Source organism: Pseudoliparis swirei, chromosome 23, assembly GCF_029220125.1.
Source record: "Pseudoliparis swirei isolate HS2019 ecotype Mariana Trench chromosome 23, NWPU_hadal_v1, whole genome shotgun sequence".
Classification (NCBI taxonomy): domain Eukaryota; kingdom Metazoa; phylum Chordata; class Actinopteri; order Perciformes; family Liparidae; genus Pseudoliparis; species Pseudoliparis swirei.
The window spans coordinates 17,705,930-17,825,389 of NC_079410.1; the positions used below are offsets into that span (position 1 = coordinate 17,705,930).

The following is a 119,460-nucleotide window of genomic DNA, read 5'->3' on the forward strand; positions in this document are numbered from 1 at the left end:
CTCTCCTCTCCCTCTCCCTCTCCTTTCTTCCCTCCTCCACACACTTTATCACTTTAACACTAAAAACTACACACACCACTTGACACCCCAAACACAAACACATTATTTATTTTTGTCTTTTTGTCTTGTTTTGTTGTTATTGTTTCATGTCAAACAATGTTCAAACCACCAACCAAAAAAAAAAATTGTTTGCTTGCTGATAAACCTGTTTCTGATTCTGATTCTGATTCTCATTCCAGTTCCACATGCTATCCAAGGAAATACAATCACACTGAACAGTAACAGTGACGACACAAGATACAAACCTGCAGCAATAAAGCCGAAGAAAAACACTTAGAAATGCTGACTGCATCAGAAACGACTCACTGAACAACACTAATGTGGTTTAAAGGCAAAGCGTCCTCCATGAGACCAACACACACATCGTGGGGCGCAGCAGGCGCTTTGACGCTGGTCCAGAAACTCATTCCTGAGATGAATTTAATCTGCTAAAATCCTTCCGGATCAAGAGGATGTCGTTTTCTGGTTGTCTGCCTGCTTATCTCTTCAGCTGGCTGTTTGTCCACCTGTCTGCCTCTCACCTGTCTGTCTGCGCTATCGTTGGTTTGCCAAAGTCTGTCTGTCCTGCCAGTCTAGCTCTCTCTCTTTCTCTCTCTCTCTCTTTTTCTCTCTCTCTCTCTCTAAGCAATTACCAATTATGCTAATTTTAATTGTTTGTCATGTTGTTTTAGCTCGCAGCAATCTGTAGAGAAAGAAAGAAGTTACACAACTTTTTTTGCGTTTGTGTGTTGACTATAAGTCCTCCATACTATGGAGGACTCAAAATGACTTAAGTATAAATAAATAAATAAATAAATGCATGAATAAATATACATTATTTATATATATATATATTTATTTTATATTTTATATTTTTTTTTATATATTTTTATTTATTTATTTATTTAATTATTTTATTTATTATTCATTTATTTTATTCATGCATTTATTTATTTATTTATTTATATAAGTCTGCGTGTGTGTTTCAATGTAAATGTCCACATGTGCGTGTGTGTGTGTGTGTGTTGGACTGCTGCCTTGTGTATGCATTCTTTTTATACTGATTTACACATCATGTAATATCCACTATTCACTCTCTAACACTATCTCCAGTCGTCTCTATCTCTCTGTGTGTGTGTGTGTGTGTGTGTGTGTATATGTGTGTTTGTGTTTATGTGTGTGTGTATGTGTGTATGTGTGTGTGTTGGACTGCTGCCTTGTGTATGCATTTCTTTTTTACTGATTCACACATCATGTAATATCCACTATTCACTCTCTAACACTATCTCCAGTCGTCTCTATCTCTCTCTGTGTGTGTGTGTGTGTGTGTGTGTGTGTGTGTGTTTGTGTGTGTGTTGGATTGCTGCATGTGTATGTATCTTTTTGTACTGATTTATACATCATGTATATCCACTATTCTCTCGCTTACACTATCTCACAGTTGTCTCTATCTGTGTGTGTGTGTGTGTGTGTGTGTGTGTGGGTCTGTGTGTGTGCGTGTGCGTGTGTGTGCACATCCCCCTTATTCCGCTCATCCATCCCTCCATCCAGCCCGGTAAAGATGCTGAGGCTCCACAGCGTCTAAAATTTAGCTGCCGGTTCAGTCCGTGACGGCAGAACCACGGCGCCATGACTCTGCATACTGATAGTACGAGCGCCCGCCGCCGCCTCCCCTCGCCGCTGGAGAGGGAGATGAAGAAAGGAGGAGAGAGAGGCGGGCATGTAGGCAAATTAGAGAAATGATGACAAGAAAATGAGAGCAGAGACCCCCAAAAATTACAAGAAAATCAAAGGAAGGAGACAGATGGGGCCTTAATCCTATCTCACAGTGAGAGGACGAGAAGAGAGAAACGGGCAGAAGAGGAGGAGAAGGAGGGAATGATGTGGTAGAAGAAGAAGGATGAAAGGAAAGAGACATGTAAAAGCAGAGGGAGAGGGATCGAGGGATGTAGACAGCTGAAGGGGAGAGGAAGATACAGAGATAACATGGATGGAGACCGAGAGAAGAACAGCTGCAGAGTCTGAGGAAAGAGAAGCAGAGAGAAATGAGTTCCTTGTAGATGGGGAGACCGAGGGAAGAGAGGGAGGGAGGAAGAGAGAAAGCTACAACAGACTGCAACAGACTGCAGGGTTTCCCCTCTGGCGAAAGAGCGGCAGCTCCTCGGTCGGCGTGCGATTGATTTGGAGGGAAATGAAACTCGAGAGGCGAGAACGAGGTCCACCTGAAAGGAGAACGAGTCCGAGAAAAAGAGAGAGAGAGAGTCTGTCGATGCTATTGAGTCTCTACTGAGACGTGACGAGGAGAAAAATAGATGTCAATCATTTGGCATGAAGCACCGGGGGCTGGAATCGACTGTCAGAAGATGAGACCCGATGAGGACCGTTGCCATATTATTCCCAGAGTATAGAAGGAATATTTATTTTTAAATGTGGGGGAAGCTGAGAGTGAGACAAGGAGCTCAGAAAATATGCAAACTCCACACAGAAGGAAAGCCCTGACTGGGAATTGAACCCACAGACCTCTGGCTTTGAGGCGACGGTGCTAGCCTCTACACCACCGTTCAGCCCTGAAAGTGTCTTCACCTTGTAAACAACTGATTTTCAGCTGGTGCATACGCAAAGGGTAGTCCTCAATGAAACACATTTATTTTGAGTTGATATGCACACCATCTAACCTAAATAAATCCAATAAATGAAAGAATTCATACATTTTGTGTTCCACCCATTAAATATAAATATCTATTTTTGTAATTGATTTATTTAAATGTATCAAACAATATTTAAATGTGTCACCTCGAAGAAGGGCTTGAATCGTTTTTGAGTGTAACCTAAATAAATCTAATAAATGAAAGTATTCATACATTTTGTGTTACACCCATTCAAAATAAATATCTTCGTTTTGTAATTGATTTATTTAAATGTATCAAACAAGATTTAAATGTGTCACCTCTAAGAAGGGCTTGAATCGTTTTTTTGAGTTTAGTGACAGGAAGGATCCAACCTGTTGAAGACTCTTCCAGAAGGAGCTCTGCTGAGCATCAAGCTGCATCAGGACCTGTTGTCTCATTAATTGACTCGTGATGTTTCTCTCCATGTGTGCTTTTGTTTGTCTGCATGTGTTTTCTCTCTCAGTTAGTTCAAACTTTTACAGCTCTCAGTCTCACGTCCCTATGCTCTCTCTCTCTCTCTCTCTCTCTCTCTCTCTCTCTCTCTCTCTCTCTCTCTCTCGCTCTCTCTTTCCATCACACACCGGTTGTTTATTACAGGTTGCTATGTAACAACCAGCTCCCTGTGCATATTTGTATTATGTGTGTGCGTGTGTGTGTGTGTGTGTGTGTTGTTTGTGTGCTGTAATTGTGTTTCTCTCTGTCCTCAGCTGCAGTGTGTTCGCAGTAAAGCAATTGGACCAATCTGTCTGATCTGCTGCAGAGGCCTAAGGCCACGCCTCCTTCACCTTCCACACCACATACACAACACTGTCAAACACACAACACTGTCCCACACACACCACTGTCACACACACAATACTGTCACACACACACACCACTGTCCCACACACACCACTGTCACACACACAACACTGTCACATGCACAACAATATCACACACACACCACTGTCACACACTCCAGTGGACTCAGAAGCGTGTTACGGAGTGAGCGCAGGAGGCTCCCGGCCTCAGCGTCTCTCTGTGAGGCTGCAGGAGCTTCAAGCTGCTGGTCTGACAACGAGCTCCCAGGACAGAGTTAACATGCTGATCTTTAGTGTCATATGAACCAGGGTCAATATGGTGCTAATGAGCAGTGACCACACGGTGCAGAGGAGGCTGATGGGAATTATGAGGGAGTGATTAGTTTTGCATGTCAAATATTTGAATGTTTGACCGTATGATGACGCTAGAGGAGCAAAGTCATTACTCAGGAATTATAAAGCAATCGAGGTGCTTTGTCAAGATTAGGAAATGAGATCTTGGAAATATTTTTGCATTTGAAAGAGAAATAGATTCATAGAAAAGCTCACCGCTCCTGGCTTTATATAACAAGCTGCTGCGTCCAGGTCTTTGACTACAGTCCAGTTCTGTTTTATGGAGCCATAAAACTCTCAGTGCAATAACAACGACGTTCAGAACTATTAGCCACAGGGTGAGATAAGAGGGCAGATCACTCAGAGGTTCCACCGGGGAAGAGAACATGAAGCCCGCTGCAGAGCCGTCGTCATCAGAGAGAATATCTCTGTTTCTCTTTAACCAGGAGGAAAGGAAACTATAGGCTACTGTTATAAACGCTTTATTTATGCTCATGAGCATGTTTTAAACTAGACGGGAAATTGCCTAATTAATTAAATGGAAAACAAGAACAAGAAGAAGAAGAAGAAGCTATTAAAATGGCTCTATTAGCCCCTTTTGGGCTCGGTTAAATCTTGATATCTCCTCTGTTCTCGCTCAATGCTCCACAAAGTAAATGCAGTCTGCAGTGACAGAAGCTCTAGCTCCACTGAGATGCCCTTGAGCAAGGCACAGTATTTGTACAGTAGCTGTTCGTCCGACTGACGATAAGCGATGAAGTCTGTTCGTTACACGAACATTAGCGACAAGCTGCATGAACACAGCAGCATTTAGCTGCTAAACAGACAGGTAACCCCCTCAGGAGGCGGTGGAGAACAACAGCATGAAGGGGACATGTTGGAATCGTCATAGCAACTTAAAACAGCGTATGATATGTCAGTGTTAGCTTATTGGACCGAGCTATGATAGCTCCTTCTTCCACTCTGCATGCTAAGCTAGGCTGCGCTAAGCTAGGCTACGCTAAGCACCTGCTGGCTCGTGGTGTAGCAGTGCTCTCTTCTCAAAAAGAAAGCAAATAAGAAATACACGTCAAAGTATTTCTTTAAAAGTAGAAAGAAGGTCAACGTGGAGCATCACAGCTCATCGACAGCTTGAAGCGGTGGGAAGGTTTATGAAGCGCCGAGCACTTTGAAGTGACAATAAGTAGACCTCCTTTATCTTTCTATAAATGCTTGACAAATAACTTCCACGACCAGATTCAGGCGAACTTTGAAGTGTGCTGCCGGCCTGTTTGGTATGCAGCAGAAGTGCAGCTCTGATTTGTCAGCGGGACATTAGCGGCCATTACATTTAAGTGTGTGAGGGAATGTGGATGGGAAAGTTTGATTTAGTGTCTGAATGAAGTGGTCCCTGTGGAGTCTTTCTCCACATGTAGTATCCTCTTTCCCTCTCTGTTTATTCATGTCTCTCTCTCTCTCTCTCAACACACACATGGGCTCCTCTGGGACCCTCATCAGGCCAGCGAGCTCCTTTCAGCAGCTCCCCGGTGATCTCCATATCTCTAATGAGATTATTGTAGTAATGGGAGGGCGGATGAATCCATTTCCCACAACCCACTCCTCCTCCTCCCGCCTGCCCGTCCATCGGTTTGTCTCTTTCCACCCGAGAGCTCTCAACCGGGAGAGAGGGGAGGAGACGGGAAACACACGTCAGTAAGAGGAGGAAGAGATGGCATCCGTGACAAGGAGCGGGGTTAAGAGAAAGACAAGAGAGACACCGAGGGGCGAAAGAGCAGGAGTATAGAGGAGAGAAATCGATGTGATGGAGAGAGACGAGGGGGGTGGCAGAGGTGAGAGAGTTACAGATGGGGAGAGGAGAGAGCAGAGGAGTGTCGATTTGAGAGGAAACACAATGGGAAGTCGAACAAATGGAATGGAGGAGGAAGTGGAGCATGAAGGATGCATGAACAAGGAGCGACTGGGAGACTCGCTGTTTAAAGGTCATGTGTTTTTTAGAGAGCCGTGTGCAGAGAGAGACATGGACTCAGTCCCCTCCTCTCTTCTTTCCTTCATCCCCCTCCATCATTCCCTTCCTGTTGCCACTTCACCCTTTTTGTACTCACAGTGTTCATCTTTTTATTCTGACCTCATCCTCTTTCATCCCTGTCTCCTCTCTCTTTCTCTCTCTCTCACGGTCTGTCTATTCTTCACCCTCCCTCCCGCTATCTCTTATTATATGTCCCTCCATATCTCTCCATCAGCTTCAAAGAGCTGTCTCAGTGGCAGACCTCGAGGGCACATGTCCCTTGAGGTGGAATAAAATCATCCGTTCCCTAGTGCTGTGTGTGTGTGTGTGTGTGTGTGTGTGTATGTGTGTGTGTGTGTGTGTGTGTAGCTGGTACACACTCCTCTGAAGTGCAGCGAGGCCCTAGGCAGTGCAATAACAAACACACTAAACCAATGAACATGCAGGTGAGCCCGGACCACAGGGTCAATTCTGGACTCTAAATGAGTTTATATGACAGTGTTGTCTCAACCTTTAAAGTCCAAATGAAACGTGGGCGCTCGTGTCTATCTCAACACACTGTGTGTGTGTGTGTGTGTGTGTGTGTGTGTGTGTGTGTGTGTGTGTGTGTGTGTGTGTGTGTATTCAATAGATGCATTTGGGAATCTGCCATCTCTGGGGGCGAGTGCTGGCTTCTCAGTTTGGATTAGAGGCATGTGTGTAATGTAGACAGAATAATTTTTTTGTTTTCATAAGGCACATTCAAACATATATGAGTCCCAGTTTGGGATGAAGGCTAAAACCACAAGGGAGAGAGAGAAAGAGAGAAAGAAAGAGAGAGATCAGTGTAGAGTGGGCGGTATTGATCGGTGGGCTTGTTGAGAAGGGACCTGAACTACCACATCACCGTCTCTGACCCTCACACACACAAACACTGGCCTCAATAAGATGTTCACTATATCTTCAGGTACATTGTGTGCATCAGTGCTACTGGCTGCTCATTGATTCATCTCTATTGAAAAAAAACTAATTCCCTTGATAGATTTTCAAGAGACCATATGTTAACCCTTAACGTCACTATTTAAAAAATTTATTATATCTATCATATTTTTTTAAAGGAGAGGTTTATACAGAAAACTGAGGAATCGGAATAGAGAAACCTACAGGTAGCTGGGTCAAGGTATTCTGAAATGATAGTGTTACTTTGAACATATTGTAATGCTTAAATGCAAAACGTACTTTGCTTTTAAGGGAAACTCAAGTATTTTCGTACCTGGATTCACTAAATCCTTACCTTGATCTCTTTACAGCCTTCTTCCTCTGTGGGCCTCATTAGGGTCACAGCACCCACAGGAACACCAGCAGGCTGCGGAACAACAACCTTGTAGCAGCTGGTTCCCCCTTCTCTGCCTTTTAGCAGGTGTACCTGAATAACTCCCCTTTAAGATAAGATAAGATATTCATTTTACGTCTTCAAATACATGTTTTGTAATAAAAGATAAATGTCTTGTCCGAATGGATTTTAAATACACGTACCGGCAGTTTGTTGTCATTCGTGATTGTGCCTTTTATTTCTGGACGCATTCGCTCAGTTTGAGGCTTCTGGTTATGTTCGCTCTGCTGCCCTCTAGTGGCCAGAAGTACGCACTAGATAATCTCCCATAATGCACTTCGCTCACCATTACCCATCATTCCCCGCGGCCAGCTCTTCGCACCAGTCAAGATGGCGGACAGACCAGGTAACATAGCGTGTCCTATGTCAAAATAACACAATTTGTTCTGTTTTGTGTGCTTTCTTGTTGGTTTATTGTACGTTTCACAGACGCTGCGTGTTTAGTTGACCAACGGACCGTTTACTAACCGTCTTTACGGCTGTTGTCCGACTGAAGGCCGCAGTGAAGCCGTTAAGTCACCTCAAGGACTTTGCGTGTCATTGCCGGGTTCTCCGTTAGATAGAAGCTGTCAGTCGCTTTCGGACATTTAACCGAGGTGCCCGATGATCGAAAGCTTTAGATTTGACTTTCAGTTCGTCCGGATCCGTCATGATTACGTTGTCTTTGCGTGTTTAAAAGTTGTGTCACAGTGGCTAGCTCGCACGGTAGCCTGCAAACCGCTGGACGTTAACTTTACGTCTCATATCTGATAATATCCTAAAAACAAGTGAGCCTAAATTAAACCATAAAGGCGGTGCTTTTGATTAACAGCGGAGTTTTCAACGTTGGGCCAAGAGTCCATTGTTCAAAGTAACCGATATGAAGTGTCAAAAGTTAGCCCGAGATGGACAGCTGGAGTTACGGTAGCAGAGCCGCGGCATGGTGCGTTCACTGTCCTCACACCGTCTCCCTCTGTGACCAGTTCCCGTGATTGAGAAGCGGCTGATGGACGTGAAGCTCGGCGAGCTGGGGTCCTGGCTTGGAGGTCGCGACTTCACTCCCAACGGCGTCATCTCAGCCGTCCGCAGGGGTGAGACGACAACGCCGAAACGTTTTTATCAAGGCAGGAACTATCTGAAAAAAGTGGCGTCAACGATGTTCAATGAAATCAGTATTTTATTTTTAAAACATGATTTCATCCAGAGCACTGGGGTCAAGTCCCCTCAGTGAGAACCTTTAAATGGTTTAAATTAGTGACATTCGTGAGGGTTTCTAGAAGGGCGTACACATCCAGATGTCTTCAGCTGTGGTTAATGCGGTTTGTTTCTCTTCCAGGCCACGATAGATACTACAACAAGTACATCAATGTGAAGAAGGGAGGCATTGGCGGTGTCGCTATGGTGCTGGTTGGCTACGTGGCGTTGAGCTACTTGTTTGATTTCGAACACCTCAGTAAGACATGCACAAACTTCCTGTTTATAATATGCTTCCTTTTTACATTAGTGCCACTTCTCCAATATTTACATTTATTTCACTTTGATTTAATGTCCCTTTCCCCGCCCCGTCTTCTCTTCTAGAACACGATCGCTGGAGGAAGTACCACTAAGCTTCAGCAGCTTTGAGGGGTGGAGCTGTAACCTTCGGTCCACCTGTTCTTTCTACTCAGCTCTATTGAATGTGATTGTTGTGACCAATAAACAATACTAAGATTTATTGATGGATATTATGTTTTGGTGTGTGAGTTTGTTAATGTGGGCTATGAGTGGAGGTACCTCATTGTTGCGTAAACATAAGAATAACAGGTAGATCTGTAACAAAGACATTTATTGGAGAAACACTGTACACATTATTGGAAAAACACTACACATTATGGAACTGTTCAGACTTCCAATACAACTTTGCAATTCTTGGTTTTGAGAGCTTTAATAACAAAGGGCAACCTGGTAAAAAAAAAACACATTCCCAGGATTTAAAATGTCTGATTTTAACTAAAACCTCTGCACTGAGGATTTGGGCTCTGATTAATTGCAGTAGAGTAGAAACGGCATGAATTTACATTCCCACATCTATTTTTTAATTTTCATTTACACGGATTTTACTAGAAGTAGCAGAATAGAAAGTCCGGTCTGGTGTCACTGATGCAGTCACATGACCCAAGGAAACACGTGTATATATCCTGTAAAGATGCTGGAACATGTTACAGGACTACACCACTGTTGGACCCTGGGTGTGATTAAATATTCAGTGTGCTATACAGTACAAAACCACCAAGACTTACACGCACAAGTCATTCGACCACAGCCACACCGATTGTGACCTCGTCTTTTTCTTCCACGATCTTTTTTACTTCCACGTACCCACAACAAATAGAAGTATGTTTATTTTTCCTTCTGCCCGTGTCTGTATAAACTCACACGTAGCAGTCAAAGTCTTTCAGTTCAACCTGTGGAGCAAAGGGGTGACTCCACATGGTCCTCAAGGTGGACGGTTATTGTCCACTCAAGAAGGCGAGATGGCCTTTAGTGCATTTGTTGGCATAGTGGCCCTTCTCACCACACTGCAGACACAGGGAAGACAAAACATAAATGCTATTGATGGTTCCTTAATAAAAGCAGAAAAATGCTGGCGATCGCAAAACAGATTTTCTTTTAAATAGTATTGGTTTTGTTTTCAGAAATGATCAATGGCCCTCGTGTAGGCACAGTAGATATTTGGCTGGAACCAGCAGCCGCTTAGCACAAAGGCTAGAAACGGCCCAACGGTAACAAAAACCTCTCAAGATCAAAGAATCGGCATTATCAAATTGTAATTTCTGAAGAAGAAAAAAACATGTAAAAACTATAATTTGTTTTTGACATTGAGTTATGATTTTTCTTTGGCTTAAAAGTATTATTTTCTTTAACTTATTTTGTTCTGACTGTCGAAGTTAGAAACCGCAACGCTCCATGCGTGAAAATATATTTGTAAAAGTATTAAAAAGGCTGCTGGCCGTAGCTTCATATTTACTGAGACGACACAGTCGTGGTATTGATCCTCTCATCAAACTCTGGTCAAGAAAGCGAAGAAAACAAGACCCGAATGTCCAACCTGCTTTAAAAAGGCATTACGACTACAGTGGGAGACGGGTGCCTCGTGGTGATATTAAACACAGGTGCACTCTAGCAGGCAAATGTGCACAAGACTCACCTTGTAACAGGTGACCTGGTCCAGTGGCCGAGGCCCTCTGTTGCCAGACATGTTGTTCTGCTGAGGAGGAGCCATATGCATGTGGTTCTGCGGCCGCATACTGGAGTTGGTCAGCTGGATAAGAGAGAGCGACGAGCGACCGAGCATCGGAAGAGGCTGCAGCAGGAACAATGAGAAATCGTAGGAATTTAGCAGGTAAATAACATGGAGCAGAGCACTGAGGCAGAGACTTCAGCAAGTGTGTGTGTGTATATTTCAGTTCTTGTATACGTTTCCTCTCACCTTCGTCTGGTTCTGCATTTGCTGTTGTAGAGGAGGCTGTTCAGAAGCTCCCATAGGCAATTCAAAACGAGGGCTGTGGAGGAACATCTCGCTGTTAATCTACATAACATTCAGGGGACAGCTCCAATAATTTAAATTGTATTGCTAACTTAACAGAATTCATCCAAAAAATAAGCAAATGCAAAAAAACAACAAGTCATAAGTGGTGCATTTCATTTGACCTGCAAATAAAACTCATTTCTATAATGTAGGATTTTTTTTTAAAGGGTTACAGTCACGTACTGCATGAATTTACAGGATTTTCCTTCTGCACAGAAGCCCACCAGGTAGTTCATACAGATCACCCTCCTTGTGTGTCTGTGTCTGCAGTCAGGACCTGTGACAGGAAGGTGGATAAAAGTCCCAACAGAAGTTAACGAGGCCGTTTTGCTACCGATTAAGACATTCAAACCTGCGTTGGAAAGACTGTGTGAGCAGGACGTACCGTGTTTGCAGAAGCCTCGGTCATACCAGGGACAGTCTTTGATCTTGGACTCTGGATCAATGTGCAGGAACGGACATTCCTTGTTGCTGCACTCACCTGCAGGATTTTAACACAAATTAAAGCGGGGCCAAATCCACTCCAGGTAATTTAACAACTGGGGTCACAATGCAAACAGTCACTGGGCTCATCTGGTGTGATTTTATGAAACATTGAGTCCACCCACCAAACTTGGAGTAGAAGTAGCATTCAGGCATCTTGGTCATGTCGTATTCGTGGAGGAACTCGCACTGGTCTCCCTTCTTACACAGACCTCTGAGCCAGTGCTTACACACCACCGTCTTCTCTCCACTGATGTGACGGAACGGACACATCCCACCTGGAGGCAGAATGAAATAAAACACAATACAAACGGCGGTACAACTTTACGAATTCACAACACTCAAACCTGTAAAGTCAGTCTACCAACAGGCTCTAAAGAATGCCAAATACCCACCAATCATTATTTACTAAAATGGGACAATTTGAGCAAAAAAAATTACGCTGGGTTTGTCTCAAAATATTGTATTAGAATACACCCTGTCCATGGATCTTAGAGCAGCAGGTATTTAGTCTACTGCACTGTCATCTTACATTTGTATCTTTTATGTTCACTCCTCTGGGCTCTATTGGTATTCTCATGATCATATGTTCTCATCATATTGTCTTAATAAACAAAACAATATGATCATATTACCACAATGAGATTCCACTGAAAGTCAAATCACGACTCAAACCTACATTGATGGACACTGTTTCCCTGATGTTGAATTATTAATGTGAAAATGTCAGCCATAATGCCCTGATAAATGTTTTGCTGCGGTTTTCATTCCTGATGCAATTTTTTTTAAATGCACAGGAATTTACTACCGTTTTTGTTTTGTTTGTATGTCATGCATTTCTCAAATGGTAATACATTAACCATTAATATCTGTGAACGGTGGATGTGATCTTAACATGTGAACACTAGCAGTACTTCTATTTATCTAAAATTGTCGAACTGCATTAAGGGAAATGTAAGATGTGTTGTTTTTTAAGCTTAACCGGTACTTAAAGACAAAAAGCCAGCATAACTCTGCCTCCTTCAGTTTGGAGCACCATGTTTATAATGCATCTATCGTGTGCTTTTAGCTCACCTTTCTGACACGCTGCTCTCATGAAGAACTCGCACACAGCCGACCCGGACTCTGCAGGGAGGGACACAGGGCATTACGACATGAACACACCGAGGGGGCACCGCGCTGCTCCGGAGCGTCCGCCACCGGCCAGGGTGTCTGCGGTCACCCGCCGTTAGCTCCTCTCCGTTACCACCGTTAACTCTGAACGTTTACCCACTGCGGCTAAGCACCAGCTAGCATCCGAGCACTTACTGTCCATGCCGGGGAAGGGCAGCGACTGCGCCCCGAGCTGCTGCTGCATCGCCAGCTCCAAGTCAAACTTGAGGTGGTCCACGTTGGCCAGCATGTCCTGCATGTCTGCGGTAGTCGGTCGCGCTCTGGTCGAAGAGATCGAGCTAGTTTAGCTCAAGCTAGCTTGCGGCGGAGCTCGGTAGCCAGCTAAAGTGGCTAACGGGGCTAGCTCGGCTAACCAATAAGAGAACAACAATCAGTGAGCTTCCTCGTGCGGAACCACACAAAGCTGCTGCTCTTCGTCGCGTCGTACGGCTGTTTTCTTAATGAGAAACACTCTAACATGAGTCGGTCTCTGACTTTGTTTTCGTTACAAACTGCTCTTCGTTCTCAACCAGTTGGTTCTCAACGGTGGATGGATGGAAAGCGCGAAGACTGACCTCTGACCTCATGGATTAAGGCCCAACTAATCGATCACCGAGTGCTTTGGTACACCCACACCGCACGGTGGTGGTCTTTGTTATCAATAATACGTAAGGGAGAAATGAACATTAAAAAGAATTTATTACATTAAAACAATTCTAAAAAGTCTGCTTGTACACCCTTTAACGTTATTCCCCTCAGAGCTAACGGATTTAAACCAAAATAAATCTACATTCGTTATTCATATTTAGATTAATTGTGTCATGTTCTTTACATATATATTTAGTTATATTTGAAAGTCTATACTTAATTATCCGTTAACTGTAAACCTTTTGCACACTGACGAAAATAAACTGGTAGAGAGATAATAATTGCACCAAAGAAGAAATGTATGGTGACATGGTTATAAGGTGACAGGGAAAGGAACACATGTTGTTAATATACAGTCTATACATCCGCTATATGCTTGGATTTAATAGTTTTTTTGACTTTGAGTTCTGTTGAAAATTTTGAATAAAGTTACATTCACAAATTAACTAACTCACCAATCATTATGCAAGGGTTTTTCATAGTTTATATTTTGGTTGCAATAAGACATTTTTCATTTGATCCACTCATCTCTGGGATTTATGAGATATGGCAAATAACAGGTGGTTTTGTCATGATTTATTAACATCAGAAGAGAACAAAGTGTAGTTTTCTCAAGATAACAAATTACTTTTATCATATCCAGAAGAACCCTTCTGCACCATTAATGCTGCAACTTTGCAGATGAAAGCATTTCAGATAGCGTTCCTGCTTAATTTCACCAAATAATATGAGGTATTCAAGTTATTTGGATTAAATAGAATGTCATTCTCAAATATGAATGTATTCAATTCAGTTTATTTGTATAGCCCAATTTCACAAATTACGAATTTGTCTCAGAGTGCTTTACAATCTGTACACATAGACATCCCTGCCCCAAAACCTCACATCGGATCAGAAAAAACTCCCAAATCAGAATCAGAATCAGAATCAGAATCAGAATCAGAAACAGGTTTATTGCCAAAGAATGAATGTTTTCACAAACAAACAAAATTTTTTTTGGGAAGGTGCAACATTTTTGACACACAACACACAACAATCAAGGAGGGAGGGAGGAGGAGGAGGAGGAGGAGGGAGGAGGAGGAGAAGAAGGAGAAGAGGAGAAGGAGGAAGGTGGAAGAAGAGGGTGGTCCTGGGGGGGGTCAGTCAGTCCCCGGGGGTCGTCCGGATGAGAGCGACCGCCGAAAAAAAAAAGCTATGTGTGGCGGGGGTCGTGGTCATGGTCATGATGGACTCCTCGAGGAGAGAGGAAGAGAACAGGTCCAGGGGAGGTGGGGGGTGGAGGGTCGACAACAATGCCCTTCAGGGGGGAAAAAGGGAAGAAACCTTCAGGAGAGCAACAGAGGAGGATCCCTCTCCAGGATGGACAGATGCAATAGATGTAATGTGTACAGAAGGACAGATTTAGAGTTAAAATACATTCAATGAATGTGACAGAGTGTATGAATAGTTCGTATAGTAGGCATATTCCATGATGGAGACCTCCACGATCCATCAGGCAGATGGAGGTAAAGAGTGGGCGGAGTCTCAACAGTGGGCGGAGTCTCAACAGGGCAGTGGCGTATAGTTGGTAGCAGGAATTCCACGATTCAGACCTCGATGATCCATCAGGCAGATAGGATCTATCTGCCTGATCGGACCCGATGAGACGTGAAGTCAAAAGGACTCCGGGAAGAAAGCAGAGTCAGTAATGTGCAATAGAGAGATGAAAATTCATCCACAAGGAGGGAGACAAGAGGAGATAGGTGCTCAGTGTATCCTAAACGTCCCCCAGCAGCTATAAGCCTATAGCAGCATATCAAGGGGCTGGACCAGGTGAACCTGATTCAGCCCGAACTATAAGCTCTGTCAAAGAGGAAAGTCTTCAGTCTACTCTTAAACGGTGACTGTGTCTGCCTCCCGGACTGAAGGTGGAAGCTGGTTCCATAAAAGAGGAGCTTGATAACTAAAGGCTCTGGCTCCCATCATACTTTTTAAGACTCTAGGAACTACAAGTAGTCCCGCATTTAGTGAGCGCAGCTCTCTAGTGGGGCAATATGGTACTACAAGCTCCTTAAGATATGATGGTGCATCACCAATCAAGGCTTTGTACGTTAAGATACGAATTTTATATATTTATTTCATTGCGTAACGAATGACCGATCCAATGACTGTATAGAATGATGGGCTTTAATAAGCAACAGTCCAAAGGCCTTTACGCACACCGTAATAGAGCAAGCTACTGCATATCTTTTAGGAGGCATGGTCAGAAATGTAAGGCCATAAGGCTCTAAGGTGGAGCGTCTTTGCATCCTTCTAACTTCCATTAATCTGGTTTGGTAAAACTGTTGTGGTGGAACTGAGACTGGGAGAGGCGCTCTCAGTTGGGGAGAGGAGCAGCAGGAGTTGATGGTGAATGTGCAGCAAGTTGAGGAGGAATAAGCATCTCTGGTACATAGTCTGTGAAGTCCAGCAGAGTCTTGACAAAACCACAAAGAAAATGTCTTTTATTAAAGAAACACGCTCTACCAAACCTCCACTAAATATCCCATCTTTCCTCTCATAAAAAAAAGATTTCCCCCTCAGATATTATTCTAAGATGTTCTATTACTCTATATATGTTTTCACTAAATGGCTTCGACAGGCGTGATCATTTCTAACATGCATTAATACTCAGATGAACTGAAAATGCATAACTAGACACCGAGACAATACCAAATATATCATACTGCTATACTTCAGCCTGGTCAACACTACCTAGTTCGGACAGGGAGGAAGAAGAGCTCTTTGTGGTTTATCATCAGTCAACGTTAGGAAATACCTGTGAGAAGAAAGAGATTTTGTACACATGATGTAAACAGAACGGCAGCTTTAATATACCAGCCCAGTGATGCTCTTGTTACACTGCTATGAGTCCATCTCTGCTCCCTGCTGTTGGAGGCCGAGGTGCAGGTCGCTGGAAGAGGCTGCATGTCGAGCTGCAGCCGTCTGTAAAAGAAGGAGTGTAACGGGACAGCTGTTTGCAGGTGGCGCTTGCTGGATTAAGATGTGGGTGGAGGCTCAGGGGGAAACTGTCTTGCAGAATCTGTTGGTGTTGGGTCGGAGTAGGTCGTTGGAAACGGTCGTAGATTACTTGTGGAGGCTGTGGGTGGAGGTTCCGGGTGTAGGCGGCCAATGTCATTGGCTGGAGGTGGAGGCAGAGTTTAAATCTCACAGCGGCTGAGAGATAATATTGCTGGAGGATGGGGCAGGACAAACTCCTGGCAGAGGCAGCGGAGGGATAGAAGCTGGAAGTGGAGAGGGGTTCATCATCTCAAGGCTGAAGTTAGGTGTGTGGGTGGATGGAAGCGGTTGCAGGTAGATTTAGGATTTAGGAAGGCACTTCAGATGGTTTACAGAGGCCGTTTGTGTCCTGGCAGATTATTATTATCTTAATTTGACCTACAATAATTACTTTATTATTTACAGATGTGATCTTATATGACCATTATTTAGTTCTTAGTTCTTTTCTAGCGTTCTTCTCTTGAGGTGCCCTGAAGTATCCACTCCATGAAGGAGACGTCCACATGCAGCCACTGACCCGGTCATCATGGGACAATCCCGTCCATCCCACATTCTGCTAGATGAGACGTCCCACATCCCAACAGTCGGGAGTCTCGGGACGCAGACTGATGTTCTCGAATTTCCCAGGAGCAGAAGAAACCAAAATTAGAAAGTCAATATATGATCAAATTTATATTTTTTTTTAGTGGAAGCCAATGTGATAATTATGTTATTGATTTTTGACAAAACATACCTCAGCATATCCATGTCATGGTAGAGCTGCTTCTCCTCTTCCACCGGATGGATTGCCTCCGATTGTATTAACTTTAGTAATCCCATAACCTTTTACTCAAGCGATACCACCAGGACTTCAACTGGTCCCAGAATACCACACGTCTGTCAAACTATTAACATTTCATCAGCCTCAGCTGCGCTTGGTGCCAATTAGCAAATGTCAGCATGCTGACACAGCACATTAAAACAGTGAATTTGGTGGACTCTATATTTTCATTGTGAGCTGATCGAGCTCAAAGTACAGGCTTTGTACAGTTAGTGCATTATTCACCAGTTTCAGTTCAATCTAAAGACAATACACAATATATGTTTCATTTATTATGGATTCTTTAATTAAATGCAACAATTGAGTTTTTTTAATGTTTCAAATTGTATACGTATACAGTATAAGACTCAAGTGTGAAAGGAATATACATGTTTGGTGCTTAAATCTGCAGTGGATAAAAAAATTCTACATTGTACATTATATACAATAATATTTTTGGGATTAAAGCTTAAATGTAATAAATTTAATATAAATGTAATAACATTTGGAGGCCAAAGCAACAGTGGAGAACTAAAAACAAGCACTGGAGAATTTGAGGACGATACAGTCTGCCAATAGATCTGTTTCTGTTAAGAAAAATCGGTTCTAATCTGAAACCGAACTGCAGTGAAGTAATTAAGAAATATCTTGATTTGAGCTGTGACAGTTACACATGTCCACTTAAAACAAATAACAAAAAATAACACACCAGAATAATTTTGCATGTTTTTTCAAATCATCATCATCATCCTCCTTCCAGGCCTCTACAGCTCGGGGAGGCCCGGCATGGGGAACTGGCCGGCGAAAGCCTCCACCTCGGCCCGGATTTCTGACACCTGCTGCTGGAACTTCTCACCCTTGGCGAGCGCCTGGACGAACTCCTTCAGATTGGCCTTGGGATCCAGGCTCCTCTGCACCTCCAAGGTCAGCTCAATGCCTGCAAGAGGAAGGAGAGCGGGGGCGGGGCTTGTAGGTTGCAACTTCATTCATGGGAGATCCCGTTTAGTTTTTTCTTTGTTTCTAGTGGATAGTTCTACGCACTACGACGGCCTCAGTGGACTGAGCCACGGAGTGGGAGCTAACCGGAGAGCTGAATCAGAACGGGAACTAATTCACATCTCCTCAACGTTTCAAGTGAGAACAAAGAGCCGCCAAAATGTTTCAGATTCAAACTTCTGAGTGAACTTCTTCAGGTGAAATCTTGAGCTACTATTAACAATAGGCACCACAGATATTTAAGAGTTAGTGACTGGATAATTCTCTCTTTTAAAATCAAGTTTGAGTTGACCTCTGCCCTTTAGTTTTCATGTAAAGAAAAAAAGAAAACTTTGAAATTTGCCATTTTAAGATTGGACAGTTAAAAAACTTTTCACGCCATCCAGATCTGACTTTAGCAAAAGAAGGAAAGAGGGAGAGAGAGGTAGAAGTATAAAAGAGAGAGAGAGAGGACCACGTGCACAATCTTCGATCTCGTCGATTTCCCCCAAAAAATTATATAAATATAGGGCAATTAAAAGATTACCTCTGTGAATGAACTCGGCCACCTTCTTGAAATCGTCCTCCATCATGCCTCTGGAGGTCAGAGCCGGAGAGCCAAACCGCAGACCGCTGGGCCGCAGAGCACTCTTATCCCCTACGAGAGCCATGACACATCAACGTATGGAAACATTCACAGAAACTAAGGCTGGACTTCTTTTCTTCAAGAGTGCTCTCTCACGAGGGCCAACCAAAAGCTGCATGTATAATTATCAGTTCAAAAACACACACACAGACACACACTCTACCTGGACAGGTGTTCTTATTACAAGCAATGGCACAGGCTTCCAAAACCTTCTCCGCTCGTCCTCCATCGGTCCCTTTGGTGCGAAGGTCAAGCAAGATCAGATGGTTGTCAGAGCCGCCTACACAGGAAGAGAAGAAGCTTGTTAAAGACGATGAAGTTATCAACTGCTTTCACAAATCTGTTACGGACCCCGTTTCATAGACCGGTAAGTTTAAACAAAGACATGAAGCATGGTGGGTCATCATATCATATACTACATAAAAAGATTCAACAGGGATTTACGAGTGTTAAAGTTAATGTGAAGAAGAGTACGGCACTCGTTACAAATTTAACAAAGTTTTCTAATATATTTTCACATTAGCATCATGTTATTAGAAGAAAACATATATAAGAGCATGATCTTGTAATTATGAAAAACGTAAAAGATTATTAGTGTGAACACAATCAGTCGATCCTTAAAGAAACTTCAAATGCAGCCGAGGGCTTAAAGAGACAGGCGCTAACACGGAGGGTTTTAAAGTGTTTTATCAACATTAAACCATGTAAATGAAAGAGGACATAAAAGCTTTTTTCCCTCCGTACATTAGCATCCGATACTGTAGATACGGTTCAACTCACCGGTGACGATCTTGTAGCCGTGGTCGATGAGCGCGCTGTACAGAGATTTGCAGTTAGCGAGAACCTGCACCTGGTAGGCCTTGAACTCTGACGTCATGGCTTGCTTGAGAGTGACAGCAACACCTGCCAGGGGACAAACACGGCCCCAAAATGAGCCGGATGCTCACGTGATAGAATGACAGTCGAGAGGGAGACAAATCTAAAAAGGGGAGAAAGATTATGACCTGCAATGGCGTGGTTGTGTGGTCCTCCCTGCAGCCCTGGAAACACAGCCTGGTTGATCGAGGACTCCAAGTTGTACAGAGTTTCCTTCCCCTTGGCGTCGACACTACGCACGCCTGGAGAAGGGGAATAGAAAGCGGAGGGCAGAGAAATGAAAAGCTGGACACTAAAGAAAAGGGAAAAAAAGTCCATATACATAGAGAAGACACTAAAGAGACAAGAGGTTTGTTTTGAAGCGTCGTTTTCCTTCTCTACCTTTCCTGCAGAAGATGAGTCCGGCGCGGCAGCCACGCAGCGTCTTGTGCGTTGTCGTGGTAACGATGTCACAGTACTCAAAGGGTGAGGGCACCACTCCGGCAGCCACCAACCCGCTGATGTGAGCCATGTCGCCCATCAGGTACGCGCCGTTCTCATCGGCGATCTGCTTCAGGCGGCCGTAGTCGAGGTTACGGGAATAGCAGCTCATACCTGGTGAAGAAAGAGATGCACAGGTGTCGTTTGAAGAATCCGCTCCTCGTTTCATTGATTTCCTTCAGTGTGTGGAAGTAAGACGAGCAGCAGAAGTACCTGCAATGATGAGTCTGGGGTGGAACAGCCGAGCGTTTTCTTGCAGTCGGTCATACTCGATGTAGCCGGTCTCTGGATTCACCTGAAACAGAAGAGCATGAGTTATTGAAGACACCAAAACACCTGATGAACAGAACATACAGATGTTTATAAAGGCCTGTATTTAATTAAACTTAACAACCTAAAATCACTTTGAATATATATTTTTTTATTGTTTTAGGTTTCATATTTTGCCCACTTTAAAAATCATACATTTTCTTCATTTAGTTTTTATACAATGTGCTTTGAAGCATAAAATAATGGATAATCATGTTTTAACTCGGCCGTGACTACATTACTACTTCCTCTACAATAAGAGCTTTCATCCCACGGCGGCTGGGTGTGTGTCGAGTACTACGTGATGGTTTTGTACCTTGTACGGCATGGACTCAAAGAAGATGGACGTGGCGGAGATTTTCTTCTTCTCCGTCATGAAGCCGTGTGTCAGGTGACCTCCGTCAGGAAGGTCCAGCCCCATGATCCTTCCATGGGGCTCCACGACGGCAGTGTAGACGGCAAAGTTAGCAGGTGAACCTGACGGAGGAAGCACGGACAGAAGCTCAACAAATGGAAAAAGAAACTGAGAGGGAAGTTTAAAGGTATAACTACTGATCACCATTTGATACCTGAGTACGGCTGCACGTTGACGGCCCATCTCTCCGGGTCCAGACCGTAGGCCTCTAGCGCCCTCTTCTGGCAGAGCCTCTCTAGCTCATCCACATGCTCCGTACCTCCGTAGTACCTGAACGCACCGGATCACACGGATTGTTACTGCAATGCTTATCCGCTATTCAAATTGGGAGGAGAAAGCAGAATGCACCACTTAAAGGACGTAGTCAGAGATTACCTCTGACCGGGATATCCCTCAGAGTATTTGTTGTTCATGCAGGAGCCCAGCGCCTCCAGCACGGCTCTGCTGGCAAAGTTTTCCGACGCTATCAGCTCCAGACCGAACGTCTGCCTGTGCTTCTCTTTCTTTATGATGGAGAACACCTAATACACACAAATTTTGTACCGCTCAGCGGACAATAACAATGTGAATGATCACCAGACTGTCCTATAACTTGATCTCACTGAATCATCACTCCACTAACCTCAGAGTCGCCAATGGCGAGCGGCTCCAGCAGCATCTTGTTGTGCGAATCCCACGTTTCTTTGCTCACAGCGACGTCACTCACATTTGGTGAAGACATGGTTTCTCCGTTTCTCTGGTCACACAAAGTGAAAATCTAAAAGAGGAAGATGGTTCTGTGTTTAGAGACCAGATACGAGTCAGAAAAGTGATGAAACCTTGTGAGCAGGACAGATGTAGCAGTGGCCGGTTAATCTTTGAACCGTGACACGGACCGATAAGCAAATCATTCATGAGAAGTTACTACTTAACTCAGACGACAACACAGGACAACTCTGTTATCTGATGCTGACCGTCCTCAGTCTACAAGTCACTGCAGGTCACTCATTAATCTTGGGATATATATAATTTGGCTGTTATATCTGCAAACGGTGGCTAAACTTTGATGAGGCAAAAATGTAGATTACATTTTATTAACCCTTGTGTTGCCTTCGGGTCATTTTGACCCGATTCAATATTTAACCCTCCTGTCGCCTTCGGGTCAATTTGACCCGATTCAATGTTTAATGTCGGTGTTCTTTCGGGAGTCAACAAACAAACATAAAGTGCCTCACACTTAAACTTGGAAAACAATATTAATTCTAATAATTTTCTGGAGATTTTAATAGCTGTGGTCATATTGACCTCAAGGGTAAAATATGTTAGTAAATAAAGGTAACAGGAGGGTGAAACATTGAATCGGGTCAAATTGACCCGAAGGCAACACAAGGGTTAAACAAAACGATTCCATGATTTATTTTTTATCTCCAATTGTTTATTTGTTGTATGCTTTAATTTCAGAGTACATTGAGAAATTAAACTGTTTACATTTCATTAAAAACTGGAGAAATATAAATATATATATATATTAGTGCTGTGAAAAATAACGCGTTATGATTCAATTACAGGATTAATTAGTTAAATTTTTTTAGCGCATTTAACACATGCGCAGAATGAGCTTCCAATACGTCTGTTGTTGGTCGTCTCTACAGCAGCATGTCATTTCTGTCTCTACGTGTCGCGTTAACACTACTCCGATCTCCGTCTCGCGCGCCGCAGAGCTCCGATACCGGCGTGTGCGCGCACATCGGGACGAAAAAAGTCACTTGCACACCCCCCCCCCCCCCGAGAATATACCGAGAATATCGGTAACATGTGATTAATCATGATTAATCCACAGAAACCTGTGATTAATTTGATTACAATTTGTAATCGTTTCACAGCCCTAATATATATATATGAGGCAGATCATCCTCTCGACAAGGTCTACAAATCACTGCAGGTCACTCATGGGTCTGTGGGGGATATCTTATCTATGAGGCAGATTGTCCTCTCTGTCTTCAAGTCACTGCAGGTCACTCATGGGTCTGTGGGAGATATATATATATATATATATATATATATACAGCGATGAGGAAAAGTTCTCCAGCGTTAAAAAAGAAAGAAAGATCATAATTAAAGCTGCGAGCAGCGAACAACGGGTCCTCGCTCATCTCAGCCGAGGACGCAGGCACGCCGGTCGGACATTTTGCCGTTTGTCATGTACGACAATTTTAGGGCAGGTTCGAGCAAGTCCAGTTGAACCACTTGGTGGCGCTTTGACTGCATGAACATATTCATGCATCGAAGCGTAGACTACGTCATGTAAATTAAATGTTTAAAAAAAGGTGATGAAAAAAAGCTGCCCAGACAAACACTTATCTTCTTGAGCTAGTTTCAGATGAGATTATAAATATTAGTAGGGTTAACATTATTGTGAAAGTGAATACATTATGGTAATTTTACTTTTTAATAGGTGTTCCTATGAGAAATGTGTTTGTTTCTTCATGTGAATGTGTTCAGGCCTTGACTGGCAGCATGCATGAATATTTTTGGAAAGATTGGATGAGTTAAAGCAGTAGTTTATAACATAACATTATCAAAGAAAGTGGGCATATATTGGAATACTCATAACAACAAAACTGTACGGTGAAAAGTCTTTTTTTCTCGCACTGTTCATTGTTCAAGCCTTGAGATTCTATAAAAATAATTTGAGCCGATTCTTTTTTTGTTTTGTCGGAGAAATCCTTCAATGAATAACAGCAAAACATGGCAAATTCAAGCGAAAAATGGCCAAAAAGGCCAATTTGGCGAATTATTGTAGCGCCCCCTATAGTTCAAATTGCACAAAATTTGCTGTGTATGTTTCAGGATGCATTTTTTTTTACATATGCTCTAAATTTGGAGTGTTTAGTCCAAATAGTGTTGAGGTTAAGATCCTTGAAAAACAAGACAGGCCACTAAAATGTGAATTGGATCATAGATACTTAAAACAATGAGACATTTAATAGTAGATGATAGATTGTAGGTGATAAAGCTTCACTCATGATCTCCAGAAAGTTTGGTTTGAATCGGACCCAGCGTGTAGAACTCGCCAATTATGTGGTTTTCACAAAATTCTAAATGGCCGAAAATGTAAGTAGGCGGAGTTTAGGGGTCTGAGAGGCTTTTTTGTAGAACAAGGCCAAGTGGACATGTGTGACGAATTTCAAGTCAATCGGCCATTCTGGGTGAGGGTCAAAGTTTGAGGTGGCGCTAAAGAGCAATTTTTGGAAGCCGAATTTTGCGGTCGGGATCCTACGTCTAGTTTTACCAAGCCTGACAAGCTTGCTAAATTTGGTGAGTTTTGGCTAGATACGTAGCGTTCAATGTGGAAAAATAAAAAGTGTCAGTCGCTCGGACCCTAATTATAAATATATAAGCTAAGACACGTAAACACGCTTCTCAGGTTTCGGTTAGCTGGCTAACTCGGTGTCGCCGCGGGACATGAGACGAGGCGCGGCAGGGCGCTCAACCCGAGTCGGTTCTTCGTGTCATTAATACATAATTAACACAAACAACTCCGTTTAACCGACAGCGACGTGACCGTGACCGTGAACGCGACGGGTCGCTCACCAGTGGGAGTGGAGGCTCTCTGCGCGCTCACGTGCAACACTGGACCGTCTCTCCGCGCGACCCGGAACAGAGCAACAAGTCTCCGCGAGGGTAAAGTCCGCCACACTTTCCACCAATCCGCTGATTCGTTCTTCTTCTTTTGGATCTTATTCAGCAGGTGAGGCGCATTACTGCCACCCTGTGCTCCGACCGGGCCACAGGTTATGAACCGGAAGAATTTTTATTATGAGCCGAATAAAGAGGTCTCGATTAAAGAAGAGCGGACATTATGCATTGAATCCAATGTTTGCTTCTTTCTTTGAAATCTTCGAAAAGAGTTTAAAGAAAGATATAGTATAAGTATTATAAGAGGTTTTTTTAGGTTTAAAGTTTGTATGTGAAATGTGTGTTTATATATATGATGATACCATATTGTATTTGAGATTCTATATCTAAATAAAATATTGATCAAAATAAATATTATATTAATCAATATATATTATAAATAATATAGTGACTTGTAGACAGAGAGGACCTATTCTAGATATAGATATATCTATATCCCCCACAGATCCATGAGTGACCTGCAGTGATTTGTAGACCGTGTAGTGAGGACGAAAATATATATACACACACACACACACACACACACACACACACACACACACACATACATACAGGCACGTGCACAGACATTTTAGGGGGCAGGTGCTCAAACCAAAAAAAAGGGCACCCATTGGCAAAATGATTTTTCTATTGATCACTGTAACTTGAAGTGAGCAAGTAATTGGTTGTTACGAAACACCTGAAACACATTGTGTCGTGAGAGCTGAGCGCCGCGGAGCATGTCGAGGCGAAATTCTCACAAGAAATCAAATAAATGCCCCGACAGATATCTAAACACATTTGGGGGGAATTGATGACAGAGAGTAAGTGTTATTCTTAAATACTGATTAATGAAGAAAAAATGTGTCTACGTCCCTGGGAAATAAATCTTGAGCCGGAGATGTGCCAGTTGTCGATTTACAATATCCTATTTCTGATGTTCAGTTGTGTCTATTCCCCAAGACATGTGGTATAATAGGTTGCCCGAACTCAAAGAAGAAGAACAACTCATGTTGTCATTTAATTTCTGGATATATTTTACTTGTGTGATACTGGGTATTGACTCTGTGCAGGTGTGTCTACATACAGATGTTCCAGATGTATGTGTGTGTGTGTGTGTGTGTGTGTGTGTGTGTGTGTGTACGTCTGGGTCGGCGAAATGAGGTGACCTCTTTGTATATATTGTTTATGTATTTAATGTCCTGTACTCTAGTGTATACAGTGGGAGGGGTGGGGGAGTGGGTTTGTTATCTGATATTTCAACAAAAGGATGATAAACAATGGAAATATCAGTTAATGTTTACTGTGTTATGTACCTGTTAATATTTCCAAATAAAAGAATACATTATTTGTTTAAAGAAGAAGAACAAATGGACTGAAGACTTTACGAAAAAGGTAATGGAAAGTAATCATTTGACCTCTCTAACAGTTTCAAGAAGTTGAGAGGGGAAACGTATAGCTGTCAAATAAATGTTAGAAAGTATAAATAAATAAAAGTTTCGTCGGAAGACCATACACCTGCAAGCCCGCGTCATCTATTTCTCATCCATCTGCCAAGTACAATCTGGTGCAGTGCATCAAATGGTGACATTTGTTTTAACGACATGGTCCTTCTGAAATAATAAGATTATAATATATAATATAATATATTTCATCTAGCATACAGTTTGGCTTTACATCTCATACAGCTACTGAATAGCGACAGATAACTGAGAAATAATAATAATAATAATACTTATAATAATACTTCTACTAATAATAAAAATTAAAATAATAATAATAATAATTACTCTTATGAATCAAATATATATTTAAAAAATATGGGGGAAATAAATAATGCCTCTGTATTGCTCAATCGCACGCATGCACGCACGCACTTCAGTCAATGCCATGGAAACCGGACCGAGGGTATTTAAGGCCGCGGACGTTCTGATTCTGCCCTTTGCACTTTGGACTTTGACACGAGCGGACCTCACCTGTGAACCCTCCTGTGAACCCAAACCTGTGAAGGAAACTCTGAGACTTTTGCACTGCTTGAGTCTTTTTGTTGGAAACACAACTTGTTGGCGAACAGAACTACACGATGCTTTTATACCAAACTCCTAACTGGATGGAGAACATTGACACAAAACCAAAGAACAGACAACATGGAGGAGGACGTCTCCACAACCGCTGGACCTCAGCAGCATGAATGGACGTCCTCTGGAGTCTGAGGACAGGAGACATGAGCCGGCACCTCGTCCAGCAGCTCCTGAAGAGTCCGTCTGGAAGCTCCTCGCCTCCCAGCAGCCGGACTCAGGGCTCGGCCTTCTGGACTCGTTGAACGTGGCATGTCGGTTCCAACCTGTAGAAGGAATCAAACGGAGACTTTAATCGTAACGTTCATCTTTGGGCCGACGGGCTTTCTGGAAGAACAGCTCCCGTCTCATATCTAAAAAACAGAAAAAATAAACCGGAGCATAACGACCACAATAATGTGTATTTGACATGAATACAGAAAGGGCACTTTTCTCATCCAGGGCAAAGGGGCACGTGCTTGAGCACCATGAGGGCTCTACCTGTGCACGTGCCTATGTATATATATATATATATATATATATACATATATATATTATATATATACATATATATATATACACTACTGTTCAAAAGTTTGGGATCACTTAGAAATGACTTTATTTTTCAAAGAAAAGCACTGTTTTTTCAATAAAGATAACATTAAATTAATCAGAAATACACTCTCTACATTGTTAATGTGGTAAATGACTATTCTAGGTGGAAACGTCTGGTTTCTAATGAAATATCTCCATAGGTGTATAGAGGCCCATTTCCATCAACTATCACTCCAGTGTTCTAATGGTACATTGTGTTTGCTAATCGCCTTAGAAGACTAATGTCTGATTAGAAAACCCGTGCAATTATGTTAGCACAGCTGAAAACAGTTATGCTGGTGATACAAGCTATACAACTGGCCTTCCTTTGAGCTTGAAGTTTGTATAACAAAATTAATACTTCAAATATTAATAATTATTTCTAACCTTGTCAATGTCTTGACTATATTTTATATTCATTTGATAAATAAAAGTGTGATTTTTCATGGAAGACACGAAATTGTCTGGGTGATCCCAAACTTTTGAATGGTAGTGTATACACACATATATATATATATACAGGCACATGCACAGACATTTTGGGGGGCAGGTGCTCAAACCCCCCCAAAAGGGCACCCATCGGCAAAATGATTATTCTATTGATCACTGTAACTTGAAGTTAAGTAATTGGTTGCTAGGAAACACCTGAAACACATCGTGTCGTGAGAAGACATGAGAGCTGAACAAAATCACATATTACAATTAGTTTTTATTTACAAAACATTAGGAGCGAAAAAATGCCATATAATAAACGACTTACTAACCTCGACCGCTCGGATGAAAAGAGTAAATGCAAGAAAAAACAACACTTGTAATAACTACTTACTAACTCAGAGTGAGGTCATGCCGTGAAATATCAGACTGAGGCATTATAACGTTTTCACGGAAGTCTGATATTTCCTGGCATGACCTCATTCTCAATTAGTAAGTATAGTTATTACAAGTGTTGTTTTTCTGCTACTGCGCTCTAAGTGGAGGAGGGAGGGCCCCGACAGACATCCATACACATTTGGGGGAACTTGATGACAGAGAGTAACTTTATTTCTTAAATACTGATAATGAAGAAAAAATGTGGCTCTAGCAGAAACGGCACTTTTCTCATCCAGGGCAAAAGGGCTGGTGCTTGAGCACCACTAGGGGTCTATCTGTGCACGTGCCTGCATACATATATATATATAAATACACACACACACACACTACTGGTCAAAAGTTGTAGAACATCTCAATTTCTGCAGTTTTTATTGATTGATAATATATATATATTTTGTGTCAGTCCGTCAATATGTAAAAAAAAAAAAGCATCTAATTAATTCTCTGCATCATTTTCTAGACTGGGAGTTTATTCCTCTCGCCGCCAACGCCGCTGCATCTTTTGCTGTAAAATAAAAAACAGACACAATCAGCATGACAAACTGCTGTGGCGTTCTCCCTTTCAGATCATTCAATATGTTAATGTATCGTCCCTCAAAGGAGTCATATTGTTATTGAATCATACATCGAGATATCGTGACACACTATCACGTCGTCCACATTGCTGATGAAACACACGTAGTAACTTGAATTTCTCAGAAACTCTGATGTCAGATATTTGGAGAGAATGTAATTTGTGTAGTGGAGGTTCTCTCCACATAATAATGTTGGAGAATAATCCAAAAAGGTCCCAAATGTTTGTCAAAATTAATTGAGGTTAATGTTTTCCAACAGTTTGTGTGTACAATTTTCTTTATTCATTCATTCAGCTTTATTGTTCCACGTTTTACTATGTGTTTTTATACCGACTCTTTACTAGAAAACTAATTAATAAATAAAAAATACAATTTGTTATATATATATATACATACATAAATATATACATACATATCTATATATATACATACATACATATACCTATATATATATATACACACACACACACACACACACAACCGTTCAAAAGTTTGGGGTCACTTAGAAATGTCCTTATTTTTCAAAGTAAAGCAGTTTTTTTCAATGAAGATAACATTAAATTAATCAGAAATACACTCTATACATTGTTAATGTGGTTAATGACATTGTAATGGTACATTGTGTTTGCTCATTGGCTTAGAAGACTAATGGAGGGTTATAAAACCCTTTTTATGTTAGCATAGCTGAAAACAGTTATGCTGGTGAGAGAAGCTATACAACTGGCCTTCCTTTTATTTTGAAATTTGAAGAAAAAAACTAATATTTCAAATAAAAATCATTATTCCTAACCTTGTCAATGTCTTGAATATATTTTCTTTTCATTCTGCAATTCATTTGATAAATATAAGTGTGAGTTTTCATGGAAAACACAAAATTGTCTTGGTGACCAACGCCAGACTGAAATGAAGACTGTTGCTGTCAGACTTCATGAGTTGGTGGAAAATGTTGAAAAGAGTTTTGTACTAAAGACTGAAGCTGCATCATCTTCACCAGCGGACCAAAGAGATTACATTTATGCTTTATTTTTCATATTTTCAAAACACAGAGTCACGAATAGTAGATCTGCGACTTTACTTTGCAGAGCTCCAACTGGACACTCACTGGCTGAAAGACTCAACGGATACAAAACCAGATTCCAGTCTTTAAAAGGATATTTACCTATGTTTTGCTTACCTTTTTTCTCTTCTTCTTTCTTTTTCGCCGCATCTTCTCTCTGTTTCTTGATGATGGCGAGACGAGCGAGGTCAGCTCTGGCCTGGTCTGTTTTCCCTGCCAAGTGCATCTTCATGTAGCGCTCCTTCGCTTTCTGCTTCTCTATCTCCTCCCTGTGTGTGTGTGTGTGTGTGTCAAGTTGGGGAGAAGAAGTGACATTAAATAAAGTTATGATCAAACATGGGGGAGTGGGAATTTATTTATTTGTAACCCTCCTGTTACCTTTCGGGTCAATTTGACCCCATTCAATGTTTAATGTCGGTGTTCTTTGGGGTCAATTTGACCCCAGGCTGTTTTTCACTGTGTCAAACATATAAGAAATATCAACTTTTTTATATATTTAAAGGGCTATTTAGGTAGTCAACAAACAAACATAAAGTACCTCACACTTAAACTTGGGAAACAATATTAATTCTAATAATTTTCTGGAGGTTTTAATTGCTGGGGTCAAATTGACCCCGAGGGTAAAATATGTTAGTAAATGTAAAGGTAACAGGAGGGTTAATAAAATAAAAACACAACCAACCCATTAGCCCTTTGAGCATTAATGTCCCAACTAGTTTCAGAATATGCTATTATTCTGTGTTTTTGCATATTAAAAACACAGAATACACAAGAGAAAATAGCTGGGTATCAGTGCATCATATGACTCCATACTTCTCCAAATAGTATGCATGCAGCTTCTTCTGTTAGGATAATTGTGCTAAATATTATTTGTTAAAAACGAAGTTCCAATGTAGCATGACACGATGACACACCAACACACACCTCTCTCTCCTTGATAACTGCTTGGGCTCATCCAGCTCAATCTGCGTCACCTTCTTGGACTTCTGAGCCACTCGGTTGGGGTTCTCGATTTCTATCAAGCCCTGCACACCCGCTCTCCTCCTCTGTAAACACATCACAACATACATACAAAAGGAATGTGTACAAAGGGCTTCAAAGGTACACATCATTTATCAATAACAACTTCTAATACTATTTGAATGTGTGCTACAGAACACGGCAGTGACAGAAACGGCGTGGCGTACATCTGAGTTTTCATCTTCGCTGTCTTCTGAGCCTGATGCCGGGAGCTTCTCCTCTGCAATGTCATTCTGAGCTGCACCTCCCGCCTCTTCTGCTTCCTGCTCTTGCTAGAACACATGAATGAGGAGAGGCTGACAACAGGGAATACAACCAACATATGCAGTTTGTTTTTCTTCTCTTTACTCTTCAAATATCGGTTCCTTTCACATCCATCCCTCTCTTTTGGCTGGTTAGAAGGTAATCCAGCAATGTCAGACACAAAGATGACTACCTTAAATGTACTCTTTCCAATGGAAATATGTTATGAGTTGCATTTTGAGAAGTGTGGGACCCATCCTTTAGCTTTAACAACACTTTAGAGAAAAGCTGAACACACTTGTCTGTTCAAACATTGATTCAAACATGAACATGGTTCAAACTGTATTTGAATGTATTGCAAGCCACCAACCTGTTTCCTCTCTTTCTCTGCCTTCATCTGGGCATCTATCTCCTCAGGGCTGGTGTACGTCCTCACACGACCCTTGTTGCTACCTTTCCTCCCTGCATCAAGAACCATGATGACAAAGGACATCACAGAGAAATGCATATACAGTGTTCAGCGTGGGTGAGGACCAGCGACCAGACAAGGGTCTAAATAAGTAGTGTGGTTGGTAGACATGCTGTCAGTGCTTGTTTCTGACTACATGTGTAACTCCTGGACTTCTGCCTGTTGTTGGGTGGCTAACAGCAGGTCAACACATGTGTAAAACTGATGTCAAGCGGGGTTTAAATCATTCTTACCTCCTTTGGGCATTTTGACAAACAAATCCTCGATTTAAAAACTAAAAACTGACAGAAAACACAAGTGTCAAAGCAGTACTAAGAACTGACAGCTGCTAAACTCTCACTGGGGTTGAGTATAGAAATACTCTGAGTCGTCGAAGTATTTGCCTTTAAACAAATATTTAATGTAGGTATTTTTTCCTACGATATAGTAAAGATGTGTGCTGATATATACTAAATGATGCACATATTTTCATATAATTTGCAGTCATTTGACTAAATTACGTGAATTATGAAATACAATAACATAAAAGACGTTGTTTATTTTTAGGCAATTTGGTAGGCTGCTAAAGTAACGCAATGTGCCAGGATCGACGGAAAGACTTGTACATTGCTTTAATCTGTAAACAGACCCAAATAAATGTTAATATAAATGTTAACAGTGTGTTGGTCAGAGAAAAGATTGAAGAAGTGATAAAAAACGGTTAAATGGAAAATGTTTATTCGGTACAGTGACGTCATTCAAGCGACAAGAAGGTCAAACGGACCCCAGAGCGACGTCCAACTGTAGCGCCGTTAAACGAGTTCGCAAAAAACAAAACGAAAACACGGAGAGCTTTTGTTCTCTATTCGTATTAAACAGAGCAAAATGCCAAAAGTAAAGAGAAGTCGGAAGCCACCCCCAGACGGCTGGGAGCTCATCGAGCCCACTTTGGACGAGCTGGATCAGAAAATGAGAGAAGGTGAGCCGGTAGAAGAAGAAGATGATCGCGATCACTTTGCCGTCGGGCTCCAACCGCAGCGCGCAGCCTGTGCGGATAAAATGGCCACTGTCTTCACCTCGCGTTGTGTTTCTATGTTGATAGATTTAAACACGATAAACCCGTTTAGTCCTATTTTTCAGCCGGTTAATCCTTGGCTGGTGTTTGTAAAAGGTTTTTTTGGCTGACATTTTGGAAATTGATAACCAACGCGACCGTCTGCTAAACGCTGACGGCAGCGGGTCACCGCGACTGGAGGAAATCAACGAATCAAACGACCGATGTTGGCGACTGGTGACGTGGATGTAATTCAGTCGGATGCAATTGTTTATCATTTCTGTAATTTCACTTTTTCTGTTTAGTGTTAAACTATATGACCACAATACACCGTTTACTTTGACTCTACTACTTGGCTCCAATTTAGGGAACATCCATGTTATTGTATACATCATAGTTGTTTTTGAGACACAAGTTGGCTTGCAACAGATTGGCAGAGTACGCTGACCTCAACCCCATCCAACACATTTAGGAAAGTAGTCTAATACTAGTAAAGGTTCTTTGAGTAGCAGCTTTATTATTTATATAGTATGCAATATCTCAACATTTTGTTTGACCTCACAAAGCTAACTATCCTGATTTTTGTTTTTCTCTGTTTCCCAGCTGAAACGGAGCCTCATGAGGGAAAGCGAAAGGTCGAGGCTCTTTGGCCTATTTTCAGATTGCATCATCAGCGGAGCCGATACATCTTCGACCTCTTCGTCAAGAGAAAGGCCATCAGCAGAGGTAGACTGAGTTTCCCCTCTACTTGTTGAACTATTTCAAGTCTGATTCCCATTTCAACTTAGTATTTTCTTCTTCCTCTTTGTTTGTAATTTTCCTTCAACATTTTATATAATGCTTAAAATTCAACATGACGTATGGATAATCTGTTATCGTGTTTGACTAACATTTTATCTGTTTGTATTTTATAACACGCCAAGATATCAACAAAGTATGCTTTTTCTGTGTTTTTTTTAATGTTTGTATTTATTTTGTTATATGCTGTGAACTATATTCCAAACCAGTGTTGTCTTTCTGTGTGTCTCCCCACAGAGCTGTATGATTACTGTATAAAGGAAGGCTACGCAGACAAGAACCTGATTGCCAAGTGGAAGAAGCAGGGCTACGAGAACCTGTGCTGTCTGCGTTGCATCCAAACCCGAGACACCAATTTTGGAACCAACTGCATCTGCAGAGTCCCCAAGAGCAAGCTGGAAGTCGTAAGTCTGACATCATTTGGATGATTCTCACTGCAGTCGTCTGCTTTCATAATTTGGAAAAACAATCTTAATGAGAGACGTCACATGAAGCCGTATGTGATGGTGTGTGGTCGTTTCCTGTGTGGTCTAAATCTGGCTTTCTTTTTTAATTTTCTTGCTGCAGGGAAGGATCATTGAATGCACCCACTGTGGCTGCAGAGGCTGTTCTGGCTAAGTGCTAACACCCCGTCTCCTATCGGCTGGGCGTCGGGGCTCAGCCAGCCACCATCTGTGCACTCAAAACCCCCAAAGCAACATACCGTAGTCTTTATTTCAGTCGGAAACAAATCACAGATATCTTCATCCTCCGTTGCACTTAAAGGGGGATTTTGAACACAGGGGAGCAAAGGAGAATACACAGAGGGGCGATATTGTATTACTTGCATTTTTTTCCTACTTAACTAATCCCTAAACTCCAAAAGCTCAAAGTAGAAAGTTGAGGTCAGATGTTTCTGAAGGCCTGTCATTCCAGCTTGTAATGCCCACTGTGAGCTCATTTAAAATTCTGTTTTTCATTTAACTTGAAGAGGACTGGGAGGGAGGAGTTTAGTTTTGAAATGTCATCGTTTTAATCCTCAACGTGTTGTCTTCATCATTGTTCTTGTAGTGTAATTTTAAATAAAACAAATCTGATTTACCTGAGCTTATCTTTTGTTTTTTGATGTTTGTAAAGTGGGAGGTTCACTTTTACTCAAGTATCATTGTTCTTGATCAACTCATAATTCATCTCGGGGCGGCTGTAGCTCAGTGGGGTAAGAGGGCCGTCCTGCAACCGCAAGGTTGTGGGTTCGATCCCCGCTCTCCCCATTAGTTGCAAGTCGAAGTGTCCTTGAGCAAGGCACTGAACCCCCAGTTGCTTCCTGGGCGCATCACTGCAGCCCACTGCTCCTTATTAACTAAGGATGGGTTAAATGCAGAGAACTAATTTCCCCTTGGGGATTAATAAGTGTATATTTTTGTTATTTTATCTCGTGAAATACATTTTCTTGAAGTAGCATGAATCAATAACAATTTGCAGAGCATATTCTAACCATGCCTAAAAGTAAGCCTTAATATTTTGTATGTGTCTGATCTTTGAGAGGTGACCTGCATCGCAGGTCCTCTAGAAAGTTCAGATTTAGGCATTTGAGGAAAAAAATAAACATTTCTTGCTCTTCACCACAATTACAAAACCCAATTTCTTTGAATTAGAAGTCAATCCCAAATTCAATCAGTCACCTTTTCTTTAATATATAATACTTGGGATGAAATTATCTTAATGACCATTTCCATGTATTTTGACTAAAAGCAGATTCTTACTCTGTATATTTTAAATTAATGATTTATTTTATATAGCCCGATATCACACATTTGCCGTAGTGCTTTACAATCTGTACACAGACATCCCTGTTCAGGTCCTCACATTGGACCAGGATAAACTCATTAGAAAAAAACCTTTCATGGGAAAAAGAAGAAACCTTCAGGAGAGCAACAGGAGTATCCCTCTCCAGGATGGACAGAAGAATAGATGTCATGTGACCAGCGGAACCGCCTCCACATCAACTCCAGTAAGACCAAGGAGCTGGTGGTGGACTTCCGCCGTGGTAAACGCTCTCCTCCAGTACCAGTGAGCATCCAGGGACTGGACATTGAGATGGTAAGATCTTATAAGTACCTGGGTGTTCACCTGAACAACAAACTGGACTGGGCTGACCATGCACACGCACTCTATAAAAAGGGACTGAGGAGACTTTCTGCTGAGGAGACTGAGGTCCTTTGGAGTGCAGGGAGCACTCCTGAAGACCTTTGACTCTGTGGTGGCATCAGCCATCTTCTATTGAGTGGTCTTCTGGAGCAGCAGCATGGCGGCGGCTGACAGGAAGAGGCTGAACAAGCTGCTAAAGAAGGCCAGCAGCGTGCTGGGGTGTCCTCTGGATACTGTGGAGGTGGTGGGGGACGGGAGGATGAGGGCAAAGCTCTCGTCCCTGATTAACCACGCCTCCCACCCCATGCAGGACGCTCTAGCAGCTCCTTCAGCTCCTTCAGCCACCGGCTGATTCCTCCCCGGTGTCTGAGGGAGAGGTAGCACAAGTCCTTCCTTCCTGCTGCTGTCAGGCTGCACAACACACTGCAGGAGATCCTGGAAAACTCAGCACTTCACTTTCCTGGACACTTTAACCTGCTGGAAATTCACTTTGGTCACTGCCTTGTGTATATATGTTGTTTCCTCTGTATATTTAGAATTAGTATTTATATTTGTGGCAGCTGTGACTGATTTGGCCTCGGCTGCTGGTGATTGGCAATTAGTCAGCAGCCGAGGCCACCCCTATAAATGCTCCCACTAGAGAGTGGAGGGGGAGAGGTGAGCAGACGCGTTGCTGAACGGTCTGCTGTGTGGTGTGTGCAGATAATAAATATGTCTTTGAACAACACCTCGTGCGGTCTGGCGGATCCTTGGTGCTGGGGGGGGAAACCCACGGGTGGCGGCATCGGGCCTGCTACACTGGAGCCCAACGTGGGGCCCCCGGGAACCCAGCGCCTGGAAAGGATGCGGCCAGATCCGGAGGTGGAGCTGATGGACAGCTTGGGCCAAATGCTGGCCAGAATTGAGGAGATGGGGCGGGCACAGGCGGAGGAGAACCGCCGGTACCTCAAGGCCTTCCTGGACCCGCCGGCTATGCGGCCGAACCCCGAGACCCAGCACGCGTCGGAGCTGCCGACCTCCGAGGCCCAGGAGCCGTCGGAGCTGCCGAACCCCGAGACCCAGGACCCGTCGGAGCTGCCGAACCCCAGGACCCCAGGACCCGTCGGAGCTGCCGACCCCAGAACCCCAGGACCCGTCGGAGCTGCCGACCCCCGAGGTCCAGGAGCCGTCGGAGCTGCCGACCCCAGAGCCTCAGGACCCGTCGGAGCTGCCGACCCCAGAGCCCCAGGACCCGTCGGAGCTGCCGACCCCAGAACCCCAGGACCCGTCGGAGCTGCCGACCCCAGAACCCCAGGACCCGTCGGAGCTGCCGATCCCAGAGCCTCAGGACCCGTCGGAGCTGCCGACCCCAGAACCCCAGGACCCGTCGGAGCTGCCGACCCCAGAACCCCAGGACCCGTCGGAGCTGCCGACCCCAGAACCCCAGGACCCGTCGGCGCTGCCGACCCCAGAACCCCAGGACCCGTCGGAGCTGCCGACCCCAGAGCCCCAGGACCCGTCGGAGCTGCCGACCTCCGAGGTCCAGGAGCCGTCTGAGCTGCCGACGACCCATGTTCCCCGGGACCCGTCGGCGGAAGGCCGACCCTGGTTCCCCGGGACCCGACGCCGCTACCAACCCCTGATCCCCGGGGCCCGTCCCCATCTCTGCTGGCTTCAGCTCCCCGTCCCCCCGTCCCAGTCGACCCCGTCCCCCCCACGTCCTGAGCCCGGTCCCACAGAGCCCCCTCCTCCCGAGCCCGGTCCCGGTCCCCCAGAGCCCCTCCTCCGCCCAAGCTCTCATGGGGGGGGGAGGGGGAGTAGGCTAGGCCGGATGGAGCCCCGGCCTAAATCGAGTGGTGGGGAGTGTGGCAGCTGTGACTGATTTGGCCTCGGCTGCTGGTGATTGGCAATTAGTCAGCAGCCGAGGCCACCCCTATAAATGCTCCCACTAGAGAGTGGAGGGGGAGAGGTGAGCAGACGCGTTGCTGAACGGTCTGCTGTGTGGTGTGTGCAGATAATAAATATGTCTTTGAACAACACCTCGTGCGGTCTGGCGGATCCTTGGTGCTGGGGGGGGAAACCCACGGGTGGCGGCCTCGGGCCTGCTACAATATTGTTTTTTATTTTCTATTAATGCTCTAATGTGCATCCGCTGCTGTGATCCTGAAATTTCCCCACTGTTGGACTAATAAAGGAATATCTAATCTAATAAACCTATAGCAGCATCTCTAGATCTGGACCAGGTGAACCTGATTCAGCCCGAACTATAAGAGGAAAGTCTTAAATGAGGTGACTGTCTGCCTCCCGGACTGAAGGTGGAAGCTAGTTCCATAGAAGAGGAGCTTGATACCTGAAGGCTCTGGCTCCATCCTACTTGTTAAGACTCCACAAGTAGCCCCACATTTAGTGAGCATTAATGTTGCCATGACTACAGCAGCTACTCAGTCAAGATACATCAGTGACAAGTCTTCTCAGGCATGCCTATAGTACAACCAGATTTACATTAATATCATTAAAGGCTTAAGTGATAAAAGCCCACTTGTTTGCATCATGAGTGACACACAGCTGCCCACACACTCATCCTTCACCTGCACGACCATACTATTGTAATATTGCTGCATTTTTATTAATTTACTGCTACTTTCTCCTTCAGTCCACCACCTGCTATTTCACTGCAGGGCCCATTAGTGGTTTTCGCTGATGAGCATTAATTATTCACGACACCAAACAGTCGCACATCAGTCATCGCGAAAGCAAGTCACACAGATGGAGTGTTTGGCGTGAAGCGATGATCTGGAATCCCAAAGCCATATTCTCCATAATCTCCCAACTCCCGTGTTAGGCAATCAAATCACGCAAAACTGAAATGGATTCAAATAATTTAATGGAATAAATGAATTTCATCAACATTTACATAAAAAGCATCAATACATTCACAACGAGCTTCTTTAAAATCACTGGCAACAGCGACGCCTCACGGGGGCGATGTGAGCGACTCCACGACGGGGGGCGTGATATGGCAACGTAAGGACACTGCGTGACGACGTGTTAAGCACACTGTGGTATGGCTTATTCGGATTACATTCACCTTTTTGCATTAGAGGGATACAGAATAAAAAAAGAAAGTAAAAAAAAAAGACAACCTGTGGCATCAAATAAATAACTGAAATAATACATCAGGTATAATACAAAATGTGACGTTGCTGTTTGTTAAAAGTGTATGCCATTTAAAAAAAATAAGTGCCCTGTTCATAGCAGGAAGCCATGGTCGACATAGTTTGACCTTTCACATTAAAACTCTGACCATGCAGTCACAAGTACAGTTACCATTCAGTACAGAACTACAGCTCCATCACCGACGCCACACAAGTCGGAACAGTAAAATCTAAAATACGATTGTTCATCGTCGTTTCACTGGCCCATGAGACAGACATTTTTTTTAACCCAACTGGGAAATTATCCAACATCCTCCAAAGAGGACATCTCAGCATGATGGTCAACTTGTCCTAAATAAATATTGTTCAAATAACACTTCCAGCAAGGGTTGTTCAGAAAAAAACCCCAATAGGTTACTGTCCTAATCCAAGCGTGAAGCTTAGAGTTTTACTCTTGATGGCACAGGAAAGTATCCCCCCCCCCAAATAACATCTTCACAAACACAACATCACTGTTCAGCATCTTCTCCGAGTCAGTTCACTCAAATACACGAAACAGAAATATTACCACAAAGGCGATTCACCCCGGCACAAGACAGTCTCATGCTGACAGCACAACGCCCTCACACGACTTTAAGACAACAGTGAATTCAATACATTTAGGTTAGGTAGCTTTTAAAATGTTGATTGTGTGAGTAAAATCCATGAGAATGCTCGCCAGCACATTATAGTGACAGGTTGTGGCTGCCGCTGGCCCAACACGGGTGAGTATGCATCGCTGTGACGTTATTTCTGGACATGCAAATATCACGCGGGGGGGGGGGGGGGGGACCGGATCTATAATTCACACGGCAAACACACTTCCTCATGCATCGCGACCTGATAGCTGGGACGTTTACTTCACGCTCTCAAAAGTCAAATCTACAATCAGACGACGTGACAAGAGATTACTGCGGGAATGTGGGTTACATTTTGATTCACAAAAGGAATATTAAAAGAAAAAAAGGTGTTGGCCTTTAGAAGTGATAGATCTCAGAGAGAGAGAGGGAGAGAGGGAGAGAGAGAGAGAGAGAGAGAGAGACATGTCACAAAACCAGCTGTAACAAGCCTGCGCAGCGCTAAGCAGGTTTCACGGATAGATTCGGAGAGGCGTCTGTTCTCCACAGGCAGATAATGTCAGCATATGCGAGCCGGTTGAAAAACATGTTTGGACAGAACCGAGATGATATCATAGCGTTACAGACTCAGTGATTAGTAGGTGTGAACACAGAGCTATGATCTGACCTCTTAGCGAGCTGGCTGAGGTCAGAGCAGCACACAGACAGCCATATTGGATTGAAAGTGTGTGTGTGTGTGTGTGTGGTGAGGAGAGGGATGGAGACTGACCTTAAAACAAGCGACACACACAAATGACTCATCGGACAATAAGTAGACGCAACCTTCGTCTGCTCCGTTTTGTGTCCTCGAGAGTGTCAACGTGCTCTGGACTGAATACCGTCAAAGTGAACCGCTCAGTGACATTCACAACTCACTCGGACTCTTTCTTCCCTGCACGCAGAGTGAAAAGAGAAAGACCGGAGAAGAAGACAGCAAGGCAGAGAGAGAGATCACACAGATAAAACAATAACCAGTGCAGAAGTTTGTCCTGAAACTGAAACGTTCGTGGACCTTTTTAGGATCACCTTTGGTCCGTTAAAAACCCCGGGTCAAAGATGACTCTTGCCCCGACGCGTGCGGGTAATCCTCGCCCCAACGCGATATCAGATTTTGTATAAAACGCTGGTGGTGTAGTTAAAACTAAAACAAGTCGTCGCCGCCGCTCTGCCCCCGGTGGCCGGCTGCAGGTACTGCCGAGTGATGAGCTGGCTGAGGTAGAGCAGGATGTGGCTGTCCTCTTCGCCCAGCCCCAGCTGCTCCTGCAGGAAGCAGAGGCGTCTGCCCTCCACCCCCTCGGGCCCTTCCGTGGAGCTGACCGGCAGGTGGAGGTGGTGGGTGAAGGTCAACAGGAAGGCCTTGGCCGCCAGGTGACAGAGCGTGCTCTGCAGGTGAAGGAAGAAGGTGGAGCCGCGGCGGATGTAGGTGCGGTGGTCGGCTATTTTGGCGAGGAGTTGGCCCCGATACGACGGACAGCGCAGGGTCTTCTGGTCGGCATCCAGGATGGAGATGTAGCGACTGTATCGGGAGAGCGAGTACAGCATGCTGGAGCCCACCGGGGACGCCACTCTGGGAGAGACAGACCGGCACAGGCCGGTGCTTAGCGGAGGCAGCGCATACAGACACATTTAATTACATTTGTAAGATTTGCATGCTCAGCACAATGTGATTTACATATTTGAAGTCGCCCATATTTGCGTGTGCCAGCTGGCTCTGAATGTTGGCGTCTAGAATATTCTGCACAGCAATTTAAATCAAAATGCTCGGCTTTGATTGTTTGTGTAGTAATTGTACAACTAAAAAGACAATATACTGTATAGATACGCAGATGTGTCTGCACTACTTTAATAAGGGGAGAGCGTAAAGATGAAGAAAATCCAGTTCGAGGCGTCACAACTCACATCGGTTCCTTCAGAATAAAGCTAGCCCCCGGCCCCTCAGCGCCTCAAAGACATTTCATTTATCAAGCCAAGGCCTCCTCTCTAGATGTTAAATATTGCAATTCCCAATCCTGCCGTAGGAAAGACGAAGTGGAAGCGAAGTACAGATGCGAGGCTGGAGGTTTATTAATTGCAGAGTTGGTTGTGCGAGTTCTCGAGGACCGAGTCAGACTAGATGAGTTGCAGTATAATAAAAAGAGTGATACAAGCTACAAGCAGGAGTAAACCTTCATCTTCAAACTCAGCGTCAAGCTAATTTTTTTGTATCAAGTGAAACGCTTTAGATATAAATTCTAAATACCTTTGCAATCCAACGAGTTTCCACCTCTGCAGGTCCGTCAGGGTGAAGGGGCAGGACAGCCAGGCTTGAACCTTCTCCCCACACTTCCCCGGACCAGGCACGAAGAGGGCCAGGGCGGCGACCAGCCGGCGGACCGTCCTCTCGTCGGCCCCGAGCACCACCAGGGTCCGGCCGCTCAGCAGGCACCACAGCGCCTGCACGGCAAACGGGTACTGCCGGACGAACCTCAGGGCTCCCTGTCCGGCCTTCTTCCTCTGACGCAGGGTCACCACGCCCCCGTAGCCCAGAGGCGAAGCGGCCCGGTCGGACCCCGCCGACGCGCTCATGGTACAGTCGAACCCGTCGCCCGCCGAGGTTCGGGAATCCGGGTCCCCGAGGAGCCCCCCCCCCACGGGCAGCTGCAGTCCGGCCGAGGACGGGGACCCCACCGTGTAGTCGTCCTGGAGATGGAGCAGGGCCTGGGGCTCCTGGTTGACCACCGGTGGTCGACAGGGCTGCAGGTGGGAGCTTTGGCCGGGACGAGGCGCCGCCTCGGGGGCCGAGGCCTCGTAAAGGAACCCCTCTTGGGCCATGCAGCACGCCGTGTCCAACGGAACCAGCAGGTCGGACTGCATCTCACACGCCCCATTGGACGCCCCGTCGTCCTCTCTGCTGGCCTCCAGCTCAGACGCCACCTCCAGCAAGGACACCGGCGTCCCGTCTCCCTCGTCCTCCCCGGCGGTGGTCTCTACCTCTTCACTGCTGCTCTCCCTCTCCGGGTCAGTGTTGTGGTCCGGGGTCAAGTCAGAATCAGGATCAGGAGCTTCTGACTTCATACAAGCCAGGTTCTGTTGCCTCTCTGCTAGACCCGCCCCGCTGCTGAAGCTCCCTTTGGTTTCCTCCGAGCTCCCCTGGGTCCCCAGAGTCTGGTCTGAGGGGGACGACTCCAACTGGCTCTCCACAAGCCCACGCCCGGTCTCCAGAGTGGGGCTGGGGTCTCGAGGGTCTGGAGGCTCCAGAGCATCACGCTCTAGAGGATCCCGAGGTTCTGGTACCAGCACAATCGGAGGCGGACTCAAGAGTGTGAAGTTATCCACGGCATGGTTCACGGCACAGAACGGTCTCAGCGTCCCCCCTTCGTCCTCGTCGTCATCTCCGAGGTCCTCCTCGAACAGGAAGTTGGTCATTCTCTGCTTCCTGCGCAGGGCCTTGTCCAGGCGGCGCGTGTGCAGGTAACACAAGTCGCCGCGGAAACTCCTCTCCGTCTCCTTCAGGAGCTCCACGGTGGCGTCGTAGAAAGTGGCGTCGCACAGCTCCGTCAGGGTCTTCAGCCGCTTGTCGAAGCACTTGGCCGACTTGGCTTTGATCAGCTGTGGCGTGTAGGACGGCCGGCGCTTCCCGCCCTCGTCCCCTCCTCCTCCCTCGCCGTCAACCCGCCCGTCCTCCCTCTCGCTGGTGTAGCTGAAGGGGTTGGCGAGCTTGGCGTATTTGTCGAACAGCTGCTCGCACTCGCTCAAGCACTCGGCGATGCACTTGTGGCAGGTGACGGCGTGAGGGTCCCGGCGTGGCCGGTGGTGGTAGGAGCAGATCTGCCTCAGCAGGTCTCGGTGCTCGTAGATGCTCTTTTCCACGTTGGCGAGCTCGTTGGCCTTCTCCACGGCGTGAGCGGAGTACATGCACTGAGGCCCCGCCTCCCTCTGCAGGCCCTCCTCCCGCTGCAGCACGGAGTGGGTGTACCTGAGCGGGGAGAAAACACAGGTGCAGGGTCACGGTTTGTGAAATGTCTTTCTATGAATTCTCCATCAACAGGTTAAAGTAATCCACACTTTTAGTTTAGTGTAACCATGAAAATAATAATAAAAACCTTAAATGCAATGCCTGACTAGTTATAGTGAGCTCACATGAAGCTGATTAAGCTGCGTTTTAATCAAATTACCACAAACTTCTGGTGCTTTTATTCCAGCCCCGGAGCCCTGCATGTTCTCCAGGTGTCTGAGCACCGACTGTGAGGACTCTACTTGATGGGAAATGGGCAACAAACCGAAGGGGGAGGGGTCTATTAAAAGGGGTCAACTGCAAATATTTGTTCCAGGGACCTCAAACTAATTCCTCACGCCCTTCAATTACAATCTCTCAAAGATTATTCTGTTTGCCCTTCAGCTAACCGGCTGAATAATAGATGCGAGAGGACGTCAGATCGGTCCGAGCTCTTGAGAAGTGCTTACTCCAGGTCTCGCAGCTTCCTCTGGAGTTCCTTGGCAAACGCTCTCCGGTTCCCGGCCTTCAGGCACTCGGAGGCCTGCGAGAAGCGGAGCGACAGCTCCCGAAACTGCAGCATGATTTTCCTCTCGTCCGCCGACACGTAGGCCATGCAGAAGGGCCGCACAAAGCCCCTCGCCTCCAGGTCGTAGAGCGTGAGGTGGTGGACGTAGGCGAACGCCCCCTCCTTGGAGTCGCCCAGCACCACCCTCGAGTCCTCCACGAAGCTGAGCCTCGGGTAGCCGCTGCCCGGTGGGTGTCCCACGAAAGATGCCTGGTAGTCCACCGACATGATGCGCAGGGAGAAGTAGTTGAGATCGAAGGTGCCGCAGACTTTGGGCTCGTCGGGGAAGGTGAGGAGAGGCTGAGGGCCCACCTGCTCCGAGAACTCAGAGATGAGGATGAAGTCTTTGGTGAACTTGGCGTAGGAGGTCTTGGCCCAGGGGTTTGAGTCCACCAGAGGATGGAGAGGGACTGAGAACTCCTCGGGGAGAGCCCAGGGGTCCGGAGTCGTCCGCCCATACTCGTCCTCTTTAGTGAACGCCACCACGTCAGGTAAGCCTATCATAGTGGTGCCGTTGAGCAAGGCATGAGAGACACAACGCGCGGTGCAGCTCGACAAACAATCATAAAGCAGCTGCTGGAGCACAGCGGCGGAGGGAAACCACAGGAAGTGCAGACAGATGGACCATCCTGCTGCACATTGGCTTGAGAGGTAAAAAAAAAAAAAAAGATAGGAGATGCTAGGGATCCAGAAATGGTTAAGAGTCAACACACACACACAAAAATCAAGCTGATTAAAGAATATAAAAAAGGGGGTCCCAGAGCAGAGTGGGTCCAAATGTCAGCTCCAACCCTCCAGATCAGAGTCCCTCCAACAAGAGCCTCGGTTTTTGTAAGTAGACACCTCGACCGAAACACAAATCAGTGTCTCTGTTCTCAGAAGCAATTATGTGGCGCGATCAGGAGGTCCGTGAACGCATCAGGTCGTTCCTGCCGGACGCTGAGAGAGCAACACAAGCAGCCTCAGTGACGCGGCGCCGGCCTGGTCCTCTTCACGTCTCCGGCTCGTTGCTGTGTCGGTGCGACAGAGTCACTGCGAACGGACAGACGCGCTACATGTAACTCCCACAGCCGGAGACAGACGCCATGTTTACCCAGCTGGTTGTAGTCTTGTCAGGTGACCAATCCACCGCCCCGCCTGGAGAAGTTCCACCCTAAAATTGAAATGTAACATATTTTTTGTTATCTTTGACGATTGCAAGCACTTCGTTTGATGATCGGAATTAAAGACAAATGAGTCTTTAAAATAACGTATTGTCAATCTACCAGTTTGATAGCACATGTTTTAGGAAAAGTCACAGCGAGGATTTGAGGACCACTTCGGTCATGAGTCAGTCCAAACTTCTCAAAATGTTTGGTTATTTTGATTTTGGTAGGTGTTTGATTTTTGTTGTTGCTGTAAGTTCTACTTAAATTGAGTATTTGCATGTGTCCTGGGAAATAATATGTATATACTCAACAATATCTATCTCAACATCTATTTCATCAACTTAATGGTAAATTACGTCTTGCTAAATTATTCGGAAAAGATGGACCTGTAAAATGAAACATGAAACGCTTAATTGCCCAACAGGCAGTCAATTTTGCGAACTCTTTCCATGTTGCCAGGAATAATGTTTGGTTGTATTATTACTAAATTGTTTACTTATTTATTTTACAAGAAATTAGACACATTTAAATGTGGGCCTATCTAATCTATTTACAATGTCTAACATTGCAAACAAAAGTGTGTATCATTTATTTTAGGACATGCCATTAAAATGGAAAAATGAAAGTTCTGATTTAGGGTGTGTTTTCATTTTCTGTTTAACATTGATATAACCTAGCGCTAATATGTACACGATAATTGTTATTATGAACGATGTTTTTTTATATAAACATACTCCATGCATTGAATGTAAATGCAAGTATTGTGCTATTATTAACATTAACCTGTTGTAATTCAGAAGTTTCGGTGGTTCTACGATTTTACGACAGTGTTACGACCTCGATTTACGGCAGTATTTGACAGGCGACTCGAGCGCGGAGTTTGTAAACAGAACCAAAGGTCTGCGTTTCTCCTCATGTTTTTTAATTAGAATTTTTTTCCATTTGGCTTCGAAGAAATTGTTTTTATACTTTTTTTTCTTTAACAAAGTGAAGCGAGGGACGTTTCTCAACCGGGGACAACTTTTGTGTTCTTTAAAGTTTTGACACACCATATGACTTTAGCTAGCTAGCTGTGTTAGCTAACATGCTAGCAGGCTGTCTGGAGGACCGCCGTCTTCCTCATGTGAGAGCTGCCAGGTATGCTCGTTTACCTTTTAGGGAGATCTTTACTTCGGTCCGGATTACAGCGGCTCGGGGTCCAGTCGAGGTGTTTCTGCGCGGCGCAGAGTGACCGGTGTCCGGGCACACCGCAGCCGGCAGACATGAACCGGAGCCGGGCTCAGATCAAGCGGGTCCTCTGCGTAGCGGAGAAGAACGACGCTGCCAAAAGCATCGCGGCGATCATGTCCAACGGCTCGTCCAGGAGGGTCAGTCATGTCAACAGATTATGTTATTATTTGTCAGTATAGTGCTGAACAAAGTCGTTCAAGGACTGAGAGTATGCAGTCACTGTATGTGTTATTATTGATAGAAGATCTTCCACTTTAACAATCTATCCCCAAATCTGTGCATACTATAAAGGTGTATTTGTCGTTGGTTTCTCCTGTTCTGATTGTCTTGTTTCCCATTTCAGAGAGAGGGGATGTCAAAGTATAACAAAATCTATGAGTTTGAATATCATCTCTTTGGTCAAGTGAGTGAATACAGTGACATAATAAGACATGCTCACATCTACTGGTCTGGTATGTTTGGGGATTTACATAATTCTGGTTTCTTTGTCTCTCAGGATGTGACGGTATCAATGACTTCAGTGTCGGGACATTTACTGGGTCTGGAGTTTAAAGCACAATTCCAGAAATGGTAAGTTGAAACTGGATTGTTGTTGTGTTTTTTTGTGGTATATTTAGAATCACACGGTATCATAACACCTGATTATCTTTATACCTTTTCTCTCCACAGGCACAGTTGCAATCCTGTGCTGTTGTTTGATGCTGAGGTAGAGAAGTACTGTCCGGATAATATGAATCACATTAAGGTATGTCCTGCAGGGAGTCACACAAAAACTCATGAAACAATTCCTTACTTTGTATTTAAATGAACCTATGGGATCACCCTGTAGCCACATTATGTTATTGTGATGCTGATTTGTCATGATAATTGTGATAGTTTAAGTTTTGGGACCATGATTTATTCGCAACCCAACATATAATCTTTTTATTTTCACGTCGATAATCTTTGACTCTACATTTATAAAACCAGGATGCACCTTTATGATGAGCCAGTCGGCAGCAGACGATGTACTTTCATTTATTTTTCCCTCTCTGCAGTAGCAGGCCACCATTTCCATTGAGAGGAAATAGTCTAGAAATAGACTTTAAATATTCCTCTTTCCTTTCTCTTTCTTTTGTCCCTTTATTTGTCTGTCTCTCTAGCGGACACTGGAGAAGGAGACGAGGCAGTGCCAGGCCATGATCATCTGGACTGATTGTGACAGAGAGGGAGAAAACATTGGCTTTGAAATCATAGATGTCTGTAAAGCAGGTATGATAGTAACCACTGCATTTTGTTTTTGTTTGTGTTTTTGTTGTTGTTGTGTGGCAGCACAACTGACCGTGCATCTCTAAAAGTAATAATTCAACATTTGGGAAATACGCTCACCGCTGAGTTAGATTAAAAGATTGATTCTTTATTGTTTATTATTGATGTTCTATGTTTGTACGGCAACGCTGGTGTCAGAATAAGGTTAGCTTAGGAAAAAGACCAAAAACGGAAAAAACATCTCGCCTGGTGCAGCCCAAAAACAACAAACTCTTAACACGTTGTAATTCACGATCCAAAAACCCAAGTTAAAACAACGTTTTGTGTATATTTGTCCACAAATTGCTTCTGATCATCGAGAGTATGTGTGAGTGTGTTTTCTTTTTATGTTTCTTCATAGTGAAGCCCAACTTACAAATATTTCGGGCCAAGTTTTCTGAGATCACCCCCAACTCCATTCAGAGAGCTTGTGAGACCCTCACGGAGCCAGACGCTAACATCAGCGATGCTGTCGATGTCCGTCAGGAACTGGACCTGCGAATAGGTACGAGAGAACTCCTAAACTATTAGTAATACATAGTGACACACACAAAGATATTTTTTTGTTAGGACTTCATTGTTGTTCGCTGCCCTTTCATATTCATATGATCCCATCTACTCTCCTCTGCTCATCTCCTCCAGGTGCATCCTTCACTCGATTCCAGACTCTCCGCCTGCAGAAGATCTTTCCAGAGTCTCTGGCCAATCAGCTGATCTCATACGGCAGCTGTCAGTTTCCCACTCTGGGATTTGTGGTGGAGCGTTTTAAAGCCATCCAGGCTTTCATACCTGAGACTTTCTACAAGATTAAAGGTACAACCTGTGCACAGACACACATATTGGTAGCATTCGTGTCTTTAACTGACACTAACTCGCCCCTCTTCATCCCCTCTGTTATCTATGTGTGTGGTTGTCTCAGTGCTGCACAAGGTGGAAGAGGACACTGTCGAGTTCAGTTGGAAAAGAAACCGTCTCTTCAACCACACAGCTTGCCTGGTGCTCTACCAGATGTGCATGGAGGTGAGTTTGCAAGCGTATGTTTTATGACACGTGTTTCGGCCGAGATTTTTGGCGACATGACAGGTCTTACCTCCGGCGTTTCTGCTGTTGCCCTTCAAAACAAGAGCTCAAGATTGAGCTTTATTCAGAGTGGCCGTGTCAAGCCTGCAACCCCGTGTTATAAGAGGTTTAGTGGAGAGCTCATAGCAGCGTATAATAATGATAACACGTGATGACTCACACATATCTGCACTCGACTTATTATGCATAACAGATTTATTGCAGCCACAATAAGCTATTTTTTGCCAAATGTTAGTTATTTTTTGCACAGATAGAACTGTATTTGTATTCTAATAAAGTGATTGAAAAATTATATTAGTTTTTTTGTCTGATGGAGCAGATTGGTTTAATTATAAAAATTAGTAAAAGGATTCTTATACTGCATTTAATTGCCATGGGACTTTAAATGTTAACTTTTCAAATTTTATTAGGTTGGCAAAAGGACCAACTGTAGGAGTTTGAGTCGGCCGGTCTGTCTCTCCCCCCCCCCCCCATAAGCAGTAAACCTAGGGGAATAACTGACATGTTAGATATTATGTGAGGTTATGTACTTTGCTAGTTTGTTTTTGTGAATGGAAGGTTGAAGGTATTTTTGTTTTGGTATAATTTCCTTCTGGTTTCTAAAAATGTTAATTGATGAGATGATTTGAATGGCCATGAGGCTTCAACTGACTTACTGCCAGCTGCTAACACAGATGCACACAAAACATGTCCGCACAAAACCAAATGGAAACTACCACTCTACATCTGTAGTAACTAATCTCATAAAACACAACATTATTAAAGAGGTAAAGTCAAAAGAAGTAAGATAACTGCTCTTAGATTTGTACAATGTTTTCACATGTCGTATGGTCTGAAAAGCTCTGAAACATTCAACAAATGTTTATAGAATAAAATATGTAACCCTAAATACACCGTTAAGAAACTCCAAGGGATTTCTTTCCTCATCAGGTTGGAACATTATTCAATCTTTTCTCAATATCATCAGATCTTTTTATGTAATAGCAGCTATTATGATGATGGTAGTAAAGAATGACAGGATCATTAATTGCTATTATACTGTGATGAAGTCTGATCACTCCGCCACACTCACTGTGTGTGTGTGTGTGTGTGTGTGTGTGTGTGTGTGTGTGTGTGTGTGTGTGTGTGTGTGTGTGTGTGTGTGTGTGTGTGTGTGTGTGTGTGTGTGTGTGTGTGTGTGTGTGTGTGTGTGTGTGTGTGTGTGTGTGTGTGTGTGTGTACTCTTTGCTGTGAACTCATCACCACATGTGTACCTCCTACTGCAGCTGGAGGACGCAGCAGAACATTTAAATGTGTGTTGTCCATCGGCCCTAAATGAAAAGGGCTAAAAGTCACATGTCGGAAGGTACAGACCAGAATATCCTTTCACTCATTTCCAGGATCCCATAGCAACCGTCACCGCAGTAACCAGCAAACCCAAGAGCAAGTGGAGACCGCTGCCTTTGGACACGGTGGTAAGAAATGTATAGCCTAGCAGCCAAACATGCTCTGTACGCACACACACACACACACACATACACACACACACACACACACACACACAAACTGCATCTTAAAGCAATGCAATTAGTTTTTCATCAGTATTTAATTAAATTTTCAATTCAGTTTATTTTGTATAGCCCATGATCACAAATTCCACATTAGCCTCAGAGGGCTTTACAGTCTGTACACATACGACATCCCTGACCTTTGACCTCACATCGTATCAGGAAAAACTCCCAAAAAATAGAAAAAAACTTTTCACAGTTCCAGCCTGAACAATCCTCTACCTTTTTGTGACCCTCAGGAAATGGAGAAACTTGTATCTCGGAAACTAAAAATAAGCGCCAAAGAGACCATGAAAATAGCAGAGAAGCTGTACACCCAAGGGTGAGTGCATGTTAGGTAAAGTGCATTCAGACTGCAACGTCTTGCTTTGGTCTGACCATATGCTCAACGTTATCAGGTTATCATCCCACGCTAGTTTTGATATTTCCTTTTGAACTTGTGTCTGTCAGACGCCACCATAACAGACACTTTGTGGCGTCAGTAAAGCGGCCAAATGTCTAGTTTGTTTACCTCAAAGTTGTGCCTATTTGTGTACATGGAAAGAGACCGGTTCCCTTCTGAGTTTGTCTGTGTTAAGATGAATTGTGACGATGTGTTTTCCTCTTCTCAGGTATATCAGCTACCCCCGTACAGAGACAAACATCTTCCCCACCAACTTGAGTCTCGGCCCCCTGGTGGAGCAGCAGACTCAAAGCCCGGTATGGGGAGCGTTCGCCCAGCGCGTGATGGACCAGCCTGGGGGTCCCAACCCACGACAGGGCAAGAAATCTGACCAAGCCCACCCCCCCATACACCCCACCAAGCACTCCAGCACACTGCAGGTACGTCGTGCAAATGTAGCTTCTTTTTACCTCTCGGAATTTCTGCGTTCAAACAGTCCTCCTTTATTATTTTTATTTTTTACAACAATACAATGGAAACAATATTTTAAAAGGTTTCACGGATTTCTTCTGTTTCTTCTGCGTCCAGGGCAATGAGGGCCGTTTGTATGAGTTCATTGTCCGGCACTTCCTGGCCTGTGTATCCCAGGATGCTTTGGGGCACGAGACGGTGGTTGACATCAACATCGCCCTGGAGAACTTCTCCACCTCGGGACTCATGATCATTGCAAAGAACTACTTGGACGTTTACCCGTATGACAAGTGGAGCGCTAAGGTGTGAGGGGGGGGTGTGTGTGTGACTATGAACTTAAATCAAATACTTAACTAACTGGCGACTTATTATTTTTAATGTATTTTTTGCTTTGGAAATATTGACCGGTACATAACACAGTAAAAATTTACTCTAACTAATATTTCCATAGTTTTTCATCTTTTTGCTGACACATACAAACAGACAACAAACCCACCGACCCATTGGTGCACCCACCTACCCCTCCCACTGGTACACCCACCTAGAGTACAGGAAAATAAATAAAAAGAGGTCACATATGTACCTGCATCCCTCTCCAGAGTAAATACGCAGTCATTACATCATACAATATATCCAGAAATTAAATGCCAATAGGATTGACCAGTAGAAAGAAACCAAAGTGCCCAAATAGATGTCTATGGCGGCTTGACCTCAAGGCTTCCTCACGACTAAACTAAGAGGTTGAGTGTGGTTCCCGCTGCTGGCGCTGATGCATCCAGTAACCCTGCTCTGTGTTTGCCAGCTGATCCCCGTGTATGAGCAGGGCTCTCAGTTCCAGCCCTCCGCCGTGGAGATGGTGGACGGACAGACGAGTCCTCCGCAGCTGCTCACTGAAGCCGACCTCATATCCCTGATGGAGAAGCACGGCATCGGTACGCTGTGAACACACGCAGACACGAGGCGGATTGTTTTATAACGTATGTGTTCTCAGCCACTCGCAGGTCTTTTTAATAAACTCCCATAGCCCTCGGTCAGCTGTACATGAAGCTAGGTGCCTGATCATGTCACAGTCAACATTGTTTTTGAAATATTGTACATGCTACTAAAACTTCTCAATTAAATATTGTGGGAAATGGAACTGAACATTTCTCTAAACATAAATTATAAACTGCTTTGGGCTCATTTAGTGAATTTAATACCTGACACAATGTATTTGATCACACTGATGCACAAAGTAGAATAAAGCCCCGCTTCAGTCTAATGCAACCAGAAGTATTAAAGAGAACATACAGCCACCATTCCTTTTCAGTTAAAGCTGTCTCGTATGAACTGTGTGTGTGTGTGTGTGTGTTTTACAGGCACCGATGCAACTCATGCAGATCACATCGAGACCATCAAGAGTCGCATGTATGTGGGCTTAACAGCTGATCAGAGGTTCTTGCCCGGAGAGCTCGGCATGGGACTGGTGGAGGGTATGTACACACACACACACACACACACCATACCGCGATACACGATGTGCCTCAATACATACATAGCATCTCTTATGTGTGTGTTTAGGGTACAACGCCATGGGATATGACATGTCCAAACCAAACCTACGCGCCGAATTGGAGGCTGACCTCAAGCTGGTGTCCGAGGGCAGGAAGGACCGACGCAGCGTGCTGCAGCACCACATCCAGAAATACAAGACCGTCTTCATCGAGTCCGTCAGGAAGGCGAAAAAGTGAGTCACAATTTAGCGCGGCGTCCATTTGTGTCTTTCTGAACCGTGTCATGTTTTAAAACGACGGATCCGTCCCACTCGTCCTGGAGTCGCTGCAGGCTGTGGGTTGAATCAGGTAAATGGTCCTTTGCCTGTTGCTGCCACAGGTTAGACGAAGCCCTGTCGCCATATCTGGGGGCAGCTCAGGAGATCCCTGAAGCAGAGTGGCAGGACATGGAGATGCCGCTGCCGGTAAGGAAGTGCCCTCGCTGCTCGCGGGACATGGTGCTGAAGAAGAAGAGGGAGGGAAACCGGTGAGGTCACATTGTTGAGCGTTGAAAGTCAGAATATCTTTTGGAGAGCAATCTTAACGACAGTAAAGTTTACTTTGGAAAACTGGGCGAGAACAAGATGCCAAAAGGCTCTCTGACGCCGTCCGTCCCTCTGCAGTACGTACCTGTCCTGTACGGGATACCCGGCCTGCAAGGCGGCGGTGTGGTTCCCCGACACGGTGCTGGAGGTGAGCCGAGACGACAGCGTGTGTCCCACCTGTCGGCCGCACCCGGTGCACATGTAAGTGTTTACTCGACCGATGTTGACATCAAACACAGGGAACCATTTCATTTAGCAAGTGAAGTTTATTATATGTAGCACCTTTTCATACAAGAATAAAAAATGAAAATGAGACAGTTAAAAAAACTGGAAAAGAAAGTACCCGGTTTCCTTATTTACCTTGAACACACAGCTTCCATCTCTTAGATTAAAGTGTGTGTGTGTGTGTGTGTGTGTGTGTGTGTGTGTGTGTGTGTGTGTGTGTGTGTGTGTGTGTGTGTGTGTGTGTGTGTGTGTGTGTGTGTGTGTGTGTGTGTGTGTGTGTGTGTGTGTGTGTGTGTGTGTGTGTGTGTGTGTGTGTGTGTGTGTGGCTTCAGCAGTGCAAGAAACTTGTCAAAATTCTCGTTTACACAAGTGGGCGTTAACCCCTTGAGCACATGCCTCTGCTCAGCTCAAAAATAGGGCACGAGCATCGAGCCAAAGTGCTCCACACCAGCATCTGTTTCCATAGCAACCGATCTGGTACAGAGCTCAAAGTTGAACTACAGCCTTTTACTCTAAGAAAATATAACGGTTTATAAAAATAAAAAATAAAATCTGATTTCACCCAGCAGTTTCAGCGTGTTGTGTAACTGTTAACAGATGTGTGCGAGAATAAACTCTTTCCTCTCTCGGCCTTGCCACTGGTCGCTACGGCAACCCGCTGCATTATGCAAACTTTTGTTGAACGCGCACACTTTTTTTCTTCCCGCAATTAATTCAATATTCACTTCAAAACTTTGTGGCAACATAAGGGTTCTTCAACATGTCGTTTCCTGTGTGTCCGACACTCTGCAGGTTGAAGTTAAAGTTCCAGAGGGGCAGCCTCCCTCCCATGATGCCTCTAGAATTCATCGGCTGCATCGGCGGATGTGACGAGATGCTCAGGGAGGTGCTGGACCTGAAATACCTTTGGGCAGGGGGGGGAGGAGGTGGAGGCGGTGGAAGTGGCGGAGGAGGTGGCGGTGGAGGAGGTGGAGGAGGAGGAGGAGGAGGAGGCGGCGATCCTCATCCACCGGCTCCAAGGCCCCCCCGCCTCCCGAGATCAAATCCTCGCCCTTCCCTTCCCCCGGTCCCCTCCTGGCCCCCGCAGCCGCCCCCTCCAGCAGGGGGCGGTGGTGGCGGTGCAGGGGGCGGTGGTGGCGGTGGTGGCGGTGGTGGCGGTGCAGGGGGCGGTGGTGGCGGTGGTGGCGGTGCAGGCGGCGGCGGCGTCATCGTGTGTAACTGCGGTCAGGACGGCCTCCTCCTCACCGTGCGCAAAGACGGTCCCAACCAAGGCCGGCAGTTCTACAAGTGCAACGGCGGCAGCTGCAACTTCTTTCTGTGGGCCGATGAGCCGAGTCAGCAGGGGGAGCCGCGGAGCCGAGGCCCCCCGCTGCAAGCCCCACCGAGGGTCTCCGTGGGGTACCCAAACCCCCCCGGGGGAGGCCGAGAGCAGCGAGGGGGTGCGGGGGGGCAGACGATGTGTAACTGCAACGAGGCCGCGGTGACGCGCACGGTGCAGAAGGACGGCCCCAACAAGGGCCGCACGTTCCACACATGCGGGAAACCAAGAGACCATCAGTGTGGCTTCTTCCTGTGGGCCGATGAGAACGAACCTCCACCAGGCAAGACACACACACACACACACACACACACACACATTAATCAAAATGCAACACTGCTTTTCACATTTTCAGAAGCGTGAAATGAACATCCTCTGATTGGGATATTTTTAACTCTGCTGACTGGGCAGCTTCAGATTGTCAGTGACCGTCCAGCACGCTGGTCCAGACTGAAACATCTGGACGAGGAAGTGAGCTACTGCCATGAGGTTTGGGACAGACATTCATTCGCCTCCCAGGATGAATTGAAATGGATTGCTATTGGACGATATTTCGTACTAAAAATAGATGAATGAATCACTTTGGTTGCATTCAGGAATATAGACTCTCGGTGCAGAGTTTCAGCTTTGTTACCGTCTGCTGTGTTTAAAAAAGGACTTTAAAAAAAATCCATCTTCAAATGTTTCTTTGATTGCGGTCTGTGTCATCAGGTCAATATATTTTCTCTTTCCCTTGCGTCACCAACTCCAAGTCAAATTAAAGGGGAGGACTCAGGACTCCCATTCGCACGCTGACGTTGCTGACATTTGTGGTGCTTTTAGTTTTATTACTCACAGTTAGATCTCTGACTGCATTCATCAGATAATTGACACCGTGAGCCGAGACTCATCTAATGCTTTCTGTGTGTGTGTGTTTCTGTGTGTGTGTTTCTGTGTGCACGTCAACACTGTTTATCCAGAACATCTCAATGCGAGCAACGAGCGTGAAAGATGTACTGAGATAAAACACCAGAGAGAGAGAGAGAGTCCTCACCTCCATCTTTATTTCTTGAGTAGAGCTGTTATGACTCTCAAACACTCACCCGGTTGACTCTGAGTCCCCGTGTGCACAGAATCCTCCTCTACACGCCTAATGTTGTGTTTGGTCTCTGCTCCCCGTGGCAGGTGTGTATGGCGGTGGCTTTAATAACGGTGGAGACGCAGGGAAGAAGGGAAGGAAGGTCACGGGCGATCCCACCGCCAACAAACCTCCGGCTGCGAGGAAACCGCGGACCTGCGGCATCTGCCACACGCCGGGACACACCCGGGTCACCTGCCCCCAGCGGTGACCGCCGCCTTAAGACACTGCGCCTGGATTTGCTGAGTCGGACTTCATTTTTTCCAAGTATGCTCAGCTTGGATTGTAGGAACCTCTCCGCAGGGGGCGGAGCTCTTTTATTGGAATATAAACAAGACGACGTTTCCTGTTGATAACCAAGAGGACTAAAGCGGCTTTGAGCTCAAGACTGAAGTCATGCAATGACTCGACACACTTGTTTTACCCTCACAGTGATAACTCTGTTGTATAAAATGAATAAAAAGGGGGGGATGTTTTTAACTAGCTCTTATCTCTCAGTCCTCCTCAGATCTGTGTGCTTGTTCAACAACAATGACTCCTTTCTCCCTGGGAAGAAAGTTCCAGGTCATGCTGGGGTCCAGTGAACTCTTCGTAAATAACATTTTCGGAAAAATGTCCGTATATTTTTGCTCTCTTGCCAAGCGTGAGATGAGAAGATCGATGCCACTCCTGTGCAGTAGATATGATGCAGCAGTTAGCTTAGCATTACGATTTAAATACCTCAGAGCCACAGGAGGGTTTACTATATATGTATATGATTATTATTATATAATAGAGGCTATTCAAATGTTTCCCAACATATTTAACTTGAGAGTGCCATATTCGTGAACTCTTTTGCCTCCAGAGGAAAAGAGGACGACATTGAGGAGAAGAACTAGTTTCACACCTGTCTGTGTGTGTAACCTGGTTGTGATCCGGTGGTCCTGAAGCTAATGAATCGTTGTGTTTATCTGTATTTAATTTGTTTTAAAGTTTATTCTCCCACAGGAGTCTAGTGAATAAATGTTTATTTTAAAGAAACTGTATTTTTGCAAACGGTTTCTTTATAATTACTAGTCGTGAAGATGTGTGTGCGTGTTACACATTGAGAGTGTGTGTGAGCGGGCGTGTCGTCATGGCAATATGTGACACAATGAGACGCCGACTGCAGCAGGAAGTTCCACAGAAGAGGGTCGGAGTGCTCCGGTGTTCGTGGTTCAGGTTATGTGTCTTTGTCTTCCTCCACCTCGCAGGATGCAGACACACCACCTCCCAGGAGGCCGAGCGGTTTGAAGATGGCCGTGGTCCCAGCAAGGAAGGAGTAAAGTGCTCCTTAACAACTCTGGTGGACTCTGGCGTCACAGCTGGTGAGATTCCATCCATTGACTTTTAATATATGGACGTGGTCTCTGATGTGTGACGCGGGTTTCTGAAGAGCCGATGTGGAGTTCAAAGAGCTCACGTTTTGGTTTCATCATTCAGCTCTTCGGAAAAAACATTGTGAAAATAAAGGTTTCAGGCGTTGGTATTCTTCTCTTGGTTCCTCTGGTTTTGGTTTCATTGTGAGTCTTCTAAAGCTCTTTCTTTCTGCTTTTCAGAGTAAATGAATAAGTAATATGAAGAAAATCATATGTACCTGATTTAATGTGCTAAACCCAATTAGCTCAAATAACTTACTGTAGTTTCATCATTTCAAATGGAGCTTATACCATCATATCTCTTGTCCTGACCGGTGGTAGCAGAACTTGTAATATGTCCCTTTACTTAAGTAAAAGTAGCCATATACCACGATGCAGAAATACTGTATTGAAAATATATGTCCAGCTTTCAAAATTGTACAAAAAGTGCAAAATTAGAAGGAGTTGAATGGAATATTCCTACAATCCTTCCCTCTGACTGTAGTGGAGTATTCCTACAATCCTTCACTCTGAGTCCGGAATAGTCCTAGAATGATATCATGAAATATTCCTACAATCTTTCCCTCTGACTGTAGTGGAAGCTCTAAACTCTCTCCAGTGGTCCTATTTGATTTCCCTGCTGACAGCACACACACACACGGCTCTAACTGATGGGGTGACAGGTCGGCTGCATTAAATGTTTCCCTGAAAAAATATCATACGCGTTCCCGAAAGTCTGCCAGACAGAGTTTGTGCATGCTTCGTGTTCCACTGCAGGATTTGGAAGGTTTTAATGTTCCCAGAAGTGCTGCCTGGCGACGAGCCAGATGTGCCAGATGAAGTACCCCCCCCCCCCCCCCCACACACACACACACACACACACACCCTTGGATAACAGAAGGGAAGTAAATCAGAAACGCATGGATTCCTGGTATGAGCCTGTAAGTTACCCTGCTGCCCTCCCCTCCACTCTGTTATTATTCCAGGGAAGTGGCGGTGATCTTCTTACCGTCACGTGTGGTGAGTCATGCGTGAGTCAGAACATGTGGGTGGGAGTGAGCGCCGCGATCCGTCCTGTCGTGTTGTTTTCTTTCTTCCTTTCTTTTTTTTCTTCTTGCCTCTCCATCCTCAGATCCCGACTCCGCTGCTGCGGTATCCGGGCAGATAACAAGTCATGTGATTTGGCGTGTTTCTTTTTTCTGAATCGATGCGAAAAAGCCTCCTACTGACGGGAAAAAAAGATGTTGCTGTCATCCCGTATTACTTTCTTCTTCTTTTTTTTTAAAGGGGTACCGCCGGTCCCGGTAGAGGAGCTGCTGGAGGAGAAGCACGAGGAAGCACAACGAGCACGTCTCCATATTATTTATCCTGAAGATGCACAATCACCACAGTAACCCTATAATAATATAGCATCAACTAACAGGGGACACCTTTATTTATCTGAACGTTTTAACCTGTGCACAATGTAAATCACGTGTAGTCCATCTGTGTCTCTGAAGGGAGCGTGACTAAAGTTTGATGAAATGACCTTGGGCTTCAGGCTGGAAACTAGAAGCTGAATTTCAAACTGGAGGTGTGAAGTTTGAAAAGATACGTGGGTGTTTACATATTTATATTTGATCCACCTCTACAAGTCCAACTCCTTTCTGAAAGTGAAAGACAGAATCACTGAAGTAAAACATGCCGATTGTAACTCCCCCCATGTTAATATGATTAATATATCTGTCTGTCCATAATAGGAGCTTATAGTTAAATTATTGTTTTGGATCATTGATAATGAAAATAATCCTTAGTCACAGCTATGGACACCTTTTTTCTTTTTTTCTTTAAAGCCTATAAACTCACATTATTATAATCCACAAACTATAAAACCACAGATTCTATATATCACTATTAAAATATTCTTGGATTATTGTTGGAGGTTTCTGGTTTAGTTGTTTACATAATCTCGGGACTAGGAGGTCAAAGGTCACGGTCAGTGAAGGTGGATTCAGCCCTGAGCTGTTCGTCAACTCTTCCTGGTGTCATATCATCATCTTCACCATCATCATCATCATGATCATCATCTTCACCATGATCATTATGATCATCATGAGCATCATCTTCATGATCATCATCATGATCATCATCATCATCATCATGATCATCATCATCGAGCTTTTCTGCCGTCGCCTTAGAAACTGTTGCCAAGACACCCAATGCCCGTAAGTGATGCAAGTGTTCCAGGTGCAGAGAGACAGTGGACCATATATGCGTGTGTGTACGTGTGTGTTTGTATGTGTGTGTGTATGCATGTGTGTATTTGTGTGTATTTGGGTATGTGCGTGTGTGTGTATATGTTTGTGTGTATTTGTGTATGTGTATGTATGCGAATGTGTGTGTGTGTTTATGTGTGTGTGTGTGTGTGTATTTAAACTGATGCACACCACCCTCCATGAAAGATAGTCATCGGTCCCCACCTGGGGGGATGGACGAGTACACGTTCAGGTATATGGAGTTAGATAAGTGTGTGACCAAACCACTAAACTTGGATTTTAAGGATCCGTCCTCTCTACTAAACGTCGGCTGCAACATATAAGCGGTCATGATGGCGCTGACATCTTCATCTGGAGTTGCCCCTCCTCACCCCCGAGATGCTGCTTAGCATTCAGGACGTATAAAATGTCGATTTCCAGTCAGTGTTTAACCGTTTGTTTCCATATTTGGATCAAACGTGTCTGGAGGGGCGACAGTCTCCACCACACTGGAGCTACTTTTTTATTTCCATTGTAGATTCTGATCTTTTCCTTCACGGCTGTTACATAAAAGCCGAGCAGCATTGACTCCAGTGGTTTGACTAAACAGACTCATTTGACTGAGTTTCACTTCTCGAGGAGCTCAGCGCCTTTCAGGCCAACACAACGGCGCCCTTGAAGCTGCGGTTGGGTTTGATATGATCTTCTGTTTGTTCATATCGTAAAGGAATAGTTTAGGAACATTTTTAGGAAATAGGTGTCTCCACCAGAAAGGAAATAGGTCCTTTCTGGTGGAGATGTAAGGCCACATGTTTAATGTAAACACTGGAAACAAGTCCAGTCCTCATGCTAAGCTAAGCTAAGCTAACCAACTGACCGGCTCCATCTGACTGAAGGTTTTTTTTTCTTTTTTTCTGTGAAAGAGTTTTTTCTATTTCTAGGGATGTCTATATGTACAGATTGTAAAGCCCTCTGATGCTAATTTGTAATTTGTAATTATGGGCTATACAAAATATACTGAATTGAATTGCATATATCCCAATAAGCATATTTCCCAAAATATTTATTTAAAGAAACATATAACGGGTTGACCTTGACTGTAATAAAACATAAAGTCGCGTCACTTTCGATCTTCCTGAAAAAAATGAGGCTTTCAAAAAAATACAAAAATGTTATCCCTGAAATAAAACCTGAGTGTATTGAGTGTCCTCTAAACTGAACCAATAGGGCTATTTATTATTAAAGAACAAGTGTTCCCTAACTTTAATAACTCGACATAATAACCTTGACCCCGCCCCCCTTCCCGTTTCCTCTGTCCCCTTTCTGCACTCTGCTCCAATTTGCCCACGAGGCCGCGCACGCACACTGGGGGCCCGGCTCTACGCAATGGAAAGGCGGCGCGCTCGACTTAAAGGAGCGCGCTGTCCCAAGCCGTGTTGATGTGTCGCAGATTGTAAAACGTGAGGCAGGCAGCTGGAGTTTGGAGGGAGGGACGCGCGGACAGGCAGCCCCTCACCGCGAGGCGTCACACCGGGGAGCGAAACGGACGCGCGAGGGACGGCGAGGTGTTTATTTTAAAACAATAGTGACGCCCCCCTCCTTCCTCGAAGCCGAGGCTATTTTTTAATTTTTTATTTCATCACTTCGGTTCCAGCAGCAGGGGCACAGTTTGAGTCTTGTTTTGGAGCGCGTGGAGCAGCACGCGGCGATGGAGCTGTCATCGGTGGGGGACCAAGTGTTCGCCGTGGAGTCAATAATCAAGAAGAGAGTGAGGAAGGTAACCGCGTAACTTGCATAACTTATATCCCCGTGTTGTTGTTGTTGTTGTGGTGGTGGTGTGCCATATCCGTTGTCCTCGTGCACAGCAACACTAGAGGCTGCGCACTTCCCACGCAGGTTACGCAAAAAAGCGATGTTCGGACTCATCTGTGCGTATAGTTTCTACATTGTTTGGCATCCCGTAACTTCCACGTGCATCGGCCGCGACGCTGCAGCAGCTCGCGTGTTTTGAAGCCGCCATACGCAGCTGTAGTACAAATGGAAAAGGGGGTGTGTATGTGTGTGTGTGTGTGTGTGTGTGTGTGTGTGTCGTGGAAGCGTGGACGCGGGGAGCTGCGCAGTTGATTTAAGTTCCGCCAGCGAGCGGCTGAGTATCGGCTTGAAAACTGCTGCGTAATGTCCCTGAACGCTGCGTAGTGGTGACCAATCAATTTTTTATTATTGATTTTTTTTTTTTTCAAACAGTGTGGGGGGGGGATCTGGACTCTTTCGACCAATCTAACGGCACATTGTCGTTATTGATGCAGCGCGTGCACATCATCTGATCCGTCATGTAACACGGATGACGTAGTGCGCCATCACCTTCATGGAACAGCCGGTTCATCAGCCGTCATAAAGTTTAGATCGATTCGATATGACGCTATTAAAGTACACGCGCGAGCGCAGCTATATGTTTCCACCGGGGCTGTTGTGATGATTATGTCATGGTTCCTGGCTGAATGTTACGCAACGCCACGTTGTTTACATGTGGCCCCACCTCTCCCCGCGTAATGTTTTAAGGAGCTCGTACATTCTAGAAAGAAGAGGAAGCCATGTGTGGTCAAGTCACCGGCGACGCAAGAGAAATAAGGCTGCTGTTTGGAGGCCGCCCAGCCCCGCTGTCATTGACGTCATCCTATCCTAAAAACACCATTTGATAGAGAGAAGGATGACCAGTGGCCCTGCCTCCTCTCCTCGCACCTCGTTTTAAAGTGACAGGCGTCCTTTTCCCGTCGCGCTCCTTGCTCCTTCATCCCACTGAGGCGGGTTTAAAACACGGTTCTGCTGCTTCTCCTCTAAGCCCCCCCCCCTCCTTCTCTCTGTGTCTCTTCAGGGTAATGTGGAGTATCTACTGAAATGGCAGGGATGGTCCCCGAAGTGAGTAAGCCTTGACTCATCGTCCGGTGATCTCATCCTTCCAATATAAACTCAGCCTTTTCAAAATATGCTCTTTGATACTTGACCGGGGAAGCTAAACAGACAGGCGGACAGACTTATTTGAATGTGTGTGTTGTGTTGGCAGGTACAGTACTTGGGAACCAGAGGAAAATATTTTGGACCCACGCCTGGTCCTGGCCTACGAAGAGAAGTGAGTAAAATTGGAGAGTTTATTTTTATGCTTGCAAAGCACTCTATTTGTGTTTTTTCTTTTTGTTCTTACGCTCTCGATCTGTTTCTCTTTGCCTCTCTGTCTCTGTCCTCTCCCGCCGGTCTGCTCCGACCTCCTCTCTGCAAGTCAGGAGAAGATCAGAGCTCTGGCCTATCGCAGGAAAGGTCTCAGACCCAGGAGGCTCGTCCTGCGGGTAGCGACACTTTACCTCCCTAAATGTCTTTTTTAGTGTCCAAAAGTTGTCCATCAAATGCATTTCGATGGCAGAATTGTAGCCGGAGACGATGCAGCGGTTGTCTTGAAACGAACACGTCAATGCGTTAACCTCGGTGACCTTTTTGCTCCGCCCCAGAACATCTTTGCCATGGACCTCCGCAGCGCCAACAAGGCCTTGGAGAAGCCCCCCCCAAGACTGCGTCTCTCCCTCACCCGCTCCATGAGTACCGACGTGGACGCGGGCGAGCGGGGCAGCCTGTACCGGCGCCTCGCCAGGAGGAAGATCAAGCACCGCGCGTCCAAACGAGGGCTGGAGGGACCCTCGAACAAAACCATGGTCCCACTGAGGAAGACGGAGGAGCCCATGGAGGAGGACTGGTGCGGCACCAGCGAGGAGGAGAAGCAGGAATCTGAAGGCACCGCCGAGGAGACGCACAAAGACAGTTTATACGGTTGGTTTGTCCAGTTGGTCGTCCAGAAGGTCAATCGTTCGGACGTGGACCTTTCACCGTAAACAAAGTGTGTGTTTGTTTTGTCTTCCAGGGGAGTTGGAGTGCAGCTCCTCCCCCCCCCTGCTGGAGCGACAGGACATGGAGATGGTCGAAACGAGACCCAACCAAACGTTTGCGTGCGACCAGTCAAAAGACAGTGGCTCGGTGCCCGAGGCCGCACCGGAAGACGAGGTTTCCGTCGGCAACGAGTCCGATTGGGACGGGGAGGAGGAGGTCGAGTCAGGGTCGGAGTCTCCCGGATTAGTGAGCGACGACACGGCCTCGGTGATGGTGAGCAGCAGCGAGGTGTCGAAGGCGGAAACGAGAGGCGACAATCAGAGTGTTACTACGGCGACGGCAGGCAGCCGGGAGAAGGTGATCTCTACAGACGTGACCATCAACTGTCTGACGGTGACTTTTAAAGAAGCCCCGGTGGCTGCAGGCTTCTTTAAGGACTACTAAATGATGAAAAAACGAGAGCTCAAAGCAACCCGAATTAGACTCGCCACTCATTTTGTACATGTACATAGTTGCGTGCGTCCGGTGGTTCCTCATGTTTACAAAACTACACTCATTTCCTACTGAGTTCAATGAAGACATTGTTGCCTTTTTGAATAGAAAAAAAAAAATGAGTGGCAATTTTATCATTGTGGCTACTTTTATTAGACGCGATAGGAAGCCCGAAGGTCCCAAAAAAAGTCCTCCAATCATCTATCGTAATCCAGCAGACTAAATGGATCTCAGTGGCGGGTTCGGTTACCGGGTTCACCAAGAGCAGGAGACACGCGCTGACACAGCAGATGTAACACTCCACATTACTACTTCCACGCAGCTACTTCCTCCAGAGGTCCTCAGTGCTTTCCAGCCAGAGATCGGTCACACACTCAAATCTGTTCTCGGGGGGGGGGGGGGGGGGGGTTTCAGTTGCTCCTCTTTCTTACGGAATAATGTTTTTTAAAGATGTTGCTTTTTCTTCTTCTTTCTTTCCAGTATTTGCACAGCGATAACTGCATGCCCCGTCCGTCTATGCCACACATGCACAAAGCCCTGTCCTGTAGTTCGTTGAAGACGTTTATTTCTGTCACAAAAGAAGTAAAACAAAGGGAAAGAATTATTGCCTTCTGCTTAGATGAAGTTCTGCATTTGGAGGCACAAAAAAGAAATACACGGTTGTGTTTGCCGTCCGTCTGTCCTTTTACTTTTTCAAGTATGAAATGCTACCTGGTTCTATTTTTGTATTACCAATTGATAGTCCGCTCTTCTCACTCGCCTTTGTGCATTTCAAAAGAGGCTATCGGTTTACGCCGCTGCCGTTCTGCTGTGTACAAATGTACGTTGGTCAAACTGTAGTGGGCAATTATTTATTGCATGTCACATGTATAAGCTAAACTAACTTATGTCACTTATATGTGTCTTTCTCTGACAAAGATTAACTGTCAAACATGTCTTCTCTCTCTGAAAATAGTTTTTTATTTTGACCAATAAATATGAACACAAATAACTTTGTCTTCTGGAGCATATTTATCATGCGAGTACTTTTAATGTACATTAAATATCAGATGGTGGGTTGAGGAAAGCTCACATCACAGTTTTCCTCCTCAAATACTTTTCTCGTGTAGTTATTCCACATTATTGTTCCTGTGAGATAATAATGTTCCTTTTCGTGTAACCTACTTGTTTCAGAGATGCAGTGGTTTAGTTTGGTGTTCAACAGCGCCCCCTACATCCAGAAGTTACCTCATGAACTGAACCAGAGACCCCCAGAGCTTGACACGAGAACTATGACGTTTAACGAATAATGTGTTCATCATTAGAGCAAAGCAGCCACACAGACCACGTGACAGCGTCATCACGAATATACTACGAGTTTATGAATTAGACTTTTTATACTGTGACACATTGGACATACTACACTGACTTATTGCATGACCTTTTATGTAATGCTCTTTTTATTTGACATATACATTTTTTACAATGAATATTTTTAGGACTTCTGTTTGATATATTATGCTATAATTTTATTTTAAAATACTACACTGACTTCTTTTTTTACATTTCAATTATATACAATGACTATATTTGTAGGACTTTTGTTTGTTATATTATTGTCGATTTATTTAATTAGTTGGACTGCTTCAGCAGTCCAACTATTGTTCTTGTAATCTTTATTAAACTTATTATTATTATTATTATACTATTTCTTCCGTACCTTACTTGTCCCTCTTCTACTCCTTCATATATTCAGCTATTTAAACTATTCAAATATTACAAAATTCAGCTTCTTCAGCACTAGATTGTTATGACCTTTCATATTTCAAAACTTTCAAATGTTCATATATTTAAATACTTTTATGTTATTTTGATTTCATCAGATCCTATGGAGAAAATATTCAACTTTAAAAAGCTTACAGTATCTTCATATTTTCAGAAAATTCAGCTATTCAATTTTCTTATGTTCAGATATCCTTCAGCTATTACTGTATATTTTCAAATATTTTTTATCTTTTCAAACTTTCAAATTATTAATTTTTTTATGGAATAAATAATGAATGGGATCCAATGGGGGAAATCTTCAAATCTGCTTCAATTTGTTCAACTTTAAAAGCTTACAATATCAGCATACATTCAGCAAAAGAAACAATTCAACGTTTAAATGTTGACAAAAGTGTTAGCTATAACTTTATAAATAAGCTTCTTTTCATATCTCGTATAGTTATTTAATTGTAACCATTTTAGTTTTATGTGTTTTTCCGCTCCTCCTGGACTTTACAATGTGTGTGTGTGTGTGGGACCTTAGAGCTGTGACGTCGTCGTTAGAGTGCAGTGCTGCTTCAGAATCTTGCGGAAAAAAGATTTGTATATCGTCACTACGGCCACAATTATTACTCTTTAGGCATACTTTTTTGATAAAGTAGTAGGGAATCTTGTGCTTGTCGTAGACATGTGACTATGTAATCCAACAGTTTCCCCAATTTTTCTAGAGAAGCCTTAACGAGGGAGGAAGTCCACCTTTCTGCTCAGTCATCTCCATTGTAATTCTGAGCACCTTTCAACTTTTTTGAAGCAAGCAGGAACATTTTCTGAACTGCGATTAAACTCATTTCTTAACCTAAAAAATATTTAAGGACATGTAAACGTTCACAAAAGCCTTGAGCATCTCCTAATGTAGACGTCTTTAGGATCAGAGTTATAGTTCTCTGTCAAATCCGAAGGGTTTAACAGGGTGATTTCATCAGATTCTGTGCTGTCTCTCACTCACAGGTGTTTCATGTTAGGCTAATCAGTGGCGGATCTCAGTCTTGTTTATCATACATTTTGAACCCCCCCCCCCCCCCCCACACAACACACACACACACACACAGACTAACGTTTGTGCGTGTGTGTGGCCGCGTGCGCGTGTGTCTTTAAATGGAGAGATAGAGGAGAACCAGCATTTGAATTTTTCTGGTCTCATTTAACCCACAAACATAACAAACATATCGGCGCGTTCGGCTCAATCTTTCCTCTCTATTGATTCTACTATTTCGGTGATTTGATCATGTTTTTTTTGACAGGGTTTAACAAATGCTTTTGTAGAAAATCCACTCGGTGTTTAGATCGTTTATCCTTCACTCTGGTTTCTCCCTCTCTCTCTTTCTTTATCTTTCTCCTTCTGACTCTCAATTTCTTTCTCTCTCTTGATCTCACGTCTGACTTTTCCCCCTCTCTCTCATTTCTTGGATTGTGATTCATATCTTTGAATATTTAGAAGTTAAAGTTTTGCTTATCTTTTTCAGTTATACATTTCCACCCAATATGTTTGTGCTTCAACATTTTAAGCAGGAAGTTTCCCTTTTTGATATGTTCAGATGTTTAAGCTATGTTCAGCCTATTATCTGTTGGCAGCTATTTTAAGCTATGTTCAGCTTTAAAACATTTTTTATTTCAGCTAAATTCAGACATTTTCAGTTATTCATTTCATATTTCAGCTATTTCCAGACATTTTCACTTATTCATTTCATATTTCAGCTATTTCCAGACATTTTCACTTATTCATTTCATATTTCAGTTATTTCCAGATATTTTCAAACCTTTTCCAGCAATTTTGTTTTTATTTTTCAGCTTCAAGCTTTCAAATGTTAGCATTCCAACGCATGTTCAGAAGGAAATGCATTTTCTAGTTATTAAATACTACCCAATGACTTTTTTAAACATTTAAATAATATAAAATGAATATATTTTTAAGAGTTTTGTTTGATATATTATGCACAATAAAAATAAAAAAAATACTACACTGACTTAAAAAAAAATGTTATGACATACTACACAATTATTTTTTTAATTATTTACTTTTTAATTAGCAGTGAGCATGAAGTAAACTTAAAATAATTAACAGATTTTATTATAAATACAATGTATTTGTACATTTTGCAGATATGAACTTTTTTAAATCGAAGGCAGGTTAGTAATTATATATATTTTTTATAAACTCTTAATTAACTTAGTAGTCCTGCTGATCATATATATACTATAAATATATTTATATATGTGTATATATATATACATATATTTCTATATAGATGTGTTTGTATATATATATCTCTCTATATATATATATACATGTGTGTATATATATGTACATATATATGTATATATACACACATGTATATATATATATATGTGTATATGTATATACACATATATATGTGCATATATGCATACAGTGCATCTGGAAAGTATTCACAGCGCTTCTCTTTTTCCACATTTTGTTATGTTACAGCCTTATTCCAAAATGGATTAAATTCATTATTTTCCTCAACATTCTACACACAACAACCCATAATGACAAAGTGAAAACTGTTTTTTGCACATTTTTGCACATTTATTAAAAATAAAGAACGAAAACATAACATGTACATAAGTATTCACAGCCTTTGCTCAATACTTTGTTGAAGCACCTTTGGCAGCAATTACAGCCTCAAGTCTTCTTGGGTATGATTCCACAAGCGTGGCACACCTATTTCTGGGCAGTTTCTCCCATTCTTCTTTGCAGAACCTCTCAAGTTCCATCAGGTTGGATGGGGAGCGTCGGTGCACAGCAATTTTCAGATCTCTCCAGAGATGTTCAATCGGGTTCAAGTCCGGGCTCTGGCTGGGCCACTCGAGGACATTCACAGAGTTGTCCCGAAGCCACTCCTTTGTTATCTTGGCTGTGTGCTTCGGGTCGTTGTCCTGTTGGAAGATGAACCGTCGCCCCAGTCTGAGGTCCAGAGCGCTTTGGAGCATGTTTTCATCCAGGATGTCTCTGTACATTGCTGCATTCATCTTTCCCTCAATCCTGACTCGTCTCCCAGTTCCTCCCGCTGAAAAACATCCCCACAGCATGATGCTGCCACCACCATGCTTCACTGTAGGGATGGTATTGGCCAGGTGATGAGCAGTGCCTGGTTTCCTCCAGACATGACGCTTGGCATTCAGGCCAAAGAGTTCAATCTTTGTTTCATCAGACCAGAGAATTTGGTTTCTCATGGTCTGAGAGTCCTTCAGGTGCTTTTTTGCAAACTCTAGGCGGGCTGTCATGTGCTTTTTACTGAGGAGTGGCTTCCGTCTGGCCACTCGACCAAACAGGCCTGATTTGTGGAGTGCTGCAGAGATGGTTGTCCTTCTGGAAGGTTCTCCTCTCTTCATAGAACAACGCTGGAGCTCTGTCAGAGTGACCATCGGGTTCCTGGTCACCTCCCTGACTAAGGCCCTTCTCCCCCGATCGCTCAGTCTGGCTGGGCGACTCTAGGAAGAGTCCTGGTGGTTACAAACTTCTTCCATGTCCGGATGATGGAGGCCACTGTGCTCATTGGGACTTTCAATGCCGCAGAAATCTTTCTGTACCCTTCGCCAGATCTGTGCCTCGATACAATTCTGTCTCCGAGGTCTATAGATAATTCCTTGAACTTCATGGCTTGGTTTATGCTCTGATATGAAGTCAACTGTGATACCTTATATCGACAGGTGTGTGCCTTTCTCAATCATGTCCAATCAACTGAATTTAGCACAGGTGGACTCCAATCAAACATCTCAAGGATGATCAGTGGAAACAGGATGCACCTGAGCTAAATTTTGAGTGTCATGGCAAAGGCTGTGAATACTTATGTACATGTTATGTTTTCGTTCTTTATTTTTAACAGATTTGCAAAAATTTGAAAAAAACAGTTTTCACTTTGTCATTATGGGTTGTGTGTAGAACGTTGAGGAAAATAACGAATTTAATCCATTTTGGAATAAGGCTGTAACATAACAAAATGTGGAAAAAGTGAAGCGCTGTGAATACTTTCCAAATGCACTGTATATATATTTACATATACACATGTGTAGATATGTGTGTATATATACACATATATATGTATATATATACGTGTACATAATATATAAACATGTATATATATATATACATAAATATACACATAAATATATACACAAAACCAGCCTAGGTTACCATGGGGATCAACCTAGATTAGCAGCTCCGGCCACAGAAAGCTGAACAACACATGAACGTCAACATTCATGTCACAGCTCCGTAGTCCTTTAAAAAAAACATCTCATAATCACACAAAACAATCATATTTCCACAAAAAAAACTCACGCCAGCCGCAGGACACTTCAATGTTGGTAATTTTCATTTTTATTATAAAAAACAGTATTTGAGTCCACGGTTCGCGTTTCCTTTGTACAGTAAAAAATATTAAATTAAACTCCCAAAGTTAGCAGAAAGATAGAGGATGGAGTTTGCGGGAAGGGAGCGCAACTTCCCCCGGGAGGGGGGAAGGCGAGGAGGACGGGGGGGTTAAAGTCCAAGGGGAGCAGCAAAGGAGACAAGGCAGAACGAGACGGAGACTTGACTGCTCACTTCTCCCACTTTTCTCCTCATTTCTGTGCAACACAGTTCATTTGGATCAAAATCCTGTTTGCTCCGAACAGCGGAATCCTAAAAACACTAAAAGGAGCCCCCACCCCACCCACGCTGCTTTCTTTTTTTTCACATCCCAGCCCATGTCCTCAAAATGTTTCAGGCACACAGGTATGCATCCCCCCTCCCCAAGCCTCCACCGCTCCACAGGAAGTCTTGAAAGGAAGGAGTGCACACACATTCGAGGGAGAGGGCTTGCATGTTTCGCGAGGGGAGAGGCTCTCGCTCGGAGGCCGGGACGTCGCGACGAGTCCGTTCAACATCTCGCTTCACAGCAGAGCCTCGACCGCTGCGATAGAATACTGACAACTATTCCCACCTGGACAAACCCAACGAAAGACATCGAAACGTGAAATGAAATATTCACTACCCCAGTCAATAACAAAAATATATTTCTATACGAATTGTAGCAGTCTCAGGGTACGTAACCCCCCCCCCCCAAGAGAAAATAATAAATAAAGTAAACCCAAACATTAAACCAAAAAAAATCAACAAAGATATGCATCGTTTGGATTTACATTAATAATAATCCACATTACTCTGCCAACGGAAAGACACAGACTGGATGTCGGGGAGACGGAAACCATAAAAAGTTCTTTGCATTAAATCATTTCCACTTTCATTCTTGACCACTTTTAAAATCTTAAAAACATTTCTTAAAAAAAAAAGGCAAGTACTCCTATTTACCCCCCCAAAAATATCACCTTTCTTGTATTCAGCATGAGGTGGCGGTGATTGGAGGGAGGTGGTGGGGGGGCAGCTAGAGGAACCGCCCCCCTCTTTGTCCACAGTTGGCAAAAAAAAAATATATATTAACAGCAATAACTTACAATTCATTTATTCTAATTTATTTAAACGACTGTTCGATTTATTGTTCATCTCCCATAGGAAGTTTCAGTTCAATGCATCTTTATTGAAAACATTTTAAATAACATTTAATAATAGTATAAAAAAAAGAAAGGCTAAGTAATAACAATAACACTGTCCTGGGCGAGTGCAGTTTGTGCGAAGAGTCTCAGAGTTTCAGCTGAACTTGACACGTGACGTAGAATTCATCCCTACATGATGTCTAAAGGGTTGTGGTTCATGTTCTGGCCAAGCGGGTTCTGGCCCAGCGGGTCCTGACCGCTGCCCCCCGGCCCATGTAGACCAGCCATGCCACTCAGTTGGGATAGCATAGCGTTCTGGTCCGACCCAAACTGCTCCATAGAGTTCTGATGCTGCTGCTGGGCCGTTGGCTGTTGCTGTGGAGGCACCACCATGCCCGGGTGGTGCTGGTTCAGGTGGCCCGGGTGCGGGGAACCCGTCTGCATCTGGGGCGAGATGTGATGCGGGGAGGGCTGGGGCTGCATGCGCGGGGACGGGCTGGAGTGCGGCGGCTGGGACTGGGGCCTCGGCGACGGCTGTGGGGAGCGCACCTGGTTGGCTAGCGACGTGGACAGCGCCTGGCCCTGCAGGTGTGGGGACTGGGCCATCTGCTGCTGGGGGCTCATGGGATTGCTGTGCTGGGCTGGTGACCCTCCAGGGCCCAGATGCTGCTGATGATGCTGCTGCTGTTGTTGTTGCTGTTGTTGTTGCTGCTGGAGCAGCCTCTGGTGGAGGGCCTGTTGGAGCAGAGCTTGAGACGATGGTGGTGGGGCGCCACTTTGCGTGGGCTGAGGGCCCTGAGGTGGCTGCTGAGGACCTCCTCCACCGCCTCCACCTGGCCCCGCATCACCCCCTGGCAGGCCAGCCATGGCGTTCTGCTGCTGCTGCATCTGGAGGTGGTGCTGATGCTGCAGCCTCTGCTGGAGGGCGGCCGCTTGCTGCTGGGCCACTGACCCGGGGTAACCCTGACCAGGGGGGCCACCGGGCTGCTGAGGGCCAAGGGGTGGCCCAGCTGGACCCGGTCCCACTGTAGGAGGCTGCATCCCCGGCTGTCCCATGTAGCCCTGCTGCCCCTGTGGAGGCTGAGGCTGCTGGAACTGACCGTGATTAACACTCATTTGTTGATGTTGTTGCTGCTGCAGATGCCGTCTCATGAGCAGCTCTCTAAACTGGGGACTGTTGAGATTCCCCATCTGTGGCCCCTGGCCCGGCACACCTCTTCCTCCACCTTGTTGCTGCTGCTGTTGTTGTTGTTGCTGCTGCTGGAGAGCTGCCACTTGCTGCAAACTGGTGAGCATCGGCCTCTGTTGTTGCTGTTGCTGCTGCTGCTGTTGTTGTTGCTGCAATTGCTGTTGCTGCTGCAGTTGTTGTTGTTGTTGTTGCTGCTGAACTTGCTGTAGCTGCGCCATAGTTGCCATGTTAACATTCGTCCCTCCCTGACCCCCCATGTGCATCCCCGGCTGGCCGCCACCTGCAGCGTTCATGTTCACCTGTTGGCCCCCTCCGGCCGTGACATTACCAACGGGACCTCCCGTGGGAACCGGACCTCCGGGCCCCCCACCTGGTCCACCCGGGCCCCCCACCTTGTATTTCGAGGCCCTCTGCTTGATGAACGCAGCCATGAGCTGAGGGTTGGACCGCAAGATGTTGAGGACTTGCTGTTGCTGGAGTGGCGAGCTCGGCGAGCGGAGAGTTCGTAGCAGCTCCTGCAGGGCGGCCTGCGGGATGTTCCCACCGGTGCTCCCCGGCCCCGGGACACCAGCAGCTCCAGCCACAGCTCCACCTGGGATGCCGCCACCAGCCCCTTGCTGGGCCATATTCATCAAGACAGCGTGGCCCTGAGCTTGTTGGTGGTGTTGTTGTTGTTGCTGCATTTGCTGCTGTTGAGCTGCCACCATGGCTGGATGGCTCATCATAGCTTGCCTCTGCTGTGGTGGCATCCCCTGGCCTGCCCACTGCTGTTGAGGGTTTTGATGTGGAGCGCCTAGTCGCTGCTGTTGGAGCTGTACCTGAGGGGGCAGCTGGCCCGGGGGCAGGTTACCCTGCTGAGGGGGCTGCTGTTGGGGGCCGCCACCGCCGACCATCATCCCCGGTGGAGCACTTTGCTGTTGGTCCATGTGGGCGCGAGCAGCTGCCACCGCTGCTTGGGTCTGTGGGGGCATACCCTGGGTTCCAGCCATCCCTACCGCCCCTGGGTGTCCCATGCCCACCTGTTGACCCTGACCCTGTTGATTGTGAGGGTGAAGAGGCATCAAGCCCGCAGCCGCTTGTCTCTGCAGAGCCATCTTCCTCTGAGCGTCGGCTACCTGTTGGATCTTCATGGCAATTTCTACTGCTGCCGGTGGAGGGCCAGACGGATGCTGCTGTGACAGGGAAGGCTGGCCCTGGGGCTGGCTGGGAGGCTGTTGGCCCCCAACGCTTCCAGGCATCATCACGCCACCAAGCTGCTGCTGGGGGGGCGTTGAAGAGCCGAGGACTGGTTTACCCTGGGATTGATGTATTGGGGAGGAGCCTGGGGGTCTGTTGGCATTTGGAGGCAGACTGCTGGGGTGCTGTTGAGGCTTGGTCCCTGCTCCACTTTGCTGCTGGGCCTGAGAAAGCGTCTGCTGCTGATGTTCGGGAGAGCTCATCATCCCCCCAGGCCCACCTCCTCCACCTGCCATCTGCTGGAACTGTTGGTGAAGAGGGTGTTGAGGATGTTGAGGCATACCACCTTGTGGGGGCATGCCATCTGGCTGCTGCTGCTGCTGCTGAACTCCAGATCCAGGGCCCATTCCTTGCTCTGGGCCTGGAGGCATGGTCTGAGTCGGGGTCTGTGGTGTTGGGGGTTGTGTTCCACCAGAAGTTGGGGTACTGGGTGCCGTGGAGCCATTGTTCCCCGGGGATGGAAGTCCTGCCACAGGTCCTCCCGGTGGCCCTCCGGCTGTCTGCCCCACCCTCTGCATGCTGGCCATCCTCCTCCTCAACATCTGGGCCTGCTGGAGCCGGTGCTGCAGCTGCTGCTGCCGGAGCTTTTGTTTTATGTTCAGGCAGAACGGGACGGGGCATTTGTTCTCCTGACAGTGTTTGGCGTGGTAGCAGCACAGCGCAATGAGCTGCTTGCAGATGGGACAGCCGCCGTTTGTCTTGCGCTTGCAGCCTTTCGTGTGCTGGACAACGCGCTTCATCTTTTGGCAGGACGGCAGGGAGCAGTTGGCGTTGCGACACTGACACGCGTGGACCAGCGACTGGATGCAGCGCTGGATGCTGAGGCGCCGAGAATCTCCCGGACTCTGGGTGGCTGCAGCCGCCGGGTTGTTGCTGTCATCGTCCAGTCCGAGCCCCAGCTTATCCATCTTGTGCTCATGACCTTTGATGTTGTAGCAAGTGATGCACAAGTCATAGTCCTGGAGAAGGAAGGAAAAAGAGAGGGAGATGGGGAATTAAATCTGAATCCAAGTACCGGATTAAAGTCCTGTGAAACTAGAAAAATAAAATTAGTTTTATGCACTAAATTGTGTGCGATCAAGACTCCGTCTGCAGCAGCAGTCGTCACTCTGCGCGCCGATGATCACACCCGGCAACGGTTGGAAGACGGTGAGGTTTCATGTCCTTCTTGCCGCACTAGCAGCTCAAGTCATGGCACTGGTGTAAACCCTGGGGCAGCTGGTGACTCCATGTGTGCTGAAGGCTGCACGTGGTGTTTTACACCCTGCACAGGCCAAAAGGCCAGAGTGGAGTTAGCGGCAACAATAACCTCCATCCAATGGAATAAGCCGTTTCAAATGGGATTGGAGAATGAAACCCACATCTGTTAAACCACCAGACTTCTATTGTCTACTCTAAACTAAAACCTCCGACCGGATCTATTCATCAGACGCTTAAGTAGAAGAGAAGACCAGAGCATCCATTAAAGATGTTTGTAAACAAAGGCTTTAAGCTCTATTGGGACATAGAAATGAAATATGACTTTCTTTCCCCTCTTCTAGTTGTAAAACACAACAACTGTGGCCAACTTTCACAGTAAGACAGTAATTTGATCACATCTCAGAACTCCCTGTTTTATAGGAGCGGCGTGTGTCCGGTGACAACGGGCTGCGGGTTCTCACCTCGCACACAGTGCAGTGGAAGCGGGTCTCCACGTGGTGTTTACACTCATTGCAGGTGTAGACGAAGCGGTCCTGGCTCTGGTTGTGCAGCTCCACCAACATGCACATGGAGCTCCACTTGGACCTCCGGAGAGAGCTGAACTCCAGGTGCTTGTCCCTGGCGAGAGTTAGGAAGGCGTCGCGGCCGTCCATCAGGTCGCAGGCCATGAGGGGGTCGGCGTCCGTGATGGGGGGCAGCGAGTTGGCGGTGGGGCCGGCGATGAGTCGGATTACAAAGAAGACCTGGGGATGAGGGTGAAGAGGGTCGGCGGTAAGAGGCGTGAAGAGGGCAGCTTGGATTTTAGATTCATGGCTACGTTAAGGAAAATAAATAAAATGACTACCGTTACATGTTGAGTAGGGTGACCGACTGTCAACAGGTGCTACAGATATCAGAATATTGCATACTAGCACATTCCTTCATTCTTACTTCTAATCAATTATTTCTCTGCCGTCAATAAAGGATGTTTTACAGCTGTTGCCAAAGTATAAGCCGATACAACAGAGCTGCAGGATGTTAATGATCTGCATCCACAGAGTGGAAGTCAGTGTAACAACGCATAATGGTCTTATGATTATGCCACAATTCCCCAAAATCAAGAGTAAGCAGCTATTCCTAAAACCAAGTCAGACTTTCATACCTCCTTATGTTTCTCCATGGTGGCGTAGAGTTTCTGGGAAAGGTCGTTGCAAACATTGGGCATCCCGGGTTTCTTCTTATTGGCTCTGCTCATGCTGCTCTTGTTCTTACTCGTCTTTTTATTGTTCTTCTTTTTGGCGTTCTTGCTGTCTCCTTTCGTGACCTGGAAGAGTTTGAAGGTCAGTTTCAACACAAAGCACCGTTATCAATATGCGGTGAGCAAAAAGACAAGCCGGAAGTGAAGATAACGGGAGGACTCTTACTCTACTCACATCTGTGCACTCATTGGAGGTACTGTTCTCCTCCCGCTTCCTCTCCTCCTCCTCCTGCTCCAGCTCCTTGATGCTCTCCTCGAGGACGTTGGGCCAGAAGTCGCCCTCAAAGTACGGCAGCTCCTTGGCACTGGTGAGACGGTCCTCTGTAGCCTGCTTGAAGACGTCCTGAGGGACAAACAGACACGTGTTCAGGTGCTTGTAGAGCCGATAATCTCCTCGTTAACCAAACACGCTTTTCAGGTTCAAAGTTTATTGTTGACCATTGAAAGCCGCAGCTGTGAAAACCAATGCCACCAAGCTACAGGAGTAGTTTAGTAGCTGTTCGAGGTCATTTGATCTTATCACACGTTAGTCATCAGTAGATGAAAGAACCGGGTTCATACACATTTTGACCAATTTCAATGACTTTAAACCAAATTTCCACGACCATGTACTTTTCCATATGTAGCCAAGCATGGTTAATGGTTTAACTCTACACTTCCCTGGCATAGCGGATTATCCCCCCCAAAAAAATTGTGCGATGCGAGTATGATAGCGTGTGCCTGCATATATTTTGAGCGTCTTTCTTTTAAAAACATTAATTACTTCAAACTCAGCATAAATAATCATGTGAATATAAAACATTTACTTGACTTTTCCAAAACTTTTTGTATTTAAGTTTTAAGGACTTTTCCAGGCCAGGAAATAATCATTTTTAAATTCCATGACTTTTCCAGGTTTTCCATGACCGTAGGAACCCTGAAAGAATAAATTATAACATCTACACGCAATCAGAAACACCTTAAAATTGTACTTGTGGCGGGAATATCTTTCTCAAATAATGGGAAGTCAAAGCCTCGTATTGCTGGTACAACGACTCGAAGAGAGATCGTGTCTCACCTTGTAGTCGTGGACGATGCGCTCGGCAACAGCCCGGTCCAGCATCTTCCTGTACCATTCCTGCAGCCGCTTCGGCTTGGGGATCTTCTGGTCCGCTGGGTGGCAATGGAAGATGTAGTCATCCCCTTCGCTGGGGGGACAGGCCCAGATGTGACCCGTTGTGTACCTGGCACAGGGAGACATGTCGTTGTGTTCATTAGAACAGAAGTGAATCGTTTCTTTTTAGCATATTTAAAACCCTGTGTAGGTTTACAGCTTAAATTGAGAGAAATCCCATAACTGATTAGAGCTGCTCAGTCGGGGCCTTTGCATTATGCTTTTAGACGTTTCTTCTCTTACCCCTGCCTCCTGACATACTCCAGGTAGCCTATTAGGATCTCGTGGTAGACGCCAGTTCTGATGAGTCGAGGTTGGAAGAAGTGCACGCTGTCCAGGTAAGAGATGTACACTCGTCTCTGATTGGGTGGTGGGCAGTCCGAGCCGTACTCTTGAACGTGCATGCCGAAAAAACACACGTCCGCTCCGTCGACATCCTCAAACGCAAACAGGGCTTTCATCCTGTAGGGGAAGGACGCAGACATCTCGCCGCTGTCAACAAACCTGGAGGGGGCAGAAAAAACAGCCGTGGTGAGGAAAAGTGGGATAAAAATCCAAGAAATGTCATCAACAACTCTTTCCAGCTGTGCCTTTACCATGATGTTAATAACTACATCACATGGGCAGGTTACGACTGAGACAACGACTGAGACCACCTGAATGCAGCCGTCGTGTTGAATGTTGACGGTAATATTTGGTTCCAAACAGTAACACATGAGGTGCAAGATTGTAACCAGTAACTTGATGTTTTTATATATATATATATATAAAAATAAAACTCTGTACCAAACCACAGCACATAATTGATCTGGCAAATTAGCAAGGACCTGGTGCAGTGCTGGTTCACACTCAGTCGTTTGCTTGGCTCGCTGTGCTGCTGCCGGTTCGGAGCGGGCCGGATGCCCCCGGAAGTGAAGCAATCGAGAGTATTTTTGTTAAAAAAAATTGCTTCTTGACTGCTGTCAATCGCAGGTAAAAGTTTAATGTCTTGTGTTTTGCGTGTCCAGATTGCATTCAGTTAGACGTGCATTGGTCCCAATTAATACACCCGCCAAGTGAGCAGTTGATCAGATGAATGGTTCTCCACATATGCCAGATGTGGTTCAACTGTTGACATTTTGTAGTGAATACCAACTGGTGAGTTTTTTGCAGATGGTTATGAATTAACATTATGATCTTCTTTTCATTTAAAAATACAAGCATTATTGCATTGCTGTGTAAGTCAGTTGCCTCTGTTTACTGGAATGTGGGAACTGTTGTGAACTCTGGTAAATGCACAAACACTGCACTGAGATACTCACTGCACGTCAACTGTTCTACTGTGCAACATGGCCAGCAGACTGTTGCCTAGCAACAACCACCAGCAGATGCATTTGTTTTTGCATCGAGTGAGACCTCCGCTTGGAAACGGGTCCTGCAGTGCCGCCGCCCCTCAAACCCCTCACGCCCCCCTCACACCCCTCCCTGCATACGTTCGATCAAAGACACCAACGATTCAAATCCAGCTGCTCTTCAGCTCTAATGTGTGTTTAACGTGTGTTTAACGTGTGTTTAACGTGTGATTATCCAACAGCACGGTGTCTGACTCGCTGTGGGACTCACTAGCACCTGCTTGAGACCGATGGGGCCTTCTGTCCCTCCTACACGGCTATGCAAGTCATCTCAATGTCAACGTAGTAAATGGAAGATGGTCTGAACATCAAGGTCCTTGCTGTGTGTGGCCCTGCTTGTTTAATCCGATGTATTTCCCAATAGTCATAATTTGGAGTTTATGAAAACTCAAATTCCTGGCATTTGCTCCTGGTGCTCTTCACCCGTGTTTTGGACAAAAATAAAATGGTAGCAACAGGCTTATCGGCTTTAGGTATTTTCCTTTTAAATAAGTGCCGTGTGGTGGACCTAAATTATGCCGTGAAGAGTGGTTCATGTGAATTTCCAAATGTGACTGAATCAATATTAATAAAAGTAACTGATAAGTATTTGAAGGAGGAGATTTTAAAACACAATTTGGTGGGATTGTGTTAGCGCCAATGATTCTTTCATTCAGATCGACTGTGATTGACCAGATTATTTCCCTCCACTGTAAAACAATATATATATATATAAAAAGTAAATCAAATGAACTCTACCTGGACTTCATGCCTGGCTTGACCTCGACTACCTTGTCCGACACATGGACCACGCGGATGGTGACGTCGCCAGACTCGGGGAGGTTATGCCGCTTTATGTAATCGTTCACACGCGTCTCCAGATAGCACCCCAACTTGGTGTGAGGAAGTCCTGCAAAAACAAAAAACAGTGACAAGTAGGAGTAAAGAGAGGTGGAATACAGAGAGGCAGGGCACTAACAGATGTGAGAGACATGGACCATATGTGTTCATGCCCACTAAACATGGTTCTTTTATCACCACCACCACCCTGGACTTCTCAAACAGGGTTTTACAGCTGAGGGACAGAATCTGTGTCCAACTATATGCTAAAAGAGTTTAAAGGAAGAGTTTATTTCATTCACATTTTTCTTTTAAACCAACCAGCTCCTTTAAAGTGGATTAATTAACATTTTGTTGTAGCTTGTTAGGATAACCTGGAAAAAAAAAATCAACATGTTGAGTTAGGGGGGTTATGACCAAACCATTAGGCCAGGCCCAGTAACGTCATGAGTCTCTACTGGTTGCCTGGCAATGTGGTAGACTCATGTGACGCACATGCACGGCATCAATGTTATTATCCAACTCTGAATAAGTGTATTTCCCAAAAATGGAATATTCATACATTGGTCTCAGTCAAAAAGCCCAAATCCCAATGGCTGATTTCGATCCTCAAAATACTTAGTGTATTAGAGGGAGTGGTATGATTAGAAACAGAGAGTTTGCGTTTTGAAGTGTTGGTAATAAAGCAAACAAAGTAAAACATGGAATGAGCCCGTAGATCTACTTACTTTTGGAGGCGTATTTGTTCTCTTTCCGCGTCTTGTTGGCCTTTTTGAGGCAGTTGTCACATACGAAGCTGGTTAGTGAGAAAGCAGATAGTAAATAATTAAATTAGCAGGTTACCATCAGTCCCGTCACCGTAAGCACCAAAGACGGTGATCAAGTTTCCTTAACCCTCCTGTTACCTTAGGGTCAATTTGACCCCATACAATGTTTAACCCTCCTGTTACCTTTATATTTACTGACATATTTTACCCGTGGGGTCAATTTGACCCCAGCAATTAAAACCTCCAGAAAATTATTAGAATTAATATTGTTTTCCAAGTTTAAGTGTGAGGTACTTTATGTTTGTTTGTTGACTACCTAAATATCCCTTTAAATATATAAAACAGTTGATATTTCTTATATGTTTGACACAGTGAAAAACAGCCTGGGGTCAAATTGACCCGAAAGAACACCGACATTAAACATTGAATGGGGTCAAATTGACCCTAAGGTAACAGGAGGGTTAATCAAGAGTTGACTCCGTCTTTCTTTCCTTAAAACAGCACTTATGAGTGACTTTGAGAAATGACTCAGATATTTTCTTTTGTCGCAACATACGCACATCAATATATAAATAAATAATTTAAATATATAATATAAATAATAGTATATAGATATATATAATTTAATGTATATATAAATATATATAATTTAATATATATAACTATATACATAAACAATATTGTTAGTGTCAACATAGTGAAATGTAGGAATTGTGTCTGATCTTTAACAATTTGCTTTAAAACAGCAACATGAAAACTTGTATTTATGCGTTTTAGGAGTTACTGGCTGTACTTTGCCAGCATCTTTATATATGTTTTGGACGATTTTCAAGAAAAACAGTCACGCAACAGAATGTACAGAGAGTATGATAGCTGGCTCACCCCAACGGCCAAATAGTATCATGATGCAGGACACAGATCTGGTGCATCTTACGTCCGCAGTCATTACATTCCACGAGCCTGAAGAGAGGACCGGAGACAAAAGACCAAAGTTTAAACGGCAACATGTCACATAATATGGAAATATTCCATTTGTTCTTTTGCCCTTAACTTAATTACTTAAATCACATTATCTTTTATATGCAAGCATCAATTAAAATTGCTCAAATAAAACTAAGTGAATAAAATGTTCCAGCATCAGAGATGGTGCACATTAATCCTAAATGAGAGTTAATGAGTTAAAAGGGGAACGTACAACTCGGGGTCGAGCGTGTCGTTCTTCTTTCGTTGGAACTGATCTTTGTTGATGGACCTGAGGGAAACATCAGAAAACAAACCACTGCAACAGTCACAACCAGGTCCTTCTCTGCACACTGCAGGCTGGGTGCAGAATACAATAAAGTCAGAAATTTATAATAAATATGCTACATATTGCGTCCTGATTATTATTTCCAGGTCTACAATAAGAGATACGAGTGGTCTTGTTTTTAAAAACATGGTTCCTTTGAGAAAGTGATGTAAAATACATGAACTATGTGACTAAGATGAAATCAACCAATGGGAAAAAATGACTTTAATCTCTAACAATAAATTCAGTTTGATAAATAATCTTAAAAACACATTTTAACCAAATGACAATACCCAGATAAAACTAACGTCGAGATAAAACGATTTGATCTTTGATCTCTTTATCCCCACTTTTAATTAGGTCTATAAAACCTTAAAAAAAAGCAAAAAATGTCCACCACAATTTCACATAACACGAGGTGATGTCTTCAAACGTCGTATTTTGTCATTACATTTCATTTACAATGCTTTTAAACAGAGACGAGCAGTAAATATTCACAAAGGAGAAGCTGGAACGAGGGAATGTTTGACATTTTTACTTAAAAATCAAATAATTTGGGAAAAAGATGCCCTAAATGTGCAGCCATAATCAACAGTCTTGGATTTGAAAAGTTTACTCCAGTAACCTGAAGAAGCTAGTACTATATATGTGTGTGACGCCGTGTAAAAAGAGGATTTTTATAATCCCATAGCTACTTAAAAAGAGGTAAAATATGCCATCATTTCTATTCTGGGGATCAATAAAGGCTCATCTTATCTGAACCCTAAAATTCATACTTATGTGTTCTTTTCGAACAAGAGCTTCTTTGGGAGTTTGATATCCCGCAAAAAATGGTTTATAAAAGCTGGTACATTCAATTAGGGCTGCAACTAACGATTATTTTGATAATCGCTTAATCGGATAAAAAAACAAAAAAACTTTCATTTTCAACCCTTTATTCAAAACAGGGTCTGTTCGGTCATGGAAAACCTGGAAAAGTCATGGAATTTTTAAATGGCTATGAGCAGGCCTAGAAAAGTAATTGAAAAAAATAAAATCCCAAAATATTTGGAAAAGTAATGCAAATTTGTTTCATTCAAATGTTAATTTACACGGTATATATACGGTATGCTTTGGAATTCTCATTGTTAGTTTAAATACTACATCTTCTCACTTTGTCACGTATAGACAGAGTTTTCACAAAATGTTTAATCATGGAAATGTGGTTTAAAGTCATGGAAAGGTCCTGGAGATCCACTGGTCAGCATGTGGATGAACCTGTTCACTGGTCAGCATGTGGATGAACCTGTTCACTGGTCAGCATGTGGATGAACCGTCACAAACAGACTGACAGCTTTCCTCTCCTGAGCAGTGGTCCCCATGCGGCCCCCTGAACAATATCAGAGACGCGTTCCGATTTATTATTTTTTTCACGGTGTAGCGATACTAACAAAGTACCCGTACGTTAAACACGATGTGATTTAGCATATTTTTAGTATCGATACTTCATTAAAAGAGTGCCCGATCAGAGCGCACGCGCTGCTCCGCTCCGTTAAATGTCTGCCCGCGCAGCGCAGCGCTCACACAGCGATTGGCGTCGTGGCTTATCTCCGTGGAAAAATATTTTCCGCTATCCGCCACGGAATAAATAACCACGTTTTCTACGTTATACTCTTGTGGAAATGCCACACACGTCGTGACATGTAGCGCCCTGGTGTCTGGGGTCATAACGTCACCCGGAGGCGCACTTAGCTCCGTGAATGTCTCCGACTCGTGAATGACTTCCGCATCCAGCGCCACGTGAGCAGCAGCAGCCAATTAGATTCATCAACAGAGGAGCAGCTCAGCGCTGATTGGCTCTCACAACGCAGCGTTCCGTCTCTCAATCCGCTCGTGTTTCTCCTGCGCCGCTCTGCGCTCAACTCAACTTTGTTTATACTCCGTGACTTATTGAGCGCCGTAATAATCGCGCGACGCAACGAATCGATAATGAAATTCGTTGCCAACTATTTTAATAATCGATTTTTATCGATTCGTTGTTGCAGCCCTACTGATTCAATCTTTGATGCTTCTAATACCAGACTTAAATAACACCTAAGTGTTGATGTGAGTGTGTGTGTGTGTGTGAGAGAGAGAAAGCAGGAGTGCGATGGGACTCACGTCTGAGGCTGGGAGGGGTCGTCCCCCAAGGAAACGCTCTCGTTCTGGATTTCGTTGAAACACTTCTCACAGAAGTGGTACCTGTCAGCAAGAAGCCCATATTTTGGTGAACTACACCGATCGATCGTCATCAGCACAGCCAATCACAGAGAGGGCACGAAGAAGCAGCCGCCAATCAGGGCAGGGCAGGACAGGCCAGGGGGGGCGGACACACAGGAGGAGGCAGAGGGCAAGGTAGGTCGTCGCCAGGAGGAAGCAGCCAATCGTGATGCAGGGTTTTTGTGCGGGCGGGTGTTTTGATTTTGCGTGTAAATTTCAGAGTGGATGATTGGTCACACCAAAACAGGCCAATGCAGACATCACAAGCGTTAAAAAAGGAGGGAGAGAACGGGAGAAGGGAGGGAGGGGCGGAGATGGGGAGGGGAGGTCAAAATGAATATTTTTAAAAAGCGTGAAATAAATCGTCACAGGTCAGACGGAGACAATGGAGGGGACAGAGGGGGAGAGGGGGGAGGCATGGAGGAGGGAGGGTTGGACAGGATGTGAACAACAACCAACAGAGGACAGAGAGCCAAGGCAAAGCAAAGATTAGCATCAGACGTCCAGTGGTAAACAACAACATTACAGCAACATGAGACCACTAGGAGCTGTGGAGGAGGGGACAGGGGGGTGAGTGGGATATGAGTCTCCGAACATGAAAGGGTGGGTGAGGAAAAAATTAACGGTAAAGCAACAGAGACCCATCATCCTTTAGTTCATTTATAAAGTGGGAACCTGTCTTCTGATGGGGGAACCCCCCCCGAAGCAGTCGTGTGTTGAGCGTGTACTTTTACTCAATAGTGCAACAAATACAGAATAACTGCCCTTAGACAGTAGCCCACTTTATGAATGACAACATAATGAAAATCAAAACGGTGAACTATGAGGATGGAGCCAGGGTAATCATTTGTAGCCAAATTAAAACTCTTCTGCGATTGCATATAGGAAATATATCATCAATGCACAAAATTCAACAAAACAAGCCGATCTCACTGGCAGCTTTGTCCAGCTAAATGCCTGAATGTCCATCATACTTTGTATTGAGTGTGCGCTTGTGTTCCAATGTGCCGAAAGCCCTTACCTGTTCTGGTAGCTAAAATAAGCAGCGTCACGTTGGATGGTGCACAATTGTTTTCCATAGCAGCAGAGAGTTTGGGGGGAGAACTCAAACTGCAATAAAAACAGGAACACAAAAAAGAGAGTTGTTTTCAGATGTTGTACAGAGGAAACACAGAAACACACACTAATACATATTTGTTGAGTGACCTCTAGGACTCGTGCATGTGGGCCCACCTCACCATTACCCTAATCATACTTTCTGGAGTTACTGTAGACGAGAAACGCCATAGCCCTCTGGGAAGTGCCTGTTGCTATGGCTACAGCCAGCCGCTGATTAGCTTAGCATAAATACTGGGAAATAAAGTTAAAATAGTTCTGTCATAACTAGGGCTGTCAATCGATCAAAAAAAATTAACTAATTAATCGCACATTTTGAAATTCATTAATCGCGATTAAAAGTTGTTTTTTCTTCTAAAGACTCAATCTTCTAAATGAACGAGTAATCCCTTCAGACAGCGTGTATTTTAGACACTTGTTTAATTGTATTCTTTTTTTAAAGACAAAACTTCACACAGAGCTGTGTTTTCAAAGAGGCTCCTACATATAAAGTGCCAGCGAGGTATTTAATATCGTGGATGATAAATTGTTTCTTCAGTGAAACATCAGATTAGTAAACAAAGGTGTATTAGAGACCCCATTGGTCCTGTCATCTTTAACACTGAACAGCAGAACCAGTGGCCTTGTTAACTGACTGACATTCACATATGTCACGTTAACCCTCTGGAGGCTGGGGGCATTTTCTCGATTTTACAAAAAAATGTAAATTCACCTTTTAAAGGCTTTTGCATGTGACACATCCCAGTGTTTCCCCCACCATTCTATCAGGGTGAGGCCCCCGCCCTCCTGTCATTTTCTCGAGAGCGCCAGATTACAGCAGAAGTAATGTAAGGTTCTTTCCTTCAAGACGTCTTTGTTCTTTTATGAAACTAAACGTCTGTTGTTGGTCGTCTCTACAGCAGCATGTCATTCTGTCTCTACGTGTCGTGAACTCTTCTCGGCTCTCCGTCTCGCGCGCCGCAGAGCTCCATGCCGGCGTGTGTGCGCGCGCATCCAGCGGAGCAACAACAAAAGTCACCTGCACCTTCCGCCCCGCGGCACCGACACGTCGCCCGATGTTTCTCTGTGAATATCGAGGAGCAGACGGGAGGAAGGAGGCGGACTGCCGCGGCTTGACACTCAGAGGAGTGCAACAACTTCAACGCACACCGGAAGTAAACAAAGTTGAGTTAATTGCGCTAAATTATTATAGTGCGTTAATCGCGGCCAAAATAATCGCATAGATTAATGCATTAACGCTGACAGCCCTAGTAGTCCAGGCAATCTAGCCAATTTTACCATTAAAAATGGAAATAAATGCAATAGAATTAATTTTTGCACAGAGGTCTTCTATGAAGTGTCCTGAATAACATACTAAAAGTCCTAAGAAATTACTGTTGCGGAAAAAGGTTAAATATGCAAAAATCCAAGATGGCCGCCATAAATACATAATGTCTCATATCTCCACTTTTATAAGAGACATTTGAATCATTTAAAATACGATTACACATTTTTTGGACATGAGAAATCATTTAGAGTATGTTTTGACTTGATCGGATGTAATGGTCATGGAAAAAAATCAAATATGGCCACCAAAAATCCATTTCTTATCATATATATGTGCACTGATATATGACATTTCATTTAATTAAATTGTATACTAATATAATCAAGGCAGGTTAGTATTTTGTAGTTTATTAACTACATTGAACTTTAGTAACATACTCATCAACATAAATTCTACACATCACATGAAGAGTATAGCAGAAAGGTGACACAACATGTTACTATTGTCAATACAGTGATTGATCATTGTAGATGATACACTGTTGGAATGGGTCCAACTCAACCGTCGTCATCATATGCATTTGACAAATCTGGTAACTGAGTTGGTCCAGCTTACACCACGGCATTCTCTGCACACATTTGTGCAAGGCAGGCCATATTTTCGGCATGTGCACCTTTCGGATGGTTCAGTCCTTTTTACAGCTATGACAGTTGACATCCAGCAGTTCTGATGAAGCGGCTGGTTGGTCGATCTGTATTGGCAGATATCGCCCGTCAACAACGTTCCATCCATAGTCCTCTGGGCTCATATCGATGCAGGCATCTTCCTATTCCATAACCTAATAGTATACACAAAGGCTGTGATACTAAGAGGAGCCAGAGGTTGGGATTCCATGGCGGCGGTGACTTTTAAAACCTTGTCACAGAACCGCCGGTATAAGAAGCTGTCTATTCCTTCGTCTTCGGCACCACCATACATTGACACCAATGCCTTCTCTCCTGCTGCAATGATCGCCTCCATTGCTGAATGAGATTGACTGAACACTTTGGCCTGATTGTAAAAGACAAGGTCATTCTCGATTATCTTGAGTGCCACGCCCTTCCCGAGACCAAACAGACGACAGGTAGTATTACAGCCTGAAATTGCGTGGACAAAGAGCGGGTGATCACAAAGTTTAGGATCGAGCAACTCCCTGGATTGTTTTATGCAACAGACTCTCTTCTACTTGGTGGATTGTTTCGGCTCCGGTGCCACGAACAACATGTGTGCGTCCATTTTGACATGGTGCAGTAGGAGAATCAGCAAGTCTGTGTCCTCCCTGATCAGTACAGTGTCTTTTGTTTGGGCAGAAGCAACTGCTGTTTGAACAATTAACGCAACGCCGTCGTGCGTTGCCTGGTCTATGCTACAGCCAGTTCCATCCAGCTTGTCGCTTAGATAATGGATGCATCGCTGCTTGTTTGCTTTGGTGTTCAGGAAATCTTCTTTCTTTGATTGAATCATTATGTCACCACGAAGTGTCTTGTCACACCAGCACAAGCCCCTGTTCATCTCAGTTGTCTAGCATCTTTAGTTGCGGACTCATCTTTGTACCCATAAAAGACAACGACAGCAGCTCCATACGTGTGTGTGTGACGTACGCAACGTACATTTGACACACACTGTCAGATGTAGATCAGCAGGCATATGCATATGCAAGTACCAAACACCACCACTAGTACATACTGGACATTTGCACTGTTGCTTCGTTGCTCTCCTCCTTACTCTCCCTGCCACATGTTCAGTTGCCTGCCTTTGCCTGCAGGGAGAGGCTGCAGAAACAGTGCAGGTGGAGGAGTGCAGAGCTCATATAAGATAAAACCGTTACAGGTTGTCATTTGACCTCCACTGTTGATCTTGATCCAGGTCGTGGCGCGGTCTCTTTTTCCTGGAAAAGATACTCTACTACAGATACCCACCCCAAGTCTCGAATATCTTCCCACCAATTCTTTCTTGATCGTTCAACGTTTTTTTTTTTTGCATGTCATGCCATTGGCTGATGTTGACTGCTGGTATGGACACAGTAGGCTTTAGGCCTTTTTTTTTTGCTTTTTTTTCCAGGCCTCCGGCCTCCGTCACGCTCCTCAGATGTCTATATGTGTCATTGTAAAGTCCTGAGGCAAATTGTGATGTTGGGCTAAATAAATAAAATTGATTGAATTGAAATAATTGCTATTGAAATCATTGGCAAGAACATGATGTTGGACAAACATCATCAATCATAATGATGCAACATCTGCATTGGTCTTGGAGATGAAGGGAGTCTTCTTTAGCTGTGCTGTTGGATCTTCTGCCTCCTACAATACAAGGGGTAGATATGTAAGAGATGGGTGCTGGCTGGATCTCTCGAAGGTCGGATATGCATCACAGCCCAAAGCAACAATGTCTGCAGCGCTTTGTTTGCTTTATAATATGCTTCTTCTTTTCTTCTTGTTTTAACAGCACGCCCACTGACCAATTGGTGGTTGTATCCATGGTTTGTTTCCTCATCCAATCAATCATCCTATTCAAACTCTATTCTAAATGATTCCTCTGTCATTAAACTCACCAAAGAAGAGGAAAGGCCCGATGGCGTTGGCATTTAAAAACAATTCATGGATTCAAAGAGGTCATCGGAGGAGTCTTGTGATTGATTCGCTCGCTTCACTTGAAAGGATCTTTCATCAGAACGGCTCATAGCGTTACATACTTAAGGATATATTTTAAAGTATCTTGAGGTTGGAAGTAGGCGGTTCATTGAATATTGATCCCCACATGACCCGATGCAGGACGTGTTGAGGAACATTGCAATGAACGTTTCAGGACCAGACTCAATGTGTGCAAGAGAAGGAGCTCGCGTGGTTCTGCCCAAAGATAGCACAATCTAAAACTCACTAATTTACACATTTTATGTCTAGTTTGTCTCATCTATTTTTTTCGCTAGGAGCAGTTGCCAGGCAACAACTGCAAACTCAAGAGACTCGGACACATACGCCACCAAAAATAGACAACGTTTGAACAAACCAGATGTAACATGATAACCAACGGGCTTTAGAGGTGCTAGTAGGCAGATGTTCTGACCTTGGGACAGAGCCAGGCTGCAGCTGCATATTTACCGTACATGCATCGAGTGTGGTATCAAAGTTCTAACCCAACTCTCCATCAGAAAGCAAACGTGCATATTTTTCCCCAAATGTCCCGACTAAACTATTTTTTAGTTTTTACAACCAGATGCGAACCAGAAATGATCTAAATAAGACAAGATAGTGAAGGGAAAAGGGCACCACATGCTCCTCTGCCTCACCTTCCTCCCACAGCAGTATCCCAGGCCCTGCATGACGGAGTCGATCTCCGACTCGAACACCTCCGCCAGCTTGGAGCAGTACTTGTAGACACGGGACGTCTTGCGGTTGTACAGCCATGCGTTGTTGAACATCAGCCAGATGTCCTCGACGTACTGCCAGGGCTCTTGGTACTGACCCGTGTCCAGCTTCCGCTTGATGGTCGACAGGTCCATTGGGTTCTTCACAAGGTCAAAGTAGTCCTGGTTGGGGAGGGGCGCCGAGGTCACGTTGAAAAGGTTCAGAGCAGAGCGCGGAGAGGTGGTTTAGTCGTTCGAGGGGGCCAAGACGAGAGCGATGGGGAAGAAGAGAGTGATCATCGTCATCAACGTTGTGGTCATCGGGTGAAGGTGAGACGAAGGCGTCGCAGTCGACCAGGTGGGACCAGAGGAGGGAGAGAAGAGGGTGCAGGGGGACAATGTTGTTGAGCGCTGCAGAGAAGAAGGTTCGCGTGCAAACAGAGAGACATGACAACTTCTGCCCTCCAGCTCTCTGCTTTGCACCCTACACTTAAAGTCAAGTCCCATCTGTACTGCGAGCAGGGACCGGGCGACCGCCACTAGCCTGTCCGGTCCTGTCGCTCCAAAGAAAATAGCTGAAGATGAGATTCTATATTTTACATGTCCTGTTGTAAATCTATATATATATATATATATATATAACACTATCGATCCGCTGGTGTAATGGTTCTCTGCTGAAAGCAAACAAAGCCTTCAGGCCCAGAAAGCAATTAGGGTGCAAAACCAAGAAGAACAGAGCAGTGGCAACTGGCAACAGTAACAGGCAGGCAGAGATTTACTGTTTTAGCAACATCGTGTTTGGCAGTAACAATGCCAACAGCATGAGTGGCAATACGATGGCAGAGTTAAAGCCAACAGTGCTGAGGGGAAGCAAATGTAAGAGGGACAGATGAGTCTCAAAGTCGTTTCTCTTTTCCCGTCGCCTGAACTCCGCTTCTTCTCAAACAAACCAAAAAAGTTTGAGAGGGGAGCGGAAGACCGGTTGAGGGAAAAGAAAAAGGCCGTTTGGCGACTCAACCAAACAAAATAAGGGAGGAGCGAGTTTCAAAAGAGCAAGGTCCGTCTCGGTGTCATCGTGGCGACAACAGTTCGGAAACAGACCCGTGTTCTCCAAGTGAAACCACTCGCATTCACAAGCAAGTGATGCATATTACAATATCAACCTACAGCCACATGAATATCACCACACTGCAGTGAAATGCCACCGGTGTGCAAGAAACTCACATTTTCTTTGAGTGGCTATCCAAAAATGGTGTTACTTAATGAACAGGGTAAAGTTGCCTCACTTGACTGTGGAGGTTCCTGTGGAGAGGTGAGCCGATAGCGCATCACTGCTCCAAAGAGGGCACGATAATGAATTTAACTGTATGTACATAAAGCCGTGGCCTGAATAAAGTACCCGTTCCCCTCTAGTTTGAGTGCAATGAGGGTAAAAGTTATTGTCCCACCTCGACACGCTGCCCGCCTGAACACCGACACTACTACTGGTGAGGAACTGAACTAGAAAGCTAGCAATGGAACACTGGGATGAAAACTACAAAAATCATGATTTCAAATGAAAACCTAAAATTTGATGTCAAAAGGTCAAACAAATTAAAGTGAGAAATGAAAGCAATTGGCTCATGAACTGTTGATGGAGCGTAAAGCAATTTACATCCTTCCTTTGGACTTCAGTAAAGTAATGACATCAAGTATTATGAAAGACAAAAAGCTTGTCATTGCTCTGATGTATCATGTAATACTGTATCTGTTCTTTACATTATTATATTTGGGGGCCTACAAATAAATGTAAAAGTACATCAATGACAGAATATTGTTTTAAATCTTTAACTCATTGCTCCATCAAAGTAAAGTCAAATGTTCATAAGAGTCATTGCTTTGATTTACAAATGACAAGTATAAAACTAGAATAGAAAAAAGAGAGAACAAACTCACACAAACACACACACACTTTTCACCAATCTCATTTTCTTAACTTCTGACATGCAATGGGAGAAACATCAACTAAAAGGATGAAAGAAACTGGAAGCAGATGTAGAAAATAAACACAATAAACATAGCAACGATGGAGGGGAAAAAAAGAGACAAAATATAAAAAGATGAAAAAGGAAAACAACAAAAGAAAAAAGCTACGTTTTCAGAGGAGTTGAAGCAAAATGGCAGCCAGTGCAGTCCCTTACCAGGTTAGTTTTGTTACTAGTTCGAATACGTACGGGTATTCCCAGTAACTGGGGGTCCACCGGCTGACGGAAGGGAAGGGACTCGGGGTCCTGCCGGTACAAAGCTTCCAGGGTGGGCATCAGAGCCTGACGCAGCTCCTCCGGCTTAAAGACTGGAAAAGACGGGAGCGAGAAATACAAAATGAGGAATGAAAAGAGTTTTAGAGACGGCCGGTCAATGAGAGGAAAGACAACGCAGAGGAGCACGTTACACAAGAGGGCCCTGTTGCATTTAAGGTGTTGGAACTCCACGGACCACGCGTCATGGCGCCCGTTGAGCGACGGCCATCGCACAGAGAGAAGTAGTGGTGTCAGTCTCACGAAAGCTTTTCTCTATATTCTCTCTGCTGCTCGGTTTACTTCACCCCCGGCATTTTGCCCAGTTACAATATTAAATCAATCGTCATCGAAGAGAGGACATTAACGTTTAAATAGTTCAACAGTACAGTTTATTCAAAAGATGGAGAATTTGACTCTTTTGCGGAGCAGTTTCAACTCCGACAGAGGAGGTTTAAATCAATTAATAAGCCTGACAACACAGTGAAGTCGACTTGCTATTGGATAATGAGTTGATTTATTTGACCCGGTTACACCTTTCGGCTACTCTGTCGATGTTCAGGTAATGGCCGCTGTTAAAACCTACGACAGCGTGCACTTCCACACTTACTTTTCTTCTTGCTCTGAGCGCTGGCTGGGGAGCCGCTGTTGGATGTCGACCCAGACCCCTCCTCTTCCTCTTTGGGCTCTTTCTTCACCTCCGGCTTCTTGTCTTCACCCGTTGCTGCCGAGGACGACACCGGGAATGACGACGTATCCATGGGCTCGCCTTTACACCCATCGCCCGACGGCTTCTCTTTCTTTATCTGAGATGTAAAGGTTAATGCGTCAGTACGAGGACTTCCTTATAAATCTGAATATAAAAGACATAAAACTCGGTGGAATGAAGACATTTTCAGACAGTTCAAGACTTTACCAGAATTCTGAGACATCAAGATTAGAGGGTCTGTGAATCTTACCTCCGGTTTCTTCTCCGTCTTCACGTCATGCTGACCCTTGCCCATCTTCCCCTTGCCCTCTCCTTCCGTGTCGGCCCCTTCGTCGTCCTCCTCTTCCTCCTTCACCTCCATTTTGACATCTTCCTGACTGGGTGCAGGGCCGTCCTCCAGCTGGGAGCTGGGATTGGCGCTGCTGCTGACCGAGCCTGGAGAGGACACCTGACCGTCTGCTGTCAGAGAAGGCTTCGGAGACAGCTGTGGCAACAAGACAGCGATGGAGTGAGGGTTAGAAAAGGGCAAGATGGACACATTCATTTTTGGTTATTTTCTAATCAAATTTGTGATCATCCAGTTCTTTCTGAAACGAAAGAAGATGAAGTAGTTTAAAGCCCATAGTTTTAAGCATAAACTTTCCCTGACTTTTCCATGAAATATTTTGTGTTTTGTTATTCGGTAAGCCAGAGAAAAACTAGACCTGCATGTGGAGCAGGAAGCCAAGAGCATCTCTGAATAAACCTCAAACGTGTGTTGAGAAGGGTGATCTACTCACTGGGGTCTGCGGCCGCTGCGACGGCACATGAGCATTCTGGGTAGGCACCAAAGGAGCTTGACCTCCTTGGGGGCCTGAGGAGGCCGAACCGCCCAGCGTCTGCTGTGGAGGCTGAACGGACTTCTCAGAGTTCACCGCCTGCCCCGATGCTTGTTGCTGCTGCTGCGACGCTTGTTGTTGTTGTTGTTGCTGCTGCTGCTGGGACGCTTGTTGTTGTTGCTGCTGGGACGCTTGTTGTTGTTGTTGCTGGGACGCTTGTTTCTGCTGTTGTTGTGAAGCTTGTTGCTGCTTCAGTTGCGACGCTTGTTGCTGCTGTTGTTGTGAAGCTTGTTGCTGCTGCGATGCTTGTTGTTGCTGCTGTGATGCTTGCTGCTGCTGCTGTGATGCTTGCTGCTGCTGCTGTGATGCTTGCTGCTGCTGCTGTGATGCTTGCTGCTGCTGTGATGCTTGTTGCTGCTGCTGTGATGCTTGTTGTTGCAACGCTTGTTGCTTCGACACTTGTTGCTGTGATGCTTGTTGTTGCTGCGACGCTTGTTGCTGCTGCTGCGCTTGTTGTTGTTGCTGCTTCTGCAACGCTTGTTGCTGCGACGCTTGTTGCAGCTGCTGCGACGCTTGTTGCTGCTGCGATGCTTGTTGCAGCTGCTGCGACGCTTGTTGCTGCTGCGATGCTTGTTGCTGCTGCTGCGACGCTTGTTGCTGTTGCTGCGACGCTTGTTGCTGCTGCGATGCTTGTTGCAGCTGCTGCGATGCTTGTTGCTGCGACGATGCTTGTTGCTGCGACGCTTGTTGCTGTGACGCCTGTTGCTGCAACGCTTGTTGTGACGTTTGTTGTTGCTGCTGCAATGCTTGTTGTTGCTGCTGCAACGCTTGTTGCTGTGATGCTTGTTGCTGCTGCAGCTGTTGTTGTTTTTGTTGTTGCAGCTGCTGTTGGTGTTGTTGCAGCTGCTGTTGGTGTTGCTGCTGCTGTTGGTGGTGTTGCTGCTGTTGCTGCTGCTGTTGTTGTTGCTGCTGATGGTGGTGCTGCTGTTGTTGTTGTTGGTGATGGTGTTGTTGCTGTTGAAGGGGAAGCTGGGGTGTGCTGGGAGTCTGTGGCTGTGGGGTCTGAGATCGAGGTAACGTTGGGGGTGTTTGATGCGGTTGAGGCGTTAAGCTGCGTGCCGGTGAAGGGGAGTTTGTTCGTATGGGTGGGCAGTGAGGGTAGGAGTTGGGCTGGGAGGGGGTCGAGGATGGAGGCAAGTTGGGTAGAGACCCAGCACCACTGGCACTTCCAGACCCCATGGGGCCAACAGGGGTAGCAGAGACTGGAGCAGAAGAGGCAGACTGTGCTGCAGGGCTGCTGGCTGGAAGCGAAGGCGGCGTTGACATCTGTTTCTGCTCCAGAGGACACAGAGGTTAGAACTCTTACAGAAACTTTGGAGAAACGTACGGGAGAAACAATGAGGAGCAACATGGGTCTGACTTCACAGGTTAGGTACACAACTCCGGTGTCACAACCCTTCCATTTCCAATCTGTTTCTTTGAAAGCTATAACTAATATATATCATTAATTATAGAAGACTTCCAAAAAGCAAGAATAATTAAAACTTTAAAAAAGTTTGGCGATAAAGCCAAACAAGAACTGTCATCGATCTCTCACAGCGCTCATGAATTATGTGCCAAAATCCTGAAGACAGTGATGAATACTGTCCAATGAACTGAACTATCTATGAATTCCCATAAAGCTGCTCTGAGAGCTGATGCCTATGTTTTGAATCCCATTCTTTATCTGCTTTTGCAAAGACCCAAGTTATGTTACGAGGTGCCGTCACTTACCGGTGGCACAGCAGTCTGTCCTCCTGGCTGGTTCGTGCCAACAGGTCCAGAGCCACGTCCAGGACTGGACCCAGGAAACTGGCCCGGAGGGAGGTACTGGTTCTGTAACTGCGTGGCATTGGGCTGACCCATCCTTGCTGCTCCCATACCCATCTGTAGACAAGGGGTGTGGTCAGTCTTTGCTGGCTGAAATGATGTCATATAAAGATGTACAATAAAGTATGGTTACACTTCCTGTTGCATGGCCTTCAATAAATATATAAATATGGTTCTTCTTTCGTTTCCTGTTTCAATGACTTTTGTTTACCTCATCCACACCGAGCACACCCTAGATTACCCATAGTACCTCAGTTAAGAGAACATCCAAACCTTTAGGAGGCCCGAGTATCAATTTTTGAAAACCATCATGAGTCATCTGTGACTTTCAAGCATAAAGTTCCCATTGCCCCAAAGTAATCAGTACTCGCGATGGTGACAGTGATACCGACCTGATTCATTGGAGCATTCAGAGGAAGAGGAGACCTCTGACTCATCGACTGCATCCCCATCTGAGCAAACTGGTTCATTCCTAGAAGTAAAGGAGGATGGAAATATGTCAAAGATGAGAGGTAAGGAGGTGCGTTCCCACGAGGGCCGACACATTTTATTCCAAAGTCAAACTACGGTTTGAACTTTGGGAAAAAATGATGTTGGATCAGTATTGATCTTTTGGAATTCAAGGAGGCTTTATAAAACGCAGCTGCTGTCCAGTAACATAATTAGCAAACAAACAGACAAACAAACATGGCCAGTCAGACAGATCTTCACTTGACCAAATTTTATTATATTCATAAACTGCGGGGTGTAGTGTGGCTCAAGCAGTGTCCCATCTCCAATGCCTGGGTATCATTTCAATATCCATTGATAGAGAATAGGATACAATAGGAACATCTAGTTTCCTGCAGATATAATGTATTTAAGGATGTTCAACATGGGTGCATACAAAATTAAACAGATTACATGCTGGGACAAATTTGTGCTGTACTGGGTGAAGGTGTGTGTGGATGACCATATCACACACATGGTCATTAGTTTACATAGGCTTTTTCCGCAGTAGAAAGTAGATCAAATTAAATATGTAAACCTACAGTTCCATTCCCCTACGTTGTGTTGGGGTGGCAGCATAAACCTCATGGACAGAAATGTAATGTGCATTCCAGCATGTGTATGTGCTCATAATTAACAACTAGGATTGCTTTAAAGCCAACTCTTCTGCCACCCAGAGGGTACACTATAGTAATCATTTCATATTGGCATCAACCTTTAATCTGGCCCCGTTATTAAAAACCCTTTGTTATAATGTAATTTACACCAATTAGAGCGTACCTGCGGGGTTCTGCATCCTGCTGACCATCTGATTGGGTCCAGCCGGTCGGCCAATGGACGGATCGGCGTGAGGACCATCTGACGGGGTGAGAAGAGTTACAGGAATCACAACGGGAGAGATAACTAAAAGATGTTTAAACGGGTGAGACAAACTGGAGAGATAGGTGGTGTGCAAATGTGCTTGATCTATTTCCCCAAACTGATCATTTCCCCACGATGGCCGTTAGTATCATGTATATAGATGCATATCAGCCAACATGAACATGGCAATTATTTCAATGCCAGCTGTAAATGTGTGTTTCTGTACACATAGAAGGGTGTTTACTTACTTAGGGTTTGCCCAGGGACCATGGGCGGCTGTCCCATGCTGGGAGGCACCTGCGGGAGGCCTGGGGAGGGTATGCCAGGTTGGCCGGGCATCATGCCCTGCTTCTGGAGCCGTGTCCTTCTCTTTTCCTCAAGCTCCTTTTGGATTTTGTAGATCTTTTCTGCCAGCAGATGGTAGTATTCCGCCTAGAAAGGAGAACGTCGCGAGAGAGGATGTTACAGGAGGATACATCGCAACAGTGCAAAAATGATTTTATTTCCTCATCCCTTCACTGGAAACTGATGGTCGATCCACAACACTCTGCTCCACTCTGCGTGCATTGGTTTCTTACCCTACTGTTGGCCGACTCATACATGTCTCCCTCTACTTTTCGAGCGTAGGCCACCAGATTCTCCATCCGCCGGTCCTTCAGGGCCGCTGGATCAGGAGTGGGGAAGATGGCCTGCACACTACTCTCACACATGCACAAACAAGAAGGACACACAGGTACAATTAACTTGAGGAAAGAGGCACTCAAAGGACATGCAGCACTGAAGATGATCCGATACCGCCATCTATACTGTATCTGATCAATAGTGTACCCACCGTATTCTGACCACACCTTGAGCCATTCATTCTATATATAATGTATTACTATCATCTCTACATATAGATTTATACCTGCACTGGAACTGCTGCATGTTTCATACTGCTCACAACATACAGATGTAATGTATTTGTACCCCTGACTATTTATTCAACATTATATTTATTATCAATTTTATTCTGTATATTCATTAATTACTTTTTGAACTTCTGGTTAGCAGCATACCTGCACTTCCTTGTCTCAGTTTGTGTTGTATATGCAGTGATAATAAAGTTGAATCCAATTGTAATCTAACATTTACATTATTATATATGGCGTTAGCTCTCGGCCATAGTTAGACTTCTTGGGGGCCCTGCAAGACACAGCAAACTCACAGCTTGTGGACAAGGTGGTTGCGGAGGTCCTGCGTGATGTCTTCATGCCAAGACTTCCTCATGCCTGCAGCAGAAGGAGGAGTTGCCGTCGGCATGGAGCCCAGGCTCCCTAGACCGTCATTCATCAAACTGGGAAAGAAAATTGAAGACAAGGAGAAAATGAAGAAGCGAGACGTCAGCCGACAAGGAACTCATTTTGACTTTCTTAAAGTATGTCAGGTGACAGCAACCTGACCGATGAAAAGCAGTCCTACCTCTGTGCAGTCATGCTGCCATGCAGCAGGGCATTTGGCAGGAGGCTGGACTGCTGGTTGGACGATTGCCCCCCAACTCCACCATTCACTCCCATCGAGTTTCCACCTGGAAAGAGTTAGAGCGCTGTAGTTATAGAGTTTGAAGGAGACGATGTTGATTGGTAAATGCCGGTAATAGTAACACAAGATGCATCTTCAAACCAAGTCTTCCAGCCAAAGACGTAAAGTGATTCAAAGACAGCTGGAGAATGTCTCATCATGGCCGTGAACATGGTCAGTGAAATAAAGTCGTTGACCATGAGTCGGTGTACAGCTGGAATAGATCAAACAGGCCGCTCACTTCTGACGCCAAAGACCATACGAACACCTGTCATCACATTACTTAAGATCCACACGAGTGAATTTGGCTGACTGCATCATGACAGGAGCCGATCTAAGAACATGCGAGATGCCTTTTAAAGCTCCCAAACATATGCAGACCTTGGTTTTAAGAATATTTTGTTGCACACGCAAGATCAAGAATGAATAGATTGTCCTTGTAGTTTACAATATAATTTGAGAAACGGCATTACAAACTAACCCATAGTGTTCAGATTCCTCATCCCAGGCTGACCCGGCAGCCCCTGGTTGGACATGTTGGCCTGTGACGGCTGCTGTGGTATCTGGTTGCCCTGGTAAGTGAGGCCTAGTGCGGCGTAGGCCCTCTCTATCGAGCTGGGGTCAATCTGGTTGGCAGGGTTCAGGTTTGGAGTGTTCGACTGTCCACCGGGAACCCCTGAACCTAAAGAGTTCACCAAACCGACTCCAGCACTGTTAACGAGAGCTGTCAAGAGAACGGAAGAGGGAACGGAGGATGAACATCTGTGAGGATGAACACATTTCATGGTAGATGATGTGCAATAATTCAATGATAAGAGACGAGGCATGTTCACTACTTAAAAGATGCACACAGACGGCGTGAGGAACACTCACACTGCTGATTCCGCTTGTCTCCAGCATTCTTCAGTGGCAGGCACACAGGACAGTCATGTCGCGTGCAATTCTTCCAATGAGAGATGATCTGTCTGGACGAGGCACAGTGTGCCACTGGGGGAGAAGAGACAGAAACGGAGAGTTTGAGAAAGCGGAAGAGACGCGGAAAAGCGAGAAGAGGGACAGAGAGTGAAATGAGAAATTGTGACGGGGTGAAGCGGGGAGATGAACAATGAGACGAGAAAAGGGGGAAACGATCAGAGTCAAGAGGAAGAGAGAGAAGCCGGAGACTAACGGTATTGTACGAGTCAATAAAACTACATCCAGATGAAAAGTTACAGTAGAACCGGCAGCTACAGAGAGAAAACCCCATTCTGATACAACAAATAAAAATGAACTTTAAACACTGCCTAGTGTTCATTATAAAAACCACACACACACACGACATAAAACCAGTAATCAGCATAATTCAACAGACTCACCCTGGCAGGACTTGCCAGCCTGGCAATGAGTCATGTGGTTGAGCACGTTCTTCATGGTGCGGCAGTGTGGCAGGTTGCACTGCCGCACTTCCCCGTTGGCCTGCTCCCTCCGCTGGCACTTGTGCGCGTGGAGCAAAAGGACCAACTGCTGTTGAATCAGCTTCCGCTTCTCTGGGTCTGCTGTAGGGGGCGCTGTGCCGGGACCAGCCCCGACGGAATTCAGACCGACCTGGGCGCCTCCCGCTGCCGCTGCCGCTCCTCCAACTGCTGCCGCTCCTCCAACTGCTCCCGGCTGCTGCTGAGAGGCCTTGGGACAGAGAGGAGAGAGGAAGCATCAACAGATGTTAACTAGACTGCAAAGAGCAGGTAATATACCACTTAGAATGGCCAATTTGGTCACAGCTTGGCAGCTACCACATACATTTAGTGATCCATCTTTCCTAGACTCCGTAGTCTTACATCAGGGTGAAATTAAGCCAACACAGTTGCATGTATGGCTGATTTTATTACTGCAAAATGACTCTTCTGACCATGTGCGATACATAAAAGTAGATGAGGCGTCACAAGAACAATGAACAATTATTAATGCAAGTAAGGTGACAGAAGACACAAAAAACTAATATATAACAGAGTTTGAATCAGCATACAAACAAACTGTGCAACATTTTTAGAGACACCGTTTACAGACTCAAACAGAACTTAATAACCGCCAGTGACTCACGGCAATCTGACGGTGAAGTTCTGGGATATTTGGTTAATCTTACATCAAAGGGGTTTAGTTCTCTGAGAACAGTGTAATGCTGAATTGAGCTACATCTTTACTAAAATCCCACGCATGACAACCATGAAATGATCATACAGACTCAGTCCGGGCTGCTTCCCCTTTGAGACATCGAGATTGTCAAAAAGTAAGATAATTTGTATTATTAGGCTACAAGTTCTTAATAATCACTATTAATGTCAGAACCTGTTGTTTTGAAGGAAATACCTGATGACTCAGGATGTTGGGTTGACCCCGCGCTGCCACATCACGGTGGTTCACGGTGTTCTCACCTTAAGGGATGTGGGAGCGCGGGTCAACCCAACATCCCTTAAGGTGAGAACAGCGTGAACCTCATGCTAAACATTTTCCAACTCTCATCCTAAAATGCAGTTGTTCCACATCAGATTAACCAAATTTTCTAAACCGCGCAAAATGTGTCAGAAATCTCTTGTTTCAAATTTGATAAATGCCACCGGCTCATGAATATGTCAGCGTTCCTGAGATTTGATCAGAAGCATCGGCAATGCCCCGAAGCTGCTCTTCTGGCAACCTGCTCCATTACGGGGACAAGTTTCATTCACAAACATGTTACGAAACACTAAAAATAGGAATTTCATAAGAATGTTCCCATGGTGACATAAGGAACTCAACACAAATGGTCACCGAGTTGTCACGAAGAGAAAGAGTCTGAGACTCATAAAAGAGACTCAGGTGCAACGGCGGATGTTCACTTGGACAGCGACTTGCATTGAGGCCTCGGTGTCGTGCCAAATAATGGCAATAGAATGTTTTTATTTTATCCTGCATGTGTTTACATGACTTGTGGCTCACAAGGCGGGCATGGCATGTTGTCAGAGTACATCTGAAGGCCACACTCAAAGTCTAGCAATACAAAGTTTGAGAGAACTTCCTATCCTGCCTGGTTTTTACACCTCAACACACCTGGCCAATCACTGGAATAACATTACAAAAATGGCCATGTTCAATGCTGGTTTTATGCTTTTGACAGCAAGTCACCACACAAATCATTTCCCCAAGAACTGTGGGACTTTAGTGGTTATTGAAAACTACAATGACATGAATAAACCTGACACAAAGTGCTTTTAAAACACATTTCTGACCAAAGAAATGGTACAGTACGTCCAAAGTTAAAACTGTGATCCAGTTCCAGTGAGGACGTGAAATGAATTATATTCTACTTTTAGACTATTTGAGAGACTTCGGTATTAATTGAAAATTGTATCTACATTCAATTAAGTGGCTTCTATGATGGCTACAGAGTTTATCTACCTGTTCTGATCTAAAATAAACACATCTTACCATCCCAGGCATGCCTTGACCGGGTGGTGCCTTCTTGTCCATGCTGAACTGGGAGGCCATATTGTTAGGCAGGCCCGCCTTGTTCTGGAGTTGTGGGCCCAGCCCTGCTCCAGGGAGCCCCTGGCCAGACTGGCCGTACGGACCACCATAGGGGCTCGCATTGGCCATCATACTCATCTAGAGGGAGCAGGTGTGGAGACAAGTGAAAGAGAAGGAAATTCATAGTTCAGAGATCAAATCAAGTAGTTTTCAAGGCCTGTGGTAGAAGCAGGGGAAGTTTTACAATATGTTCTTCATACACGTCAAACTACTTTGGACACACACAGTTCCACTGTGTGAGGGAAACCACATGGAATCACTTTTTAAAATGCGACTTGTAATTATTCCTTCATAATGAGCTCCTATATTACTTGTCCCTGGCCTCACTTAACTCTCCACGGGAAATCAATATCAAAGACATATGTAAATGGTCTCAGATCCAGCCAGAATGTGAAGGGATTTGGTAATTGTTCCTATATAGACGGATAAAGAGCAATGAAACTGTCCGTCCCCATTTCTGAGAAAACAACTCTGCTTAAACTAAACGTGGATAACGCAAACACTTTACTGATGCATATTTTAACACAGAACAATACTATAAAAATAAAATGCAGTATTTGCTGGTGCACCACACGAATATCCTTTGGCAAATTGACACTGTGGTCAACCATTAATACCAGAGCGATGCGGCTGTGGGTCTGGCGCGTGACCACACTCACTCCTGCACCGGCTATGAACTCATCTTCAGCCGTCTCACATACACTACAGGTCTAGTCCTACAGAGACAACCGGGTCCGAAAAGATGCGTCTGCCTTTTGTAAATACAGTTGGACCACAACACTCAAGTGTAAATAGCATGAATCTTCCTTACATTTTTTTTTTTTACTTTACCAACTCAGGAAATTCCATCCAGACTAAGTTCTGTTTTAGGACTAGGTCTTACAATCCCTGATTGATTTGTGGGACCTGTACATATCCATCTTTACTTTTGCTGCAATTTCCAACTTATATTTATATACATTTAAAGCAGTAACATGCTAACCTCAGCAATAATCTTAGATGTGTGTTCCAACAACTCTTAGATGGCCGTGCTAAAGCTATGACATACTGGCCAAATATTAAAATGTTAATATAATACACTGAATTCATCACAACACATTGTTTATGTTAAATAAGAAGTAGTTTTATATTTCAAGAGAACTATGTGCGAGTGTGGGATTCAGCAGGGCACCAAAAACACACTTTGTTTAGTCTGGCATTTAGAACATCGTAGACTCATTTAAAAATCTTTAACCTATCAGAATTATTTATTTGCCATCACTTTGTTGCGACCGACCGTATCCTCAACACCTGGCTGGGTTGAGGTTGCTCACCTTGTTCAGTGCTCCGGGTTGTTGTGGTCTCATCCCCGCCTGACTCCCGTGTCCCATTTGCTGACTGCCCTGCTGCTGCTGGAGGGTTTCCGCCAACAGATTACTACTGTTACCCATGCCTGCACTGCCAGGGTAACCCATTCTTGGTGAGCCATTCATCACCTGGCCACCCATCAGGCCTTGCTGCTGCTGTCCACTGTTGCCTTTCTGGGCACCCATCATGGCAGCTGCCCGATTGAGTGCTGCCACCCCTCCAGACATCCCAACCTGCTGCATTAATCCAGGTGGCTGCTGCTGGCCCTGAGGGGGCATGCCTTGAGGTCCACTGACACCCCCCATCATCCCCATGGAGGACCCGGGTGCCGTGCTGTTGGTAGTAGGGCCACCCTGCTGTGCTGGTGCTCCAGGGCGCAACAGCTCAGACAGCTGTTTGTGTTTCGTAGCTGCATCCTGGCCTCCCAAACTGAGCCCTCCTCCAAGTCCACCCAGACTGGTATGGAGTTGGTTGACATCCCCTCCGTTGGTCAGACCCAAGTCCGAGGAACTGATGAGCTCGTCGGGGAGGTCATGCTCCAGGTCAAACAGAGAACCAAAATCTAGGCAGGAAAGAAAAGAACCACAAAAAAAAAAATCAGCTGGCGAATCAGCTAGAAGTAAAACATTAATACGGTTCACAACTCACACAGCTACAATACAATTTTCCAAGACTAATATAAGTGGAACAACGCTGACATTAGTGTTTAATTAATCTGGAGCTCAAAGCTGGACAGCCTGTGCAGCAGTAGCTTCCTCCCTCAACCTGGGTTTCTCTCCTGGGCATCAGTTTGTGGTTTGATGGGGTGCCAAACATGGAGAGTGAACGCAGCAGGGTCAGGGCGAGAAGCCACAGGAGTAAACACTACGGTACCCAGGTAGGTGTGTGCATTGGATCTATCTACGATCACGAAACAGAAGCGCCATCAGAAGTCATATCCACTGCAATGGGACACAAATTAAAAGTAGTGGTAGTGTATACTGAAATGTGTTGAAATCCCAACTCATTTTCCTCTAATAGACCATTAAACCAATATAATATAGAAATAAGCAGTGCCCATGGTTATCCCTTCAGTTGGCCCCAGACACATAACCTACATGTTTGATGTTATTAACTGTGGCTTCTAGCTTGTCAACAACTCGCTGAATATTTCTTAAATAATGTATAATTATGTTAATGTTTTGTACCAGTGCTTTTTACATCATTCATTTGGAAGATACTGTCGGAAATTAAACAAGCATCAAGCTTGAAATTCCCATTCACTGATCTTCTGACAAAGTCAGGAGTCAGTGGTATGCCCACCAATCTTTGTATTCGAAGAAATGTTATGCAATATTGTTTCATGGGTAAACCAGCATCTACTAAATATCTGAATCATGCAGAGGATGCAACAAGAGGTGATGTCCGGAGTTTAACGCTTCTTGCGCAATACGTGTAAAAGAATTAGTCTGCAAAATAAAATGAGAGTAATTCCCAACCCAGTGAGCTGGGGGGGGGGAACTGGGGTGTAAACTGCTCTTAAAGTGCTGCGCGGTGTCACCGTGCAGTCAATCAATGGTGGCTTCACAAGCACAGGGGGAGCGAAACTCAAAAACTAAAAATATTTAATACAAAAATACTCGACAGAGGGGGTTTTGACCGTATAGTCCTTTCGTTAAAACCGCGCAGTCGAAGCGGACCCGCGTTCACGTCTCAGACAGCGACGCGTTTCGCAACTTTAATTAAGTGCATGAACAATAGCCGATTTACTACAATAGACTCACGAAGAAGAAGAAGAAGAAAAACAGCCTCGGCTAGCACGTGATGCACACTGGATTCAAACCCGCAAACTGTGTTAAACCCACGAAATAAACAAAAGCTTCCGCTCCGTGCACGTTGCGGTCTAGCTGGTTACCAAATCATTTGATTCCGTCGCTAGCCCGCTACCGAGCTCAGCTGAGCCGGTTGGCCGCCGAGCTAACCAGTTAGCCCGCTCTCTCGGTTCCCGTTACTTTCTCCTAAAGCTACTTCGCAAACGGCACTTTGTGTCTCCGCGTTCACGGGGGACGCGTGGAGCTCGTGTTTGAACGCGTGCGCGCCCTCGTCGAGCTAACTTTTTTAAGGAGCGAGACAAGTTGAAGCGAAGTGGGGTGACTCGACTCTTCCATTGTTTGGAGTGGATCTCTCAGTCGGACGCTAGCTAGCCGCGTCGAGGCTAACGCATCAAAACATCCCTCCAGGAAAGTTGCTCCTGCAGCAGCAGCACACCGCGGTGTAGCCCGACTACCCCTCGGACTACTTCCCTTTGTTTTAAATAAAAACTACACACGTTTATATGTATGCGTTTATGTTCACGCGCGTTGGTTTTAGTTTTGGTGTTTCTGTGTCAGACCAACTAAGTTGCTCAGCAACTCCGCGGGGACTTCAAAGACCAACCGCTAATTAATACGCCAACCATCGAAGCTAGTTTCGTATTTTATCTGCAGCTAAAAGTTTTTTAAAAAGCGTGCAACATATTTACCATTTCCATCACTGGCAGACACCGAGAGAGCTGGAGAGGACAGCTTGGGCCTCTTGGCTGAAGGCGGGCCGGACTCCAGGACATTATCGGCCATATTTTTGACGAATAAAAAAAATAAAAAAAGGTTGCTGTAGATCCACGGAGGGAAAGCGTAGCTCCTTTATGTGCTTCTCCTACTCCCTCTGAGGTCGGCTCGTGGTCGTTCCCCCCACCGCTTGGGGGACGGTAGGGGAGAAGAGAGCAATGTTGAACTCCTTCCCTCGGAGTGCTCCCTCTCTCTCTCTGGGTTTATCCCCCTCTGGAGATAGCAGCCCCCCTCCCCTGGCGCAGATTTAGTTTCTTCACAGATTTGAACGGGAGGAGATAGGAAGGTGGAGCCGGCGAAAAGGGCAAAGCGTGCGGCCCTCTTGACAACCTCATGCAGCCTCTTCTGCGACACAGAAACCGTCCCGAGATCCGTCCTCCGCGCTGCACTCAGTCCCGTCCGCCATCGTCGGCGGAGAAAATCCTGTATTTCAGGTCCGAGTCGATCCAGTCTCTCGGTCAGGGCACGGAAATGATAATTATGACCTAGTGAAGCCAACCGGGAGTCAGAACCCCCCCCCCCCCTCAGTGCTCACTTCTGGAGGCCACTCTCCCTCTCATGCAACAGTTACGAGAGCCTCGGTGGCGGTTACCGTCCCCCTCACCTGACCGCACATCTCACGGGTGTTGGATGCGGCCGATCCCCTTCGCGGGCGGTCAACCGGTGAGCGCAGACCCCCGACAGTAGCGCTGTGCCGAAGGGGGGTGAACGACTGGCATTAGCGTACCAGTGAGTGAATAAAGAGTTCAAACAGTTCTGCAGGAAGATGAAAACACCGGATCGAGTCCTGCACTTGCAGTCTACTCGGATGAAAGGAGCATGTACTGCGGATGCATACGTCCAGGCATGACTTTTTTCTTTTGCACGTGCATGCCGACTACAATGTGCACTTAGTGTTTGACCATGCAAGGCACTGGGTCAGAAAGAAACAAGACTCGTGTTTGCACATTTGGTTTGTTGCAAACACCCCCCGCCCACCCCACCCCCTTTTTTTTTTTTGCGCGAGCACGCCGATCGCAGTCGGCAGGATTGGCAAAGGTTGAAAAACAGAAAGTCTCGTCACCCAAAAAAAAAATAACACACACTGCTCTTGTGCAATCGATTGTGATGCCGAATCCTTTGACAGTATAGTTCTGGAGGGCAATCACAGCGCTAATTGCCAATCAGCGGGCAGTCAGATTGATCCAATTAGTTTTTATTTTGCAGAGGACGATCTGTGGGGTTACTTATCTTGTGCTCCACGAGAGGTTCCTCCCCCAGGTTTCGCTCGGTTTAAAGCACTTGAAATCTTAGAAGAGAAAAAGAATGATGCATATTATAATTTTAAAATATTAAAAGAGAGACTCCCGTTACTCACTGCTTGTATGTCTTGGCCATGCCGGTGTAGAGAAAAAAAGAACAAACCGGAGGGCGACAGGCGAAAATGTGATTTAAAAAAAATAAAAAATGACGGTGGGTCGCTCAGAAATGATGGCTATTTCGGAAGCGGAAAGCTTCTGATCAGCACATTATTATTGACACCCCCCTAACATATTTTGGGCTGACAAAATCCTCTCATTGACTCTTTGTGATGGAGAATGCCCCCCTTCGTGTTGATCCTGGCAATTTCCCCCTTCCTTCTCTTTAAACCCGTCTTTTTTTCCACCTCTCCCGTCTGCCCGGCAGCAATTTATTTATATAATTGTCTATGCGGATCCTTTCCTTCCTCCGCGACGGGCACATAATGATTTTTCATGTTGATGTTTCCCCCTTTTCGCAGGTTTTTCCTCGTTATGAGAATATCGAGCCCTCTTCCGCCTCTCCCCCGTCTCCGCTCCGCAAAAACACCCCCTTCCTTGGATTTGTCGGAGTATTTCCTTCTCATGCATTCACATATAAATATATATATATACACATAAATAATTATATATATATTTATTTATCGCCGACTCGGTTTTCCCTCCGCTGTCGCCTTATCTTTTCGGTGGTGCTTCCTCTCTCCCGGTAACACGGACAGGATTCCGCCGCCGCCACTCTCTCGCTCTCCGCTGGGTCCCGGAGTGACTGCCGTCGGCCGTCGGAGTCGCTCCTTCTCTCGGTTATCTCCTCCTGTTTCTGACGGTCTGTCCGCACAAACAAAATGGCGGCTTGTTGTTTCTACTCCTGATACGGGGGGAGGGTTGAAGGTACAGCAACATTAGGCGTGAAGGGGAGGAGGGAGGGAGGGAGGAAAGGGAAGAACAGGGGAGGTTGTCTTCGTAGGTGTTCGGGATTGTCCGGAAACCGGAGCCGCGCTCCGTCGGCAGTGGCCGAGTTCAGCCTGTAGGGGGCAGTGGTGCTCCAATCCTCTGCTATACAGCAGTTTACTCAGCTGACACACACACTAGGTACAACTTTTATGTACTTTTACTTACATTTCTACTAATAATATTTACTCTACAGTCGTTCAAAACTGTCTGATAACACAGCAGTAGGACTTGGTACTCTCAACACCCAATATGGCAAATCATCTGACATACAAAATAATGCACACGTGTTTGCATACATTTTTATACCCTCCAAGTTTGTATTTAATACATATTTGGTATTTGATACTCAGAGACTTGAAAGAGTCATTGTATCAATCCCAACTTGTGCTTTTCAATCAACTTTTTGTTGAGTTGCTTGAAGTGAATGTTTCGTCACGATATTGACTCACCATAAGATCCGGTTGTTTTAATACTAGGATCCACTGAAACCTCCATTCAACTAGTTCACCTTATAAATAAACAACCATATTTAACTCAGCTCGACTGATAAATTCCGACTTGTGCTTAACTTTCATTATATCCTAATATTTAAAAAGCATATCTTAACAAGTTGAACTGGAAATGTAGTGTAAAATAAGCACCGTTGCTTTGGATATCTGTCGTCTGCTCTGATTTACAACGGTGGTTCAAATATTGCCCTGAAGTATGCTTGAGCTGTCTTGACAAATATTTGTTACACCTGCGAGCCAATCAGAAACAAGCATTTTGAGAGTTACAGTGTCTTCTTTTTTTTTAAGGTTGAATTTGTTCAACTCCTTCTGGTACTTTGAACACCTAACAACTAAACGCCGATATATGGAGTATGTTACAGAGTTTAGTACGAAGTCCTCCACCCACCCATTAATTATTCAGCCTACATTCTTCAACTTGTTTCTATCTTTTGTCAGCAAAAAGAAAAAAGGCATGCATTTGTATTGAAAAGGAAAGAATGAAATCATTTAAAATACACACAAATAAATTTAAAAAAAGTAATAAATCATATTTTCTCTCGCTTGAACACACAACACGCACAAACTCTTTTCAGTGAGCACTTTTACAGTCATTTCCAACCCTTTCCAGGCTTGTGGGGCGCAGCGGTTGAAGACAGATTCATCTTTATTCATCACTCGTCTGTTAATTTGCCATGAACTGGTCCTTCCTGCAGCTCAGTGAGTGAGTTCAACATCGGAGCGAGGGGAGAATGATTTGTGTGCAAGAAACTAATTAAGTGTTCGTACCTTTTTGAGAGAGACAACAAACACATAATTATATCCTGGTGTGCCACGATTGTGGCAATTCTGCAAAACATGGTGTGGAGAGGTTTTAATAATGAAAATGTTTCCATGGCTGCGGGATCTAACCACTGGGGCCGCAGCTGAAAATACCTGTGATCACGGTCCAGCATTAGATTTCACAACACGAGAAGTGTTATACATGATAAAGATTAGTCTCTTTGTGAATGTGCTGTAGCAAACATTGTTGAGCAGGAATACGTCAGTTACCGGGTAGAATACGTGCGTGAGCTCCAAAGCTTCACCGTAACTCTGTAAACCCTTTTTTTAATGTTGAGTTCTTCACCGTCGTTCACTGTTGGAAACTATGACCGTGAAACTGGTTTCTCTGAACCACGATGTTTCTACATTCTTTAAAGCCTCACTGAGACCAATAACAAGAGTCTCACAGTTTTCTCCCACCTTTCACGCACCTGGGCGCCTGTTGACGTCATCGCCACGGAGACACACAGCACTCAACCTGCCACCGATGTCGGGGCTCACTCGCCGGTCTCTCCCCGCCCTACCTCGGGGCGCAGGCCTTCTCTACGTCACCGATGGTCTTCGGCGCGTCACGGGACAGAATCAGAGGGCCTCCCACGTCCCGAATCACCACGTCGTCCTCGATCCTGACGCCCAGGCCGCGGAAACGCTCCGGCACCTGGTCGTTGTCCTGGCTGATGTACAACCCTGCGGGAGGAGGAGGAGAAAGTGGAACAATGTGAAGCATTAAAGAGAATAGATCATGTGTAGTGAGCGGTGGTTACTGAGGGATGCAGTTTGTATACTTTAAAACCTGATCTCACCCAGACTCATTAGCACAGCTGTCCATCTGGAGAACAAAAGAGCAACGGGTATTCAAAATGCTAGTTTGTCTATACCTGGTTCTATCGTGATGGCCATTCCTGGCTGGAGAGGTTGTGAGCGGGACGTCTCGGGAGTGTCGTGGACGTCCATGCCCAGGTAATGCCCAACATGGTGGGGGCAGTACCGTCGTGCAGCCTGGGATGAGCAGAATTAAAGGTTAAAGCAGTTTGCAGTTGTCCCAAAACAGCCAGAAATTAATGACAAGAAATTGAGGCGCCACCGACTGCGGCGTATTGTGGTGAATGAGCCTCATCGGATCACTTTCTACCCACACAACCATAGCCAGGGGAAACTACACAACCAAAATAGGGGCAAAGACACATTTTTAAAATCCCAAGTGTAGGCCCTAATGTCAAACCACAGTTTACAGCTTCTTTGTATGACTTGGCGATCGCGTGAGGCAGGATTGTCCATTTAAATAAGAACAACCCCAGGTTTCTCTTCAGCACTGTAGCCAGGCTAACAGAGTCACAGCTCTGTGGAGCCGAGTATTCCTATTGACCTCAGTAGTAATGACATCATGAACTTCTTTAATGAAAATATTCTAACTATTAGAGGCAAGATTGATAATCTCTTGCCCTTAACCAGTGCCGAGCTGTCCTCAAGTGGAATGGCGTTGGAAACCACTGTATGCCCTGGTGTATATTTGGATGCTTTTCTCCCATCAACCTCGACCAACTGTCTTCAACAGTTTCTACTTCTAACACGTCTACCTGTCTCTTGGACCCCATCCCGACGAGGCTGCTTAAAGACGTTCTGCCTTTAATTGGAAGCTCTTTATTAGGTATGATCAATGAGTCTTTGATAACAGGCCACGTACCACACTCCTTCAAAGTGGCTGTTATTAAACCTCTCCTGAAGAAGCCCACTCTGGATCCAGAGGTGTTGTCTAACTACAGACCGATCTCTAACCTCCCCTTCCTCTCCAAGATCCTTAAGAAAGTAGTCGCATACCAGTTGTGTCAATTTCTAAATCATAATAGTTTATTTGAGGAGTTTCAGTCAGGATTTAGAGAACACCACAGCACCGAGACGGCGCTGGTGAAAATTACAAATGACCTCCTGATTGCATCAGATAAAAGGTGAAGATAACAATGTTATCAGGAAACACTCCATAAACTTTCATTGTTATGCAGATGATACTCAATTATATCTATCGATCAAACCAGAGGAGTCCAACCAGCTCACTGAACTTCAAGCATGTCTTAAAGACATAAAAACATGGATGACTTGGAACTTCTTGATGTGAAACTCAGACAAAACTGAAGTAATTTTACTCGGCCCTGAGCACCTCAGAGATCAATGATCTGGTTTCTGTAAAGAATCTCAGCGTTATCTTTGATCGGGACTTGTCCTTTAACCCCCACGTGAAGCAAATCTCAAGGAATGCATTTATGACGTAACAGTTAAAAAAATCCGGCACATCTCGTCTCAAAAAGATGCAGAAAAATTGGTTCACGTGTTCGTTACTTCTAGACTAGATTACTTCAACTCCTTATTATCAGGCTGCTCTAATACATCTCTTAGGTCCCTCCAGTTGATCCAGAATGCTGCAGCTCGTGTTCTCACTAAAACTAAGAAAAGAGATCACATCACTCCTGCACTAGCTGCTCTGCACTGGCTCCCAGTAAAATCAAGAATCACTTTTAAAATTCTTCTCTAAACCTACAAAGCCTTGATTGGTGATGCACCATCATATCTTGAGGAGCTTGTAGTACCATATTGCCCCACTAGAGAGCTGCCTCACTAAATGCGGGCTTCCTCTCTGATAGTCTTATAGTTCGGTCTGAATCAGGTTCACCTGGTCCAGCCCCTTGATATGCCGCTTTAGGCTTATAGCTGCTGGGGGACGTTTTAGGATGCACTGAGCACCTCTCTCCTCTTCTCTCTCTCCTTATGGATGAATTTTCATCTCTCCATTGCACATTACTAACTCTGCTTCCTCCCAGGAGTCTTTGTAACTTCACGTCTCATAGGACCTGGCTGTGTCTGATGCTGAAGGATCCTTGTCCCTGCTTCCTGCATCCAGCCTCTGGCCTAGACCTGGCTTCCTTCCCATTGGCCCTGCCTCCTTCTCTTTGCCTCCTGCCTGCCGACCTCTGTGGTCTGGCCTCTGTCACGATGCCTCCTGCATGGTGGCCCTGCTGATGCGCCCCCCTCTCCTGAAGGTTTCTTCCAATTTTTCCTGTGAAAGGGTTTTTCCTATTTGTTGGGAGTTTTTCCTGATCCGATGTGAGGTCCTGGGACAGGGATGTTGTATGTGTACAGGTTGTAAAGCCTGAATTGAACTACACAACCAATAATGGACCAAAGTGGGAGACCAACTGACCAACTAGAGCCATGCTGCTGGAAGGGCCACAAATCATATACTCAAGATGGCGGATAACTATGAGCTATATATAAAGTTCTATCCCGAGGGTAATCATCATCAATCAGTGAGCCAATCCAGAAGCCAACAAGGCATTTTCTGTTGTTTTTCTTTTAAAGAGAAACCACTTTGTTTTGGCTCGCCTGTTTGATTTCCCTGAAAAGAGCCACTGCAGGGAAGGAATGCGTCTGTTATACAAAGTTTACAGAGCATATTGTGTTTCATGGAGGCTGTAATGAGCTCATTTCATCATTTACATTGGCCAAAGGAGCTTATGGCCATTTCCTGACCACAAACCACCGGTGAGGACATAAATAAACCAAACATGTTTAAATTCAATGCCCTAAGGCGATAATCTGATAGTGCCATGGCTACCTCCGGTGTGGATGATTGATATTCAACAGCAGAGCAAGATTTCACTTTACATTAGAAACATGACACGCTGCGTGAAGAGCATGTGCCTCCAAGTTAATAGAGTGAAATATGATCTTGGGCTTCTATGTTTATTAAAGATTTCTTGTTGCTTATAACTTGAGCAGCAGCTGAGTGTTTGGATCTGGGAAACAGAACTGTTCTTGTCGCGAAAATCTTTCGCAACTCATCTTGAGAAATGTTGTCACTGGCAGCAACTTTGCTTTCCAAAAGCTGCTACTTTGTTTTTATGAGCATTGCTCCTCGTGGAGGACAAAAGCACGGGAATGTCTTCCACCTGGAACCCGTTGTACTCATCGTTACCTTTAGTACATCGGCGTCACCGGTGCCGGCTTTGACGAGGCCGAGCTGCCGGAGCTGCCGCCCCAGCAGAGCCAGCATGGTGCTGTAGATGTGGTCCAGACTGACGCCCGGGGAGCACAGAGACAAACAGGAGCGCTGGACCTCCAGCACGGCCTCGTACAGCTCCGCCTGTGCCGGGCTGAATCTGGTATGAAGGAGATGGGGGCGGCACGCGGTTCAGGGGGTTGTTGTCGGCGATTAAGAATTATTATCAAAATGTTCACAAAAATGCATGTATAAAAGCAAGCGAGACATAATATTTCCTTGAAATATCTAATGAGATCTAATGAGGTTTTACAATCACCCATCCATGTTGTCAAACCATATACAGTAAATAGTACTCTAATAACATTGTCACCCAGAAGTAATTGTAGCGTTAATGTCATGTTTTTTAATCAAATTCATAAAATAAGAAGGAAAAAAAATTAAAACAAATTCCTATGACATCCGAGAGTGATGCGCATGTTCAATAAAAACAAGTTTTACGGTCTGCATCAAGAAAACAATCATAGTGGACAATGTGTAGTTGAGTCTGAAGCAGTGACATGTTGTTAATAAAGACATGCACAGATCTTCTTCATCAACAATATGTTTCTTTGAGTAGCACATCGGATAATTTTTGTCAAGCTTACTTTCCATTCACTGGCCATGTTCGAGTGACATCACTGACGTAACCAAAGTATTCACAGCCACCATCCAGCAGCACCATCTCACCATCCTGATGGAGGAGGGAGGGGAGCACAACGAGTCAGTCGTCGCGTCGCAGACATAACCGCTTTTCAGAAAGTGGATGTTCATTATTCAATACCTTTCTGTACCTTGATGATCTGGTTGTTGTTGATGTAGTGCAGAGTGTTGGCTCGATTCCCTCCAGCAACGACAGGGGGGTAGGCCAGGAAGTTGGCGCCATGGACACGATTCTCATAATCAAACTGGAAGATCAACACGTGATTTTATTTTATTTCAAAGGCCTTGTGAGCATCATGTTCACAGTCATCGCTGCCGACCAATTTCATGTTAAATTCGCAGTAACTTCAAACTGGAGCTATGAAGCGGTCGTCACTCTTACTGTAATACCTGCCACATAGAAAACTAAAACACCGCTAAATTATTGATTCGCCTCTCGTTACGTGTAAATAAAATTGTGATAAACTAAATAATAAATTATTCCACATAAGTTAAAGAGGCAGGAGCTATTGTAAATGTCATCATGATGAAGAATACATAGCTAAACTCCTGACAATTAGCTTGGAAGATATGAATATGTTTTATTTACCTTAGCAAAGAGCACCGCCTCGTCCACGTCCCCTTGAGACAGAGCCATCGTCCTCCTGAAAGCCTGAACGACAAGGACTTGAGATTTGACTGCATTGTAATCTATTTTTAAAAAGTGTAAAGTGACACATACACTACCGTTCAAAAGTTTGGGATCACCCAGACAATTTCGTGTTTTCCATGAAAACTCACACTTTTATTTATCAAATGAGTTGCAAAATGTATAGAAAATATAGTCAAGACATTGACAAGGTTAGAAATAATGATTTGTATTTGAAGTATTAATTTTTTTCTTCAAAATTTGCTTTAGTCAAAGAATGCTCCTTTTGCAGCAATTACAGCATTGCAGACCTTTGGCATTCTAGCTGTTAATTTGTTGAGGTAATCTGTTGAAATGTCACCCCACGCTTCCTGAAGCACCTGCCACAAGTTGGATTGGCTTGATGGGCACTTCTTGCGGACCATACGGTCAAGCTGCTCCCACAACAGCTCAATGGGGTTGAGATCTGGTGACTGTGCTGGCCACTCCATTACAGACAGCATACCAGCTGCCTGCTTCTTCCCTCAATAGTTCTTGCACAATGTGGAGGTGTGCTTTGGGTCATTGTCCTGTTGGAGGAGGAAATTGGCTCCAATCAAGCGCTGCCCACAGGGTATGGCATGGCGTTGCAAAATGGAGTGATAGCCTTCCTTATTTAAAATCCCTTTTACCTGCTACAAATCTCCCACTTTACCAGCACCAAAGCAGCCCCAGACCATCACATGACCTCCACCATGCTTGACAGATGGTGTCAGGCACTCTTCCAGCATCTTTTCACCTGTTCTACGTCTCACAAATGTTCTTCTGTGTGATCCAAACACCTCAAACTTGGATTCATTTGTCCATAACACCTTTTTCCAATCTTCCTCTGTCCAATGCCTGTGTTCTTTTGCCCATACCAATCTTTTCTTTTTATTGGCCAGTCTCAGATATGGCTTTTTCTTTGCCACTCTGCCTAGAAGGCCAGCATCCCGGAGTCGCCTCTTCACTGTCGACACTGGCGTTTTGCGGGTACCATTTAAAGAAGCTGCCAGTTGAGGACCTGTGAGGCGTCTATTTCTCAAACTAGAGACTCTAATGTACTTGTCTTCTTGCTGAGTTGTGCACCGGGGCCTCCCACTTCTCTTTCTGCTCTGGTTAGAGCCCGTTTGTGCTGTTCTCTGAAGGGAGTAGTACACACCGCTGTAGGAAATTTTCAGTTTCTTTGCAATTTCTCGCATGGAATAGCCTTCATTACTAAGAACAAGAATAGACTGGCGAGTTTCACAGGAAAGTTCTTTTTTTCTGGCCATTTTGAGAGTCTTATCGAACCCACAAATGTGATGCTCCAGATAATCAACTAGCTCAAAGGAAGGCCAGTTTTATAGCTTCTCTCATCAGCAAAACAGTTTTCAGCTGTGCTAACATAATTGCACAAGGGTTTTCAAGGGTTTTCTAATCATCCATTAGTCTTCTAAGGCGATTAGCAAACACAATGTACCATTAGAACACTGGAGTGATAGTTGATGGAAATGGGCCTCTATACACCTATGGAGATATTTCATTAGAAACCAGACGTTTCCACCTAGAATAGTCATTTACCACATTAACAATGTATAGAGTGTATTTCTGATTGATTTAATGTTATCTTCATTGAAAAAAACAATGCTTTTCTTTGAAAAATAAGGACATTTCTAAGTGATCCCAAACTTTTGAACGGTAGTGTATCTTAAGTACAAAATATTTTAAGTCTTAAAATAAATATTAAAATACAAAGGGTGTTCATTCAGAACGCTTCATTCCTTAAAACTTTCGCATTCCTAATAGGTGGGGATATGCCCTGATTGGTCAGTAATCTAGATGTACATGTCCCTGAGAACCCCCCCCCCCCCACACACACACAGACACACACTCTTTAGGATATTAATTGACCAACCTGTGCTGTGATGTGACCCGCTTCCTGCATGAGCGCTACCTCTGCGGAGCTCTTGAGGGCCCTTAGAGAGTGAATGAGGGGCCTGAGAGAGTGCGGCATCGGCCCCGCCTCCAACACGGGACCCACGTGAGCCTGGTGGAGCCGAGGGTGGGCGGGCGGAGAACCGTCGTACCACAGCACCGTGCCTGAAAGAGGATCGGAGGAGAGACACTGTGGTCAGTAACTGGAGTTCGCAGTCAGATGTCAGCTCCTATATTTCGTTACTTTTTTAAGAATCACAGGTCATCCTCGAAATGAGAAATAGTTTGCTATTTAACACACAATGCATTCGCAATCGGAGGGTCATTGTTTGTTTTTTAAGAGTGAGAAATGGAACGTTGCGTCTGTCTGCTCTAACGTACATTTAGATTTCATTTTACTGTCTTGCTTAAGGACACATCGACTAGGGCAGTGGTCAGTAACCTTTCCCATCCAAAGAGGCCTATTTTACACAAAATAAAATGTGTCCAGAGTGACAAAAGCTATTAAAATCACAACGTATAAAGTTCTATATATATCATATCATATATAATCATATTGTATATACAAAAACTATAGTTTGTTGTATTTATGAAATCATAGAACCAGAATTAAGACAATTCTTGACATTGTTTTGCATTTGACCAGTTATAACAAAATCCAACTCTTATAAAAGAGAAATATATATTGTAACAGGATCGTGTCCGTTACCCGTGGGTTTCCCCCTCCAGCACCAAGGATCAGCCAGGCAGCAAGAGGTTCCGTTCGACGACATATTTTATTAGTACACACAACGCACAGCAGACCGCAAACCTGCGCCTCTGCTCACTTCTCCCCTCCACTCTCAAGTGGGAGCTTTTATAAGGGTGGCCTCGGCTGCTGACTGATTGCCAATCATCAGCAGCCGATGCCAAATCAGAGACAGCTGCCACATATATATATATATATATATATACTGCTTGTCCAAGTACGTTTGATCATAGTAAGACTTGCAATCTTCAAACTCTATACTGCGGTGTACAAACATTACTGCCTCATGTGTAGCTTTGGTCTTTTAGCATGAGCTTGATATCGTATGTAGCCACCATGTTTGTTTATTCTATTGTAAATTCTCATATCACATTTTTTCTTGGTAAGGAAGTTTCAATCCAGTCAGAGTCGTAGCCTTGACTTTAGCTAAAGCTCATTTTAACTCATAACAACTACTTGCTAGAAATTTTAAACCGGCTTTTGCTTAATTTGTGTGAAATTTAAGACCAATTGTTTTTTTAAATACTGGAAAAGTTGAGTGATAAATCTGCCACTGTTATCATTCAAAGATGCATCCGTGTGTGAATTTCTAACTTCAAACCTATTCTTTAAAAACTATTAATAATAATCTTGTCTGGGAAGATTGACACAAGATGGAGGAATATTTTAAATATTAATTTAAAGATGAATATGAGTGTGCGTGCGTGTGTCATTACACTGTCGGAAAGAAGAGAGAGCAGCAGCCTGTGTCTCGATAAAATTAGTATTATAGATCAGAAAGCTACACAGGCCTAGCAACAGTAACCAAGATAGGAGCGACCTGACAAACACCCCCACCCACCTTTCAGGCTCCTGAGCACAACTCCCAGCTCCTCTGTGCTGTGGACTCGCTCTATGCCGGTCAAAGCAGCCGCCCCGTCCTTCCCGGACCGAGGCCCGTCCCACAGCTCTCTCCCCGGGTCTCTGCGGGGGACGAACAGGATGGCCTGGTCTGGTCGTCCCTTCCCGTAAAGGACCAGGGCGCTGTCGGGCTCCAGGATGCCACTGAGGTAGAGGAAGTCCTGCGGAACATGTGGCTCCAGGTTAATTGACAAAAGCCTTTAACAATGTTAAATTTATAACAGGTTTCCAATCGACAACAAAAAGTTACAAATATAAAGTAAGTAAGAGCAGAGTCAACCGTAATGACAGCACATATGGGATTGCAATCAACTCTCCTACATGCCAAATATTCACATCACGTACAATAAGCGCCGGACGTTGTATTGTCTTCCTGTTCCAATCAAAATCCCACAAAAGCAAAACAGGAAATGAAATTGATCAAACATGCACCTGGTTCTGGTGGAAGGGATAGGGGATGTCATTGGTCATGTAGCGGGTCGGATGGGACAACACAACGGCCACATGGGTGCCGGAGGAGGCCGAGGGTCCCAGACGGTCAGACTGGACCTCGACAAGCGAGGCCAGCCGGTGTCTGCGGAGCTCGTATTCTGTCTGGCTCAAGCCCGGAGTCACCTCACCTGCGGAGCAGAGAACACACATGTGGTGCTTCAGTGAGAAACAGCAGTTGCACACTATTATTGGTCCACTTTATGATCATTAATATTGTGCCGTTTGCAAGAGGCAAATGAACTGGTCCAGCAGTCCACTGTAGACTATATTTACCATGTTTGATGAGGTGTGGATGAGTGAACGGGCTGGGCTGGCCCAGGTACCGAGGGGGAACGGTCTTGGGTTTTAAACCTCCGAGTTTCACAGATATGGTTCTGTAGGCGGACCGGACGCATCCTGCAGACACACAGGACACAACATACTCTTGAACTGGGCACATACCAACCATTGATCACGTGTCATCACGTCCAGCATCAGTACTGTGGTACTGTACGTGTCGGCTGATCAGAGATTGCAGTTAGTGGAGTAGCTCACAATGGAAATACTAGAGTACAAGTACGTTAAAGTTGTACTTAAGTACAGCCTGAAGGTAACTGTACCAGACTGGGCTCACCTGGACTTTGCGTCGGCAGCAGCTTGACAGCGGACCGGACCGCCGCGCTGGTTGAGGGCAACATTGCTGCTGCAACTGGACTGGAGGGCAACTTTCAGTCACAACATGTCTTCCCTCTGTAGACAGGAGGGAGCAAAGTGACGCACGACGCCAACGAATGACGCTTGATATTTAGGGAGACAAACAGCCGGGTGTTGTTGCGACTTACCAACATTCAAGTCTTCACACACAACGAAAGTGTCTCTTTGGTTGACAGTTAGCGTCGTTAGCTCGATGCCCCCATGTTTGCTAATATCGTGGAACCAGTGGAACACTGTGCCCTGAGCTTTGCTTCCCAGGCAGAGGCGCTTAATCCCGCCTCCTTTGCGATGATTGGCGGTGGCAAAGCTTCTTCTTCATCTTTTTTTTTTAAAGATGGTTGCCAACCAGTAGATTAGGTGCATTACCGCTACCCTCTGCTTCGGAGTGTGGACAGCAGTTTACGGCCTCCACCTTGATCTTATTTCTTTAATAAGAAAATCGATCATCTTCTTGCATAGGGTTTCAGACTGTGTTGCAACCCGTGATTACACACTTCCCAACCCAACAAAGAACCAGTGGGATGCCTTCCTATTGCCATTTAAATGGAAATGACCTAGTGTTAGCCTGTTCAGCTCCGTATGATTCTAAATGTTGCATTGAATTTATTATTAACATTGTGCATAAACCTACCTCTTGTTTCATTAAGCCTACTGCTTTACTCCAAACGATTACCTTGGCCCAGACTTGCTTAATGTGATTTCTAAGTCTATAGATCTCTCTGTAGAGCTTGTTTTGCAGGTTCACCACATTCATGTTCCTCCCCTTCAGACTTACATGTGCCGACGTGAACATAATCATCATACCTTGTTGAATCAGTCTTTAATGTATAAAGACTAGGGGTGTCATACATTTGATCATATCAGTGTTTCTATTATTTGCATGAAAAGGTAATGATCTCTCTCTCTCTCTTTCTCTCTCTCTCTC

General features: G+C 44.9%; 10 protein-coding genes across 20 annotated transcripts; 4 read left to right on the plus strand and 6 right to left on the minus strand.

Annotated features, from left to right (window-relative positions):
- Window positions 1-7,481: 7,481 nt before the first annotated feature.
- atp5mf (ATP synthase membrane subunit f) lies at window positions 7,482-8,921 on the plus strand. Its single transcript, XM_056408008.1, has 4 exons — window positions 7,482-7,564; window positions 8,181-8,288; window positions 8,534-8,650; window positions 8,776-8,921. Exons 1-4 carry the CDS (start codon window positions 7,549-7,551, stop codon window positions 8,802-8,804), a joined length of 270 nt encoding a protein of 89 aa, XP_056263983.1. The 5' UTR covers window positions 7,482-7,548; the 3' UTR covers window positions 8,805-8,921.
- An 84-nt stretch (window positions 8,922-9,005) lies between these two features.
- On the minus strand, window positions 9,006-12,952 carry cpsf4 (cleavage and polyadenylation specific factor 4). The gene is made up of 8 exons (XM_056408007.1): window positions 12,557-12,952; window positions 12,323-12,373; window positions 11,374-11,526; window positions 11,151-11,246; window positions 10,949-11,042; window positions 10,667-10,739; window positions 10,385-10,540; window positions 9,006-9,755 (listed from the first exon to the last, which is right to left on the minus strand). Exons 1-8 carry the CDS (start codon window positions 12,657-12,659, stop codon window positions 9,687-9,689), a joined length of 795 nt encoding a protein of 264 aa, XP_056263982.1. The 5' UTR covers window positions 12,660-12,952; the 3' UTR covers window positions 9,006-9,686.
- A 4,214-nt stretch (window positions 12,953-17,166) lies between these two features.
- shmt1 (serine hydroxymethyltransferase 1 (soluble)) lies at window positions 17,167-24,265 on the minus strand. Its single transcript, XM_056407831.1, has 12 exons — window positions 24,161-24,265; window positions 21,210-21,344; window positions 20,963-21,108; window positions 20,742-20,857; window positions 20,489-20,649; window positions 20,077-20,158; window positions 19,765-19,977; window positions 19,512-19,625; window positions 19,288-19,410; window positions 18,671-18,787; window positions 18,409-18,519; window positions 17,167-17,823 (listed from the first exon to the last, which is right to left on the minus strand). Exons 2-12 carry the CDS (start codon window positions 21,306-21,308, stop codon window positions 17,651-17,653), a joined length of 1,455 nt encoding a protein of 484 aa, XP_056263806.1. The 5' UTR covers window positions 21,309-21,344; window positions 24,161-24,265; the 3' UTR covers window positions 17,167-17,650.
- A 3,601-nt stretch (window positions 24,266-27,866) lies between these two features.
- pdap1b (pdgfa associated protein 1b) lies at window positions 27,867-31,451 on the minus strand. The gene is made up of 6 exons (XM_056407520.1): window positions 31,363-31,451; window positions 31,031-31,122; window positions 30,585-30,689; window positions 30,322-30,443; window positions 29,515-29,666; window positions 27,867-28,270 (listed from the first exon to the last, which is right to left on the minus strand). Exons 1-6 carry the CDS (start codon window positions 31,373-31,375, stop codon window positions 28,215-28,217), a joined length of 540 nt encoding a protein of 179 aa, XP_056263495.1. The 5' UTR covers window positions 31,376-31,451; the 3' UTR covers window positions 27,867-28,214.
- Window positions 31,452-31,897: 446 nt separating this feature from the next.
- On the plus strand, window positions 31,898-34,045 carry bud31 (BUD31 homolog). Its single transcript, XM_056407320.1, has 4 exons — window positions 31,898-32,087; window positions 32,766-32,888; window positions 33,198-33,364; window positions 33,528-34,045. The coding sequence occupies exons 1-4, from the start codon at window positions 31,994-31,996 to the stop codon at window positions 33,576-33,578; spliced, it is 435 nt and encodes a 144-aa protein (XP_056263295.1). The 5' UTR covers window positions 31,898-31,993; the 3' UTR covers window positions 33,579-34,045.
- A 3,888-nt stretch (window positions 34,046-37,933) lies between these two features.
- On the minus strand, window positions 37,934-44,463 carry smcr8a (Smith-Magenis syndrome chromosome region, candidate 8a). 2 transcript variants are annotated; one of them, XM_056408005.1, is made up of 3 exons: window positions 43,321-44,463; window positions 41,117-42,832; window positions 37,934-40,444 (listed from the first exon to the last, which is right to left on the minus strand). In XM_056408005.1, the coding sequence occupies exons 1-3, from the start codon at window positions 43,920-43,922 to the stop codon at window positions 39,982-39,984; spliced, it is 2,781 nt and encodes a 926-aa protein (XP_056263980.1). In that variant the 5' UTR covers window positions 43,923-44,463; the 3' UTR covers window positions 37,934-39,981. The 2 variants fall into 2 exon arrangements, with proteins under 2 accessions (XP_056263980.1, XP_056263979.1); XM_056408004.1 differs by having other exon boundaries at window positions 37,934-40,474.
- Window positions 44,464-45,422: 959 nt separating this feature from the next.
- top3a (DNA topoisomerase III alpha) lies at window positions 45,423-56,325 on the plus strand. The gene is made up of 20 exons (XM_056407793.1): window positions 45,423-45,933; window positions 46,140-46,199; window positions 46,293-46,366; window positions 46,466-46,541; window positions 46,939-47,047; window positions 47,445-47,588; window positions 47,726-47,896; window positions 48,003-48,103; window positions 49,543-49,617; window positions 49,950-50,032; window positions 50,322-50,532; window positions 50,681-50,866; window positions 51,366-51,495; window positions 51,922-52,035; window positions 52,124-52,289; window positions 52,436-52,582; window positions 52,719-52,841; window positions 53,658-53,983; window positions 54,059-54,466; window positions 55,348-56,325. The coding sequence occupies exons 1-20, from the start codon at window positions 45,706-45,708 to the stop codon at window positions 55,509-55,511; spliced, it is 3,096 nt and encodes a 1,031-aa protein (XP_056263768.1). The 5' UTR covers window positions 45,423-45,705; the 3' UTR covers window positions 55,512-56,325.
- A 3,932-nt stretch (window positions 56,326-60,257) lies between these two features.
- cbx7a (chromobox homolog 7a) lies at window positions 60,258-78,441 on the plus strand. Of its 5 annotated transcripts, none has more exons than XM_056407965.1 (7): window positions 60,258-60,687; window positions 61,783-61,826; window positions 61,972-62,037; window positions 62,185-62,251; window positions 62,411-62,726; window positions 62,818-63,140; window positions 64,449-64,800. In XM_056407965.1, the coding sequence occupies exons 1-7, from the start codon at window positions 60,619-60,621 to the stop codon at window positions 64,512-64,514; spliced, it is 951 nt and encodes a 316-aa protein (XP_056263940.1). In that variant the 5' UTR covers window positions 60,258-60,618; the 3' UTR covers window positions 64,515-64,800. The 5 variants fall into 5 exon arrangements, with proteins under 5 accessions (XP_056263940.1, XP_056263941.1, XP_056263938.1 ...); XM_056407966.1 differs by lacking the exon at window positions 64,449-64,800 and adding an exon at window positions 78,163-78,441 and having other exon boundaries at window positions 60,260-60,687; XM_056407963.1 differs by lacking the exon at window positions 64,449-64,800 and having other exon boundaries at window positions 60,266-60,475; window positions 60,565-60,687; window positions 62,818-63,451.
- ep300b (E1A binding protein p300 b) lies at window positions 69,403-105,844 on the minus strand. Of its 5 annotated transcripts, none has more exons than XM_056407958.1 (30): window positions 104,821-105,844; window positions 102,287-102,882; window positions 100,875-101,051; window positions 98,792-99,098; window positions 98,310-98,423; window positions 97,918-98,160; window positions 97,338-97,443; window positions 97,084-97,212; window positions 96,455-96,572; window positions 96,125-96,308; window positions 95,796-95,873; window positions 94,919-94,998; window positions 94,431-94,583; window positions 92,619-93,989; window positions 92,090-92,323; window positions 91,741-91,936; window positions 91,068-91,186; window positions 88,798-89,037; window positions 84,114-84,202; window positions 82,994-83,074; window positions 80,762-80,818; window positions 80,449-80,526; window positions 79,528-79,595; window positions 78,719-78,869; window positions 76,833-77,093; window positions 76,494-76,659; window positions 75,612-75,779; window positions 75,341-75,502; window positions 74,661-74,942; window positions 69,403-73,958 (listed from the first exon to the last, which is right to left on the minus strand). In XM_056407958.1, the coding sequence occupies exons 1-30, from the start codon at window positions 104,912-104,914 to the stop codon at window positions 70,764-70,766; spliced, it is 9,297 nt and encodes a 3,098-aa protein (XP_056263933.1). In that variant the 5' UTR covers window positions 104,915-105,844; the 3' UTR covers window positions 69,403-70,763. The 5 variants fall into 5 exon arrangements, with proteins under 5 accessions (XP_056263933.1, XP_056263931.1, XP_056263930.1 ...); XM_056407956.1 differs by having other exon boundaries at window positions 91,035-91,186; XM_056407955.1 differs by having other exon boundaries at window positions 75,603-75,779; window positions 91,035-91,186.
- A 958-nt stretch (window positions 105,845-106,802) lies between these two features.
- On the minus strand, window positions 106,803-118,761 carry xpnpep3 (X-prolyl aminopeptidase 3, mitochondrial). Of its 2 annotated transcripts, none has more exons than XM_056407960.1 (12): window positions 118,664-118,761; window positions 118,456-118,571; window positions 118,116-118,238; window positions 117,783-117,970; window positions 117,292-117,511; window positions 115,683-115,867; window positions 113,729-113,791; window positions 113,271-113,384; window positions 113,085-113,170; window positions 112,414-112,597; window positions 109,325-109,445; window positions 106,803-109,133 (listed from the first exon to the last, which is right to left on the minus strand). In XM_056407960.1, exons 2-12 carry the CDS (start codon window positions 118,517-118,519, stop codon window positions 108,967-108,969), a joined length of 1,515 nt encoding a protein of 504 aa, XP_056263935.1. In that variant the 5' UTR covers window positions 118,520-118,571; window positions 118,664-118,761; the 3' UTR covers window positions 106,803-108,966. The 2 variants fall into 2 exon arrangements, with proteins under 2 accessions (XP_056263935.1, XP_056263934.1); XM_056407959.1 differs by having other exon boundaries at window positions 113,261-113,384; window positions 113,729-113,805.
- Between the last annotated feature and the right edge of the window lie 699 nt (window positions 118,762-119,460).

Bases quoted from the DNA above. Each gene is read 5' to 3' on its own strand.
- atp5mf (XM_056408008.1), top strand. The intron at 8,289-8,533 runs GTGAGACGACAA...TTTCTCTTCCAG, and splicing joins CATCTCAGCCGTCCGCAGGG to GCCACGATAGATACTACAAC. The intron at 8,651-8,775 runs GTAAGACATGCA...CTTCTCTTCTAG, and splicing joins GTTTGATTTCGAACACCTCA to AACACGATCGCTGGAGGAAG.
- smcr8a (XM_056408004.1), bottom strand. From the start codon at position 43,922: ATGATAGGCTTACCTGACGTGGTGGCGTTCACTAAAGAGGACGAGTAT. The intron at 42,833-43,320 runs GTAAGCACTTCT...CTCCCCGCTCAG, and splicing joins AGGAAGCTGCGAGACCTGGA to GTACACCCACTCCGTGCTGC. The intron at 40,475-41,116 runs GTATTTAGAATT...GCCTCCGCTAAG, and splicing joins AAACTCGTTGGATTGCAAAG to CACCGGCCTGTGCCGGTCTG.
- ep300b (XM_056407954.1), bottom strand. From the start codon at position 104,914: ATGGCCGATAATGTCCTGGAGTCCGGCCCGCCTTCAGCCAAGAGGCCC. The intron at 92,324-92,618 runs GTGAGTAGATCA...TTGTTGCCACAG, and splicing joins CGCAGCGGCCGCAGACCCCA to CTGTCTCCGAAGCCTTCTCT. The intron at 83,075-84,113 runs GTAAGGGCTTTC...TCTTGCTGACAG, and splicing joins TATTTTAGCTACCAGAACAG to GTACCACTTCTGTGAGAAGT.
- pdap1b (XM_056407520.1), bottom strand. The intron at 29,667-30,321 runs GTGTGTGTTGGT...ACACACACACAG, and splicing joins CAGTTATCAAGGAGAGAGAG to GGAGGAGATAGAGAAGCAGA. The intron at 28,271-29,514 runs GTAAGCAAAACA...TTTATTTTACAG, and splicing joins GAAAGAAGAAGAGAAAAAAG to CAAAAGATGCAGCGGCGTTG.
- cpsf4 (XM_056408007.1), bottom strand. From the start codon at position 12,659: ATGCAGGACATGCTGGCCAACGTGGACCACCTCAAGTTTGACTTGGAG. The intron at 12,374-12,556 runs GTAAGTGCTCGG...CCCTCCCTGCAG, and splicing joins GCCCTTCCCCGGCATGGACA to AGTCCGGGTCGGCTGTGTGC. The intron at 10,740-10,948 runs GTACGTGACTGT...GTTCCTCCACAG, and splicing joins AAATCCTGTAAATTCATGCA to CCCTCGTTTTGAATTGCCTA.
- bud31 (XM_056407320.1), top strand. From the start codon at position 31,994: ATGCCAAAAGTAAAGAGAAGTCGGAAGCCACCCCCAGACGGCTGGGAG. The intron at 32,088-32,765 runs GTGAGCCGGTAG...TCTGTTTCCCAG, and splicing joins GGATCAGAAAATGAGAGAAG to CTGAAACGGAGCCTCATGAG. The intron at 33,365-33,527 runs GTAAGTCTGACA...TTCTTGCTGCAG, and splicing joins CCAAGAGCAAGCTGGAAGTC to GGAAGGATCATTGAATGCAC.
- shmt1 (XM_056407831.1), bottom strand. From the start codon at position 21,308: ATGTCTTCACCAAATGTGAGTGACGTCGCTGTGAGCAAAGAAACGTGG. The intron at 20,159-20,488 runs GTACAAAACCAT...CTTCTGTTTCAG, and splicing joins TTGAGTCCATGCCGTACAAG to GTGAATCCAGAGACCGGCTA. The intron at 18,520-18,670 runs GTAGAGTGTGTG...TGGCTCTCGTAG, and splicing joins TAATAAGAACACCTGTCCAG to GGGATAAGAGTGCTCTGCGG.
- top3a (XM_056407793.1), top strand. From the start codon at position 45,706: ATGCTCGTTTACCTTTTAGGGAGATCTTTACTTCGGTCCGGATTACAG. The intron at 47,589-47,725 runs GTACGAGAGAAC...CATCTCCTCCAG, and splicing joins GGAACTGGACCTGCGAATAG to GTGCATCCTTCACTCGATTC. The intron at 53,984-54,058 runs GTGCAGGGGGCG...GTGGCGGTGCAG, and splicing joins AGCAGGGGGCGGTGGTGGCG to GCGGCGGCGGCGTCATCGTG.
- cbx7a (XM_056407962.1), top strand. From the start codon at position 60,619: ATGGAGCTGTCATCGGTGGGGGACCAAGTGTTCGCCGTGGAGTCAATA. The intron at 61,827-61,971 runs GTGAGTAAGCCT...TTGTGTTGGCAG, and splicing joins TGGCAGGGATGGTCCCCGAA to GTACAGTACTTGGGAACCAG. The intron at 62,252-62,410 runs GTAGCGACACTT...GCTCCGCCCCAG, and splicing joins CCAGGAGGCTCGTCCTGCGG to AACATCTTTGCCATGGACCT.
- xpnpep3 (XM_056407959.1), bottom strand. From the start codon at position 118,519: ATGTTGCCCTCAACCAGCGCGGCGGTCCGGTCCGCTGTCAAGCTGCTG. The intron at 118,239-118,455 runs GTGAGCCCAGTC...GTGTGTCTGCAG, and splicing joins GCTGCCGACGCAAAGTCCAG to GATGCGTCCGGTCCGCCTAC. The intron at 109,134-109,324 runs GTATAGACAAAC...CTCCTCCCGCAG, and splicing joins GGCCATCACGATAGAACCAG to GGTTGTACATCAGCCAGGAC.